The 144,179-nt window shown below is 41.4% G+C and overlaps 2 protein-coding genes across 5 annotated transcripts; one reads left to right on the top strand and one right to left on the bottom strand.

Annotated features, from left to right (window-relative positions):
• Nucleotides 1–11,343: 11,343 nt before the first annotated feature.
• RAD51AP2 (RAD51 associated protein 2) lies at nt 11,344–18,773 on the bottom strand. The gene is given in 4 exon segments (XM_007080702.3): nt 11,344–11,505; nt 11,507–11,621; nt 14,795–14,878; nt 15,510–18,773. Coding segments are annotated over 4 exon segments (3,495 nt in total). The 5' UTR covers nt 18,766–18,773; the 3' UTR covers nt 11,344–11,465.
• Nucleotides 18,774–69,486: 50,713 nt separating this feature from the next.
• Nucleotides 69,487–141,255, top strand: VSNL1 (visinin like 1). 4 transcript variants are annotated; one of them, XM_042979808.1, is made up of 4 exons: nt 69,487–69,549; nt 82,566–82,732; nt 138,145–138,360; nt 140,165–141,255. In XM_042979808.1, exons 2-4 carry the CDS (start codon nt 82,571–82,573, stop codon nt 140,360–140,362), a joined length of 576 nt encoding a protein of 191 aa, XP_042835742.1. In that variant the 5' UTR covers nt 69,487–69,549; nt 82,566–82,570; the 3' UTR covers nt 140,363–141,255. The 4 variants fall into 4 exon arrangements, with proteins under 4 accessions (XP_042835742.1, XP_042835741.1, XP_042835740.1 ...); XM_042979807.1 differs by lacking the exon at nt 69,487–69,549 and adding an exon at nt 74,564–74,642; XM_042979806.1 differs by lacking the exon at nt 69,487–69,549 and adding an exon at nt 74,565–74,681 and having other exon boundaries at nt 82,570–82,732.
• The last annotated feature ends 2,924 nt before the right edge of the window (nt 141,256–144,179 follow it).

Below are 144,179 nucleotides of genomic sequence, written 5' to 3'. Positions count from 1 at the left end.
ATAGAAAAAGAGGAGGGAAGGAAGGAAGGAAGGAGAGAAAGAAGGAAGGGAGGGAGGGAGGAAGGGAAGAAGGAAGGAAAAAAGGAAAAGAGGAAGGGAGGGAGGGAAGAAGGAAGGAAAGAGGGAGGGAAGGAAGGAAGGAGAGAAAGAAGGAAACCTGGGTATCCTCAGCCTAGAAGGTTTAGAGAAAGAATTTCTTCAAAGGCATATGAGTCACTAGAAAATGAGAGCATTCATTATTCTTTATTGGGGCTATAATGTGTGAAATACTAAAAATTAATTTGTTTTAAATTCTGGAATTTCAGTATGCTGCTTCTTATCTCAGAAAGCCTTTTTTTACTTTTAAATTGTTTAATGTTTATTTATTTTTAAGAGAGAGAGACAGAGTATGAGCAGGAGAGGACAGAGGGAGAGGGAGACACAGAATCCGAAGTAGGCTCCAGGCTCTGAGCTGTCAGCACAGAGCCTGAAGTGTGGCTCGAACCCACAAACTGTGAGATCATGACCTGAGCCGAAGTCAGACACTCAACTGACTGAGCCACCCAGGCACCCCTCAGAAGGCCTCTTTTAACCTTCTGATATATTGAACACAAATCAAATTCTAAAAATTAAAAAGGACTTCAAAATATAAAATAAGGAACTATTTCTTATTATAAGAAGACAATTAAGTCCTTCAATATATTTTCTTTTTAATCTATAATCTGCCATGAGTTTATGAAAAATTAATAATAAAATAAAATATATAATTAACAAATTTATAAATCTCCAGCTAAACAAAACTGCTCATCTTCACAATCTTCTAAATAGAATTTTCCCTTCCCTACCCTAATCTATAATTATTAAAAATATTGAGTTTTAGGGGCGCCTGGGTGGCGCAGTCGGTTAAGCGTCCGACTTCAGCCAGGTCACGATCTCACGGTCCGTGAGTTCGAGCCCCGCGTCAGGCTCTGGGCTGATGGCTCGGAGCCTGGAGCCTGTTTCCGATTCTGTGTCTCCCTCTCTCTCTGCCCCTCCCCGTTCATGCTCTGTCTCTCTCTGTCCCAAAAATAAATGAAAAACGTTGAAAAAAAAAATTAAAAAAAAAATATTGAGTTTTAACTTAAGTTCTGCATGTTTCACATAAATCTCTCCTCCCCAGCCAGAATAAATCTTTCAAATTCCTACACTCCCATGCACTCAGATTGTTCATTCTGTTCTGTATTCTTTGTCAATATGTTTTTCCTTTCAAGTAGACTAAAACTCCGTATCTTGTCTATCTTTGTAACTTCCACAGTACTTACCAAGTGCTTCTTATACATCAAATCTTCAGATAATGTTTATTCAGTTGAATAAACTGTTTTACCTATTTTAATCTAACAATATTTAATGTTTTATTTCAAATTTATCAATATGCAGTATTTTTCTATGCCTAAAGATTACTAAGAATTTTGTAAAATTATTGTGTTTCCAGTATAATCTCAGTTACTTTCATAATTCTATCCCAATTTAAAACTTTTCTCCTTGTTGCACTCTTTGTAAGAAAAAGCTGTTAACCAAAGGAACTTTACACCCAAGTTCTAACAAATTCCCAAGCAGTTTTCAAAGACACATAGGAATGTGTTAGCCATAGCTAACATAAAATCAGTTTGAGTCAAAAACTAGAAAGAATTGCAAAAGTGAGAGTTTTCTCCCATCTGTTGTTATGAATTTATGATGTCATCCATGATTAAAAAAGGAAAACTCAGCAAATATATATTTTTAAATAAAGTGAAGTTCAAAAGTACTATATACAACAATGTGAATACACTTAATTCCACTGAACTGTATATCTAAAAATCATTATAATGGTAAATTTGTGTTAAGTATATTTTACTCTAATAAAAAACTGCTCTATCCTCCTTTTTAATAATTTGCTTCTAGTAAAAGGACTTCCATGGGACCTGGAACAGTATATTACACACCGTAAAATAAATTGGCCCAAACAGGTATAGCATTGAACTCATTCCTTAATAAAGTATTCTGAAAAGTAACTATTCAAAACATATGATAGACTTCAACATATAAAGATAAGTATTCCTCAGCCCATTCTTCACAGGTGGGATTCCTTAAGCCAGGAAACCCTACTGGTAGTCTTTTTACTTACAGCTAAGGCACGAGAAAGCCCCTTTCTAAACTATTAATAATAGCTACTAATAATCACATGCTTGCTATGTACCAGGATCTGTGGTAGACATTTCATGTATATTATCTCTAACATTAGTCCCATGAAAAGCAATCAAATAACCCCTACTCCACTCTCCATGTGGAGAGATAACAAACATTAGAGCGTTGAAACTCTTTTTTAAATCTAGGTAGGTATGGAAAATATGTCACATTCATAGGATTGCCTTCATAACAGTCTTCAGATTATCCAAGCAACCATTTTTATGGTTCATCCTTTGTTATTGGTATAGAATAAGAATGAAGTTAGGGGCACCTGGGTTGCTCAGTAGGTTAAGCATCCAACTCGATTTCTCCTCAGGTCATAGTCTCAAGGTACGGTTAGTGAGATAGAGCTCCTTGTGGGCTCTGTGCTGACCATCTTCCCTTCTCCCTACCCCTCCCCACCTCTCAAAAAAAAATGGATTTAAGAGGGAGTTTCTTATTCATTAGACCCAAGCCATTCCATGGATAGATTCCCTTTAAAAAATGGCTGTTGCATAGAAAGATGATGATTAATATCCTATGAGTTTTATAACTGAGAGAATTCATAGAAATGAGATCATTTGTTCAGTTCCAGACTCATAATATGCCCTCAATAAGTGTAAACTGAGGGTATAAATAAATGAACAAGCAAATGAGATAGGAAACAGATAACATCCTTCCTTTTGAGGTGTACGAAAGGTCATGATAATAGCTACTCTAACCTTTATTTGTCTTCTTTTTTTTTGTCATCCTTTAGAAGCAAATAAAAGTTGCTAAAATACCAAAAAATATTACACATTCTTTGTTTTTTACATTTAATGTCTTTCCCTGTTTGTATTTCTCCTTTTATTTTTGATTAGCAACCCACAGGATATTTAATTTGCAGAACAACAGAATATCAGAAGTTATTTTAGTGATTATAATATGCCAAACAAGGAAACATCTAAAAGCCAAATGAGGCTACATGATATATTCAAGATCATGCAGAGAGAGTCAGAATGAAATCTCAAGTTTCCCAACTATTCTTTTAGCTCTTTAGTGGATTTTGCCTCTTAAATTTTGTTGGCTAAATTTATATAGTCTCTAAATCAGGAACCATGATATATACATGCATATCCCACATAGTACTTGGGAAACTGGTAGACAATTACTGGGTCTAGATACATACTTGATAATTATGAGCATTCATGTAGTCACAGAACTGGGATTACTAATAGTATTCTGATGTCCATGCAGCACATCACAGGGCATTCATTATACATCACAAGACTGACACATTATTAAAATATTCCTTTATATTAGTTAGTACTTTTTTTTTTAATTTTTTAAATGTTTTTATTTATTTTTGAGACAGAAAGAGACCGAGCATGAGCAGGGGAGGGGCAGAGAGAGGGGGAAACACAGAATCTGAAGCGGACTCCAGGCTCTGAGCTGTCAGCACACAGCCCGACGCGGGGCTCGAACTCACGGAGTGTGAGATCATGACCTGAGCCGAAGTCGGACGCTCAACCAACAGAGCCACCCAGGCGCCCCTATTAGTTAGTACTTTTGATTTCCACTTCTAGAAATTTCCCAAGTCTAGGAGAGACTTTTACAGCACCATCTTAATGTTGACCATTTAGTCAGTGCTGCATTTAGGCCCTAAGTGCAGTTCTTGCTAACAAAATAAAAGATAAAACCTCCTTTGGAACCATTTTATCATGACTTAAAATGCTTTGAAATGTGTCTGTTCAAAGAGAAGCTTTTGTTAATGTTGACAGTGTAGTTCCTTTGAAGACTCTCCATAAGGAAAATCTATGAGAAAAACTTTCAGAAGTTGACAAGTGGACATAGCCACAATTAAAATGAACTATGATAGAAAGGAAGGCCTGAAACATTTGGGACTTAAGCCTTCTGCTAGAAAAATACCTTTTGCTAGAAAAGTTAAGAATATAGCAATCTTAAATGCATATTGCTATGTGGAAGAAACCAGTCTGCACATAATATATGATTCCAACTACATGATATTCTGGAAAAGACAAAATTATAAATACAGTAAAAATATGAATGGTTGTCTGAATTGGGGGAAGGGATGAAGAGGGATGAATAGGTAGAGCAGAGGGAATTTTTAGGGCAGTGAAATGATTCTGTATGATACTGTAAAGGTGAACACATGGCATCACACATCTGACAAAACTCAAAACTGTGCAACAAAAAGAGTGAACTCTAATGTAAACTATGAACTTAGATAATAATAATGTATCATATTGGTTCAACAATTGTAACATATATACCACACCAATGCAAAATGTTAATAGTAAGAGGAAATTGGGGAGATGGAAGGAATATTATGTGGTAATTCTGTACATTCTATTCAATTTTTCCATAAATGTAAAACTACTTTAAGAAATAAGTTCTGAAAGTTAATATTATAAAAATATTAATGGTTTATAAAGCCATGCTTTCTCATTTCTTAACAAGAGTTTTAATCTAGATGAGCATTATATCTCTTCAGATAAACACACTTTCAGCTCTATACATCTTCATAACATTATATATTTTTTAATTGTTGGTGATATTACATTTTTTCTTTGTAACCACCTCCATACTGCTCTTTCTTTGTATACAGCATCTTCAAAAATATTCCTAGATCCAGGGTGCCTGGGTGGCCAGTCAGTTAGGCATACAACTCTTGGTTTTCAGCTCAGGTCATGATCTCACAGTTAGTGAGCTCGAGACCTGCATCAGGCTCTGCACTGCCATTGCTTGGGATTCTCTCTCTCCTCTCTCTCTGCCTGTTTCTGCCTCATTCTCTCTCTCTCTCTCTCTCTCTCTCTCTCTCTCTCTCTCTCAAAAAATAAACATTAAAAAATAGTAATAAAAGAAAGCACTATTGTTAATCATAAGACATAGCAATCATAAAATGTTTAAGTAGTTGATAAAAGCATTATAGAAGCTGAAGTTTAAGGATAGATAAGATTTTAAAAGGTATAAAAGGAGAGTACCTTAGGAAAGGAATGACTACGAGCAAAATAGGAAAATATTAGTTGGTAGAAACTGAAGCATTAAGAGAATAGTTAAGTTATAGGGAAGTTGTGGGGTGGCCATCTGGAAAGGTACATTAGGTCAGGTCACATTATGGAGGCTCAAAAGAATGGAAAAGGACGAGTAGGTCAAAAAAACTCCTAAGGATAAGGAAGCAACGGGATTTGATAATGGGGAGTAAATGTCAGGTAGGAGAGTGAATGAAGACTGTTAAGATTTTAGATATACAATAGTGAGTTGAAGTTATTGACCCACAGCAATATGGAAATTAGAGCAGTATACTGTAGCAGTTAAGACCTTTGGTCCTGAGGCAGACTGACTGGTTTGAATGCTGATTCTGTCAATTAATATTTTGTGACCACAGATAAGTTATTTAAACTCACAGTGTAAAAGAGAGATGAAATAATATCTTACTACAAGGTTATTTAAGGATCAGATGATTTACAATAAAGAACTTAGAATATCTCCTGACTTATACTTTGCATTTAATGAATATTCTTTTTTAAATTATTGTTACACAATTGAAATTTGAATTTGAGAAAGACATAACGTGGTACCAAAATGATAGATTTGGTATGGTAGGTGATCACATGAAAATTGAAGAGATTTCTAAGGAATATAAAACAGAAATAAATAGCAAAAGTCCACAGGCTAAACTTTGGAGTTTGCTTATATCTAAGAATCAGAAAGTAAAATAAATAGTATGGTCAGAGAAATAAGGGGCGGTACAATGCCACAAAGTGAAGGTTTCAAGGACGGAGGGCAGGTGCAATGCAAAAAAAAAAAAAAAGGTTTTTTTTTTAATGCAAACTGAAAAAATAGTCAAAATCCTCAGTGACTCTTTTTTTTTAAAGTTTATTTGTTTTGAGAGAGAGAGAAAGTGTGAGTGGGAGAGGGGCAGAGAGAGAGGCAGAGAGAGAGAATCCCAAGTAGGCTCTGCACTCAGCTTGGAGCCCAGACATGGGGCTCAAATCATGAACTGTGTGGCCTGAGCGGAAGTCAGATACTCAACAGACTAAGCCACCTAGGTGTCCCCTGGTTAAATACTTATTATGTCAAGCACAAAATAGGAAATTTTTTGCCCTCAAAGAATTTAAAACCTAGTGAGAAAGGCAGATAATAAAATAAATAAGTAAAAGACATAGTATGTTGACAGCAAAGTTCTAAGAAAGAAAAGATAAAAGCAGGAATGGGGCATATGAATGTTAGCAGGAAGAAAAAGCCACACTAAGAAGGTGACATTTGAGTAAAGTTCTAAGGAAGGGAGTGCAGGGCAAGCTATACAGACACCTTGGAGACAAGCATTTCAGGAAAAGAAAGCAAGTGAAAAGTCCCCGAGGCAGGGATATTTCTAATGTTTCAAAAAACAGCAAAGTCAGAGTGGTTTCAGTAGAATGAACAAAGGGAACATAGTGGAGAGGGCTTCAGGGAAGTAAGAGAGATCATTGTCAGCTCATTACACATAAAAGTAAGAATTTTTTTTCCTCTGAGTAAGATGGAAGGCCTTTAGAAGGTTTTGAGCAGAGCTGTGATGTGTTCTGACATATTTTAAATAATCATTATGGCTAGCTAATGTGTTCAGAATAGAGTGAAGGGGAGCAAATAATAAAGCAGAGAGACAAGTTAGGATTCTATTACAATCATCCTGGCAAGAGAAGCTAAGGCCGACAGGGTTTGCTGATGGGCCAGCTATGGGTTATGAGAAAACCTATTAAAAAAAGGAGAAGTATGAAGGATGACTCCAAGATTTCTAGGCTAAGTAACTGAAAGAATGGGGTGACCATTCACTGAAATGATAAGTCCTGGAGGAAGAGTTTGGGGAGAAATATCAGAAACTCAAGTTAAGTTTGAGACACCTATTAGACATCACAGTAGAGATCCTGAATAGACACTTATGCATCAAGTTCAGGGAAGAAGTCCCCAAAACTTCCCTTTAAAAAAAATTACATGTACTCCAAATGTCCAAAATCTATAAAATTACAGAAATATTATAATTATAGAGCCTCAGATCATGAGTTTATTCTTTTCCCCGTAGCCTGGATAGGTGGAATGGTTTAATGACTATTTCTTCTGAATTTGCTGTTATAGCATGTGTCTGTGCTTTAAAAACAAGCAAAATGAACAAACAGACAAAACATTAAATAGGAACACTTGACAAGGATAGTTTCAGACAATGATATATTTTACAGCAAAGTGAAGAAAATATGATTTGGAACTCTTCTGACATCTTTATAAACTAATCCTCTGAGCCCAAAGAATAATTTTTTTAGCATGAACTACTAAAAAATTCTCAAAATGGTGGCTGACTCTATAAATATTTTTTATGTGGCAATTTAGATGGAACTAAAGATCAACTTCAGTACATATTTTGTTTTACATTTTGCTTAACTAAATAAAGTTAAATGGATATTAACTCAGAGGTTTTTATATTTCAGGTACTATCAACATAACTTTGCAAGTCTATTTAATATTATGCCCTGCTTCTCTTCTCATGCTCACTGTTATGCCTCCAAAAGCTTGTTACTTTAAGCTGAAGTAGCACAGAGATTTATTCTAAGGTTGAATAAAAGCAAGTATTTTTTAAGTGGCTTTTCATCCTTTGAATATTTTTCTTCTGATCTAAAATCATTCAACTTTTACATTTTAGGAACAAAGATGAAGAGAACAAGGTGGAAGGAGAACGGGTTTCAGTTTAAAATGTGTTTTACCATAGCCCCCAGTGCAGCCTCTCCAAACCTGGCTATAAAGACGAAAACACATAAGAGCTAAAATGTTACCTCCCTCCTAGCCTCCAATTTTCTAATTCCAGATACAAGAACTCACAGAACTAGGCAGGAAGGTGGAGGTGATGTCTGTTTGTGTGTGCATATATGTGTGTTTGGGTAGGAAGTAGTGGGGAAAGGGGTGCTTAAGTAATAACACTGGCAGGAGCGAGTTTTACATTTGGAAAGATGTAGCAGTATTCCTCATTTTTTTTAAATAAGAAAAGCTCTGTAGGTAAAAGCAGCAATTGGGGAAGTGGCATGGAAAAGTACTGTAAGCAGTACAGAATGTGTGAGGAGATCAAACTTATCACATAGTTCAGAGTATGATAGAACCAGGAGTGGTTGTAAGTTTTGTGAAACTGAATAAGGGAAACCTCTTTTAAAATGGAGTCAGTGGGGCACCTGGGTGGCTCAGTCGGGTAAGCATCTGACTTCGTCGCAGGTCATGATCTCATGGCCCATGACTTTGAGCCCTACATTGGGATCTGTGCTGACAGCTCAGAGCCTGCAATCTGCTTTAGAGTCTGTCTCTCTCTCTCTGTCCTTCCCCTGCTCACACTCTGTCTCTGTCTGTCTCTCAAAATAAATATTTAAAAAAATTTTTCTAATGAAGTCAGGAGGCCAGAAGCAAAAGATCTTATGCCCTACCCCTGGCTGTCAGTTGCAGACCCCAATAGGAAGAGCATATCTTGCCTTCTCAATTGAGAGGAGCCTATACTTTACTACCCCAGTAGGAGGAAGAAAGATTTTCTTCTTGTCTAGCAATAGCCCAGTCAAGGAGAGACAGCCACAACTTAGCCAATGAAAAGTCACTACACTTTGAACTCCCCATTTATTCCAATGTACTTTTTGTTTATAATAGCTCTTCTAACTCCTCTCTTTTTTCTATAAGTGTTCCTTGTCTTTCTTCTCCAGACTCACCTAGAATTTTGCCATAGCATGCATGTCTTGAATTGCAATTCTCTGCTATTCAAAAAAAAAAAAAATTGTTGTTAGCAGTTTCTGCACCATTTATTCAAGAAAAGATAGAAATATGTAGAAAAAACCTCTTTTTAAAAAGCCTTCTAAGGGCGCCCGGGTGGCTCATTCAGTTAGGCATCTGACTTTGGCTCAGGTCATGATCTCTCAGTTTGTGAGTTTGAGCCCCACGTTGGGCTCTATGCTAACAGCTCAGAGCCTGGAGCTTGCTTCAGATTCTGTGTCTCCCTCTCTCTCTCTGCCCCTCCCCAGCTTGCACTCTGTCTCTGTCTCTGTCTCTCTCTCTCAAAAATAAATAAACATTAAAAATTTTTAAATAAAAAAAGCATCCTAAATATTAGGAATAAGACTTGAAGCACATAGGTTTGCCCTTGAGAAATAGATGTGAGAACAGAATTTGATATTCACACACAGCAACAGAAAACAAGGAAAAGAACCAAGGTTCGTCCAGACAAATCTTGACTGTGATGAAATTTGCCTTGTATAACAGACAAAAGAAAAAAATCCGAAAGGGGCTTGTAATAATAATAAAAAGAAAAAAGAGGTAGATGAGGACCCTTGTAGAAAAAAAGTAAAAGGAACATCTTCATAAGACTCAAAGGAATAGGCATATTCCTGAAAATAATCCAATTCCTGATCCAAAATAATTCAAGAAAAGGTCAGTCATTCTAAATAGTTACTAATTATTGAGTAATTACTGTGTATCAGCAAATTGTTATTCATTATTGAGGAATTACTACATATCAGAGCCACTACAAATACATAACATGTATTAGCTCATTTAAACTTCACAATGATCCAATGAAATATTGTTATCACCTTTTTAGAAATGAAAGTTTGCAGGGGCACCTGGGTGGCTCAATCGGTTAAGCATCTAACTCTTGGTTTCGACTCAGGTCATGATCTCACGGTTCGTGAGTTCAAGCTCTGTGTTGGGCTCCGCACTGATGTTGTAGAGTCTGCTTGGGATTCTCTCTCTACCTCTCTCTCTGCCCCTCCCCCACTCGTGCTTTTTCTCTCTCTCAAAATAAATAAACTTTAAAAACATGAAAAAAAAAAGAAATGAGGACTTGCCCAAGGTCATAAAACTATTAAGAATTCAAAAAGATATAGCTGTTATGAGCAGGTGTAAAAATTTATTATTCATTCACTCAATATTTTACGTGTACTCACAAAGGGCAAGTGCTATTCTAGGCACATGGGAAAGAATCTTGCCTTCAAGGAACTTGCATTCTTTCTAGAAAAGTGTTTATATGTTTAAGAAGGTGGTGAGTTTGGGTGGAGGCGTGGAGAGAAATCAGAGCAAGATATAGAAGTTGGAAAATACATTGCTAGGGGGTAATAATTAAAGAATACAGAGAAATTGAGATGTTTTTAGTGTGTTTCAGAACCTTGGCTTGTAATAGAATTTAATCCAGTCACATATATTTTGTGAATTGATACATTTAGTCTTCTTTCTGCATTGTATGCTATCTGCTTTTTAATGCTTTCTTGATGCCTCCTTCTTTCCTTACTTTAAGTAACCAATTTTACTGTTGCTTCTCGGTATAATGTTTTGAAAAGTATTATTCTACTGATGGCTACCTTTAAATTATGTATATTATACATTTCTTTACCAATCTTAAGCAGAGAAAATAAGTTCCATAAGGTGGGTTCTCATACGTGTTTTCTGTATTCTATCTCTGAGCTTAATACAATGGTAGGATTAAAATGTATTTGTTTTATGAGTGAATAAATTAAGAATAGGTACTAACTACATGATCATAATTCTGCTCTGGGACCAAAGGTAGACTGTGGGGGAGAAATAAAAATTAGAAAGTGAGGGGTGCCTGGATGGCTCAGTTGGTTAAGCGTCTGACTTTGGCTCAGGTCATGATCTCACAGTTTGGGAGTTGGAGCCCCACGTTGGACTCTGTGCTGACATCTCAGAGCCTGGAGCCTGCTTCGGATTCTGTGCCTCCCTCTCTCTCTACCCCTCCCCTGCCCACACTCTGTCTCTCTCTGCTTCTCAAAAAATAAATACATGTTTTTTTGTAATTAGAAAATGAATCCAGAGAAAAGTAGGAGAGAATTCTTCAGAAAGTGCCTCTATCCCAAACCTGACACTAATTTTGCGGTCTTAAAAATCTTACCCATCCTCTTTGAATCTCTATTTTTTACTTAAAAAAAAAAAAACAAGTGGATTAGAACAGTGGTTTGTTACCATTTTTATGAGTCACAGATACTTTTGAGAAACCTGTAAAGGCTAATATTCTTCTCTATAAAAGGCTTATACATATATATCATGAAAAATAATACGTTGACATGTTTTACGAGATCATGAAAAGCCTTTAATGTATATGTTATAATATAATATGGAAACATCAGTGAAATATTTTATAATGTTTAAAGGTAATTAGATAATTCACACACACATACACAAAACCTTCTCCATACTTCATAATAAAGAAAGCCCCAAACTCCCAAACTAAGAGAAAGCATTTAACCAAAGTAGGAAACAAAACACTTATAAATGCTGTGAAATGTTTTGAAATGTTAAAGTCCAATGTCTTCTTTTAAGTTCTCATAACATTTATCTCAGATAGGGATGAAGTTGTTTAAGCTTAGCTTTTCTTGACAAACCAATTCTGATTGGTCGACTGCATGTCTTAAGAGGTAGTACTCTTGAAATTCCATGTGAAAAATTACTACCTAAAATATAAGATAATAAAAGTGCATAAGGGAGTAAAATTGTAGTTGTAGTTTCTAAGCTTAAAAACTTTACTTCTTTTTTTTCATTTCTTTTTTTTTTTAATATAATTTATTGTCAGATTGGTTTCCATATGACACCCAGTGCTCATCCCAACAAGTTTTACTTACTTCTAATCATGATCTGGAAACATTTACTGAGTCACTGAGCTAATAAGTGCTTTAAATTAATTAGTTTACTTAATCCTATCCCCATTTTTAAAATGTGAAAGTCTCAACACAAAAAAAAGTTAAGTAACTTGCCCACATAAAATAACAACTAAAAAAAAATCATCATTCCAGTCAGGTAGTCTGACTTAAAAACAATAACAAAACTATATAATTAACTTGATGCTGTGGCTTTAAAAACCATGTCATTTTTTTTTTAGAAGCTAAACAGTAGGCTATGCTGTTAATGATTACACTTGGCTTTAATAGAGACTTTTATCAATAATAGAGCACAGATGTATTTCATCTGTTTATGTATAAATGGAGGGCTCTGATTTTGAAAGTTTTATTTAACATCACACGATCATATTCAAAAAAATTTAAAACATTTCATGGAGGTATATCTGTTACTAAATCAGTAGAACAGACAGGTAGTATTAACTATGCTTCATAATGAAATACAAAAATACCTCTAATTTTCAGAGTGCTTTTTTAAAAAAATAAATAAACAGTGAGGTACAAATATAAAGCTAAAAATGTATCAGGCTTTCAGCCAGCTTTAATGAATTAGTATGACCTTAATATAATAGCACATTTTACTGAAAATAGTATAATCAGCCTAATAATAATTCTGACAAAAGATAAATGGCATGATTTCTATTAAGCTGAACCAAACAGAACCTGTGTGTTTACCGATGTAAACAATAATGAAATAAAATACAAAGCTTAACTATATGCAAATAGGGAGAAAAAGACACAAAAATAGCTATAAATCAGTTTATGGTACTTTATTCAACATTAAAACTATAAACTTAATTATAAAAAATAAGAGAAAAAAACATTACCAGTTGTTTTCATTTTTTAAATAAAACAAAATTGTTGGGTCGTGTCTGATAGGCTAGATTTGGTTATAAATTAGATAATTTCAGCAATTTATACTAAGGGGACTTCATTATGAGATTATTATTTCAGAACAAAGCCATGATTAGTCCATTTGATTACTTTTTCAAAGAATAGCTCTCCTCTTTCATGGTCTAATATTACAGATACTTCTGGTGATTTTGCAATGGGTAGGAAATCACCGAACCAATTTATATCAACAGAGGCCTTTTGCAAAGCATATGTCCTTAAACAGTCATCAAGTTGTGGCTATGAGGATATGGTTCCTCATCTCCTTGGATTTCCTACCTTTTTATGAATAGATTGTGATCCCTTTTATTACTACTGTACACCAGATTAATCTATTGCTTTGTGTTACTTAACAATTCTAAACATTCAAAAGTCATAAAATGTATTAGTAGTCTTTTAGAAATAATACTGACTCAAATGTTTTCTAAATCCTTGCAAGTCAAAGTCCACACGCCAGCAGCATCTACATTTGCTTGTTGCAAATACAGAAGCTTCTGGCCTACCCCACAAAATAATCAGAATCGTTTAATAGGACACCCAGGTGATTCATCTATACATTCAGGTTAGAGAAGGCTTGGTGCTAAATGATATATAAAGCACCTGGCGCACTGACTGGCCTATTTCCCGTGTTCAAAATAATTTCAAACTACTTGTATTTTGCACACCAGAGAGACAGGAGAGAGAAACAAAGAGAGACCGGATGCCCCGGAATCATGACTGGTAGATGGGAGGCATCATGATGACCAGTGGGTAGGTATCAGAAACATTTCAGCACCAGGGCAGAACCCACCACTCCCCAATGCCTTCAAAATCCCATAGGCAGAAGCACAAGCAGGCACCCACTCCGCCTCCGCAGAATTAATCCATTTTTACTAGCCCCCCTCCTTCCCAGCATTCCCCAACTTTTCCCCTCCACTACGAGTTTTAACAAGTCTCAGAAAAACCACTCCGTTTGCATGCACTTCAAAAGTAAATCCAAGAGGACTGTCCTAACATGGTACTAAATAATCCTGGCTGACCACGTTATTTTTCATATTTCACGATGAGGCTCTTTTCCTTGTGAAGGCCCTGTAGACTATATGGGTTCAGATATTTCCAACACATGTAACGTTTCTTTTCCCGTTCGTGCACACACTTTAATTTTCTTCATACACTCAATTTCACTGTCACAATTGTAACCACGATGACCGTATGAGTAGGCGCTCCCTAATCTTCCTTCAAAACCCTCCGGACATTCCTTCCTAATCTTCCTTCAAAGATACTTTGAGAAACGGTCCATGACTAAAGATGTTTTGGTAGATACATTTCACCTCCATCATTATTCTTTCTAGATCTAGTCTTGTTACTGAGCACCTGCAATTCCTGACCATATGCAAATTTAGTCATTTAGAAAACAGTTTCCTAATTTCAACCCTACCCTTACCTCACAAGTTAAAATAGATATTAGACTTAGTGTGTTTTATTCAGGTACTATAGACTTTTTTTTTTTAGGCAAAGACCTTTTTTAGTTGTTTAACTTTTCTTTAGTTTAATTTTTTTAATAGTCAAAAGTTTAAATGCATAAGTTACATCATGTTAATAATATCTAAATGATATGTTTTTTAATTACTAAATAAAATATCAATATAAAAAGCCCCATAATATTTAAAGAATAGAGAACATAGATAATAAATATGCAATTCAGAATAACATCTCATCAATGAAAAGTCAACTTCGATAAGTATCTTTTTTGGTTTTGCCAATTAATGTTACACACACACATTATATGTGTATTAACCCCTGTCTCATCACGTAGCTATGGCAACACATCACTGCAAATATTTAAACACAGTTTTGTAGAGAACATTTCCCAGTAATATTCCAAATGGCTGATTGTAGCCATTTTAATATTTAGCTGATTTTTTAACTATTGGAATTTGCATCAGTAAACCATTAACAGTTACAAAAGTGCTAAATTTGTATTTATTTCCTAATAACCTATGTATATTCTCCTCATGCTAAAAACACAAAATGCAATAGTCATCTCAGAAGGTATTCTAGAAAATAACCAAAAATCTTACCTCCCTTCAGTAAGTAAGTCATTTTTTCCTCCCTAAGTTCATCAGAGAAAAAAGCAGGCCTTTTAGATGGAGGATTTTCACAGTCTGAAAACAATAATCAATACGTTATAGCAAAAAGTAACTTTTACATAAAATGTTAATACCATAAACAAATTACTTTCTCAAAAATGTTTCCTTCTATTGGCTTCTAACATTTGGGTAAATGAAGCAGGATTCATCAAGGCTCCTTTTAAAAATTTTAGCACTTGTAGGGGCACCTGGGTGGCTCAGTCAGTTAAGGGGCCGGACTCTTGATTTCGGCTCAGGTCATGATCTCACGGTTCCTGAGTTCAAGCCCTGTGTCTGGCTCTGTGCACTGACCACATACAGCCTGCTTGGGATTCTCTCTCTCTCTCTCTCTCTCTCTCTCTCTCTCTCTCTCTCTCTCTCTCCTTCTCTCTGTGCCCAGACCCCACTCAATCTCTCCCTCTTTCTCTCTCTCTCTCAAAATAAATAAATAATCTTTAAAAAATTTTTCATCACATGTTACCTTCAACTTCACTCTATTACTTAATGTCTGAACAGGATTTCATAGAAAAATAATGTGCATCAATAAATATTATCTTACGCTTTACCTCTATCTCCTTTTTTCCCAAAATTATATATTTGGCCTACACAGGAAAAAAAGCAGAATTTTTTTATCATGATAAAAAATATTTTAAAACTAATTTCATACCTTCCTTAGAAGTGGAATAAAGTAATTCTTCCTCTGCTGCTCTTGAACAGCAATATTCATTTGGAACTTCCTGTTTCCCATTATTGGATACTGCTTTCCATTTAAATAAACTTGGGTGTCTCTTATGCATATTAGGACATGTTATAGTATCACGGAGCAAAGAAGATACACATATTTTGTTGACTGTAACCATTTTCAAATCTTCTTTCATCTCCGTTTTTACCTCCTCAATATCATTATTTTCTCTAAGGTAATATTCTTGCCCATTGTTTGTTGCCGCAGTGCTTACAATTTTGTTTTCCTTACTGATTTCATGAAACATATGAAGTTCTTCAAGTACTAAATCGAATTTACTCTTCATCTCAAAATTGCTCACTATTGTCTGAGCTTCTGTTGATAAACACTTGGCAGTTAAATCCTGAAAACATTCATTGTTCCCTAGACTCAAATCAGTTTCAAATTGATGATTAACACATTCTGTAGAGTCATTCTTTGGATGAAAATACTCTGAATTAGCTAACTCACTTTCTTGCAAAACATGCTCATATTCATTTCTGTCAGCTACATTATTTTGATTAATATATTTGGTTTCTTCCGCATTTACTTTTTTACTCATTAGTGAAACTGGTTGCATAGAAAACATGCCATCCATTAAACAAAAATTATTCTTCTCTTCCTTTTCTATCTTAATGTCTTTGTTAATTTGGCAACTGATTGTTAAACTTTGTGCTGTGACTTTTACTTCCTCTTTCAAAATTGAGTCTTGTTTTTTCCCATTGATTTCACTTAGCAAGCTCCCAAAATTTAGAACCTGCATTATAGTCCCAAGATTGGTTTGTTCACTATGGTTTATGTCGTGGTTTGTTGGTATGGCCTGGGGCCTAATATTGAAGAAATCTTCAAATATGCACTTAAAACTAATGCTGATCTTATTATGCTCCTTTTTCCTTTCAGTATTTAAATCCTGGTTATACATATTTACTTCATACAATTTTTCATTAATATATCTATGGTTCTGTATAAATTGAGAACCAGATTTCACATGTGTTTTAACAGCATTAGGTGTACAGTGAGTCCAATTTTCCTTATTCATGAATTGTTCAGGACAGCTCTTATTCTTGTAAATGTCTTTTGTCAAAGAAATTTCATCAATGTCATCAAAATCCATTAAAAGAGGATTTTTTTCATATGTTTCAAAAATTGGAAAATGTTTATTTTTAGTCATCATAGTGAAGGAAGGTTTTTTCTTAGACTCTTCAAAAACTTGTTCAGTTTTAAATAACTTTCTTTTTCTTAACATAGGTTTCATGTTACCTTCTAATAGTCTTGAAAAAGTTAAAGTCCTTGCTAGATACACAGTATGATTTTCCACTATACTATTTTTTGAATAATGCAAATACATTATCCATTTGACAATGCATCTCTCTTGTAATTTAGGATCATTTTCAATTCTAATGAAACAGTTAAAGTTATTCAGCAAAGAAGCTATGTTGGTTTTCAATATGCTATTTAGAGGTCCTGAAATACTGGTTTGTAAACATACACTTAACATATCATTTTTTCTATTGACATTCATATTCTTAGTTATTAGATTTTGAAGATCAACTCGCTTCTTATCCTTGAAAATTTCATGCCAGTTTAAAACATTATCATTTTTTTGATTTCCTGAGATATTTTCATGAAAATTCAAAATTTCCATAATGGAATTTTCAAAAACTTTGCTTAAATAAGAGCCTTTTTGTGTAGCAGAATATCTTAATTGTAGCAGATTGTTGCTTTCTCCTTTACCATTTAACTGAAAAAAACTTATTAAAGCTTTTTGGCTCCCAAGTGTTCCGATCATGAGAAGCTTTGATTGTTCTTCACGTGTATTCAGGGCTTTTGTATAGTGATAATCTCCTTTGCTTAAAAGATCTATTTCTACTAATTGTAGAAAATTCAATTGTTCTCCAGTTCTTTTAACATTTTCACTTTGAGTCTTGTAATTACCCCAAATCCAACAAACTGCCCCTATTTTTTCTGAGATGTGACTAATATTAGAGCCCTGGCTTTGATACTTTTCTAATCTGGTAAACGTATGAATGTCCAGGCATGTTTCTGCTTCTTCCAAATTTGCATTCCTCAGTATTATAGTGAAATTCTTTTCAGAGTCTGTTACATCAGATTTGATACTACTGTGGTTATAGTAGTTTAAACCGATCAAGTCTTTTTTTCTCACACAAATATTTTGGTTGCTGAGTGACTGGTGGTTACTTTCATAGCATGCAGAAAAAATATTTTCTGCATCGGCATCCACAATGTTTTTATCATCCTGTAACTTTTGCTTCTTAACATCAGGTCTATTTTGGGACCAGTAAACGTTTGTGAAATCCCTAACATATGCCTCGTTTTTGTCATTCTTTTTCTTTGCTGTTCCCTTTAAATAGACAGAGGACATTTTGCTATTTAAATCAGTTGGAAACTCAGGGATACTTATTGTGCCTCTATCTCTAAAATAGCTGGCTTTGGCAATTTCCATGCTGGGCTGGTTTTGAGATTTTGATATATTTAGTGCCGATGCTGAAATGTTATTTTCCTTTTTATGAGATGGCGTAACACCGTCAGCTTTCCATCTGCACTTAATATCCTTGTAAAAGGTAACATCCCCAAATAGGTTTTCTGTCTGTTTCACATAACTATCTTCTTCCTGAATACCGTCCCTCCCTTGCGCTGAATATTGTTTTCCAGCCGCATTTCTTTTAACTCCATGTATATCGTCTGCAGAGGGGTTGGGCAGAAGCGGACGGACCTCTGCTCCAGCTCTGTCACTGCGGTGCACACCGAAAACCTCTTTGTCATTCAGTCCTGCTTCACAAGACTTTCCAGAAGCCCTCAAACCAGAATCAAAACTTCGTGAGGGCAGAGACTGCAAACAACTATTCGCCTCAAATTTGCCATTTGGGCATCTCGGACTACATATCTGCTCCCCACCGACTGATTTCTCCACACGCGAGTCTGTGGAGTTACCAAAAATCGCATTCGCTGAAAGACGAAGGGCCGGGAAGGGTCTGGGCGACAACAACTGCCAGGCTTTTTCCACCTCAGACAAGCGAGGCACCAGAGGCAGCCTCCACTCCACCTCAGAGGCACTGCCGGGCTCCGTTAGACGGGGCCGCTTACTTCGGGGCGGTCGGGAATCAGCGTCCTCAGGAGGCGGTAAGGAGGTGGCAGGCTCCCTGAACCCGGCACCCTGCGCGGTGCGCTGCGTGAAGGACATGACAGCGAACCGAGATGTTCTGACGAAGTCCGGCCGCGCTCCAGCCTTTTAGCCGGCTCCAGGCGGCTCCGCCTGGTCACGCCCCTGCCACGCCCCTCGAGGCCGGCTGCGGCCGGGGCCTCAGGGAAAGCCCCGACCCGACCACGCCCCAGCCCCGCCCCCCCGCCGTCCGGCCCCGCCCCCTCTCTACCTGACGTCCTGGAGCTCCGGTAGTCTCTCCCTCACAGCGCCGAGCCCCGGGGCCGTTACATTGTCTATTTTTAGCGCCTCTTGCGGGTGCTTGGACTGTAGCCGGTCTAAAGATTTTCTTCCCTCTGGTAGAATTAAGGGGAAAAGTCAGACTCTCTCTCTCTCTTTTAATTTGTGTCTTGTTTAATTTGTGAACAGAAACAGCTTTGCTTTTAAAATTCTAAAATTCTGTTTTCCTCGGAAGCGGCTTCTCCACAGTTGCTCTCGAGAGTCTTCTCCAGTAAAAAAAAAAAACAAAAAACAAGGGTGTTCTGTGAGCGCCAGGCCAAATCTCTCCGTGTGTGGAAAACTTTTCAAAAATGCTCGTAATCATCCCGGTGACATTTAAAATCAGATATTCACTTCACTAGTAAAGTGTGTCTAGGGGAAAAAAGACACTGGTATTTAACAATGTGAATTATTTCACGGGAGGAAATGTTGAAAATAATTATCCAGATAATTATTAATCTTCACTTTAAAACTGTAGAAAAATCGTTTTCATGTGTGCTGTGGGGTTCCCCCCCCAATATTGTGGATAAAATAAGTTACAGATAAAAATTGTATGTTTCAACTAGTTCAGTTACTGTAAGAATATATAATACAGTTTCCATTCATACCTAATAAGTTGTGTGAACGTTATTTTTCTTTTTCCTCTGCCTTGAGAATAATTTATTATTTCCCGTCCGTTCTGGTTTTTGTCAATTCTGTAATCACAAAGAAGAAAAAAAAAGAAAATTATTTTCAAAATGTTTATTATTATGTACATGTTTATTAAGGAACGTGGGATTACTGTTCAGCCATCAAAAACCTCAGCCCCCTAATGATTGTTTCTAAGTTGGTCAGTTTTATGTTCCCTGGCAAAAACTTACAAGAACCACAATAATGTGCAACAGGAATCCTGATTTTAGAACCCATGGGAGCATATATGGCAAGATATGACTAGTGGACTACTTTTTTTATTTTTTTATTTTTTTAATCTTTATTTATTTTTGAGAGAGACAGAAACAGAGCATGAGTGGGGGAGGGGCAGAGAGAGAGGGAGACACAGAATCTGAAACAGGCTCCAGGCTCCAGGCTCCCAGACGTCAGCACAGAGCCCGACACAGGGCTTGAACTCACTAACCGCAAGTTCATGACCTGAGCCTAAGTCGGACACTTAACTGACTGAGCCACCCAGGCACCCCTCACTCCTTGTGCTTTTAAATATTAATCATCCGGGTTTTTTTCTTTTGGTCTTCTTAAGTTGGCTAGAGCCTCCAGTGCAATATTAAAGCAGTTTTGTTTTGTTTTGTTTTAACATTTATTTATTATAGAGAGACAGAGCATGGGAGGGGCAGAGAGAGAGGGAGACACAGAATCTGAAGCAGCCTCCAGGCTCTGAGCTGTCAGCACTGAGCCCGACGCGGGGCTCGACCTCATGAACCTCGAGATCATGACCTGGGCCTACTGAGCCACACAGGCACCCCAACTAGTGTAGTACTGTAGGTAATAAGATGTTCATCAGCCTCCTGTCTCGTAAATACTCTCAGATACACTGTGAATCCAATTTCTGGGTATTTGCTATTACTTTAGCTTATAAATTCCTCCAGAGGCATGTTTGCTTAAATTTGTAGAAAGCCTTGCAGTACAAGCATTTCATCTACACTAAAAATAAGAATGTGGCAATTGTTCAAATTATACATCAGTGAGTTCTCAAAGTGCTACTTCTATGTAAATTCCATTCCTTTTTTTTACCTTAGACTTTCCACAATTATACATTCCATACTAATGGAGTCTGTTCTATGCTTGTGATCAGCCCATGAGGATTGACTTGCATAGCTGATGGTGCACTAACATAATATTAGGAACGAACTTGCTTGCTTTCCTTCTTTCTTTTTTTTTTTTTTTAAAGTAAACCGTACCTCCAATGTGGGGTTGGAACTCATGACCTCAGGACCAAGAGTTGCATGCTCCACTGACTTAGACAGAGAGGTACCCCAGGAGGAAGCTTTTTTATCTGTAAAGTAAATGCCATAGCTTTGTGATTCTAGATTGATCTGTCACTTGGTGTTTCTTTCTTCATCTTACTAGCTTTCCAAGAACATACTATTTTTTAGATCTCCCTTACACCATGATTTAAAAACCGGATTGTTTAAGGACCAGAACACAATAAAACCCAGGAGTATTAAATTTAATTCAACAATTGTTTGAGAACTGTGTCTAAGACACTATTAGGTATACAGGAAGGTACAGGTTTGTTGGGGTTTTTTTCCCAGCCTTAAAGAAACTTACAGCAATGAAGACAGAAAAAGAAGTCTTTTTTTGTACTTACTTACTTGATCATTACACTAATGATCACTGTTGTTTCAATCAATGCCTATTGAAACTATTATTGATGTGAGGGTTTTGTTTTATTTTTTAAATGCTACCTTAAAAATACACTATAAGTGAGAAATGCAAAAGGTGTATCTTTAGCCCATCAAAATCAAAATATAAATGAGATTTGTTCAAATCTTACCTACCCTTCAAAGCCCATTTCAAACGTCATATATTTCCATATCACCTTACCTGAATGTTCCTACCTCCTTAATAACAGTAACCTGAGCTTTAAGGACAGCACCTGTCATTCCTTTCAGTCTGGTGTCTTATTATAGTCCAGATCTGAATGAATGAAAGAAAGAATGAGCTCATGAGGTAAACCCCATACTGAAAATGTAACACAAGCTCCTGTTAGAGTTAAGTCAGCAATTCACTCAGGACCTCAGAATGTTTAAAGGCTTGTGTCCTTAACATGGTTGCCAGATCTTCACAGCTAGGTCCTACCTTAACGTTTTTCAGCTTTGTTTTCATTTTATTATTTTATTTTATTTTATTTTATTTTATTTTATTTTATTTTATTTTATTTTATGTTTTATTTTTACAATTTGCACCGTGTTGCAAATACCAAGCTGTTTGTTACTTTCTTGCCTTTCCATGCATGTTCTCAATGTCTTTCTCTTTCTCAGCCTGAAAATTCCTTCAGCCTTAAAGGGCTCTACTCAAAGTTACTTCTGCTGTGAAAGCTTCTCTGCCTCCTCCCTGCTGTATCCAATCTCCCTGCAGAATTACTTGCATCCTCATCTGTGTTCCTATGGAAGTTTATTTCTGTTTATTTTATAACACTTAAAACATCACTCTATTGAGTTGTTTACATCCTCTCCACTAGACTCTATGTTCTTCAGAGCAAATATTTATTTACGTTTACATCCCCATTGCCTCACGCTAAATACCTCAGCTAATGAGAAAACAAAAACAAAAACAAAAACGGAATGATATTATTGTCACTCTACCTTTACCTATCCAATTGTTGCCTTAAGAGTGTCTTGAGCTTCCTGTTTTGGTTTTGGTTTTATATGTTAAAATGTTAAAATGGAGACCTCCTTGAGACTATACTACCATAAAGGCCAAAAATTGACTTTAAACTATTACTGGTTTTAACACCACGTAAGTTTAATGGTAGGACCAGATATTTGATGAACCAGTTTTTCTCTTTTATGTCTTTTAATAAATTATATAAATGGTGAATAAATATGCTAAATCCCAAGTTGTTTCAGATGGACAAGTCAGATAATAAATATTTTTAAAGACTTAATAAGAACCACTAACAAAAATATTTAAAACAAATGCAGGGGGTAGAGAGGAAAATATCACTTGCTAAAAATATTTAAAACAAATATGGTTGTATATAACAGAAATAGCACTTTTTATCAAGTCACTAAGAAGCAGTAGGTGGGAAAAGATTTCAGAAAACCATAACGGTGTGCATATTCACATGTGCAATTAACCTTTCAGCAGAACACTAATGGTAATTTATAACATAAATATAATCTTAAATGAGACAATGTATGTGCAAATACTTTATAAATCATCTCGTTATTCTCAATTTTCATTAATGACATCATTATCTACCCAGCCTCCTAAACTAGCAACTCTTAAGTGTTCTTAATTTTTTCTCTTTTTTACTCCTTCCCTGAAATCCAACTTCTATGTAGACAATCATCAAATCTTGTTACTTGTACATCAGACATGATCCTGAAATGAATTCCCATTCTTTATTCATAATGTTTCAGCCTTATTTTAGGTCCTCATCATCTCTGAGAATATTGTAATAAAATAATCTTTTTACTAGTCTCCCTTCAATTTCTATCCAACACTACTATAAAGCTTTTTTTCTTAAAATATTAACTTTAGGGGCACCTAGGTGGCTCAGTCAGTTAAGCGTCTGACTTCAGCCCATGTCATGATCTTGCCCTTTTTGAGTTTGAGCCCCACGTAGGGCTCTGTGCTGTCAGCTCAGAGCCTGGAGCCTGCTTCTGATTCTGTGTTTCCCTATCTCTCTCTGCCCCTCCCCTGCTCACAATCTGTCTCTGTCTCTGTCTCTCTCAAACATAAACACTAAAAAAATTTTTAATATTAATCACTTTATTACTTCCTTAGGAACTTCTTTCTGTTCTTTGATACTTACAGAATAAAATACACATTCTTCAATTTGGCATACAATATTCTTTATAGTTTAATCTTCAAACTGTTTTTTCAGCTTCTGTGTCTACTTGCAAAACATAACTTGCTTTCCTACAATGCTAAACTTCTCACCTTTCTTTACTTATATAAAGCCTTTTTCTCGGGGCACCTGGGCGGCTCAGTTGGTTAAGCATCTGACTTGACTTTAGCTCAGATCACCGTCTAGAGGTTTGTAAGTTTGAGCCCCACGTGGGTCTCTGTGCTGGAGGCTGGGAGCCTGCTTGGGATTCTCTGTCTCCTCTCTCTTTGCCCTCTCTGATTTGTGCTCTCTCTCTCTTTCTCTTAAAAATAAACTTTTTGGTTTTTTTTACTTTTTTAAATTTATTTATTTTGAGAGAGAGAGAGAGAGAAAGAGAACACAAACACACATACACACTCGGGCAAGGGGCAGAAGGAGAGGGAGAGAGAGGGAGAGGGAGAGGGAGAGAGAATCCCAAGCAGGCTCTGCACTGTCAGTGCAGAGCCCTTCATGGGGCTGGAACTCACAAACTGTGAGATCATGACCTGACCTGAGATAAAGAGAAGGATGCTTAACCAAGCAACCCAGGTGCCCCATAGATAAACTTTTTATTAAAAAAATATATATATATGTATTATATATAAAATATTTATATATTTTATATTACATATAAATATAAATTATATTATATATTATAATATGTAATTATATAATATATAATATACTTATAGTATATATAAATATATACATATATAAATATATACAGATATATATAAATATATACATATATATAAATATATACATATATATGTGTGTATATATATATATATATGTGTGTGTGTATATATATATATATATAAAGCCCTCTCACAATTTCAGTCTTGGGTACATGCTGGTTCATTTGCATTTAGTAGTGGCAGGTCTTTCTTGAAGTCTTCTGAAGTGATTCCAAAGTTTACAGCCATCTTGTTTCTTTGGACACCCATAGATTTATCTTCTCTCCCTTCTTTTTTATTTTTAAATCTTACTTTATTAATGTACTATTATATTTTCTGCCTGTTTAGCTAGTCAAAAATAACCTTTTTCCTGAGCCTTCAGTGTTGGAAAACCAGGTGGGAATGTTCAGCTACTTACAACATCCATCTGATGTTCTAATAAATTTCAGCATCAGTTAAAAGATTCTTTGCTCCTGAAATAAAAGCAGGAGTCTGTATTATTTTTGGAATTGCTATTGTAAATAATAGCTCTTTTAAAAAAATAATTGTGAATTCTTTTCAATTAACCTTCCACAAGAAATCTTTTCAAAATTCTGACAAGGTAAAATTTCTATCATTTTTTTCATTATACAAGCTCATAATTACTTAGATTGCTTTCCCTTTTTGTACAGTTTTTCTGCTGAGATTAGTCACTTCGTTTTGGTCAGTTGCACAATAAATAATTACCTGTATGTTGCAAATTCATAGAACTATCATTTACTTCAAAATTTTAAGGAATTACATACATTTGCATTAAATGCAAAATACATTTAGCATGTAAACTATGCTAAACATAATTTAATTTTTTTATCCTAGAAGAAATATAGAATAGTGTTTCAGTGAGTAGGCTTTTGGCATCAAATTGTCTTATGTTTGAACCTATGCTCCACTTCTTCCTATCTGTGTAATGTGAGCAAATTGCTTTAACCTTTCTGAAATAGTTTCCTGTAAGAATTATACAGTAGAATGTACCTCATAGCCTGTTGTGTAAATTAAATGAAATATACCATGTAAAGCATTTAGATGAGTATTGGGCACTTAAGTAGGAGTGCATTAAAAGTTTTTAATTTACGATAGTTATTATTTTTTTTTAAATTTTTTCTTTAACGTTTATTTATTTTTGAGACAAAGAGAGACAGAGCATGAACGGGGGAGGGTCAGAGAGAGAGGGAGACAGAATCGGAAGCAGGCTCCAGGCTCTGGGATCAGCCCAGAGCCCCACACGGGGCTGGAACTCACAGACCGTGAGATCGTGACCTGAGCTGAAGTCCGACGCTTAACCGACTGAGCCACCCAGGCGCCCCGGATAGTTATTATTAACATGAAACTAGCAAGGTGCTGGGTAGCTCCTACACATGTTCAGATGAACTGATCGTCAGCATCTCTTGCCAAGCACACGGTTCCGTAATTTTATGTAAGTACCTTGGAGTGGACCGTGGCGGAAGTACTTATTACACCACGGAAATCAGCAAAGACTACAAATCAGGATTTGCTTGTTTGTTTCTTCCTTTCTAGAAAGCCAGTTGTTAAACAGTTACCAGCATAGTACTGACTCAAATTCTATCTTCCAGTACTTCAGATTCATTACCATGTAAGTCAATTATCACTACAGAATTGCAGCTGTAGTCGGCCAGGCAGTTTTTCGTATTTTGTCTGGCTAAGGTCAAAGACGGACAAGATGACAGACTACACTGATGCCAGCACATATTGTAAAAACTTTATTTAAAAAATGAAACAAAACTTGGGGTGCCTGGGTGGCTCAGTTGGTTAAGCGTCCAACTTCAGCTCAGGTCAAGATCTCATGGTTTGTGAGGGTTCGAGACCTGCGTCGGGCTCTGGGCTGACAGCTGGGAGCCTGGAGCCTGCTTCAGATTCAGTGTCTCCCTCTCTCTCTCTCTGCTCCTTCCCCGCTAGCATTCTGTCTCTCTCAAAAATGAACAAATGTTATTAAAAAAATTTTAAACAAGATGAAACAAAAGTATATTAGTTTGTTTTAATCTCATTTAATACTTTTTTATGAGTGGAGAATACAGAATTTTCCACAAACACAAAAGTAACTATTTCAGTATTTTAAGTTTGCTCATAGTTCTATGATTTCAGAATGGAAATAGGTTCAGTTCAGGGAAAAACAATGGATCAATGTTTTCAAAGGAAAAACAATGGAAGAATGTTTCTTCCATCATTATCTGGAGCAGAGTGTAGTCACTGTTTACTAGCAATCGGTAATCACTGGCAATTGAATGATAGCATAGTTTTCAAAGTACTTTTAATGGATGCTCTCATCTGATGATTTGGTTTGCTGAACATCTTTTATGTGCAAGGAAGGATGCCTGATACTGAAGTAAATACTATGACGTATAAAATATGATCTTTGTATTCTAACAAGAATTATGCATATAAAAGGATAATTAACAATATATGGCCCACTATATAGCCTAGTTAATCAGCCATTCACTACCTTGTCCTAAACTACTTTCCAGCTTGATCCCCAGCTATACCATTTCTGTCTCCTGTGCCTCTCACACTTTACCACACAAAACTGCCTACAATCCCCTACTCATTTTCTTGTTGTTGTTCATTTCAGAAGATTTAAAAAAAAATTTTTTTTAATGTTTATTTATTTTTGAGACAGAGAGAGACAGAGCATGAACGGGGGAGGGTCAGAGAAAGAGAGGGAGACACAGGATCCGAAGCAGGCTTCAGGCTCCAAGCTGTCAGCACAGAGCCCGACGCGGGGCTCGACCTCACAGACTGTGAGATCATAACCTGAGCCGAAGTCAGATGCTCAACCGACTGAGCCACCCAGGCGCCCCAAGAAGATATTTAAAATATCTATTATGGGGTATTATGGGGCACCTGGGTGGCTCAGTAGGTTAAGCATCTGACTTTGGCTCAGGCCATGATCTCACAGCTCGTGGGTTCGAGCCCCACATCGGGCCCTCTGCTGTCAGCACAGAGCCTGCTTCGGATCCTCTGCCCCCTCTCTCTCTGCCCTTCCCCCACTTGCATTCTTTCTCTCAAAATAAATAAATAAACTTAAAAAAAGTATCTATTATTCACCAGCCACTTTGTTAGGTATTAGGTATTGAAAAATAAGCACAGTCTTTTTTTCAAGGAATTTATAGTATAGCAGAGGAGACAGATATACAGAGTTTATTACAATATAACAAAATAAGTACTACAGTAGAGAATGCCTAGGCATTGAAAAGAGGGGACCAAAATTAGTCTGGAAGCTTCAGGGGAGGTGCCCAGGAGAAAATGGTGCCCCAAAACTGATTCTTAAAGGATACATTCATTCATTGTATTCCTCTGAGCTTATAATTTTCTATAAAACTCCCTTTCCTATCCATACTAGTTCATTTTTCATCCATGTTCCCATAACATTTCAAACATCTATTGTAATACTTATGAAATCATATGATGGTTAGTTATATATGTACTATCTTCTCCACTAAATTTTTAACTCCTTGACACTTGGAACAGTTACCTTATTTACCTTTGTATTTCCAAAATATAACATGGGATCTGCCATACAATACACAGTAATATATTTTTTTTAATTTTTGGGTTGAATAGATATCAAGTGAATGATATATAAAATAAGTACTATTAAGAAATAAATAATATAAGGGGGCACCTGGGTGGCTCAGTCAGTTAAGCTCCTGACTCCTGATTTCAGTTCAGGTCATGAGCTCACAGTTGTAAGATCCACACTGGGCATGGAACCTGCTTGGGATTCTCTCTCTCCCTCTCTGTCTGCCTCTCCCCTACTCTCAGAAATAAAGAAGGAAAGAAAGAAATAAAGAAGAGGAAAAGAAAAGAAAAGAAAGAAAAAGAATTCCAAGAATCATAAAATGAGTTCTAGATAGGGTAGGCATGAAGGCTTCACAGAAGAGCAAATTGAACTGGGTCTTGAAAAATGGAATTTTGTAGCTTCAGACCAGTAGTTTCAACTAGAAAACAAGAACTGACCTAAGGTCTGGAAAAATAAAGCTCTGCTTTCACAGAGACAAAGGAAGTAGAGAACTAGCTCTAGCACTAGACTGGGAGGTAGGAATAAAGATGAATTAATCAGGGAAGTCATTAACTCAAAGGATCAGGCTACAGGAAGAGGTAGCCAGTCAGAATGAAAAACAACTAGTGTATGGAAGAAAATAAGTGATATCTTTAAAAACTAAATCTAAATAGAGACTATAATATAGTAATTTCCCTATCCTGAATGTAATGGATGCTCTAGAATTTCTCTAATTATAATGAGTGGTTTTGGCACATTCTTCATAACTGAATATAGCATGTTCTATATATTAGATTTCATAAGAGGCAGGTGGAAAGTTAATGATAGAAAAATGTGACTAAGCCCATGATTCCCCTGAGCAGTGTTTTGAGTCTTGCAGAAAAAGAACAAAACAAAGACAGAAAGTGGGAAGGGAATGTAATTTGGGGGCATGGGGAGAGACTTTTAGTTGCCCATTGCAATGTGTTGTCACACAACTCTATTAAAGAACAATATTATTCCTAATTGTTCAAAGTTTCTCATAGATAACTATGTCTCATAAGAACAAAAGTAGGACGAGCATACATGTTTCATTTTGTAAGGTTATCTGACATATATCGTTATAATACACAATATTTCTTGTTTTCCATGGTACTTAATCGTGAGTAGAAAGGAAGAAAAGTTGCAAAATGTCACTTGCTTTGCCACTTTGCCTAAAGCCAGTCATGCTAATCACATACTTATTATAGTTACAAATCAGCTTCCAGAGCTAAACCCTTGATCTCTGGAGACCATTCAGAGGTGGCCCTTCTTAAAAATTATCTAGTGTAGACCTTGGACGATAACCTGGAAAAACAAAGACACAAGATATGGACCATTTGGTTATAGCTACAATGCCATCTTTAAGAAATTATTGAAAGAAGGCAGGGGCTGGGCTTGGAATATAATATGTAGCTGAACAGGGACAGAACCACAGTAATCATGGTTGGGATGAAGATTCTGTTTCTCATATGTGAAAAACTGAAAGGTAAGAAGGAGAAGGAGAAACAGAAGCACTGTGACCATACATTTCCAAGCTGTCCTAATTAGAATATAAAGGAAAAATAAGTATATGCATTCTCCAATATAAAACCAATAGAATCAAAGGGTTATAAATAATATTTTAGTTTAATATTCTGTATGACCATCCACTTTTTATATCAAAAGAAAATAAAATGGGTGCCTGCATGACTCAGTTGGTTAAGCATCCAACTTGATTTTGACTCAGGTCATGATCTCACGGTTGTTGAGATTGAGCCCCGCATCAATAGGATTCTTTCTCTTCCTCTCTCTCTCTTCCCTTTCCTTGTCCCCCCCCCCCAAAATAAAATAAATAAACTCAAAAAGAAAAGAAAAGAAAATGATAAAAAGGCACAGAGGTTTTCTTGTTTGTTTTTTGCTTATAAAATCTCTGATGGGTGGAAACAAACAAACGAACAAAACTTATTTCAGTTCAAACAATACTTAGTATAGAATGTGTATGTGCTCAACCCTGTACCTGGGTGCCATGCTATTCTGAAAAGTGTAGGCTTAAGTCATGAACACTTTAATATATATGTGTCTTCCTGTTAAATAACTTTCTGCTTGCATGGAGATATAATAGCAATAACCATCTTTTCCACTTTTACTCTTTAAACTCTTCTCTGGTTGAATATTTTTTTTTATTTTTTTAATCTTTTTATTATTTTTTGGAATCATTTTTTTAAACAAAGGCAAGTATTTCAATGTCTGCATGCCATTGAAGGAAAGACTGTTTCCATTGGATTTGATCCATAAACTAATTGCCTCAAACTGTAATTACCCATCCTTGAAGTATTGATATAAGTCAAACTCTGTCCGGAACTTTAATATGGAAACAAAATAACCAGTTTAAACTCCAGAAGCAATAGTTCATGGATCATCAGGATGGCTTGTTGTGGAGGCTGACAAATAGAAGGCTAGAAAGAGAACTGCGATGTCCTTCACCTCGAGTCCTTCCTGGAGCCCTTCTCCAGCGCAGACCTACAAGAGCATAACGGTTTACATATAGTCAAAACTGCTTACTACACTGCTCAGAAATATACTTTTACTTAATTTGCCAGAAGATTTGTAGAGTTACAAACTATTTTTGTCTTTTTAAATTAAAAAAAAAGGTATTTAAACTCTGTCAAGAAAACAACCTCAAAGTTCAGGCTTTTTTAATATCCTTCTTGCTTTTTTCCCCCTATAATTTTTAGGAATGAACACTATACATTTGAATCAGTGAAAACTGAAATCATAGGAGGAACTTTAAGGTGGAGAGTAATGTCCAGAAATCAATGTAATGTCCAAATATTGAGAGAGTCTAAAAGCCTAAGATTACGGACTCTGTACTTCAGAAGTCTTCTTCATACTTCAGTTCTCTACCTCTTTACCTGGGCGATGTGTTCATCTTATGATAATTCATTGTCTTGTGCATTTAGGAATGCTATTTTTTTCTGTATGTATATTCCATTTCCATGAAAAAAAGACAGAAAGACAGAGAAATAAAGACAGAAAGAAAGAGAGAGAGAGAAAGAAAAAGAAAAAGAAAAAAAAGAAAAAGAAAAAGAAAAAGAAAGAGACATGGATTCTGAAACTAAACTGCCTAGATTTGAATCTTGGCTCCATACCTTACAATCTATGTGACTTTGGGTAAACTCCTTAACCCTCTGTGCCTCAATTCCCTCAACTATAAAATGGGGATGATAGTAATGGCACCTACTTCAGGTGGTGGTTATAGGATTTTACAACTTAATATATGTAAAACATGTGAAACAGTGCTTCACACATAGCAAGGTATATATAAGTATTACAGTTGTTAATAGTAACCCATTCACTTCTTTGACACTCTAGAATAAGAATCCTTAGATCATCCTTAATGAAAATCATTTAAGGAGATTTCCCAACTTTTCCCAGACTTTTCATTGATTTCTCAAATTGCTCATTTTTTCCCTTTGTTGTCTGGACAACTCCATAGGAAACAATTCTTTATCAGTTTTCCCTCTAAATTTAACATAAAAAGAAAAGAGATTAAAATATATACCATTGGATATTTACAAATATATTAAATATCTTCACTGACATATAGTTGCCATTCTGCTTTACAAATGCTATTAAGTCTGTTTTTTAAAATATCTATTATATATATTTATTCATTAATCTTCATTTAAGAATAATTAACTTAGCTATTTTTGTGACTGTATATCCTGATTTTTTTCTGCATTAGTTGTCATCACTTAGCTTTTTAATGGCTTTACTAAATATAGCCAAATAAAATCCTCTAATGAGGACTCAAAGACATTCACTCTGGGAACCAGTTTTTAATCAATGAAACAGTCATTAAGTACTAGCATCTATTCTATATTCAATATTGTGTCAGGTGCCCTACCAAGAAGTTATGACACAGAGACAAGGAATTAACAATAAAAACCATCTAATAACAATATAAAAGGTTTTAAAAAAAACCTTATATGTAATTTGAAATAGGTCATATAAATGATATATACTTGTGACTCAAAAGAATTGAGTGATTAAGGATTGGAATAGATTGGGATATGAGATGAATAGTAGATATATTGCAGGTAAGAAAAAGGACATGGCCAAAGACATAGACAGAAGTGTAAGATAGATTAAGCAATAGTAAGTAGGCAAGGTGTTTGAGAGAGAATTTTTGTAACAGGATAAAAGAAGATAAGTGGGAAAGACACTGAGATCAGAGTATTCAGAATCTTGAATGCCAGTCTTAAAAAAATTTGTACTTTATGCTATAGGAAAGACTGTATTTGTGGGTTTGTTTCAGGAGAAAGATGTATTTAAAACAGCATTTTAGAAAAATTCACCTAGCTGCCACGTTTAGGATTAATTGAAAACAAGTGAAAGAAATTAGGCAGAAATTAGGGGCCATTGCCATAGGACCAGAAATATTAAGAACATGTATTTGAGCATAAACCACAGGAATGGAAACGGGAATTATATTTTTAAGAAATTATTATTAGAATTTGATAATGCTCTGCTATCATGGGGGGTAAGGAATCAACAATGATTTCTAGGATTCAAGCTTAAATTATTAAGAAAATTAATAGAGAAACCATTAATAGAGGAGAGGTGTGGAGAGGTTGTACTTGTTTGAGAATATATCATGAGCATAGAGGCAAGGGGTTTGGATTTAGGTATATTGCATTGAAGGGGCACCTGGGTGGCTCAGTTGGTTAAGCGTCCGACTTCAGCTCAGGTCATGATCTCACAGCTCGTGGGTTCAAGCCCCGCATCGGGCTCTGTGCTGACAGCTCAGAACCTGGAGCCTGCTTCGGATTCTGTGTCTCCCTCTCTCTCTGCCCCTCCCCAGCTCGTACTCTGCCTCTCTCTCTCTCTTAAAAGTAAATAAAACATTTAAAAAAAAATTTTAAGTATATCGCATTGAAGAAATTGCTAGACATTTTTTGCACTAGATTTCTAGTTGGAAAAGCAGAAACAGAGCTCAACAGTGGGAAAAGCTATAAATGCACAAAATTTTGTGTCAGTATGTGTATTAAAATGCATCAGCATGTTTGTGAAGGGCAGAAATATCAGAACTGCATGTTCCCTGCAACTTTTTTTTTGCTGTTATTATGTTCTAACTATACATGGTAATGAGCAAAATGTTATAATTCATATTCTGTGTTACTTATATATACAATCACATGACATCTGTAAACTCTGTGTGGGCTTAAAAACCTCTTAACTCTTGATGGAAATTAAACCTCATCTCTTTTTACTAGCATGGTTGGCTTGGTTTTAAAACATGATTGCAAAGTGTTATCCTTGTTTTAATGTAGTCTGATTTTGACTATACTGTAAGTTGGCAGATTTTTACTGGGGTATGATATCATCATCAAAAGGCTTTTAAGCAGTAACTCCTTGAATATATTTTACTTATTGTTTAATATGGTAAGTTTTAATGTTTGAATTTGGGAATTCATTTCACAAAAATTAGTTTGAGTGAGTGGCAAAGAATCTTTAAATGAATAACATGTGGATTTCAGTGTTAATTTGCATATAGACAACCTCTCTCAAAATATAAAAATAAATAATATTTCCATTAGAAATTATAAAAGGGAACACTAAACTTTTCAAAGGCCTTGAACAATTATGGTCATGTCTAAGCAAGCTACCAAATAAACAGTTAAAGGAAAAAAAATTAAGTCTAGTACAGCCTTCATTTGTTGGTAGAAGAAAGAAAGAAAGAAAGAAAGAAAGAAAGAAAGAAAGAAAGAAAGAAAGAAAAGGAGAAAGAAAGGAGGGAGTGAGGGAGGGAGGAAGGAAGGAAGGTAGGACAACAACATAGAGTAGAATAGTAGAATATAAACATATTCTTTGTGTTGCAAATAATTACACTAGTTGCCAAAAGATGGTTCAGTTCTAGGGTCTAATGCGAATTGTAAAAGCTGTTACCCAGTCAAATAAACCTAGAAACTCCTTTTCTCAAGTCTAACTTCTTCTTTCTTTCATAAATCATATGATATTCATGGAAATTAACTCAACCCCTATGTCACCTCTTCTTTAAATATTTTTATAATATATTCCACCATATATGGCACAAACCTATATTGAATACTGAGGATAATAAGAATAAAAGTAGAGTTACTATATTCTCTCTTCTCTACCAGAGTGGCAAGTGGTTCACACAACTTTTAGGATAGAAAGAGTATAAAATAATACTATTAATGGTTTCTTCTCTTAGATTAACACATGTATTAGCTTCTAAGGAGAAAGAGTTTCAGTCTATTAAGAAGTATTTAGAAAGAACTATTTATAAAAATGCATGTTGAATTCATAAAGACCAAGGAGTAAATTTTAGCTCTTTTAAAACTGACCTTCATTCACTGGATTCAAATTGCTTTCAAAATGACCATGATTTCAAGTTTCAATTACTTATTTTTCAAGGAGTATAATGATGTATGAAATTTTAATGTTTACAGGTAGCAGAATTTTAATAGAATGTGGTCTTAAAGATTTAATCCTTGGTCTGTATCTATTTGTGACTGATCTTAAAGGTTGTAATGACAGTAATATGCCATGTTGCTAAAGCACAAATGTAAATCTTACATTTACAATCTTATGCTATAAGTCTTATGCTACAAACTATAAATTTGTACTTGTAACTGATAACTAAACTGGTAGGTCTAGTCAACTGATTACCCAATGTCTGTAGTTCAACATAGACTGTTGTTCTTATTTAATTTATTGTCTCACTTAATACTCCTTAAGTAACCAATGTTATGGCCATTTTACCAAAAAAGCAATTTTATCCTGGAGTGATATTCATGTGTTGGAAAGTCAGAAAGGTCACAGGACATAATCCTCAAAAATACCAAGGGCTTACAATATATTAAAGAAGCAATACAATTAATCTGTTATTTAGTCTTACTTTTCATCCAATCCACAATCGATATGCTTGAACTTCTAATACTACACTATAATCTCCATAACTGAAATCAGTAAGGTCTGTGGTCAATAAATGTTTCTGAAAGCATTATAAGTGCTACAAATCTAAAATTGCTCTGAAAATACAGCCTATTTTTAAAAATCATTATATTAGCAAAGTGTTACGTAAGTCTAATTTCAAAATATTGTTTAACACTGCAGTGTTACTAATACTCAATTTTATTAGAACATCTATAAGTCAGTCTGGGATATCTTAAGCAGAGTTTGTATTACTTCTAGCAGTGGTACTATGATCAATGTACATAATCCAATTTTTTATGAGAAACAATATGAAAGGTCTCTAAGGAAATTATTTTAAATAAACTCAAAACCAAAACCATTAATTTTATTTACAGACATGCATACTTCAGAGATATTGTGGGTTTGGTTTTAGACCACCACAATAAAAGGAATATCAAAATCGAGTCAAATGAATTTTTTGGTTTCCTAGTACACATAAAAGTTATGCTTGCACTACTCTATATTGTGGTCTATTAAGTGTGCAATAGCATTATGTCAAAAAATGTACATATCTCAATTTTGTAATACTTTATTGCTAAAAATTATTGTCATTTAAACTTTCAGCGAGTCCTAATCTTTTTGCTAATAGACGGTCTTGCCTTGATGTTGATGGCGGCTGACTGATCAGGGTGGCGGTTGATGAAAGTTGGGGTGGCCATGGCAATTTCTTAAGATAAAACAACAATAAAGTTTGCCAAATCCATCGACTCTTCCTGTCATGAATGATTTCTCTATAGCCTAAGATGCTGTTTGATAGCATCTTACCAACAGTAGAACTTCTTTCAAAATAGGAATCAACTCTCTCAAACCCTGCTGCTGCTTTATCAACTAAGTTTATGTAATATTCTACATCCTTTGTTGTCATTTTAACAATCTTCACGGTACCTTCACCAGGAGTAGACTCCATCTCATCCAGAAGAAGCAATTCCCCACTCACTAAAATTTTATCATGAGATTGCAGCAAGGCAAGTATAATAGTATTCAAAAAGTTTGAAATATTTCAAGAATTACCAAAATATGACACCGAGACAAGTGGCAATTGCTGTTGGAAAAATGGCACCAATAAGCTTGCTCGATGCGGAATTGCTACAAAACTTCAATTTGTGAAAAAAAAAGCGCAACATCTGGAAAGCACAATAAAAGGAGGAATGCTTGTAGTTTTCAATCAGAAGAAACTAGTTCAGTATCATCTTAGATGCAAATTAGCACTATTCCTTACTATCAAGAATTTTGTGGATGCCCAATATCTTGAATTTTTGAACTACAGAGTCCTACTTTTAGGTAGAGTTTTAATCTTTTTCATTTTATAAATAAGGAAATCAAGTCATGGAAGGGAACTTAAGTGATTTGCCCAAAACCACATCTCATAGATGGTAGAGTTGGTTCTTGAACCCATGTCTTAATTCAAAGCTCAGTGGTTTTCACAGAGTGAAAAAAAAAGTACACCTATTTGTAGAAAACTTTATTTTTCTATTATCTCACTGCCACAATATTCTTTATTATAAACTTAAGTGCCAAATGCTGTGTTTAAATATACTTCTCTGTATTTCTTAAGGCTGCTGTAATGAGATACGATACAATGGGTGTCTTAAAACAACAAAAATTTATTCTCTCACAGTTCTGGAGACCAGAAATCTGAAATGAAGTGTCACTAGGGTCAATTCCTTCTGGAGACTCTGAGGAAGAATCTGTTCCATGCCTCTCTTCCAACTTCTGGTGGTTGCTGGAAATCCCTGACATTTTTTTGCTTGTGCATAACTCCAATCTCTGCCTCCAAAATATACCAAATCAGCTTAAAACAATAGGGGTGCCTGGGCAGCTCAATCGGTTAAGCGTCCACTTCAACTCAGGTCATGATCTCAGAGTTTGTGGGCTCGAGCCCCACGTCAGGCTCTGTGCTGATAGCTCAGAGCCTGGAGCCTGCTTTGGATTCTGTGTCTCCCTCTCTTGAAAATAAATAAATGTTAAAAATAAATAAATTAAAAAAATAAAACAATAAAGTAAACTGCATCTCAATCACCAATTTCAGTGGATCATCTCAGAAATTCTACTAGACAATTAACCAATAAAGTACTTCTGTCTTTGTCACATGGCAAGTAATTTGAACAAAAATGGATTCTTTGGGGGCAAAATGTAAAAATAAGAAATGCTTTAATAAGTAAATAAGTTGTAGTTTAGTGTAAAAAATTCCACGGGATTATAGTATAAACTGCTAATGGATGGATACCCAATACCCTTTCTCCTTGGGTTTGTAATAAACCTGGTTTCCTAAATCCAGGAAAAAAAGTGAGGCAAACATTTATTTTTTTTAACTTTATTAATCCAAGCAATAATAACTCCCTTCTTCCTACATTTTAACTGCATGCTCTTGTCATGCCAAGCAAGAACCTGAAACTGAGAAAGATGGAAACTACTGGAACATTCTGTCAGTATTGGAGAGTAGTTACTGAAAAAGCAGAATTAGATTACTGAATTGTACCTAGTTCCACCACATTACAGGCACATAACCTCTAGAAAGCATTATAATTTGGACTTTCTAAAGTGCTAATAATCTCATCTATAAAATGAAGATAATCATATCTGGGGATCAAATAATATAAAGATGGTGAAATCATTTAGAAGCTATAAAATAGAAAGTATTTTATTATAGTTCTATGCTTATAATTTATGCCTAATGTTTAGAAAAACAGACAAAAACAGAATAAAAACATTGAAAATCATTTGGTTAACAAGTGCTTTTAAATATGTTGAATGTAGTGGCACCTGGGTGGCTCAGTCAGGTAAGTGTCTGACTCTTAATTTGGATTCAGGTTATGATTGCATGGTTTGTAAATTGGAGCCTCACATGAGCCCTGCATAGAGACCCTTATTGCTGTCAGCACAGAGTCTGCTTGGGACTCTCTCTTTGCCCTTCCCCCCGTGCTCACTGTCTCTCTCAAAATAAATAAACATTAAAAAAAAGATACTTTAAAAAATAATAAATATTGAATGCGGATTATTTGTGTAACAGTAATTCAACCAAGGTGTAAGACACACATATATAAATGTTAAAATTTCTTTATAGCAATTACTAACTCTAAATTCAATCAAAGACCATACATTAGTTAAAACAGTTCAAGAGTTTTGTTTTTAGGGATGCCTAGGTCACTCAGTCAGTTAACTGTCCAACTTTGGCTCAACTCGTGATCTCACATTTGTGAGTTCGAGCCTCACCGCTTCGGATGCTCTGTCCCCCCACCTCTCTCTGCGCATCCCCTGCTTTCTCTCACTCTCTCTCTCAAAAATGAATAAACATTTTAAAATAAAGTTTTGTTTTACACCAATATCATATATTCATTTTGCCTTTTGAAATGAAAAGCAAACAACATAAAGCTTTTACTTAATAATTAATAAACAAATTGCCATTACATAGTATCTTATGTTCAAATAGAGTCACAGTTTATAAAGTATTATCCTATATACTATTTGAGTCCATCTTTACAACAGCCTATAAACTATCTACTAAGTGCCAGGAAGAGAAAGATTCTTTGGTTAAGAAATATTTCAGTCGAACTTGAGGTATTAATAGAAATCTTAATAGAAGAGTTTCCTGAGAAGAGAGAAAGAACACAGGAAAGAGTACAGAGAAGGTAAAGCCCCGCCCCCCCCCAGTACAATGGAGCAAAGAATACTAATGACATGTGGCAGGAGATGGGACTGGAAGGTATGCGAGAGCCAGAACACAAGGGGTCTTGTATGGTGTGCGAAGCAAGGAGCTTTTATTTTTACCATTTTGACCGAGAAACTACTCAATGGTTTTATTCAAAGGAGTGATGTGATTTTATGTGAGTTTTTGCAATCGTTATGAGAATGAAAAAAAAAATAGTGCAGCAGTGAGATGATGAAAGACTGAATGAACTAACACAGTGGCAGTGAGGGGTGTATTTGAGAGACGTTGGGAATATGGAATCCCTGAGATTTAAGTAACGATTTGACAGGGAATAAGTGAGATGGAAGGGCTGAAGGTGATGTGCAAGGTTCTGATTTACAGCAGGGGGTTGATAGTGGACACCTTCAAAGTGCTAGGGAGTATAGGCAGACTGGTGGGAACAGAGGGCAGAGGGGATGATTACTTTGTAGATGTTGGATTTGAGGTTACTGTGAGAAATGTGCATGAAGATGTTCTGTAGGCAGTTGTAAATAAGAAAATAGCAAGAGAAAAGTCTGGATTTAAGATCACCCATAGTCATTTTTTCTCTTCTGGAACATTCCTTCAGGATGGTATAATGAACTTAAAGGAGAAACATAGTAAGAACAGAAAACAAAAATTGAGGGAGACTTCTGTTTCTATTCTCCTTCATGTGGTAGATGAAAATGTGGGAATGCTGGGATAGGTAGACTTTTTCCTGGACTTGTTTCCTCCCCTATCCCCCTCCCAAATTAGATGCTCTAGAGTCAAGGCAGGCAAGTAGCAGTGGGCCACATGGTGGAAGATTCTGAACACGTGACTTAGGGTTTGAAGTTTTCTCAGAAGAAAATGGGAGACTACTGATGAGAAATAAGATGATCACAGTATTCACAATATTTAGGTGAATAAAAAAGTAGTAATTTATAGGGGCGGAATCATGACATTAATTGGAGTGGGGTGAAGAAAGAGAAGCTGAGGCTAACTGAAGAAGGCATCTGGAGATATTACTAATACATATTTCCTCGGTTTCTTTCTCATATGTAAAATGGATTATAATAGTAGCTATATGTAAATAAAGTCATTGTGAATGTAATATTGCATTTAACATGCTCAGTACACTGCTTGGTACACAGTAGGTACTCAACAGGTGTCTGATAAATGAATGAGATCAGAAGGAATTCAACCTGTAGCCACTGTTAAACACACCCATTAATTCTTCAAACATTTTTCTTTTTCTGTTTAAAGTATCAATACAACCCACTCTTAGAAACTCTAGTACAGGTACTAAACCTACATTCTGGAAGACAAATGAGAATCATCAGTGATCTCTTCCTCAACCTCCTCATGATGGTCAAATGAACTTTATTTTTTTTATTTTTTTTACCATTTATTCATTTTTGAAAGACAGAGAGAGACAGAGTTTGAATGGGGAAGGGGCAGAGAGAGAGGGAGACACAGAATTTGAAGCAGTCTCTAGGCTCCAAACTGTCAGCACAGAGCCCGATGTGGGGCTCAAACTCATGGACCGCAAGATCATGACCTGAGCCAAAGTCAGCTGCTTAACCGACTGAGCCACCCAGGTGCCCCCAAATGAACTTTAAAGGAGGAATATGGTAAGAACACTAAAAAATGAAGGAGTCTACCGTTTCATTCCTCCTTTAAGCATGAAGTGAAAATATAAACCCAACTGTGAAAATCTTCTGGTAGAGAACGTGGGTTTGTTTTTGTTGGTAGTCTCAGGAGTGAAGAATTCATATTTTTATTTTCCTTTATATTTTATGCTAAAATTCTCTGTTGAGCTTAGGAGTATCATTATAAATTCAAAGGAACTATATTAAGGAAAATAAAGATTGAAGGTAGAAATAAGTTAGTAAGATCTCCTTTAAGCAAGAAGGGCTTTTGAAGACCCTTTGGCATCAGGTGATTTCCAAAGTACAGAAGCTCCAGAATATGAATTCATGATTATATTTGCAGTGGCTATTCACACAACTAAAGAAGAGTACAGCCTAGCATACAGAACTATCTAAAAAGTCACTGAAGAAAAAAACAGGGATCATATTTAGTGTAATTCTGCTATTTTATGTGGTGAAAACACACAAAGATAGTGGTGGAAATTTCCAGTTTAAGAGCTGTGCTGGGATTCTATAGGTCAGGCCCCAATGTGGAAGACAGAATGAAGGACTCTCCATTCTTAAGGCTGCATACCACCTACATTTGTATGACCGTTTCTTTTCCTTTTTAGAGAGAGAAGGGGGGGAGGGGCAGAGAGAGAGAAGAAAGAATCTTAAACCCAGCATGGAGCCAATGCAGGGCCACATCTCATGACCCTGAGGTCATGACCTGAGCCAAAATCAAGAGTCAGACACTTAACTTACTGAGCCACCCAGGCAGCCCACCTGTATATTTTTTTAAAAAAAGGATAAATAAAACAGAATCAACATAATTATCTCATGTAATACATCTCCTCTGTAAGGATTAACACCTTCAGCTTTCTGAAACAAAGACACTTCACCTATACAAGAAAATTGCTATTATTATTCTGCATGAATTTAAATTAGTATAAATCCATTTTCCAATTCCTCTCTTTTCATTTTCCAACGTTGACTTTCAAACACTTAATTTTCCTTCCAATTTCCTAAATGCCCCATGCCTTAAGTTCCACCATCCTTGGCTCATATACTTTCTACACAGCATGTCTAATAAATAATATTACCACGAGCTCAGAGGACCACAAGCTCAGACCTGTTACCCTCCAGGCGTTCTGTGCTTTTACTGTCATTCTCAGTGTTCAACTTGTCTATGTCTCCATTAAAGTGGATGGCAATATTAAATTAAGTTGTGTACACCTAAAAAGTCATTCTTGGTTTTGTTTTGTTTGTTTAAATCTGGGAATGAGTAAAGTGGAAGTAAGACTACCTGGGAAAACAATATAATTTGAAACAGAGGAAAGGAACATGGCTACCCAGTTGTTTCTGGGTAAGTGAGGATTCTACTAGATATTCCAAAAAAAAAAAAAAAAGCCAAACAAACCCCAAAACTCCTCTTTCCAGCACCTTCCTCCCCGCACCCCCCAACTCTCAAAAATCTCCAGAGAGTATGAAAGCTGACGCCGCTATCCATCCAGTGTTGCCATCCAGTGTTGCGGAGGAGACTTTAATAGAACAACCGCTGTAGCTTGATGGCAATGGCATTCTTTACTCAGCAGAGTGTGGTATTCCTGTCCCTTCTACGCCTGAGCGGGGGACCAGGCACCTCTGCTCCTCTGTGGTCACCAGAAACATCTGCAAATGCCTAAAGAAACAGAGGGTTCTCTTATTTTTTTAATGTCTGCCATTCTTCTTTTCAAGTTCATTCCACTATCCTAAAAAGGGGAATTGATTTCTGTAATTTAAACAATATCCCTTTGGTGTCTTTTAGAATTTGCTTCCCTTACTGTGATTTCATGCTGCATATAAAACTCGACCAAAGGGCATCTCAAAAAAAAAAAAAAAAAAGTTAACAACAACAAAACATTAGAGCTTAAGAAAATAAAGCTGCAAAATAGCTGGAGATTAAAAATCAAGATATCGCCTTAGGACGCCAAACGACGCTTCAGTGCAAATAAAACTTTTTAAAAATTCTGTCTGCCCAATTAGACAAAAGCTGCTTCACAAAAGCGCATGCATCTAAATCAAATCTCCCCTACAACAGAACAAGGTTTGAAGTATCAGTGGTTCGTTTCTTCCTAAACACAACTTGAAAGTAACTTATCTAAACCCGAACAATGCCGCGAAAGAGATCGCCAGGGCGCAATCAATAGGCCTGTCTCTTTCACGCCGAGAAATGGCATCCTGACCCCTTCCTTTGGCTGATGCAGATTGCAGTGCTGAGGCTGTTCTCGAGAGAGAAACCAGAGAGCCCAGCGTAAAACGCTTTAGTAGGGGAAATCGACAAAAGATGAGAAATTACTCTGAAAGCTTTGGAGATGTCTCCGAAGCCAACCAGAACGACTCATCCAGAGCTGACTTTTGCCCCCACCCCAACCCAAGCAACTGACGGAACCTCTCGGCCGGTCCCGCTGCGCAGTGCGCACTGCGGGCCGGGAGCGCGGAGCTGGCGCTCGCCAGACTCACAACGTGCTCAGTTGCCGCAGCGCGCCCGGGCGCGCGCCCTGCTCCGCGCGACTCCGCGCTCCGGGTTTCCGCGGTCGCCAGCACCCCGCGGAAGAGCCCCGACGGGAAGGGACTTCTTGGAGCGGTGTCCCGAGAGTCCCGCTAGCTTTCCCCTCTCCGCGCAAACTGCAGAAGGCGACTGGCCCAAGAAAGCGCGTTCCTGGGCTCTGGGGCGGCCAGGTCGGCTTTGAGCGTCAGGCTGTGGCTCAGGTGTCACTACTGGGGGTCCTCACCTGGCACTGGTGGGGCGGAGTTTCTCCTGGTCTTCTCTAAGTGGCCTCAAGTTATTCCCAGCTGGACTCCCCGACTTGGCAGCCAGGAGCAGCTCCCTCCTGGCAACGGAGATTTGTCTGTCTCGAGCTCTTTTGCCACGAGAGATGCTCTTGGTGTCCTCAGAACCAAAAGATTAAGTAACACTGCAGTTTTCCTGAACGTGGTAAGGTGTGTGAAATTGTAAAGGTCTCTATTTAAGGAGAACTTGGATCTTCACTGTGCCTCCAGAACTGCCTCCCCTCTTGAAAATAAAACTCCCTCCTGAATGTAAACCTCAGGATGGGGTTTTATTCGCTTCATGTATCCCCAAAGAAGTGGCTAATACTAAGTAGTTGGTTAATGCATAATTTTTGAATGAACGAATGAATTAATGTGCAAACATACACACTTGAGGAAAACTGATCAGGTTGGAAACATCTGGGAATTTTTGCTTTCCTGGTAGGGAGGCGACCAAACATTTACTGGACACTACTCCTTGCCAAGTCTTCTAGGCTTTGGCAGGACAGTGGGGAGCGGGGGAGGGCTAGCAAACACATGCATCCTTAATGGACACAAAAGGGGGCACTATAATATCGCTTGGTCCAAGCCCTTAATCCTCGATTCCAAGGATGGTTTGTTCCCTCCCATCTACCACCCCCTCCCCGAGCATAGTCAATAAATATTTATTAACTGCATACTGAAGGCGCTTGTTAAATGTTTGTTGATGGTTAGCATGATTTGTCCAAGGTCATACAGGGCAAGGAGTCTCGGAACCAGCTCCCTTCAACACACATTTCTCTAACCGCTCTGGATAGGGCTGTCCTCACAGCATAAGACCCTAGGATGCAATGGCCCACGGAAAGTGCCCACCGTAACTATTCCTTCACAGGGGCCGGGTAGGTATGGTCACAGCTAGCTCTGGGGACATACTTCCTTTGGAGAAAAGGATTTCTGCAGTTTTCTCTGTCATCTTACAGACCGACAAAGGGTCGGTCGGGGGTCCCCTGGGAGCCTTGGCTGAGAGCCTTGGGAAAAGCAGGCTCCAAGTGTCCCATTTCTGGCCTTCGCCTTCACCACCAGACTCCATAACAGCGGGGCGTGGTGAGCCCAACTTGCTCTCCCTACCGCCTGTCCAGGTGGAGGCTGCTCCGGTAGCCTAGCTCCCTTTTCCTCCGTACTTTCCTTTTGAGTTTCTGCTAAAATCTGGAGACCTGGAATCCATCCGCGGGAACTCCGAGCCCCTCCAACTGAGCATGCGCCAACGCCAGGCTGCTTTTGGTCACCGGCTCCACAGCTCTCTCCACGCTGGGGCTGCGGAGCTGGAGGAAGAGGGAGGAGGGGAGAGGGGAGGGGGTGCCTCGAGAGGCGGCGGCTCGCGCGCCTGCGCAGCCAGCTCCAGGGACCCTAGGTTTTCTATGGGATTCCCAATCTGCAGCAGAGACTTACCCGAGCTTGTTGCGGCGGCGGCTGGGCTTGCGAGGCGCGATCCAAGAGGGATTTAAGCAGCCTACAGCTCCAGAGAAAAAAAGAGCGCGAGAGAACCACACACAGAGACGGCTTAACCGTTTATCTGAATTATACATATATATAAAGAACTGTTGAGTTTTATTATTTTCATTAAGTGACCGTGCGCAGCGCTATAACTGTAAGTGGAAAATGCAATCTTCGTTGCTTTTCTGCATGTGTAGTACAGCCAATTGTCTGAGAGATGCTTTGGCTATTGTCACATACTTTGCATAGAGCGTCCAAATGCCTGGTGACAGTTGCTTTGGTTAAGGCTGGCCATCTGAATGTGTTGTTAGTCAAAGGGGGATCTTTGGGGATGATGGGGGTGGGGGAAGGAGGAGTGTTTATATGCGGCGTGTTTGGGGGTTTGTCTGAAGCTAGATTTAAGATAGGTGAAACAGAGGTGCTTTTTTAGTGTAAGTCTATAAATAAGCGGATTTCCTCACACACATTTAAGTAGCTGTTTGACCGATTGTGAAGTTTTCCGGTTGCTGATAAAACTATTGAGCGGCTGCAGTCAAGTACCAACCTGCCATCCGTGAGCTTGGTGCACCATTTTTCTCACCGGGGAAGAGCAGTGAAGGTGTTTGCTAAGTGAAACTGAGTAGACGAGATGGTGTGGAAACCGGGGTTGGTTTCCAAGCGGGGTGTTAGTGTTTAGAACCACGGAGCGACGCGCAAAAGAAGCACATCTCTTAGTATTGAGAAATGAGTAGATAATTTTTCGGTTTTGATTCTTCGTCATGATGGTGAATGAGCAAAAAAGGGGAGATGTTCAACCACATAGTCAGCCGTCTGTCTTGAGCAGAGTCTGAGACCCAGAGCCTCTCTGAATGGAAGCTGTCAGACCCAAACTAGTTGCCTGCCTCTGCACCCCGTATTCCCATTCTGGAATGCGGGGTTGAGAAATGTAAGCCCAGATGTGTTACATTCGGTGGTGTTTCTTTAAAGGAGAAAAGGTCGTTTTGTGTTTTGAGTTAAAATGGGTTGTTCCGTGCCCAGGAACTAAAGCAGGGTCTTTGCAAGGTCAAACCCACCGTGGAAACCGGGGGCACTGGTGAATGGCGGTGGAGGGACAGAGGAAATGGTGAGGTTCTGGGCGAGCACTCAGCACTGCACGGATGGATCGGTGCCCTGTGAGATTCGAGAGTGGGAATCCATTTTTCTAGAGTTGTGCTCCTGCCCATATTTTGGAGACTAAAATGAAATGGAAATGTTAGTGGGTGTAGAAAACACAAGTGGATACTATCTGTGTGTCACATCCCACTTGAAGACAAGAAGAGCGAAGGAGTTGTATTTCTCCATATTAATTTTTGTTTTTAATTTAAAGGAATTTCAGGCTGAGGCAAATTAAAAATGAAACTCTTGTGAAAACATATTTGACCCCCACTTCATCTAGACTGCGTGTGGTGGTGATGGGGAGGTGGTCCTGCATCATTGAATACTTCACCCATAAGTGCACTCTCATTAAGCTTGGGTGTTTAATAACTCCAGAAAATGCTGCACTGAAGCAGTTGGCAGAATGGCATGAGGCAGGCAGGCAAGCGAAGAGCATGGCCAGTGAGCTGGATGGATTTCCATGGAAGAAGCAGATTCAGTTTCTGTAATGAAATAAATTTTCCTTCAAATAAGGCAGATCATTATAGGGCTCATTGGCCCTTTAGTCAGTCCAACTATTTTGAGCTCCTCAAATGAATTTGCAATTTCTTTACATGGATAAAATTTGAAATAAAAAATTCGAGAATATTCTCTCCGTGGAAACCCAAGGTGTAAATCACTGTTCTTCTCTTCCTTACCCCAGGGCAGAAGGATCAATCATCTGTCATAACTGAACCATACTCCTCGTCCTCACTAAGAGTTGGAATGTGCTTCATGAATCGTGCAGTTTTTACACTGCATTGATAAATGGGTAGTGCAGGAAGAATGGGGGATCTGGTACGAAATCTTAGAGGTGTTTAGTATCAGATACCCTGGCTCATGGGCTGCCAGTCATAGAGACGTACCAGACAGAGACCTTCTAAAGTATCTAGTTCAAACCCTGTGTTTTACAGATGAGGCCATTGAGGCCCAGAAGCTAGGGAGCTAGGGAAATGTCAGTTAACTTCTAGTCTATGAAATAAACAACTACAGAGTAATGTTGAGTGGAAATGTTCCCTTCTCTCTATACTTTTAGCATCTTCAGTGACATCGCTAAAGTCTTTAGATAAATAATTGTCTGGTCCCCAGCACATCTTCAAGAGAGTCCCAAGGTTCCTTTTCACACTATTGTCACTTCTCCTTTCTTGCAAGGTCTCTTTCTATCTCTTTTCTATTGCCTCTCACCTACCATCTACCCACCTTATTCACTGTGTAACCTGCCCTTCCTGGCTGCCTCTGCATCTCAGTTAGTTTCTTTGGAATCCTTGGATTTTTTTTTTTTTTTGAGAGAACTGGCACATCACTCAAAGCTCCTGTCCAAGGACTGCCCAGACCCATCTCCGTCTCCTCCATGCTCTAATCCTTCAGGGACTCCAGGCTCCAGAGACACTGCAGGTGCCGTCCTCACTCTTCTGCCTGTCTTACATCTTCCAAAACTGCTGCAGCTGCAGGGTCTGGGTCCTCGCGGAGTGAGGCGACTGCAGTGTAAACACACAATGGGCCCTGCCAGCTCTCCCCTGGCTCCTAGAAGGCAGAACCCAAATCCAAGATGCCTAACTGTCCCCAGCCTTCTTGGAAATCCTCCAGATGCAGCCACCTGCAGAGAAGGGGAGGGGCGGGGGCGGGGGGCGGAAGACCGAAGGAAGAGTGCTTGAGCGGCTCAACCTGAAGTGGGCGCTAGAGAGGACGGCAGTGCCGCCTGCAAAGCCTTTAGGGCTTGGCAAGCCCTTGCACAGCCTCCTTCTCGGTCTTGCAGCACTGGGACTGCAAAGCAGGCAATGATACCTGCCTACCTGGGCCTTCTTCTCTTTCCTCCTTTTTATATTATCTTTCCCTCTCGCTTGATTTTTCTATTGCTCCCTCGTTTTCTCTCCTGAATGCCCAGATAATACAGCTCTGGGCCTTTTAAAGATAATCCAGGCCCTCCTGTTCCTTTTTGAAGAAATATAAATCTCCCAGGCCCTCAGAAACATAACCAAGGCCACCACAGATGCACCCTTTGGGAAAGTGCCAGGAATTCTTACCTGAAAAAAGCTGAGACATTAGGGAAGGCTTGAGGAAGACAGTCTATTTCTTTCTCCTTTGAAAGATAAGTTAACTACTCTTGGAAGTTTTTGATGAAGCATGGAGGTGAGTGTCTCAACACAGTCACCAATTAACATTTAATTTAACCCCTCCCCTCATGGTAATCCTTTGTTGAATTGGGATGAACTCTGTCTTGGATAGAGTCTGTCCCTAACAAATACTCTTGGGTCAGATGTCACCTGGTCTTACTATCCCACTCTGAAAATAGTCGTGCCCAGGCTATTCTGAACACCAGGTAGCCTATGCAGAGACCTGCAGCTGCCAAGCTGCTTCAATTTGCTGTGCTGTGAATCTCGTTCTGCAATAGGATAACTGGATTAGAAATGTTGTCCTGGGCAAGCTATAGGTTTGCCGTTGGGGTTGCATACAGGTATGGATTACAAACATTGCTGAGGACCTCCTTGAGGAGTTTCATAAAATGACAGTATAATGTCAATAGCAAACAAATGTTATCCTACTTCACGAGAGCAATACCTTTTAATGTCCTTCTAAAGGTCTGTTTCTTTGTACTGAGTGATATCTATGCTCCTTAGATTAGTAATTATTTAGAAAGATTGGAAGACTCTTCTCAAAGAAGGATCACATTCAGTTTAGTCTAAGGTTGAAATTGACAATGTCCATCTCAGTTACATTTAGTAGATATAAATGCATTAATTTTCCTGAAGTATCCAATGGTACACAAATTAATACATGATTGATATTTCTACTCTCCCAATGGTTAATTCACATAATTGATACAGTGTAGGAACTGAATGGGATCCACATAAATTACTTAATCCATCCCTCCAATACATAAAAAACATAGGATATCAAGGAACATTTTCATTTTAAAGAGATATCTACGATATGAAAGCATAGTCTACAAGGGTGTATATTTTAATGATCTTTTTAATATTTCCACAATATTTGTACAATGTATTTTATAGTACTTTATAATATATGTCAATTATATATCTGTTCCGAGAATCAGTTCTAAGCACCTTATTAATTAATTACATTAAGAAATTAAATTGTTTTGACTAAAAACATTGCACAATTAACATTGCTTTCAATATTCTTATGTTACTGAAAGGAAAAGCTGGACTGAATATTATTTTATAATTTATTTTCACTAAAGATATAGAAGCACTATAATAATACCTTCAAGAGTTCATTTTAATCCACGCATAATTTTTATCTCTTAAGAAGTAAAAATATAAATTATTTGTACCTATCTACAAGAACTGGTATTAATAAGTCAAAGAGGGAATTTAAACTCAGACTATGGTAGCTATGTGTACTACTTAGATCATGGGTCCCTTGAGCTATGGAATTATTTTAACATGTTCACACGGTGAAGGGACCACAATAGTGCATTTCTCATTTACATTTTGTTTCTAATGGTAACATGTGCTCTCTTAAGTGAGTCAAAATAGTTTGAGTTGCTCCCAGCCTGGTTCATTGAGAACTTCATAAATGGGGAACTTGGGGGTGCTTTAGAAACTATTTAATGAATGAAACAGAAATGGAATAGCAAGTTACTCAAGAATCCTCACAGAGGTTTGACACTTTAATAATAAGGTGCCTGTGAATACATTAAAGAGATGTTCTATACCCTTATCAGCGAACTTAAAGCATGCAAGTTGGGTAATTTGTCATGATTCCTATGCTTTCTCTGGATTTCTCTACCGCCTTACTTCACTCTACTTCAAACGCAGATGAACTGCTGTGTAACCACCAACTGTTTTTTTTTAAGACAATTTATTGCTTTTATAACCATTTGTTGGATTATTTTCAGGTGAACAATCTATTTCCTCTTGTTCTAAATTACAATTCAGACTTGGAGGACTCTCATTGATCAACTGGCCTTCAAGCTCAATATATTTGATAAAATAATTGCTGAACTTTTTATAGAAAATAAGGCTCTCATTTTATGAAGTATCACTCATAACAGGCAAAGTGTTAACATAGCAGTTACATTTACTTGCTATTATTACAGATCTATAGAATGAATTCTTATTTTCTTTATTCTTGTTCATATAGGGACTTTTCTGACAACAGAAATCTGTCACTTTAAATATTTTTTATCTCCTTTGTTTGGATTTGGTTTATTATCTCTTAGGCTCTGAATTTTTTTTTTTTTTTTAATCTTTATTTTTAAGACAGAGAAGGAAAGACAGAGTGCAAGCAGGGGAGGGGCAGAGAGAAAGGGAGACACAGAATCCGAAGCAGGCTCCAGGCTCTGGGCTTTCAGCACAGAGCCTGACACGGGGCTCAAACTCATGAAAGCAAGTTCATGACCTGAGCCAAAGTCAGATGCCCAACCGACTGAGCCACCCAGGCACCCCAGGCTCTGAACTTTTGAGGAGCTGAATGTAAATAGATTTTTGCAAATCACTAACATGTTAAATGGGCTTTGGAGCCTGGGTGGATTTTTTTTAACTCAAAAAACTAGACCCTAATATTTCTGTTGTTTCATATTTTATTGTAATTGAAAATTTCTTAAAATATTAGGCTCTGGTGCTACAGAAGTCTCTGGTGTTTTATATTTTGTATTGGTTTTATTAATTTGTGATTAGTGTGTTTATTTCTGATTTCTTGAGACCCAATCTTTTTTTTTAAGTTTTTTTATTTATTTTGAGAGAGAGCAAGCGGGGAAGGGCAGAGAGAGAGAGGGCGAGAGAGAGAGAGAATCCCAAGCAGGCTCCACATGGTCAGTGCTGAGCCTCACGTGGGGCTCGAACCCACGAACCATGAGATCATGACCTGAGCCGAAGTTGGATGCTCAACCAACTGAACCACCTAGGCACCCTGAAACCGAATCTTAAATTGTGAGTGAAATGTCTCATTGGAGGCTCATTAGGCATTATCAGTGAAGTTGATATGCTTATGAATATATTTTATTTTAATGCATCAAATAGTGCCGTGCAAGTCAGACTTTCAATTAACAACTTCTATTTGTTAGAATTCTTTGGCAAGTGGTGTTATGAGTTTATGAAAGACAGAACCATCCACTTAATCTTTACTCCTCTTTCGTTTGTGAATAGGAAAATTCCTCAGCCCTCACCAAGGTTTTAACTGACTCAAAAGAAATTATGATAGGAAATAAAAATAAGAGTTTTCAAGCTGGACACACTTAGGTATAAAAATCCCCCAGTTCCACTAGCTTATTAGTTCAAAGACCTTGAATAAGTGGTTCAAGCTGTCAGCCTCAGTTTCCACTTAAAATAGTAATCACGGGATTTTTGAACAGAAAATGAAAGACTACATATGTAAAGATATAATGCTTCATTATTAAAAATGCGGGGCACCTGGGTGGCTCAGTCGGTTAAGCATCCAATACTGGGCTCAACTTATGATCTCATGGTTTGTGAGTTTGAGTCCCCCATTGGGCTCTCTGCTGTCAGCACAGAGCCCACTTCAGATCCTCTGTCCCCCTCTCTTTCTGCCCATCCCCTGCTCACGTGTATGCTCTCTCTTTCTCTCTCTCTCAAAAATAAAAATAAACACTAAAAAAAGAAAATGCAATAAATGACAGTTATTATTGTCAATTATTGTCATTACCATTATCTCCATCAGAAATCAATATCCTGAAACACGTTAGTCTCTGAGTTGTAGTAGAACCAACATTCGTAGTAGAACGTCTGAGCGAGGAAGTGAGCTCTTAAGAACAATGAACACTGAACAGTGCTTAGCCTACCTTGTAAAACAAGTATCCATGGAGTATATGTGCCAAGTACTGTGTAGTCACTGTGGAATCAACATTAAATAAGATACAGTCCCAGCCTTCAAGGAATTTATGCCTAATGAGGAAGACAGATAAATGCAATTTACTAAGTCGGTAAAATAGAAAGTGGCATGAATGCATAGAAAAGAATTTCTAGAAGAAATGCCTACACTGAGACCTCAACCTTCCCAATTTTCTTATTCTTTCTTTCAGTGCATCTCCTTCCATTATACCTTTTCTCTACTGTCATCCCCCTGCCATGTAATAGCAGCATATAATTGGGCCCAACAGAATATGGAACTGGTAGCACATTTTTACATTTGTTTCCTTATTGAATACATTTCATAATTGTTTTTCAAGGCATAGTAGTCTCCCTTTATCTGTAGTTTCACTTTCCTTAGTTTCAGTTACCCCCAGTCAACCCAGGTGCAGAAACTTTCAATCCTCTTGAACACTCATCAGAAGGTCAGCAGTAACCTAATGTTAAGTCACATACATGCCTGTGTCACTCACCCCACCTCATGTCATCACATAGGCATTGTGTCATCTCATATCATCACAGGAAGAAGAAGTATAAGTACAGGACAATAAGATATTTTGAGAGAGAGAGAGGGAGACCACATTCACATAACTTTCATGACAGTGTATTGTTAGTATATTATTAGTTATTGTTGTTAATCTTTTACTATGCTTAACTGATAAACTTTATCATAGGTATTTATGTATCATAGGTATTTTTCCTATAGGAAAAACCATAATATATATAGGGTTCAGTACTATCTGCAGTTTTGTGTATGTGTGGGAGGACTCTTATGTGATCTGTTCTTTTATTCTTTTCTCCTAGGGCTTTTATGATAAGAAAAGCAATCCTTCTTACCTACCGAGCTGAAAACTTGTTTCCAGCCTGTCTGTGCCTGTGTGGGTGTGCACACAGGCACGCACATGCACACACTTGCATGCGCACACACACACACGATTTCAAAAATGGTATTATTGTCTTTAGTTCTTCTCTTTTTAAAATGTTTCTTCATTTATTTTGGGAGAGAGCGAGCAAGCTCACGTTCATGCAAGCCAGGGAGGGGCAGAGAGAGAGAGGGAGAGAATCCAAAGCAGGCTCCAAGTTCAGCGCAGAGAAGTGGGGCTCGATCTCATCACCGTGAGATCATGACCTGTGCTGAAATCAAGAGTCGGACACTTAACTGACTGAACAACCCAGGCGCCCCTGTCTTTAGGTCTTCTAAGAGCCATTTTCATCTCAGCTTTTTCTCAATTCTCCCCATATTTCCTGCTTCATTTTCCAGGGAAATTCAAGTATATTTCTAATCTGTGGTTAAAAAGGAGAAACGTTTTCTCCTTTTGAAATCTGTAAAAGTCACACATCGTTCTGAGGGTCTGTTGTATAGTAGGGGAGTCTTAGATCATTCCTAGAATTGGTCAGGACTTTTGGTGTTAATTAATTTGGGGGGCCCATTTTCTCACTTGTGAAATGGGATTAATATATTTACTTTATAGGGATGTCAAAGACCATATGTATGTGTATGTACAGATATGCATATGTACAGGTGTATACACTCATACCACCTAAAAGAGCTTAGCATAGTGTAAATAATCCTCCCTCTTCGGACTTCCACCTGCCCTCTTGCCATTCTCCTCAGTCTGCATCCCACTGTTTCTCCTAGTCTCCTGTTGTAAGTGTTCTGCTCTAAGCATGTTTGTTCTAACTCAGTCAACGTCCTAGCATAGACCTGTGTTCTGCATCCATTTGGGAAAGCTCTTCCATTTATTTAAGACGTCCCTCCTGCTAAAGTTCCCAAAGCTTCCAATGACCAACATTCAATTGATGAACAGTCTTTCCCACACCAATGACCTACGGTGTGCTTCATAAATAATGTCAGAGAGCATCTGCCAATGTTTACTTGTCTTCTGCCCTCTATCTTCTCTTTCCTTCATCTTTTCCTCCAAGGTGCTTAGAGTGCCTGTGACACATCCCCATGACACCCTGACGTCATTTCTTTGGTCAGGCCTAGTGCTATCACTTAGTCCATCTGTTGTCCATCAAATAAATATCTATCAAGTAACACCCAGTAAACGGCAGGAAGGGAAGCCTTGGTGGTACACACAATTAATGTTGTAGAACATGTTTGAATCAGGAGTAGCCTATCAGAGCCTTCGTTTGTTGAGTGTTTGTAGAAGTGCACACTGGTGCACATTGACAAAGAGCAGAGAACAGGTCTCAAAGCAGGAGTGAGGGAGCAATGCCTATACACGCATACATGATATGTATACAGTAAGTTTAATGTACCATCATAGATCATTTTATATTTTTAAGCGAAATATTTCAGAGCAAATAGCTTTATACCAAATCAGTACTTATGAGATGGTATTAAAAGAAAGGCCTATTGAAAGTTTCCTCCTTGTAGATGAAGTGGCAGAGTTAAAAGGGAGGGTGGTTTAAATTTGGTAGTAAGGACATTTTAAACTTTCTTTCTTTCTTTTTTAAGATGCTCCTCTTATTCTTTTTTTTTTAATTTTTTAACATCTGTTTATTTTTGAGAGACAGAGAGAGACAGAGCATGAGTGGGGGAGGGGCAGAGAGAGAGGGAGACACAAGATCTGAAGCAGGCTCCAGGCTCTGAGCTGTCAGCACAGAGCCTGACGCAGGGCTCGAACCCACAGACTGCGAGATCATGACCTGAGCCGAAGTCGTATGCTTAACGGACTGAGCCACCCAGATGCCCTTCCTATTCTTTTTTTTTTCGTTTACTTATTTATTTTGAGGGGAGGGGCAAAGAGAGAGGGAGAGAGAGAATGCCAAGCAGGCTCCACACTGTCAGTGCAGAACCTAACTCAGAGCCTGAACTCACAAACCATGAGATCATGACCTGAGCAGATCAAGAGTCAGACGCTTAACTGATAGCCACCCAGGAGTCCCAAACTTTGTTTCCTTAAAGAAATATTTCCAAAACACTGATAGTTACTTCCCCGCAAAAAGTTTTGTGAAAACTTTTTTTGAGGGAGTTCATGCTTCCTGCATCCCACTCTTAGATATTCCTAGTGCATGTGTGCATTGATGTAAGTCTGAGAGTTCCTCTTGTAAAGATCCCAGAGTCTGTTTAGCTTTGCTGGACCTTATGTTTTCAATGTTTACTCAGGGAACTCATGTTAAATTACACTTATCACCATCTCCTTGCCTTCTGAAGAAACCAGTTGGAAAAGCTGCTTTAGCAGGACACAAATGGAAGTACATAGTGGAAAGACCGTAAAAGTAGGTGGCATTAGCTGTGTTTTAGGCGTCACAGCTGTGCTGTAGTCATCATCAATACAAAGTCCTGGAAAAATCAATTAAATTTTTCTGAGTTTTCATTTCTTCATGTGAAAATAAATATGGGTCTCAATTTCGTAGGGTATAACATACAAGTTGTGAATAACATAGTCTACACTTGATGATGTTCACATCATGTTTATGATGTCACAGTTTACCCAGCAAGGAAGGGGGAAGAGAAGGAGATACTTCTTGAAATGTGCAGTGTTTGTAAACGTGCCTGGCATATCCCATGCCTCTACACAAAGGGCTCTGCCAGGTTCTTTGCTTTACTTGCATATTACTCATCCATGTTCACAGTAATCCAATGAGACGGTATTATCTCTACTTTAGATGAATAAATTGGTACAGGGATTGAGTAATTTGCCTAAAGCCATGTGGTTTGTAAGTGATAACTCTAAGATCCAGAACAGATCTGTGCCCTTTGTGACTACTCACCTGTCGTTTTTATGTTCATTACATTGTTTCTATATGAGGTACTATCTCTCTGACTCATCAATGTATTCATTCTTTCAAAAAATACCTATTGAATATCTGTCACTTGCCTAGCAGTAGACATGCAGGGTGAACTAAAATAACCATAATCCTTGCCCTCATAGAGATCAGAGTCTAGTTAGAGAAACATAAATTAAATAATCACAAAATAGCTTAACATTACAAATAAGATTAAGTACACTGGAAGAAAAATACATGATGCTATAAGAAAATGTTACAGAAAGACTTATTTTGAGGTGTTTCAAATAATAGATTCCAGGGAAATCCAGTGAGAATCGCCAAGTCTTTTACAAAGAACATTGTCCAAGGGGTCAAGAAATCTTCATATTCTAGCCTGGGCTTTGCTTCTAGCTTTTCATCTTGGTTAAATCACTTTCTCTTGATAGGCATTAGTCTCATTATATGTAGAATTAGTAGGATTAGCTAGTATGTCTCTACTAACAGCCTTCCAGCTCTATCTACTATTACTGAAAATCTCATACATTTTCTTATCATAATTTTAAAGTCATATAAGTGTTACACAGCAAAAATCTAGCATTGAGCCATTTTCTCAGGAATAGATACAGATTTGTCTCCATATATTTATACCTCACCTTGTCTCAGAAAGGATTAAATACTTCTATTGTTCTTTACTTGTGCAAAAGCAATATGATAAGAAAATGAAATAAGCTATTCAATATTGGAAAAGAGATTAAATTACTATTTTTTGCTGGCTGTATATAGAGAAAGTTGGAAGATTCAAGGAAAAATAAAAAACAATAAATGTTTGATAAGGAGTTTAGACATGAGATAAATTATAAAAACAAATAACTTCTTTCATTTTAGTCTACCAAAAAAGTATTCAGAAATGAAAAGTGGAAAAAATATTCTATATACAATAGCAACCAAGATGATAAAATATTTAAGATTAAAAGTTTTAAGAAAAGCAAAGTGCCTTGGGGAGCACAACTATAAAATCTTATTGAAGAACAGAAAATATGATAACAACAAATGAAAAGACAATATGAACACATCATATAAGGTAAGGTATAGACATCATGTATTTGTAATATATAATAATTGTAATGCCACAGGATTTTTTATTGTAGGCATCATTTAAGTTTTTTTAACTTGGTTTTAAAGTTTATCTGAACACTGCATCCTCAAATATCATGTAAAATTTGAATATCATGTCAAATTTGAATATCATGTAAAAAGAATAGAGTAGTCTTGCATTACCAGATGTTAGAACATATAAACACTGTAATCAAATTAAGATGGTGTAGGCATATGAGTAGACAAATATACCAGAGAACAAAATAGAGAATCAGAGATAGCTCATTTTCTTTGGGATTTTATGAAATACCACTAAGGGTGCCATTTTAATTTAGTGGGAACTAATTTAAGACAAACACCTGATTGTCTACTTAGAAATATCTACCTAGATAGAAATATCCATCTCACACTATATAAATGTATTCCAGATATGGTAAAGACTTCAATTTTTTTTAAGGCTTAGCAGAAAGTCCAGGAGATGTATTTGTAACCTAGATGTAGTGGGAAATAAGCAATCCAAAAACTCTAAAAGGGTAGGCATATTTGATTACATAAAAGATACTATGTTAAAAGATGTTATTAACGTGGAAGTGTTCAATACTTTTTAGTGAACTTCAGAAGATAAGTTTCTGTATCCTCCGGACCATAATGCCTGGTTCATAGCTGAGATTCAGATGAAAGCATGCAAGTAGAATGGGATACGGGTCATGACAAGAAGGATAGATTTTGTTCTAAGAATTTTGGGTGTGAAAGAGTAAATTAGTTTTCAATGGATTTCTTAGGTTGTCTCTTTGGGGCTCACAAGTTTCTTCTATGAGAATATGACAGTTAATCCAGCTCAACAAACAGTAACTGACTAATCCAGTTTAACAGACATTGAGTGCTTATTATGTACCAAACCCTGTACTGAAAAAATTTGGAAGCAAAAAAAGATAGACTCTCTCATGGAGCTTATGGTATGGAAAGGCATGACAAATGGGTGATTAAAAACTGATTAGTCTGAAAAAAAGGGGGAAGATTATGCTCCTGTGGGTATGCATAACAAAGAGACTTAGTCTAAGGAATCCTGGACTGACTCAGAGTGAGATTTATGCTGGATACCTAAGTAGGGGTGGAAGTTTGCCAGTTCAGGAAAGGTATAGAAGGAGTGCTCCCCACACAGGTAATAGCATGTGCAAAGAGCTGGATTTGATAGTGAACCTGGTAAGAAACTGGAGTGAGGCTGCAAAATTAGTAGCAAACAGCCAGGTTCCAGGTTGTGATGAATCTTATAAGGAATGTTAAGGGATTTTTTTAAAAGGTTTTTTTTTTTGTTTTTTTGGTTTTTTTTTACTGTATCATGAGAGCAGTAAGAATCTATTAAGGATTTTAAAAAGGAAGTGACTTGATCAGACTTAAATTTTCAAATGATCCTTCTGGAGAATGAATCAGGGAGACCAGTTTGGAGGCAGTTGTATTTGTCCAGGTGAGAGGTGATGTTGGCTTGGTCTAAAGTGGTACAGCACAGCTTCAGAGACCTGCACAAATTTGGCAGATGTTTAGGAGGTAGATCATATAGGAATATGACTATTTGTGAGGAGATGGAGAAGAAAGTCAGCTACTGTGTTAGTGAGCAACTGTGTAGAGAACTGTACAATTCTTCAGATGGAAAACATATGCCAAGTGTCTGTTCTTTTTTGTCTCTTAAGAATGCAGCTCAGGGGCACCTGGATGGCTCAGTCTGTTAAACGTCCAACTTCAGCTCAGGTCATGATCTCGTGGTTCATGATTTCGAGCCGTGTCGGGCTCCGTGCTGACAGCTCAGAGCCTGGAGCCTGCTTCGGATTCTGTGTTTCCCTCTCTCTCTGCCCCTCCCCCGCTCACACTCTCTCTCAAAAATGAATAAACATTAAAAAAAAAAAAAAAAGAATGCAGCCCAAAAGTTAATCAAGAAAATGACACTCCCTTTACATTGTTCTAAATAGGTACACTCGTCAGAATAAAACATGGGACTCACCCCAAACACCCTCACCAGCCAGCAGGGTCTGCAGTACTCCCAGCCTGTGGAATTGCTATTGGACTCTGTTGAGGTTTAATTCAAGCCTTTTGAGGCTTCTTCTAGTCTACACTTTGTACCAGGTGTTCCCCATCTTTTTTACCACTACTTTATACTTCTAGGACTTCTCTGTAATGCCAAGTTTTTCAGACTCCCAAGGCTAGTAATTGTAATTTCATTATTAGTTGATTTGAAAGAACACATTGGGACAAATAGCTACTATGAATTCAATAATGTTTAAAATTCACCTTTAAAATTTACATTATTGATAGCAATAGCATTGACACACATTTAAAAAATAATACAATGATATGTGAAAGATACACTATTCCATTTCTAAGGCTAACATTCATATGTATTCACAGACCCTTTTAAATAATTGAATGCATTCTTCCACTTCCAGACTTCATTCTAGCAATCCACAAACCAAATTTTATCTTTAAGTCGATCATAAACTTTTTAAATTTTCATTAAGAAGCAAAGCTAATGCTAATATGGTCTCTAACAATTGCACATTCTTTAGAAATCAAAGAGTAAATTTTTGTTCCCTAATGATGGCATTTAGACAGGACATTGAGATTATATAAATAGGTATTCTGTCTGTTTTGGCATAAATTGGGCCCTAGATTTAGAATCCAGAGTCTGTCCCCATTGACGGTTTCTCTGCAGGTTAGCTCTGCACCCACTATTGATGAAGGATTGATACCAAATCTCTTCCATTCCAAATCTCTGAAAGAGCAAGCAGGCTCCAGGCTCTAAGCTGTCAGCACAGAATCTGATGCGGGGCTAGAATCTGTGAACCACGAGATCATGACCTGAGCAGAAGTTGGACGCTTAAGCGACTGAACCACCCAGGCACCCCTAATACAGTAACATTTTAAAAAATGAATTAGAAATGAGAGGTTTCAAAAAAGGAAAATGAAGATTGTCTACTCATTTGTTCTATCCCACACTTCTGATTGTTAAATAGAATTTGTATGTGGTTTGGCAGCCTCCTCTGTGTCTTCTTTGAGTCTTTCTGACCTAAGATACACTTTCAGAGCCTATAAGCTGAAAGAAACCATAGCTGGCCAAAGATGTGTTCCGTTTTGGCACAGAAATGCATATTTATTATTAAGTGGACTTTATTACACCATCTCACGAGGGTGTTCAGAGAGGCCTTTAAGAAATTATTCCAATCCTCATGCATAGGATTCTGGAGCAAAAACAGCAGCAACTATAAGCCATTACGGCCTCATTGTGTGTGTTTTAGTACAATGGCAAGAAACCAGGTGACTCAAAGAGTCACGCTTGTGCCAACTTTGAGTCTCTCAGAGCCTCTCAAGTTGCCTTGCAAATGTGGTTAAACAACAGTGTTTCAATATCCCTATTCAAGATGGAAATTGAAATTGTATTAAATCATTTTTCAAAACACTTACTGGATGCCCATGTGGCCTAGGCATTGATGAGTAAGAAGGGGTCCCCCTCTTCCAAGGGTTCCAAGAATCTAGTGGGGCCAGGCAAGTAAGCAAGTGATTACAGAGCACAAAACTACCTTGATGTGGTTAAAGCAGTGGATGTTCCATTGGATATATGCCTCCTTGTATTCACTGCAGCATTGATCAGAGAACTATTTTTTCCTAAACCGAAAATGGACCTGCTTTAAATGGGTAAAATTCTTAGAGGATGGCACAATTTTCTCTTCAGCGTTCTGCCACATGTTTCCTTTGAATGAATGTGATTAGTCTTTATGATAAGAGTTGGAGGAAAACATTATCCAAAATCATAAATGACACCCAAGCCATTTGATTAATTAACCATCAGTGATGTAAAGTCCTTAGGAAAACATCAGAATTAGACAGAAATATGAATTCCAAATGCTTTAAAAGAAAACATACTATTTTATTGTGAAACATTTCACACATTAAAGTTCAGATAATAATATAGTAAGTATCCACTGTCCTACTGCCTAGAATTCACAACCATTAATATGTTCTCATATTTTGAAATTCTCTTCATTTCTCTTCTTAGTTCTACTCACCTCTCTTTTTCCTCAGAAACATTCTATTGAACTTAGCATGCATTTTCTTCACGAATATGCTTATTCTTTTTACTAAATACATGTCTCTATAGTATCATCTTTGCTCTTTGACATTTAAGTAGATGACATCATACTGTGTGTCATTCTCCTACTTATCCTCTCAAAAAAAATTTAGATCGCAATTTTTATTCATGTGATATCATTTATTCATTTTAACTACTATACAGTACTTCATTATGTGACTATACCTCCAATTACCTATCCATTTCCTATTTTATGGTCATTTAGGTTGCTCTGACTTTTTTTCCAGTGTTTGCTATTAAAAACTTACAGTGTGCGTCTTTTTCACATATCCCTTTGGATATTTGTGTGAGTTTCTGTAGGGCGTATGTGTTGAAATAGAATTGCTAGATCATGTTCTATATGCACCTTCTGCTGTATTAGATATTGCCAAATTGTTCTCCAAAGAAGATGTACCAGTTAATATTCCCACAAATAGTATATTAGAAAGAGTTCATACTTCTTTGCAAACAATTGGTATCAGCATATTTTAAAAATATATTTAATTTTTTTAACATTTATTTATTTTTGAGAGAGAGAGCATGAGTTGGGGAGGGCCAGAGAGAGAAGGAGATATAGAACCTGAAGCAGGCTCCAGGCTCTGAGCTGTCAGCACAGATTCTACAGCCATGTAGATTTTCTTCTCTATTGATTATCTAGTTTTATGCTCTACCTATTATTTAATAGTATTGTTTGTATTTTTCTCGTTCATTACTTGGAATACTTCATATGTTCTGAATAAAAATTCTTTGTTATTAGGTACATTGCAGATATCTTCTCCTTGCATATTACTTATTTAACTTTATTCATGGTTTATTTTGTCTTAAAAATAGTTTTTAATCTCGTAGTAGTCTTATTTATCAATCTTTTACCATGATTTGTGCATATTGTGTTAATTTGGGTTTTAATCCATCGGAATATATTTTGTGATCAGTTGGAAGGTTGGCATCTAATTTCATTTTTGCCCAAATCTTTGAGCACCTAACTGATCACTTCCTTAAGTTAAATTCCTGGCATGAAGAGTATTGACAGTTGAAGGGGCTTGATGCCTATTACCAAAGATGCTATTTTTTTCACTAGTCATTAATAACTAATATGCTAGAAACTTGAAATATTGAGTATAAAGTTAAACTACCTTTATTTTATTTTTATTTTTTTATTTTTATTTTTGAGAGAAATAGAGACAAAGCACAAGCTGGGGAGGGGCAGAGAGAAAAAAAGCAGGCTCTGAGCTGTCAGCACAGAGCCCAATGTGGGGCTCGAACTTGCAAACCACAAGATCATGACCTGGGCCAAAGTCTGACACTCAACCAACTGACCCCACCCAGGCTCCCCCAAACTATCTTTAAACTTCTGTTTCTTTTTGCTTTTTTACTCATTGTCAAAGAGTGGCATTTAAATTCTTTTTTTTTTTTTTACATTTTATTTATTTTTGAGAGAGAGACAGACAAAGCACAATTGGGGGAAAGGCAGAGAGAGAGGGAGACACAGAATCCGAATCAGGCTCCAGGCTCTGAGCTGTCAGCACTGAGCCCAACGCAGGGCTCAAACTCAAAAACCATGAGATCATGACCTGAGCTGAAGTCGGATGCTCAACTGACTGAGCCACCCAGGTGCCCCTCAATAGAGTGACATTTAGGTGGACCTTTGAGAATTCCCATAAATATTCTTTTCTTTGGGAATGCTTGAGGAGGACTGTTTTCTGCTCAGTCTCAGACACCTGGCATGATGAAGGGATATGCCTCAATATCTTGGCATATCTCTAAAGTGAGTGTCTCTCTGACATATAGTTCACTTCTCTTTCTCACTTCCCTCCCCAGTAGAGCAGGTGTATTTTTTAAGGAGACACTTTCTACAAAGAAACATAGCTTTTTAGTTTTTGTCTTGTTTCTTAATCCCTTAAGAGAGAGCCTACTGTGGAAGAATGAATCTCAAGAGGACTGCACTGAGATGTAGATGCTTGGGAGAATCACGCCTTAGCTGGGTGATTTATTCCTACACACCAGCCGTACACCAAGAATGTCTCACATTCATGTTCCAAGAAAGTTATAAATTGGTTCATTTAATGGGCCCATAATAGAATAGTCAAATTCTGAAATGTTAAATCTATTAACACCAATGGTTGACTATATTTGGCATCAAGATTTTTTAAATGAATCCATCTATGGTTTGGTATTATTATAAAACTTTTTCCGAATGCAAATGGAATATATAGATCAATACTTTTACAATTTTACAGATGAGGAAGCCGAGTCTCAGAAACATTAGTTAACTGCCCCAAATTGTAAGACTAATAAACACCAAATAAACCAAATAAAACTGAGCTTTCCACTGTTCAATCTTGCTTTTTTTTAAAGTTTTTAAAGTATATTTATTTATTTTGAGAAAAAGAGAGAGAGCATGAGCAGGGGAGGGGCAGAGAGAGAGAATCCCAAGCAAGCTCCGTGCTGCCATCATGGAGCCCGACATGGGGCTTGAATCCACAAACTGTGAGATCATGACTTGAGCCGAAACCAGGAGTCTGACGTTTAACTGACTGAGCCACCAAGGCGCCCCCATCTTGATTTCTAAAAACCTCCAAAAGCACTCTAGAAACACAGAGAAAAACAACTTATAATTTTTAAATATCCAGAATACCAAGAATAGATGGTTTAGCTATGGTATGCATCAGGTAATTTTCCTGAGTGGTAACCCACATTTTGCTCTTGGTCCTAGGATACTGTCTGATTCAAACCTAACACAATTAATAACATTTTTTAAGTGACACTGTAGCCCTAATATGACTTAAGGCTATTTATTTCAGTTGTTTCCTGAAGTTGGAAATAATTAAGGACTCTGCTGAGTTACATATCCTTATTGAGTTCGTGAGCAGGCAGATAGGGGAATTTAAAGTTGACCTTTCCTTCAAACAATTTGGCATACAACCTATTTGCACTGATGTGTGAAATGAACACATTCATACGGTAACTATAAATCACTGTCACTATCAAGAAAGGAAGTTTATGTTTAAAAATTATAGAAAGTTAAGATACTCATTTTATGACTATTAAGTACCTACTTAGTATCTGGGACTGGTCTAGATACAAAGAGTGATAAATAAGACAGGCCAGGTTCTTGCCCTCTTTGAGCTGACATTCTATAGTGAAAAAAGACCATCAATAAATAATCATATAAATTAATGAATACTTTAGCTAAGTTCAGATAGTCTTACGGGCTACAAAGAATATAAAACAAAGTAGTGAGATAGTCGTTGGAGAAGAGGCTATTAATAGTTACTTATTAATAGTAATTACTATTAACAGTATTAATAGTTTGAATAGAAGAACTCAAAAGGTGACATTTGATCAGTGACTTGAATGGTGAGAAGTCAGCCATGAAAGATCTTGGAAGAAGAGCGTTCTAAGGAGAGAGAAAACTAATGCAAAGGCCTTAATGGACGAATGAATGTGGTGTGTATGAGAGAAGGCCACAGAGTCCCTAGGGCTGCAGCATAGGAAATAAAGGAGATTGATAGGTGATAAAGTTGGAGAGGCAGGGTGACAATACACCCCAATTTGCTTAAGATAGTCCTGAATAATACCTATTGTCTTGGTAGAAGTAATAGCACTTTCCTTCACTCTCAGTGTGCTCTTTGGACAATAAATTATAAAGTCTCCCTATTGAGAGTTAAATAGGGGCCAAACTATTTGGTTTCAGACAGCAAAAGAGCAAAAAACTTTAGAGACCAGATAGCAAATTTATTCCTTCTTGTTCCTTTGGCCCTTCTTATTTTAATCTGAGTTGGAGTCAAAACATTTTATTTGGCATTAGCGTGATGTATGCAGTAGGATAAGGGAGATCTACAGATAAGAGCTGGTTGCCCACAGAGAACATCTTGTGGAACGGTTTTTAGATTTAGATCTGAAAGAGGCCCTTAGTCTTACCTAGTGACTAGAGCAGGCCAAGATACTTGTGCTAAACCAAAGAATTAACCCTAAGAGGAAGAGGAGAGGGGGTAAAGGGAGAGGAAGAAAGTGGAAGAGCTCCTGTCCTAAGCGATACAATTTTCAGTATTCTGTATTATCTCATCTTCAATTTTTACAGTTTGTTTTAAGATAAAATGAAAGCTATGAGAGCTTTGATAGCTTGACTGAAGTCACACAAATAGAATTAACTCTCGGATTTGAATCTAACTCCGTCTGACTCTTTCCATTAGGTTATCCTGTCCACCTGAAGCTTTCCAGCTGTCTTCCAGTATTTCTTGATCCGTGAACATGCCATGTTCTTTTGTACCTCAATGTGTCTATTATTTCTACCTGACAATCCCTATCCAACCATTGCAAAGATTGCTTCTCATGTGAAGCTCTCCTTAATTCCCACAAATATGGTTGTTTCCTCTGCCCTTCCATAACAGCCATACAAATCTCTGTTACGCAGTTTTATTCATCCATCCATTCATTCATTCATTTATTCAGCTGTTGAATATTGGGCATACAGCAGTGAGCAGGACAAACACAATACCCAACCTCACTGAGCTTATAGATAGAGAAGATTAATTAGCCAAGATATCAATGTCATTAAGAAATGTCTTTATTAAATTTCCTTTATCTCATTTATTCATTCATTTGTCCATTCAGTAAGTGCCTACTATGCTAACAGAGATCTGATAAAAAATTGAAACATTTTTGAAAATGCAAATTCAGTGTGAGCATGAGTCTCAAAGTGTAAGACCAAAGTAGTGAGAGATAAAACGGAAGGAAAGGCACCAGCAAGATCATGGTGTCCTCTATGGGTACTTTGAAGGAATTTATACATCCTTTTTAGGCAACAGGGAAGCACTGAAGGCTTGAAGTGGTCAGATATTTATTCTAGTAATAACAGTATGGTGACAGTGTGAAGAATAAATTTGAAGGGTAGAGACTGCAGAAAGACTAATTACATAGTTGTTGACAAAAAAACCAGTAGAGTTTAAAATAAAATAGAGTTAGTCAAGGCAGAATTTCTGACTAACTAGGACTAGGGTACAAGGAATGGAGAAGCATATACAGCCTCCTACGTGTCTGACTGGGCTTGTAAACTCATGACTCTCCCCTGAATTACTGAGACAGAGATGAGGTCTTACCACTGTATCCTCCATTATCCTCAAAGTTCTTTAAAAGACAAGTAGCCCGTTTCTTCTGTCACCTTCTGTTTTCGTTGATGCACTCTGGGTGAAAGCTGCGTTTGAAGAGAACATTGGATTTGTGGTCAGGAGATGTGGCTCCGGAACTAGATCTTAAACAGACATTCCCCACACTCTTAGAAGAAGCTTATGTTTTCTCTAGGCCTCAGGTTCTCATCTGGAAAAGGAAAGCATTGATCTAAGATCTATTTGTTTACTCTCTCTCTCTGCACCTCAGCCTTCTCAACTTTATAATAAGGACGATTAATTAGAATTTACAGAGATCTTTTCAAGTTCTCATATTTTAATGTGAGTTAATATAGTAACCTAGAGGAGATCTTTCACTATTCAGCATGAATGTGCTACCATAGAATCTTTTACATTTTTAGGGATGTCCTTATCGCTCCATATTATACATTGTAACTAAATGTGTGCAAATTATTTTTCTCTCCCATTGGATCATTGGTTTCTATGGGAAATAAGCAAGCAACTTCTTTTATTTTTATTTTTATTTTATCTATTTATTTTGAGAGAGAGCATATACGAGGGGCAGAGAGAGAGAGAGACAGAGAGAGAGAGAGGGAATCCCAAGCAGGCTGCACTCTGTCAGCACAGAGCCCAACGTAGAGCTCGGACTCATGAACCATGAGATCACAACCTGAGCTGAAGTCGGATGCTTAACCAATTGAGCCACCCAGGAGCCCTAAGCAAGCATTTCTTATTTATCCCCATGCCCAGATAGATACATAGTATGATTTCTGCACATAGTCTGCACTTTTTATTGATTTGTAAGGAGGAAAAGAGGAAAACAACATACTTCATTTTTTTGCAGTAAATAGTTGTAATTATAATGTGTATTCAATGTTGTATGCCCACTTTTTGCACTTAGCATATCATAAGTAATTTGCCATGTTTCAAACTTGTACTTATGCTTTTATATTCCATTGAGTCAACATACCATAATTTACTATTTCCCTAAAACTAGAGTTTCTACCATTACTAAATAAAGCTGTAATAAATATATCCCTTTGTATAACTTTTTCCTCTTGGAATTTTTCTTTAAGATGGGTACCCCTGGTATCAAAAGTGTTGCTGTTTACTGCTTCTTCATTTCTATTTTTAAGTGGGTTGCAGGAACATGCAGTTTTACCGTGCTTGATTATTTGTAGGATTGGACTTGGCCACTGAGATTTCATCTCTGTTCATACTCTGTTCTTGTTGGTGGTTGAGTTTTCTATCAAATTCTCTTACCATTTATTTTTTTTAATTTTTAATGCTTTTTTAAATTTATTTTTGAGAGACAGAGAGAGAACAAGCAAGAGAGGGAGGGAGAAAGAGGGAGACACAGAATTGGAAGCAGGTTCCAGGCTCTGAGCTGTCAGCACAGAGCCCAAGGCGGCACTCGAACCCACAAGCCGTGAGTGAGATCATGACCTGAGCCAAAGTCAAATGAGCCACTCAAGCGCCCTTCTTAACCAATTATTTTTAAGCACCTTTAATATTTAAAAAACATTTATGTTGCCTATTTTTTCTTCCACTTGACGTTTGCTATTTTTTTCTGGTGTGTTTAGACTCCCTAAACTTTGAATTTATGTAGTTCTATCTATCAATCTTATCTTTTATAGTTTCTGTCATTGCTTTTGCTTAGAAAGTCTAACTTGACCTTAATAAATAGGTTAAACATGTTTCTCTGGGTTTACTATTTGTGTTTATGCTGGTATGAATTTTCTATGTACACTCTGATCATTCATCTAATGGTTCCCTTAATAATTGGAATTTGCGGGGCGCCTGGGTGGCGCAGTCGGTTAAGCGTCCGACTTCAGCCAGGTCACGATCTCACGGTCCGTGAGTTCGAGCCCCGCGTCAGGCTCTGGCCTGATGGCTCGGAGCCTGGAGCCTGTTTCCGATTCTATGTCTCCCTCTCTCTCTGCCCCTCCCCCGTTCATGCTCTGTCTCTCTCTGTCCCAAAAATAAATAAAAAACGTTGAAAAAAAAATAAAAAAAAATAATTGGAATTTGCTTTATATATAAAGCATATAAAGCTATGTGTATGGATACACATAGCTATTAACATTTTGTCTAGCGTATCTTCAGTTTCTATTAGTTTTCTTTGACATATTTTTATATTAAGCTGTTTATTCCGAATGTTAATGATTTTTTTAAAAGATGGTACATAGTGTGGTTCTGTTGCAGGATATTTTTTTTTTACCTCAATACCCCGGATTCGTTGTCTCACCGCTTCGAAGAATGAAGAGGTAGACACAAGATGAGAAGCAGACTAAAGTTTATGAAGGTATAAGATTAGAAAGTAAGAATTTGAGCATAAGGTCAGAAAGTAAGACCAGTATGAAAACTCTCTTTACGGAGAGGTGGCATTCGAAGGTGAAAGCCTGCGGACTGTAGGCAAGGGACTTTGTTTTGTAAGGTTCTGGTTGGCTCCCTCTTCCCTTACCCTTTGTTCCTTCTCAGGTTCTACCCTTATTGGGTGGGTAACTCTAAATGCCTAATCATTCCTTTTTGATTGGCTCATTTGCATTGTATGAGGCATGGTCTATGGTCTATGGTCTAAGTTCCTTGTGGGTCATACATTTTATGGTCTACTACTTATTTTTAGTTAGGTCTTTGACAAATTCCTGAGGGGAACCTGAGAGGGGAGTAGATGGTGTCTGTTGCATACTTAAGAGGAACCTTACCCCCCAGGGAGTTTGTTGTAGTCAAACCCTCCCAGCATTGTTCTAAAATACTTGTTTTTCCCCTCTGGGGGCCTCAGGTCCCAACGTCTCCCTCTCTGCCTATTTTATCCTTTTTTCCCTATCATACTTCTGACTTACATTTTTTCCACCAAATTGCTATCAAAAGATGATGGCACCACTTATAAAATTATATTCCCTTCTCCTCTTGTTCTGAAAAGCTTCCCTGATCATACATTAAGTAATTATGTATAGCCGAGTCTATTTCTAGACTCTCCATTCTGTTAGGCTGATCTATAGGTCTATTTTTGTGCCAGTAAATCCTTCACTTATTCAAGGAAAGCTCAAATTTCCTTTCCTGAGTCTTTGCTTCTTCTGGTTAAACATCCTCCGTTCCTTCAATTGCTGCAATTGTATTAAGCATTCAAGCCCCTCCCCAGCCCCCAAGGACCAGAAGCTGGTAACTGGGAAAGAAACAACCTAGCCTCTAGGTACTGGAAATTCCCTCACTTGAGTAAAGAAATGCATAGATCAGGGCAACACCCAGGCAAGAAAAGAGAATGGTGAACCTTATATTGAAATAACAGTTTCTGTTCTGGAAAGTACTTTCTTCTTTCTCATCTCCTTTAACAGTGCAGAATAGTGAACAGTGGATCAGAGCCTTGCAGGGTTCAAGTGCAAACTCCACCAATTTTTTGCTGTGTGACCTTTGGAAAGTTTCCTAAATTCTCCAAGTCTTATTTGCCTTGAGTGTAGAATGAAGGCATAGTAATATTTACTTCATTAAATTACTATAAAGATGAAATGCATAATCCATGAACACAATAGTAAGTGATAATATAAGCTATGGTTATTACTGCTAAAATGTTAGTCATATAGATTTATTGTTTTATTTAACTCTTTAAAAAATTGTTAATTGAAGTACAGTTGACATACAATATTATATTAGTTTCAGGTGTACAACATAGTGATTTGACAATGATATATACATTACACAGTAAGTGTGGTTACCATCTGTCACCATACAAAGTTACTACAATATAGTTGACTACATTTCCTATGCTGTACTTTTCATCCTGATGCCTTATTTATTTTATAATTGGAAATTTGTACCGCTTAATCCCCTTCACCTATTTGGCCCATCCTCCCACCCCCTTCCCTGTGGCAATCATCAGCTTATTCTCTGTGTTCATGAGTCTCTTTCTGTTTTGTGTTTGTCTGCTTGTTTGTGTGTTTCATTTAAGATTTTGAGGTAGTTATTAACATACACAACTTAAAGTTGAAAGAACGGGATAGGAAAGGTTCAGGAACTTGCCCAAAGTTACAAGTTAATGGACATGCAAGGGTTCGGGATCTCCCTCTCTAACTCCTAGGCCTATGCTCTTCCTTGTAGATGCCATCACTGCACAGCATGATGGAAGAAGCTACTTGTGACTGATTCTTTGGGTTCTGCCTTGGTTACATAGGTGAAGTTGTAAGTTCTTAGGTAAAGGTTAGTAAAAGTTTCAAATGTATAATATGATATATATGTCTTGAGATTTCCTTTTGGTTTCAGTGTGGAAGGGCATTAGATTAATGGGAAGTAGAGATATGATTGACTATTCATATGCAATATTTATTTAATATTCATATTTAATATTCAATATGCAAATTGGCTGATGGGGAAACATATTCCTTCAAATTATTACTCAACATACTGCTCCAAGTGACAGTGACAAAGCCCAGAAGCATTTGTCATCCCCACAGGGTGCCAGAGGAAGCAGCACTTCCTCTCCCTCAGCACATGTTACCTGTGCTCTCAGAAGGCACATGGCCGGCCGGGAGGGAGGCCGGTGGAGGATGCCACGTTAGCAGCCTGTGCACACAACTGCCAAGTCAAACAGAACCGGAAGGTCTAATTTTAGCCCACTCAGCCTTGGCATTGTCCCTTTTAGCCAAGATATTTTTCAAGCACCACAATAAAGTGCTTTGTTCCAGCCTTGCTGGATACTTCACAAAGGCCCAGCAAGGACAGGGTGAGCAAAATTCAGAACTGGAAACACATCAAAGACAGGAACCTCACTGGAGAGGGTCAGCACTCCTCTAGCAACCTTTGGTGAATATGTCCTTTCCATCCACCTCCCAGAGCTCCAAGAAGGGGCCCATGGTTGCCTCCCTCTTCCTCCAGCTTGTCAACCTTCTATTGGCTGCCTGTCAACAGGTGTCTTTTCTCTTTCGTGCTAGGATTTGCAATTTACTCATTCTCTTTTCCCCCTGCCTAATAAACCCACTTCTTTCCATATATCCGGATCTTGTTTTCTTTCCTGAGATGTCCAGAAAGTGCCCTAGATTAAGAGCTAGAAACAATTTTACCATTTATAAGATTTGTCCATTACAATGACCTAGTGAATTAGGTGAGGTGGAAACTTTGATAGAATTTTTGGAGATGAGAAAACCGAAGCTCAAAATGGAAGCCAACTGTGGCTAAGGTCACACAGGAAAACACTGGTGGAGTTGGGACTTGAACCCAGCTCTGTGCATTAGGGAAAGTCGTGGTCCACCAACCTGTCAAAGCAGACAGTCCACACAGGCTATTTGGGAGGGCCCTGGAAAACGTTTCCTGAGAATGTCAGTTGGCTTTATAGTCAACAGCTCCAAGTTGAAGACTGTGAATCACCATTTCCTTATTTCCTGGAAAGAAGGTAAGGAAGGTTGATCCACAGACACATCCAGTGATGCTACTGTTTCCAAAGCCTTTGTAGGGGAGGAAAATAATTTTCGCTTAACCTTTCCAGGTTCTTGGCTAAGATTCCCACCCCTGGCCCCCCATAATAAAAGACAAATCAACAGGAGGAAAACAAACATAAGTCTGATAACATGTATACCTCTTGCATACAAAGGAGATACCCAGAAAAACCAAAATGGACCAAATCATCACCTTAAATATCATCTCCAGCTAAACACAAATAGAATGTGAGGGACAGAAGGCAGTTTGGGGGGTCTGTCAAGCAAAACAGTAAACAAGGGTATGGTTGTTATGCACATTTAATTCAGTTGCCTTCTCCATTGACAGAGTTTCTAGAGATTTAGTCATCTCCCCCTTGAAGCTCCAAAGTGAGACACCCTTACAAATGGAGATTTCTCTTATGAATATAAATGTCTCTTTCAGAAGGGTAACTTCTACTCATCTGTTAGAGATTGCCCTATGTCTTCTGTTTCTTAAAAATACTCAGCCTAAAATAATCCTGCACCGAACAGGCATAGATTGGGGTAGCAAATTCTGCTCCCTTTCACCTTCTTACCTCTTTCCTTTGACCTTCAAGTAGATCTCTCTCGACCTCATTAGACAATCTTAATCCAGCCTTAGGCAGCCATAAGTGATGATCTCTGGGATCATCATCTTTTCTATCTTTTGAATTTGAATTTCAGTTATTATAATGAATACTGGAGAGTGCTTTAGCATTTACAAAGCTCTTTTCTATCTTATATCTCATTTAAACCTTGTGATAACACATCAAGATTGATATTATCATCATCAGTCTCGCATGGTAGAGCTGAGCCTCAGAGAGGTTTCCTGACATGATAGATCCTGAGGGTCAGGAACTCTGACCTGGCCACACTTTGTCTCCCCATCAATGCTTCTCTAGGGCTTTGAGATGGGTGAGAAGGTGGCAGATTCAGGGTTCTTCTGAGCCTCTCCTCCATGTTCATCATTTCACCCAGAGCTACCCAAGATAGTCCTCAGAGTGGTCTTTGGTCTGGAAGTGAACCCTGACATATTGCTGCATCAATTGTGGGAAAAGGGAGTGGCATTAATTCAAAGCATCTTGGAAGTTCCCTTTCCAGGATGCCTGAGACTATTTTCTGAACAAAAGACATTTTGTTTGTTGAGATTATTTATATATTTTTTATGATTATAAATGTTACATGTGCTCATTATAAAAAGTTCAGAAAGATATTAAGAAATGAAATATTACCATTATACCACCAGCAGTCATAACCACTGTTAAGATTTTGATGTAAATTATGTACTGCCCAAAGTTTCTGTGCACACAAGCTTGAGCTTGCATAAAGCAAAGCTTGCATAAAGCAAAGGCAAGGTGATACACATACTGTCTTATGACTTGCTTTTCTAACTTAACAGTCTATTGCAATGTCTTCTCTCCTCTTTTCTTTCTTTTTTTGGACCTCAAGTGCACATTTATGGTAATCATACTCCTGTGTTCATGGCACACTGTCATCATTGTATATATAAAGCCCTTTTTGGATTTTATTATAAATATTTTTTTTTATTTTCTGTACTCCCACTTTCCTCTTCCATTCTACTGTGTTTAATACATGTCCTCAGTTAAGTGTTTATCCTTAAAAATACATAGTTGTTTTGTATATTCACATGTTTTAATGTAAATAAATGACATCAAATCAATACCAATGTATGTCATTAGATGTAGATCTCTATTACTACTTCTAATGGCTTCATAATTTCCATTGTGCGGTTATAACCAAATCAATTTAACTAGTTTTCTATGACGGACATTTAAGTTGTTTCTTAGAAGGTAGGGTTTCTAAAATTATTTTAAACAATGCTGGAGTAAACATCCTAGTATATACATCTCTGGATTTTTGTGATTGTTTCCTTGAGATAATTTTGAAGGACTACTTTGCAAATAATTCTTCACACAATTTTTCAGCTCCTAAAGTAGTTTTATTACTGGTTCCCTAGAGTTCCCTCCCACACCTCCCTCTTTCTTTGTTCCTCCCTCCCTGTCTCTCTCCACGTTGCTGGTGTCTCCCTAATGGCACTTAGCACATTCATCTTTGATCTCCGTTTCATATGTTCTCTCTTATCGCTCAGCTGATAAGCTCTAGCTAGTTGTTGACAGAGATCACATCGTAATTAATTGATTCAACAACATTTCCTGGGCACCTGTTCAGTGTAATCTGAGGCTAACCTGACAATCACTCTGCCCTTGGGGAAGCCCGGGTCTAGGGAGGTGGCAGACGTGCCTTACGGTGGGCAGACGTGCCTTACAGCGACCATGCCCTGGCAGGTGGCGTGGTGAAAGCAGTGTATACAAGAGTCAGGGTGTAAAAGAGGAAGCCAGATAGTGAAGTCACCCCAGATGAGGTGTCTCATCTATGTCTAGAACATGGTTTGGAATTTACTAGAAGGCTAAAGGGGAGCTAATAGGAACTGCCCTCAAAGCCAAAGGAATAGCTAGTACACAACCAGAGGTTCAAGTTGATGCAGCAAGTTGGATCACGGGCAGGGGTGAAACTGAAGAGCTCCTGGGTGTGGGGCAGCAGTGGCCCAGGTGAGTGGTCTGGAAAGCCTGCTGCGGATTGGATTCAGGGTGAGGCTAATGGGAGTCCACTAAAGGGGTTAAGCAGGACAGTGGCATAATTGGATTTGGTGTTTTAGAAAGGTCATTTGGCTATTATGTGGAAGATGGATTTCAGGAGGGCAAGACTGTCGATGGGAAGCAAGTTTGGAAGTTTGGATAATGATAAAAGTGAGAGATGATGGCAGTCTCAACTAAGGTAGTGGCAAGAAAGAAGCTGATGGATTTTGAAAGAAAGTTAGGAAGTAGGATCTACAAACTATTTCACTTGATGATTGGTCGGATACAGGGATGTGATGAGAGGTAGAATCCTGCATAACCCCCAGGCTCTGAATGGACCCTGGGCAGATGGCAGGGTCATTTACTGAGAGAGGAGCGCAGGAAGATATATTGAGTTTGGTATGGATGTAGGATACAAAGGTGGAAATGTCTAACAGGCAGATGGAGATATTATCTAGTATTCAGGAAAAGCTTACCTTGGAGATGATTTGGAAGCCATCTTTATCTTTGCAATATAGCATAATATTGAATAAAAGATTCTTGAATCACTGAATGAATGAATGAATTTTTAGTGTCATTCTCCCTTCAGATAGAACATTTACTTCTATAAGTAAGTAAAATTTACTTCTATAAGTTTGAGACTTTCAAACTCTCTGTATTTAAGACCCACCCGCATGAGTTAAACTATTTTTTTAGAATTATTGTAGAAATAACAATATAGGGACACAGTAAGTGCAAACAGCTCTCAGAAAGGAAAGACCACCAGCCTGAGAATCGGAAGACTTGAGTGACTTTGCCACTACCTATAGACACTTGGACATGTCACTCTCCCATCAGGATAGATATCTCAGATACTTCTGAGAGCAAGGACTTGGATGTCTATCCTGACCGCTGATGCTCAAGGCTGCTCCCAGCCCGGGGACTGGTGATGTGCAGGTGACGCAGGCGCCCCTGCTCTGTGATTCTCTCCCGCAGCTCCCTGCTGCTCTGAGATAAGGGCCACGGTCCTTCCCCACTGGGACCTGGCAGCACAACCTAGCACACAATCTGTTGGACAGAAGGCTGTGATTATTAATGAAAGCATTTCCTCTGTTACCTCACAGAACTAAGTGAGGTTCTGACACTGCCGGAGACGGCCTGTTTCCTTTCATAGAAATCAATGCTCAGAACACATAGAATGGTTGGAGAAAGATGTACCAGGAAGTAAAAATAAGATGCAGAAAAGTGGGTGGCTGCTTGAAACACTCCCAGATGAAAGGTTACCAGCTATTAATCAGCTTACACTTCTGTTCAGTGGGTGAGTGGGGAATTAGATGGAAACTTCACTCAACAGTTGATGCTTAGTCAAGGCTGTGGGGTCCTCAGATGACTTCCCTCTGTCAGGTTGGATATGAAGCACTTTTACTTGGAGGAGAAGAAGCAGGAAGCAGGACCACAGTAAAATTTCCCAAGTGCCAAGTATGTGTACTTCTGTTTACACATACCAGGTCTGGTACGAGATGTCAGGGTTAAGGTGACGCCTAGATATCGAGGCCTGAATCATGAAATGTCTGCCTCCCCATCTTCTGGAGCCATCCAGTCTGCTGGGTCCCATGATAAAGATAATAATAGCTACTGTTTGTTGAACATCTGCTATGTGGCAGGCACTGTGGGAAATAATTCAATGTGTTATCTCATTAATTCCCATAACAACCTTGTGAGCAAATTTCATCATTTCCATTTGACAAATGAGTAAACTGAGGCTCCAGTGGGCTGAGTAGCTTATCATAGAACACCATAGATGTTCTCTATGCAGCAGGAACATCATTTGATCCAGGTCTGCCCCCAGGATACTTATTTTTGTCCCGCCAAACTATGTCCAGTGAAAAATAAAAGAGACATTGTGTCCCAATAGAAAAGGAAAAGAACTTGTAAGAGGGGGTGAAAAGGAAACTGAGTCTGAGTAGAAATTTTTCCAAAGTTATAGCCCAACACCGGGGCGCCAAGTGTGGCTTCGGGTTTAGCCACACTTCCCAGATGTTTAAGAGATGCTCTTTGTGCCTGGGCAAGGAGGAAGAAGGTAATTGAGTCGGACCCCCAAAGCCAGTTAGGCCACTTGATGCCTTGTAGTCCCTGAGCACCTGGCCACCTTGTTACCAGGTGGGTTTTAGTTTGGAACCACCTAGTCAGATCCAAGGGCTAATGTTCACAAGCGGCTCCCATCCTGGTCAGGGCTGTCCCCAGCTAAGGCCCTAGGAAACTTCAGACTCCACCCCTGAGCGGTAGAGAGACTGTTCAGGTGGCAACTTGGCTGGAAACAACTGGGACAGGCCTAGAGAGGGAGGCCACTTTTCACAGCCTGGTGACAGGGACATAGATCGGCTCTTCCTAGTCCTGCAGGGCCTAGGACCCTCAACACAAATCAGTACCCAAGGGTCACAGACCTGGGCATTATAGCAGCCTCCAAGTCTTCTTACCCAGGCTTAGTAGCCAAGGTGCTGCTAGGCACTGTCACGGACTTGCTGTATTCCCCTAACCTTCCTGGGACTCTTCTAGAAAACATAGGGGTCAGATCAGATGATTGATCCGTGGGACCCACTTCTGCTTTCACCTCCATGTATTTATTATCCTTTCTGGGTTGGAACTCTTGTCATTTGCCCTGATGGTGCCATTGCCACTGCCATCAAAATGTTTTTCCTCATTTATTACAGATCGAATAAGTACTCATGCCTTATCTTGAGTCCCCAGGGATTCAGTCCCTCCTAACCTTACCTGTTTTATGCTTGCAGGCCAGACCTGAGCTGTAATCCCATGAGGTTCAGGGCTTGAGGTAAAGTCATCAAAGAATGCCAAAAGAAAGCATTTTTCCCCTTTTCTGAAGCTGTGGGGGTCCCCAGAGACAGCAAGAAAGGCCAGCCTGGGATCCACACTCTGCCTTTGGGGAGATGCTGCTAGAGGCTTGAGAATACTCTGTTGAGGAGGCTACAGAGGAGAGAGGCAGAAAGAGCCATTGTGTCAGATAATTGTCCTTATTAGAAAAGAAAACCCCACACAATGTGCTGGGCAACTTTGAGGCATGGTTTTCAGCGTTGCTTTAACCATCTCTGGAAACTAGCAACCTCCTGTCATTTGTTTATAGCATCCCAGGGAGGTGGTAATGGAGATTGTTTCAACAACCCAGCTGGGAGATAAACGTGCATCCTGGCTTGCAAGCTTTGGGTGTTTGGCCTGAGGACGGTGTGCTGCTGGGGTTGGAGGGTGGGATCCCCCAGCCGGGTCAGGAGACCAGGGTTCTCATCCCCACTCGGCCATTGGGTGCCCGTGTGATCTTTGAGATTCTCAAGCTCTCTAACCTAAAATCAAGGGGATTAAAAGCAGAAGAACGCAGGGACAAATCTTTTCAACTTTGGTCTTCCCTAGTTGTGTGATTTTTAAATTCTTAATGTTAGTCCCAGTGCAGGATCTTGAAACAACATCAGGGGTGTCAGAAGGAGAGCGCGAGCCATTAGCGAGAACTTAGGTTATGTCTGTGCTGCTCTGTGTGTCTTCTCCTCAGACCATCTACTTTGATTTTTGTTCATGATTTTCATCACTGCTCCCCCAGTTGACATGCGTTGCTTGTTAAAAGTACAGATTTCCTTCTAAAGGAGGGTCTTAGGAAGCTGCATTTAAAAAAAAATTTTTTTAATGTTTATTTATTTTTGAGGGAGAGAGAGAGAGAGAGAGAGCATAAGTAGAGGAGGGATAGAGAGAGAGGGAGACACAGAATCTGAAGCAGGCTCCAGGCTCTGAACTGGCAACACAGAGCCCAAAATGGGGCTCAAACTCACAATCTGCAAGATCATGACCTGAACCCAAGTTGGAGGGTTAACTGACTGAATCACCCAGGCACCCCAGGAAGCTGCATTTTTCACTAGATAAGGATGATTCTTTTACTCAGGCACATTTGGGGAACTCTAGTTTAGAGCTGTCACCTGAAGACCACCCACAGGTGAAGTTGCCTGATCTGGTGGGCATTTGTCTCTCTGTCCCCAGTGCTCCATAGGTCTCTGCTCTGGGCAGTCATGTCATCAGATCCCACATCCCCAGGGGCGTGAAGGTCTCCTGCATCCAGTTCTGAGCTTTTCAAGATTGGAACCACATCTTCTCTGTATATCCCACCATGCCTAGCACAGAACCTTTCTTGTAGACGACACCTATACCTGTCTGCCGAGCTGAGCTGCCCAGAGCTAACCAGGCCAGGGTCATTGTTGATGCAAACTATGCTATCAAGAAGAAGGGAGAGTGGTAGGAACTTGTCAAGTGTCAAAGAGAAGACAACAATGGAACCAAGCCTTGCAGGAGGAGTCAAGTTTAGACAGGTGGTAAGGGAAACAAAGAGCCATCCGGGCAGGAATCTAAGCATGAAAAGGCCCGTCTCTTCTAGTTATTCCAGTGTACAAGTGAGGAGCCCAGGGCTTAGAGAAAGCACCTGATGTATTCAAAGTTGGCCCAGGTAATCTTACACTACAACGAGCTCTGCTCCCATTTAAGACTCTCTCCACACATGGCTATATTCCATCAGCCTCCAACTGAGCCTCTAAAGCTCTTTCTCTGCTCTGAGCCCTTCTTCCAGGCCTCGTTCCCCACTGGTATGCTTACCCTGTGTGTATCTGCATATGTGGCTGGGCCTCTCTCTCTCAGCCCCCAGTCTTTGCATGAATCTTGCCAGGATTCAGCCAGGCTGATGGCCAGATTACCTGTGAAAAGCCAGGCCTGCTGTTCTGTGTGCCTCATTGCACACAGATGACTCTGTTGTGTTCTAGGAGGTTGGACTTAGATATCAGAGTGGGTAAAGGACCAGCTCAGGGCAACACACACACACACACACACACACACACACACACTACTTCAATCTTCTCTCAGACCCAAAGGGTTTGTGAAGGAAAAATGCCCATGGGTGCTCCTTACCTCCCCTGGTGGTCTTTTCCTCCTTTAGGAAGTCTCTCAGATCTGTTCTAAGGGCACTCGTTCATGTTCTGCCTCTTCTGCTCTAGAGACATGGCTGGAAGTGGAAGAGAGGTGGGCAGAACTCAAGGCAGGAAAACCAGTTAGAAGGTGGCTGCAGAATCCAGGCAAGAGAATATGACAGCCTGTATCAGGAAACCAGTGGGGTTCTGGAGAACGACATGTATTCTGAGCAAAGCTTTATTAGCTGGTTGAGCTAAGGCGAAGTACTCATTCTCCCTGAGCCTCAAAGTCCTCATCAGTAAAAGGCAGATGATAATAATCTCTTTCTTACTGGGTTGTTGCGTGGGTAAATGTTGCCACATGAAGACTTTTGTAAACTGTAGAGTATGAAAACATGGTCTTTTCCAGGTATCATTTGCAGTTTGGTGCTGGGCTTTCATCACCCACAGGCCCATTCCTGGTGCCCATCACTGGTCCTGTTCTATGCCTGTCTTAATAGACTGGAATGCCAACTTTAAAATAATGCACTCAAGTGCCTGTGCCCTCCCTTCTTAGGCAACAAATGTTCAAGTACCAACAGGCGCCCAGGTAAAGAATCCACAAAACCAACCTGTGTGGACTCTTTCAAGACAAGCCAACTTCAAATCTGTGACTCATATTTCATATTTACAGAACTTATGCTACAGATCCATGAATGATGGGGTTGGAAGGGCCTTAAAGGTCATGTGTTCCAACTCATTTGTTTTTCAAATGGGGAAACTGAGCAACAGAGGAAGAAAGGATTTGCCTTAAGATCACAGAATGAACTAGAAACAGAGCTGGGATAACCTGCAGCCCCCCCACACATGGAATATTTTATTTTATGTTATTTATGTCATGAAATCTTTTTATTGGGAATATGATAAGCTTTACTGTCATTTTTACCCTTTCTGTTGTCCTGCTGCCATAATGAAAGACACTACTGGCCCATATCACTGCAGCCCCAGGACAAGGGGAGTATAGGTGGGGAGTGTTAACCCAATGCTTTCCTTCACGTATCAGATATTACTAAGCACCACATTTATGCCAAATACTGAGAATATTGAGACAAAAGACATGAGCTCTGGCTTGAAGATGTTCAAAATTTAGTGACGAAGACAACAAAAAAATGGTCTCTGACGGGGGTGGGGGGCAGGCCATTTTCCAAACAGTTAAATGAAACATTCTTCCCATCTGTTGCCTGCATGTTATATTTATACTTATGATTGCATTGACTCTTTTCATATATACATTACTAGGAGACTGACTTTTCCAGAAAGAAACATACCAAATACCACAACTTGATGAAGGCCAGTGCCAAGGTCCTTGACTGTGGACTCCACTGTGCCCCTCATTCATTCATCCCCTTAAAAATTATTTGTTGAGCACCTAGTACGAAGTAGCAGGGATGCAAAGATAAATAAAAGACAGTCCTCTTTCCCAAGAAACTAACAATCCAGTAGATTGGATAATGAGTAATGAATAATGACTATGAAAGCTTTTACAAGAGAGTGGAGATGCCTTTGAGAAAGGATGCCTAAGTGAGCCTTGGAAAGTCAGCAAAGGTTTCACAGAAGAGGTAGTATGTGAGCGGGGGCTACTTAAAGAAAGAGAAGAAGTCTGCTGAGCAAGTGAAAAGACAGATGGGCAGAAAATGAGGATGTGAATAGGCAGGACAGGTGCCAGGCGAGGGAGATAGGGCTGCATCCTGTAGACAATGGGAAGTATTGACGGTTTTAGGGAGAGGCTCAGAGAGCGAGGTTTGTATTTTAGAAATTCATTCAAGCAGCCATACAGAAGGTGGGCTGGGGTCAGAGATCTCGGTGAGGATCATGAACCCAAACAAGGCGTGATGAAGGCAGTGGCAATGCTGCTTTGAGCCAGGCCAGAATTTGATTTTCTCTGTAACCCATCTACTGCCAGGCACACCTAAGTGATAATGCTGAGCATGACCCATAACCAAGAAGCATGAAGTGATGCATTTGAGTCTCCAAAATGGTGATTCATGGTCCTGACAGTGTTCCCTGTGTGAGACCACCCTCTCCCCAGTCAGTCAGCAGGAACATAAATGATCCATGGAGAATCCACGCTTCCTTGCTTAAGAGAGAAGCTGACACGCTGTTGACCTTCTAAAGGCATTTTTGAAGGCAGTTTTTAATAGCCCTTAATCCATTTTCCCATCATTAATACAGACCCACTCTGGCTTGTGGTTTTGGTAAACTCTAACAGTCTTTTCCCAACTAGGGCCTGGCAAAGTGACTGATCCCTCTCTCATCCCTTCTTTCAGCGCCAAGAGGCACTGATTCAGCCTTGCGAGCTTTCCTGCTTTTGCCCCTCCTGTTCCTTCTGAAATGCCTTCCATCCACCTGTCTGTCTGTGATTGTGCATTCGAGTCTTACTAATCCATGTTCAAAATCTGGCTCTGCTACGCATTACTTGTACGATCTTGTACAAGAGAGCTGCCCTAATCCTTATTGCAGAGCTGTCATAGGGCCAAAGATCGAGGGTAAAATGCTCAACACAGTGCCTATCCCACAGCCAACCCTCAGTATTCAGCAGCTGTTATTGTTAGGTGAGATTCTAGTGCAGAAATGAAAATTTGTAATTCTCTACTGCAAACAACAAAGTGAAGTCCTGAAAGTTTGGTAATACATCTTTCGATTAGCAGGGTAACCATGGATTAGAGTGTTCTTACCCAGCTTAATTACACTTGACACCTGAGTACCCAACTTGATTTCCACATCCAGCTGTGGAATCCCACAGTAACCTATTATTAAGAGACAGTTGCTAATAAGAGACATGGAGCTTGAAATTAAGAGCCAAAATCAGTCGAGACGCTCCACAATAAAAGAGCAAAGTGGCTGCTCCTCGGTCCTTTGCTCAAACAGAAGAATTTGGAAGAAAAATGGCCATTTTCATGATATCTTCTCACTGTGTCCAGCTGGGATGATGCTGAGGAGGAAGCTTTCCCTGGAAGTAGCAAGAGTGGTTTGGTTTCACTACAGTGAAAGGATTTTCAATGTTAGGGCAGGTCACTGACAATGGGTATGGAATCTGTTGTAGAAGGAGGCAAAAAAAGCCCCAACAAAGCATGTGTTGAGATTACCCTTTCTGGGTGATTGCAAGTGTAGACCTGCCTGGAGCCTGAGAGAGAATTTGTCTCAAGAACATTGAAGGCCTAGATCCACTGGGGTAAAATTTTCAAAGCCTAATTCAGTTCCCGCATCAGGGTTTTGAAGATCTTGTGGCACTTTCCTTATTCTGGTGGTCCTTCAGATTTTCAGTTTAATTTTGCTTTTTAAATCAATCTGTGGTTAAGCTTGGTTTTCATTCTTTTTTTGTTATAAAACAACAACATTCAAGGGAAATTTTTAAAAATCACCTTCAATTTTCTGGCACTAATACAAAAAATAGTTTAATTTTGGAGTATTGTTTATCTTTGTTTACCTACTTATTTCTTAATTAGCCATCACAGTAAATCTGAAAGAGTTGAGTTATTATATAACATATATAATATAATACAATACAATATAATATAATATATATTTAGTTATTATATAATATATATTTGGTTATTATATAATATATACTTTAGTTGTATTCTATATGTGTAACATATATATTATATACATAATTTTATTTAGGAAGAAATTTAAGATAAAACAGTTCATTAATATTGCCCTAAGTAACATACATGGCAAACGGTCAATAACCTGGCACATAACTGATATAGGTAACATTATTTTATGTATTTTATGCACTGTTATTTGCTGATCAGATTTCCCAAGTCTGTTTGTGATCACTTGGCTATAAAGCCTTCTCGTTGCGTGTGTCAACAATCCCATTTAATATCCTTACAAACTACATGTAGCATTAGGCACCTAGGCAGCAAGTGCTAATGGATTTTAATTCAGAAAAAGAGGGCATAAAGAGTTCCCATGTACTTTACATGAATAGCAAAAACAAGGATGGCTGTTTCTCCTTGTAGGATCTATGCCATGTAAAAGGGGACACGTGACGGGGAAGGCTGAGCTCTGCTGCCTCGTGAGCTGTGAGAAGAGTCTTGTTCTGTCCTCTCCCTACTGGAATGCCAAATAGAAGGAGGCAGACTTGGGGGAACTTTGACCTGACACACGGGAGGGAGTTCCCACCAAGGGCTGCTCGGGACTCTGACGTGGCTCCTAATCAAGCTTGAAATGACCACAGCTAATTGCATTAATTTGCTTTCCTTCAGGCAGAATGGGGAAACAGAATAGCAAACTGGCCCCTGAAGTGATGGAGGACCTGGTGAAGAGCACAGAGTTTAACGAGCATGAGCTCAAGCAGTGGTACAAAGGATTCCTCAAGGACTGTCCAAGTGGGAGGCTGAACCTCGAGGAATTTCAGCAACTCTACGTGAAGGTAAATGGTTTCCACCTCTTGTTTTCTTAAGGCCACAAAATGCAGTCTTCATGAAATGTAGCTTCCTATGGAATTACAACTCCAAGTAGCCTATCTGTTTCAACCTGGTGGTTTTCCAACCAAAAGGAAAAAATGGACATTTTTAAAAATGCAAAGGGGTGTGTTTTTTCCAGACGTAAGTCAAGCAGTTTCTGAATAAGAAGAGTAATTGTTCAGCCAAAACACTGACTAGAGTTCAGAAGATGACAGTGTTGGGTGAAGGAACAGTAGAAATCTCAGATAATACAGTGTTTGCTGATGATTGTTGACAAGCTGTTAATTATACTATTGTTTGGCTTGTTAAAGGTATCTGCACCTCTCTCCATTAAAGAGAAAGTACCTGGGCCCTTTTTCACTACAAGGTGTCTTCCTATATGCAGATAAGAAAAAAACCTAGATTCCCACATCAGCACATTTGGAAAGGGGTAGGGAGGTCCGGTATACATTTGGGCATCAAGGTCTACAAAATGAACTCTTAACTCAGCATTTTGTACCATTTACAAGTGAATCTTACCCTGGACATTAGATAAAACTGTTCCATGGCAGGCATAATTTCTACTGCAATGGTATTATTTTGGTTTGTCTGAGTTTATCAGTTGTATTGTTTCTAGATTTGGCAGGATCTAAGACATTCTATTTTGTGTACACTTATCTAACGCTAGCCGTGTGGAAAAAATGCATTGTTTTTCTTTTAACTTTTTCTGACTAAAATACCAAATAGAAAACGTTGCTTTTATCCTTTAAGTGTAGCAATCAGTTTGAGCAGTTGAACCATCCTCATGAATATATGTGTGGAGGATGATTGTATAGGCATTGTTTTTACCTCCTGAAGTTGAATGTTTCACATAGCTTGTGGTCTGGCAATTCCATCCTTGCACAAGCAGGGACACGTATAAGAATGCTCATAGCTGCACTGTTCACAATAGCAAAACTGGGAAACAACCCAAATGCCCATCAGAGGGAGAGTGGAAAATAAACTGTGATGTATTCACATAGCAGTCAAAACAGTTGATCTGTAGTGACACTAAAACGTTAAGTGCAAAAAGTGAGTCTTAAAATATTCTAAATTAAACACAAAGAAGGTTACAAAAATATTTTACAAGACTACCAATAAGTGCAATAAAATCATATAAAAAGGAAAGCAAGATTGATGAATACGGGATCCAGACTGGTGGCCACATCCAATGGGGAAGAGGCAAGGGACAGGATAGGAGTAGGGCCACAGGGGTAGATACAGATTGTATCTACGTTGTTGCTGCGGTTTCGGGTGGTGAGTTTGCAGATGGGCGCTTATTGCATGATTACAAGCTCAATAACCCTGTAAGGACCACTGATGAGTGTCAGGGACACAGAATTCTCATTAATACAAAGCTGAGCAGCTGGGGGCCGCAGGTAAATACAAAACTATCTCCTTAAATGTGTGTCGAAAGGTACCCTTAGGGTGGCCTGTGTGTATATCATAAGATCACTGTGCCATTTCTAAGATCGAAGAAATTAGTTTTTATCGTGTAGAGCTCTTTCAGGTAGAGGTGCTGAGAAGTGCATTTATTGTTCAATTGATATAAATTGCTTTTGCAGAGAAGTGGGATCATTTGCATTTTCTTAAGTGATTAGACCACTCTCCATAGTTTTGAAAGTCACATCTTCTAACATTTTATCACCCAGGAGTTAGCCTGAGCCTCACAACTGTCTTCACTCTCAGCCCCAAGGGAAGTACAGACAAATGAGATTTGTCAAAGCTACTTTCATATCACTGGAGGTCATGCAAGCTGTCACTGTGTTTAAGAAAGCTCTGTGTGCCACATTCCTCACTATTTGTTTCAAATGAGAGCAGTTTGCCTTTGAAGAAAGAGTTGAAATGCAGGAAATGAGGTATTTCATTTACACACTGGAAGTACTCAGCACTGGAAGAGCACCAGCCTCAAGAGGGGGGGCGGGGGGCATATAAACATTAAACACGGCTCAGCTGTGGTACAACTGATGTATATCTACCAACATCATCCACCTCCTCCACCTCTCTCACTCCACCCCAGAATGGACTTTTTTATTCCAAGAAGAGAATATATGACTTTCTGAGTGGAGTTTAGATTCCTGGCAGCCTCTTCACAACCATATTCAAACTCAGCCTATGCTCTTCTGTCAAATAGTCAGAAAGCAAGCAAAGTCTTCTTGTCCTTCCAGAGTTGTCCAAGGACATCATACAAAGCAGAACCACAGAGGAAATATGCCGTGTACGCAGGGAGAGGAGAAGAAAAAAAAAAAAAAAAAAAAAAAAAAAGACAGCTCCGATATGCTAGAAGGCAGAAGCCCAGAGAAAGATGTGGATTGTGTAATGAGGCTCAAGAGAGGGGCTAACAGAAAAAACTTCCTTTAATGCTGCTGAAAAGTGCAAATATTTGGCAAGTCACGGTCCTTACCCTGATGAACAGGCACGTTTCTGTAGTTCCTTGTGTCTCAGTGTGGACACTGAGACATCCTAGAATCCGGCTGAGCGAGCAACTCTGCCTGTGGCCGCTGCCCTCCTGTCTGGGTAGTCAGCCTGGTGCGGGTACGGTCACCAGTATGACCCATTTCAGGCTCTAGGAGAGACACCTGACTGCTGTAGAACCACTCTTTTCAGGGTGTGGGGAGGAGCAAAATAATGGGAAAGGCTCCTCTGCCAGGCCCAGAGCCACAAACTCTCAACTTCAGAAGCCTTTGCATCCAAAATGTAAAGGAACCCCTTCCTTAAGTCCATGTTTCAAAATGTTTAAAACTGAGGTTCAGAAAAATCAGGCCTGGTGTCATAGAAAGAGGGAAGGTAGGACACGTATTAAAGATGGGCTTGCCAACCGTCCCCGCAGCCCACAGCCCTGCCTCATGACTGGATTCCATGGCAGCCCCATCAGCCCACTCCAGCCCCTCCAACATACAGCTGCAGGAGCGAGCTTCGCAAAACACAGGTCTGGGCACGGGTCTTCCTTGTTAGGCTCATTCTTTAGTCCTGTAGACCATAGTCACCCCATTTCAATCAACATGAGACCCAGTGGTTAGGATAGAGCCTGCCACAGAGCAAACATCAGTAAGCGTTTGTTGAGTGAATTATATTAAATGCTGACTGTGTATCTCCTTCTCAGGGAGCTTGTAGTGAAGACATACAGAAATGACTAATGGATGGTCCTGCCTGTCCTCCAGGATCTCACAGGTTAATTGAGAGGACACAGTTAAGCCCAATACAAGGCAGAATGACATAAATGCTTGTTGGTGGGGCAAAAGGAGAGGTTAATTTCAAAATGAAATACTAAAATAAGAAGCTAATTTATGCAATGATTAAAAGCAAACTTTTAGCCTTTTGGAAGATAAAACGTCTGAGTAGATAGTTTTTTGGTTTTTTTTTTTTTTTTTACCTTTTTCAACCTTGGTACCATGTTTATTTTACAAAAATATATTGATGGGGGGCGCCTGGGTGGCTCAGTTGAGCGTCTGGCTTTGGCTCGGGTCATGATCTTGCAGTTCGTGGGTTTGAGCCCCGCGTCGGGCTCTGGGCTGACAGCTCGGAGCCTGGAGCCTGCTTCGGATTCTGTCTCCCCTCTGTCTGCCTCTCTGCTGCTTGCACTCTGTCTCTTGCATTGTCTCAAAAATAAACGTTTAAAAAAACTTAAAAAAAAAATATTGATGGAATCCCATTCAATAAGAAATTTTCTGGGCCTGAAGCTTTGGAAATGTAAGTCTACTCACCAAAACTCTATTGACACAACTACTCAGAGACATGTATTAAAACAAATAAAAAGAAATGATGTCACAGACTCTGGAGCACCTAAATGTTTTATGATAAAGATCTTTTGATAGACCAAGGGAGATTTTTCTAGTTAATGATGTATCAAAACCATATTCTATAATTCTTTATAGAGTTTTAGAACTTAACTCGCAAATTGTGTTCTTATGCCTAAAAACCAGTATCAGAAGAAAAAGGCATGCTTTCTGGAAGTTATATGCAAACATATAAATGTAAGATTTTACGTATAAAATGTTTGTTTTATACAATATGAAATAAAACATTTGCATTTCATTCTGCCCTGTTTACTGTGCGACCTTGGACAAGTGACTTGGCAAATGAAAAAACTGATCTACATCCATGACCAATTCAAACTTGAATGTGTATTGGGGCACCTGGGTGGCTCAGTCGATTAAGCATCCGACTTTGGCTCAGGTCATAATCTCACAGTTTGTGAGTTCGAACCCCACATTGGGCTCTGTGCCGACAACTCAGAGCCTGGGGCCTGCTTCAGACTCTGTGTCTCCCTCTCTCTCTGCCCCTCCCCCCTCCTCAAAAATAAACAAACATTAAAAAAATTACAAAAAAACTTGAATGTGTATCAAAATCACTTGGGCTATTTAATCAGCAGATTGATGAACACCTTCCTCAGTGTTGCTGTTTTACTGGGCCTAGGACAAAGCCCCAATAAATGGATTTCTAATAAGACCTCACAGACAGTTCTAATGGAGAAAATCCATGATGGACTTGCTGAGAAGTGCTGGCCTAGAGTTTAACCTGGGAGTATCCTTGGGTTGGCTTCTGGAATTCTGTACATGCTGAGATGGTATGTAAAAGTCTGTATACTCTTTTGGGATAGCTTTCATCAGATTTATAAAGTGTTCGGTAGTCTGAAGAAAGGTTAAGAATCACCAAAGATGCTTCTAACCACTGTCAGGCTGACATTCTAATTCCCACCAGAGCAGAGTTAGTGTGTCTTACACACTAACAAAGGGAGAAACATCTCCTTTTGAACTATACTTTCAAATGAACTTACCTGGCAGAAAATAAGAATGCAAGTTTCTTATCTGCACCTCGTTAAATTGGTTTCCAGTTTGCAGGCGAAGTTTTCCTGATTTGGGGGCCTTAATTAATTTGTGTTTTATTCAGAGCCCCATGGAAATGAAAATGGGAAGGCCCCAATAAGATAAAATGTGATCCCTCCCTGTTATTCTCTCCTAAGCACACCTATGTGCCGGATACCGTGTAGGCGTGAATCCACCGAGAATGTCAGGGTTCCTTCCCTTGGGCCTCTGTGGTCTGGTCTGCCCTCAAGAACCTGATAGGTGAGTGTAGGCTTCATATATAAATATATCTATGATTGTGAGGAGGCCCATGAACGACAAGGAAGGGTCTCTGGGCCCAGGGAGGGCTGGCAGGGAAGGTGATATTGAAGCTAATCCTTGAAAGAAAGGTGGTTTGGACATAAGAATCTGTAGGTCTGTCTGGAAACTCAAGAATCCCACTGACCAGAATTCAAAAAGCTGGAATAAAAAATGATTATTGTGTTTGAGAGCCCCTTCCTATGATGTTGGCAGGAGGCCCACAGACTGAGTATATTAGGCTGAAACAAAAACATAACAAAACAGAACAAACAGCTCGAAAGCTTCTCCCAGGAGAGCCTTCCTTGATCTCTCCATTCTCAAAGCAGAAGAGTCTCTTCCTCTGCTTTCCTGTGACTTTGGTCCCCCCACCTCCTTTCACAAGGATATTATGTCTTTAAAGCACAACTATGCAAGCTTTTCTCACCTCACTAGCAAGAGCCCTTCTCCATCCCCCAGAGCCTACAGTGCTATTGGTGTTTTGCCTGATTACACATAAATGTGGTGTCATTTAACCAGAAGCCTGGATGTGTACCTGCCTCGGCCATACACTAGCCGTGTAAACTTGGGAAAGTCTTATGCTTAAAGGTTTGTTAAATAAATCAACAAAACACTCTGACTCTCTGTTTCCTAATCTGTCAAATGGGGAGACTATTCTGAGTGCTATTAACTTAATGTGAGAGACAACCAAAGTGGTTTGTAAACAGCAAATCATCTTGTCCTGGAGAGGCTCAGCAGTGGCTTGAGCTCAGGCACATGGGCGTGGGAGGGCTTCCAGATGCCAGATTGCCCAATCTCTTGGGCTGTGACATCAAGAGCTGGCTCCCCCATATATTTTATCAAAAGAAAATGTGACAGAGCTGGCTATTATGGCTTCTCAACATCTGATTCCAATCAATTTTGAAAATAAAACTCTTGGCTCAAAACAGATTTTTGGATGATCAGTTTTCAGGGATTCAGACTGCTTGTTCCTAAGAGGTAATTAGGAGTAGGTAGGCCTTATTAAAAATTTGTCGGGCAGAACTATATACAGAAACATTTTAATTCCTTCGGGAAATAGACATTACATAAGACACAAAATGTCATCCAGATTGGGCTGGTGAGGACGTTGCAATTTTTAGTGAGAACCTGGGAATTCATTTCCATTTGGAATGTTTGCCAACATGATTGAGGCTGCACTTCAGCTTGAATTAATGTGGAAAACAAGAGTTAGGGACTGAAATCTTGAGGAAGAAATGACAATAAAGTTGTAGTTCTGGGAAAACAAGGTCCCATGTGAGGCTCTAAAGCATTTTATTATGGTGAGATTGTCTCAGGGAATAGTTGGCTACCAGTGCGTCTTGCATTGGAGAGAGCATTTATCCTAGAGGGGTAGAAGTGATAACCTTCTCCTGTCTCACAGGGTGTGAAATTATTTTGGATGGCTTCCAAAATAAAAACCTTGGGATTTTGCTTTCCAATGATAGGGCAGGTGTCAGTTAGAGAGATATCAATGGCCATTGCAGCCATGATATCCAAAGGAATGCTCTTAGATGATACCTCAACTTCTCTGCCCTCAGGATACGCTTACACAGGAGGAAATTGAAGCCCTTGGGAGTTGGGGGGGGGGGGGGGGAGGAGTCCAAGATGGAGCTGTTTCTTTATCGCTCCAGTTAAGGCCCCAAATGCTGTGCCTCAACTCCAGCCTGATTATGGAGGTTTCAAGCCAGAAGGACCTACTCTCCCTCTAGCAATTCTCTGCAGCTAATTGTTAAAGAACAATCCATTTCTCATTGGAAATAGAGCCAAAGAGGCAGAAGTAGCCCATTTCTATTACAGAATTGGATTTGAAGATACAAAATCATGTCCAGACCTCTCACTGTAAAACTGCTTTACAGTGGATTTGTCTGACCCTTTGAAAGGGTGACAGGGGTTTGATCTGATACCATTGACCCATCTTGGTGGGAATCATTTCCTCCCTACCTTGCTGTGGCCCACTGAATGCCTGCTAGAAGAATGCTCACTGTCGTTGATTATTTGCTCTCATGTCTCCACTTGGAATGGGTCTTGGACCATTGGCATTTCTCTCTAAAGGTAGTTACAGAGCTTGGATCCCCATCCTTGTGACCGCCTAATATTGCTATGAATAGTGTCCTGTCCTGAGCTCTAAGTCACTTTTCCCATCTCAGATGAAATGCAGTCCTAAATGGGGGAGAAATGGAGGAGGTCAGCAGCAAAATAGGGCTAAATCTACCTACAAAATATCCAAGGGCCTCATTAGCTCTAATGTAAGAGAATCCGTCTGCAGATAGTAATCCGGAGAAGCTATTAGCAGTCTCCCACCTTCAGCAAACACTATCAAGTGGTATCTATAACAAATTTGTAGCCGAGAGCCATGGGGTTGCATAATGTGAGTCAGATTGCCTCACTCACTTAAAGGCCTAGCAGAACAGTCTATATAGATAGCAGAAAGATAACAGAGAAAGTTCTATTTGTCCCAAGACCAGTGCAGATAATCCAGCCTAGCAAATTTCTGTATAAGTATCTTCAGTGAAGATTTCAAGATACCTTGAAATATAGGTAGGATCTGTAGCTCTTAAGGATTTCCTTAAGAGGAGGGACAATCTAAGCAAGGCACAAGGGCAGGGAGACCCGGGGATGGTATGGGACATACTCAGCAAGTTGCTGTGTTGGCTGAAATGTCAAGTGACCAAACAGGTATCACAGGAAAAGTGAGGTTGGAGATGTGAGTGGGGCCCAATACAGAGGTCAATAAGAGCCAGAAAAGCCCTGAAGTCCTGAATATTGTGGACAAAGCAAACAGATGGTTTCCTGCCAAGATGTGTTAGATGACCATGGACGTTCGGGTGACCTGGTGTTGTATGCTTCTTAAAACAACATAACGACAGTGTCAGGCCCGAGCAGTTCATTTTCATTTCCCTTGTAAGTGTTCTTGGTGACTCAGTGAGTAAGGCTGCAGGAGCTCACAGTGTGCCCTCAAGCGAACAACTTAGAAAAGGTTGGTTGAGTTATTCAGTGGGTATTTGTTGTCTGTACCTTGTCTGTGCTGCACAAGACTAAACACAGAGACAACCAGCAAGTCCCATGCTGTCTGGGGAGATAAAGCCTCCCAAACAGCCAAATGCGGAGAGCTAAGTAGGATATGAGTCAGTGAGAGCTTTGGGAGCTCAGGGGAGGAGGAGGGAGACACAGCATCAGGGAGGGTCCGGCAAAGCTTCCTGGGTGGAGGAGAAGAAGGGTGATGTGCAAGCTGGGTGCTGAGATCCCCCGAAGAACTTAGACAGGTGAAAACACTCTCTCAGGTCTCAAGACCCTGATCTTGGAATGACCGGGACACTGCTCAGGGACATTTTGAAATTGTACTTCACATAACCTGTCTGCCCAGGCAGCCTCTCCGTCTCCTCCCTTCAGTGCCTGTCACTGACCCCACCCCCAGGCTAGTCCAGTTCTCACCCTGGTCCAGTTCCAAGCAGAGCTGCTGTCTGGGGGCCCTCCACTTCGTAGGGGAGCAAGACTTTCCTGGGTCTTTGTTTCTGTCACAGAGAGGAGCTGGTGGTGACTTGCTGAGAAGAAGGTGAATTTGTTAAATCTCCTGGGGTGGAAACAGCGACGCTGGGTGCTCCGTGAAGGCCAGCAGGCCTGGTCTGTGCAACCAGCTACATCTATGAAGTCAGGCCCCTCTGCCCCCTCCTTGTAGATGAAATTCCTTTTCTCTCAACTAAAAAGTGAGCGCAACATGTTTTGGTTTGAAACTAAAGTCAAATGGATGGTGCTATTAGTGTGGTTTACGTTGTTTTCAGGGAAAAATGCAAGCTAGGTATTGTCCTGTGTTTTTGTGTATATATTTTACTACTAAATGACAAAAAGATATAAGGTAAGGTTATGCATATTATCATTTTGGGCTTGGATCCCTCTATCAGAGACCCAGAGAGTGGCTTAGAGTGGCTTAGGATATCTACGTGTTACTGAAAAGGTGGCTTCTTTTGTGGAAAGGCAGCCCTGATGCCAGACACAGCAGTCTGAACTGGGGGGAGAGGGGATGGTTAAAGAGCTGAGAGTTCTAGCACAGGGCCCTCCACTCCCCCCCCCCTTTTTTTTTTCTCAGCTTCTGAAGCTGTTAAATGATTCTTTGCATGTCCCTTGCGAGGGCTTGACATTAAAGGTGCTCAATGAATGCTCAATGAGGTCACTCTCATTAGTACTGGAGCCTTGAGGACTGGTGACAGGAGCACAGGGTGAGGACACTGGCCTCACCATGTGCTTCTACATCAGACATCTTTCATGGTCTGTTCGGCTCTGTGAGGCCTCAAGTGGCCATCTGCTCCAGGGGACTGTCCCTCCCTTTGCAGAGGGCTGTCTTGGCCTTCAGTCATGAGAACCAGCCTTCCCCAGGTTTCCTCTGTAAGCCTTCCAGTCTGGTCCAGCTGCTGTGTGGAAAGAGGGGAAGGGAGGAAGAGAAGAGCCTGCCCCAGGCACAGGTGCTGGAGGGAAGGCTCCCAGCGGCTGGAGAGGTGAGCCACCTGAGCCAGTCCACCCCTCCCTGTGCTTCTCTGCAGCAGACACGAACAGCCTGAAGGTGTTACATTAACTCCAGAGAAGGGCTATGGGAGAACATGACATCCTCTGAACACAGCATCCAAACAGTGTCCCTGGGTCGGGTGGCATAGCCCCCACTGAGGGCTGACCCAGAGGGACAGGATCCCATTTGAGGCAAAGCATCCCAACACTAGATATTAAGGCAGGTGGCAGAGAAGGTTTTATCTTGTGCAATCAAGTTTACTGTCTGCTCTAGGGGACTGTCACACGCACAAATGTTTTGATTTGAAAATAAAGATAAATGGTTTGTTTTATCAGTATGGTTCACAGTGTTTCCACAGTCACCTGGTGGGGGCGTGCTGGTTGGCTTTACAACATAAAACACCATAGAAACTAGGCACACTTTAGGTCCTTTCTAGAATAAATCAGAGGGTGGCTAGATGCACAGATAAATAATAAATAGGTGATAATATCCAGCATTAATTGAATGCTTATTGAGTGTCAGGCTCTGTTCCAAGCATAGCACTCTGAATATATTACTCATTTGATCCTCACAAGGGTGTATGAGGAAGGTATTACGATTGCCTCCATTTTACAAATGAGGTAACTGAGGCACAAGCTGGTTAATAACTTTCCCAAGGTCACACAACATTCAAATGCAGACAGTTGGACTCTACTGCTAGTGCTCTTTACGAGGTTGGTGGATCCTTGATGGAAATCTCAGGTGGCCTGATCCCTGCTCTTACGGGTGGTTTGTGTGGTTTTTCTAAGCATAGCCTTTAATTAAAAAAACATTCAAATAAATGACCAGTGTGGTTTCAGATGACTTACAGCTGGAGTATGGCAGGGGGAAGGAGTAAGAGGTATGGGGTCAGAGATGAGACTGCATCCTGGCTCTGCTGCTCCCCTGCTGCTGGGCTGTGGATAATTCTTCATTCTCCAAGTCCATATTTCCCCATCAGACAACAGAAGGTCTACTTTTGTTGCCTCCCAGTGTACTCATGAGGGCCAATGATGCAGAGTCTGACAGTGTGAGAGCTCTTGTTGGCTGTGTTGGACTTGGGTCAGTGGAAAACCTGGTGGGTTGACTATCTTATGAGATTGGAGAAGCCCACCCACCATGAAGAATTGGAACTTCCTCTTCAAGTACATTTAATGACCACAAATTATGAGATCATGCCCATAATGGGTGGCACTGACCTAAAGAGACATGGAGGGGTGGCTTGATTAAATAGAGGTGTCAAACATGATTGGTCATCTACCCAATGGCCATCCTCCTCTCCTCTCTTCTTTCTCTCTGGTTGTGGCCAGCCTCCCACTGTAGAAACTAAGAATCCAGGTAAACACTCTCCTAGCCTGCTTTGCATATAGTATGTGGGCATGTTACCTTATCCTAGTGAGAAGGGATCTAAGAAAAGATCTGCTGGGGGGTTAGGAAGGTAGTGTAAAATATTTTCTTCACTCATTAAAAGACTAGCATGCTGGTGTCTGTGCTGTGCATATGATACCTGAAGAAACTATAGTTAACTTTCAACACTTAAGAGAGATATTGCATCCAAGCTGAACATGGTAGAGTAGAAAGATAGAAAGAACCTGGGCCCTTGGTGATATCCAAGATCTGTGGGATCAGTCCTGAAACAGTATCTGGACCAAATGTTTTGTGGGATACTTGACTTTTTATGGTTTAGGCCACCTTTAGTTGGTCTTCTGTTCCTTGTAGGAGAAAGCATCCTACTTAATAAAAGAAAGATGAGAATGAGAGGCAGAAGCCCCAGTCCTGGTCAGGACAATGCTGCTAACAAGCTGTATGATTCTGGGCCAGTTACCAACCTCTCTGAGTCATAGACTCTCAGTTTATTGAAAAGCCTGGTAATCCCCACCCTATCTCCCTCAGAACATTTGTGGGACCACATGAGACATTTTTTGAGCCCCACCAGCTACTTTTTCTGGAGATCTAGAAATGAATAAAATATAGTACAAAGGCAGCTATGAGAGTGAACTCCATGTCCAACAGACAGAAGTTCAGTATTGCTCAGAAGAAGAGAATGAGGGGATGAGAGATAGAAGGTGAGGTGTAGGCACAGCCTCAGTTTCTCCCTCTGTAAAATGAGGTAGAGAGCCATATGACCTCTTAAGTTCACTTCTAATGCCAAGATCCTAGAAGTCGAGGGGGGCTGTCGCTGTTAGAGCTCTGCTAAACATGAATGTCCCTGTACTATAGGTCACTTGGCTTTCTAGCAGTTTTCTTGTACAACTACCCACAGGGACAGAGACTGTATCTTATTCATTGCTGTATCCCCAGCAATCAAAGACAAAAATTGGTTGGTTGACAGAACACATTAATAAATAAATAAAAGTCCCTCTCTTATAGATTAACTGAAATTCAATCTGAAGAATAACTGAAAAGAAGGAAACCTTTTATAGTGTGTTATCCAGAATAATAAACCCACAGAGATTCATAGTGAACCATGTTGATGTAGAATACTTAAATAAGCAGGATGCAACATAACATATCAGGATCACATTCGCAGAGTCAAGTGGCTAGCTAATTTTCTTAGGAAGATGTGAGGCACTAGCCAGCAAGAGTAGTCCATGGACTTCCTTAAATATTATTTCCCCAAAGAGGAGATGAAAGGCTAAAATGTAAAACTAGAGATGTCTTATATGAAAAAGCTAGCTGATGATTTGGAAATTAGGCTGGTGACGTTTCAGTTTGGAATGAGATTATCAGAGAAAAGTGTGAAAACTGAAAGGATTTTAGAAGAGATGCAAGGGAGATCATAAAAGACATAGATGGTCTCTGAAAATAGATGACTGTGCCTGCTTCCTAAGTAAATCTCACTGCATAGTCAAGGTAGGACTTATTTTTATCCATATTTTTTTTAAAAAGTGACATGTCTACCAGGCACACAATAAATGATGACACCTTGTTAGAGCTAATAGGTTGTGGCTTTACAGCTTGGCCTCAGTCAAATCTCCTGTGGACTCAGAAGCGGTGCCCAGAGACATCTTTCAAGATGACACAGCTGGGTTGCTGGGGTAACTCACTAGATGAGGATTCAGCCAGCTTTGGACAGATTACATAAGACAAAACCAGGGGATGTCTTGGAGTGTTAAGGGATGACAGGAGTTGTGGTCATTGTCCATTCAGCTTTCAGGATGAGGACAATGGGGGGACTTTGGGAGTGGGTTGCATTAGCCACCTGAACCAGCCACCTGAATAGAAAAATCTTGGTGTCCAGACTAATGAAGAATGTCCTGGGTAACTAGGGATTCCAGCTAATGCAGAATTAACATGATATATCTCAAGCAAGGATGACCGTTTTCATAAAAATCAGTCTTATCATTTCCTCTTAAGGTTTCAAAGATATCGAAGATGCCCAATTATTTTGTGTTAGAGACATATGTTAATATACGTTTATTGTTCAAATGGATGAATGACTTCCTTGAAGTCCTTCCTTGAAGGACCAAACTCAATTGAATTAATAACTGAAAATGAAGATCCTGCTGAGTGAGTGTGTGAGAGAGAGATATTATACATATACACACAAATACACATGTATATATTCAATTTATGTATGAGAGGGTGCCTAGGTTAAGATAAAAGTTCAACTGAGTATGACAGACTCATGTGGTTTCAACATGACTAAAGACTGGTTTTCTCTCACAGAAAGTCCAAGCCAGCTTTGCAGCGCTGCTCCGCAGCCATCAGAAATTCAATCCCTTTCTCTCCTGGTGCCCCTTCCTAGGGCATTGCTCTGATTCACATGACCCCAAGTAGCTCACCACAGTCTCACCTTCCAGCTAGTGGGAAGGACAAGACAGAAGGAATGGGAGAATATATCCCTCCCTTTAAGGGCAAGCCCCAGAAATTGCACACATCACCTCAGCCATATCCAGGACTTAGTCTCAGGGCAACACCCAGCTGCAAGGGACACTGGGTTTTTTTTTTTTTTGGGATTTGGGATGGCCATGTGCCTAGCTAAGAAGTCAAGGACTCTGAAAGGAGAGAAAGCTAGATGGAAGACAGCTAGCAGTCTCTGCCCAGAAGGTACATTTTTGGAGGGTGTCTGTCAACAGCCTCTCTTCTAAAGGTCAGGTGCAAGATGTACAGCTGGGGTGCCATTTGAGCTTCTCTGTGGATGAGATTTGAGGCCAGGACAAGCAGAAATGGACTCACTCTGTGTGTGTAATTCTTCTTTACTGAGAGTAAGTGATGCCAAGATAACTCTACTCTGCTGCCTGCCCTGGGCCTGACAACCTCCCCAGGTCTTCACTCTGTTGTACTGGGGCCTGATGGAAACTTCAACTAAATAGAGAGTTTAATTGTGGCCATAAAGGTACCAACAATTGGTCACTACATATGTGTCAGTCAGTGGAGTTTGTTTTTTAAACATGAGAAACTGTTGTCCATAATTTACTAAAATATTAACCCCTGTAGCTCTGCCCTCTTCCTGTACCTACTCCCCGAATCTTTGTCCCCACTGAGGTGCCTCTACAGGGTGTGCAGTGGACTGGTGGACAATGATTAGTGCTGGCATTTCTCTCCTGGTATCAGTTTGGCAGCAGAGGCATGTATTTGCCTACATGACTTGAGCACAACATGAGAAGCAGGCCTGCGGTGGCATTAGGCAAATGTAGCATCATGAGGGACAAACACTTAACAATGGGTGAGAGATGCTGAGACATAGGATCTGTAGTCACGCTCATAGTAAGATTTACCAGTGCAGAATGACTTCTTGGTCTTTGTATTCCATCCATCCATCCATCCATCCATCCATCCATCCATCCTTCCATCTAGCTGATCCACCCATCCACCCATCCACCCAGCCAGCCAGCCAGCCAGCCAACCAACCAGCTAATCCATCCATCCATTTATTCATTAAACTTATCAAGCATCTCCTCTACAACATTCTCAAATTAAGAACTGGCATCACTGAAATGAACCAAGGCTAGTGAGTCATGGCTACTCACTCAAGCTGTTCAGTTGATGGGGGAGCCTGTCAATGAAACTGGAAATGGTGATACATTGAGGTAAATGTTGTGCTAGGTTCCGTGAAAAGTGGGTAGTGCTGGGAAGAGGCTCTAAGGGAACTACCCAGAAGAAATCATACTTGAGCCCCATCTTAACATAGTGAGCTAGGTGGCAATGAAAACATGGAACTCCCAATAGCAGCAAGCATTTGCAATCTTTTTTTTTTTTTTTTGGCTAAGATTTTTTTCCTAGTCCAAAATCATCTTGCAAGTCAAGATCCTAGCTATTTCTCAGCCACACTAAAAATACATCCATAATCTAATGGAAAGAAGCGCGTTGGCAAAACGTTCCCCTTCCTGCCCATTAGTCAGCCCTTTATCAGAACAAGCCCGTCGAGGACCGAGAACATGACATTGGATTGCAATGTGTCAGTGATGTGGGACTGGAAGCATTCGATGACAGGGCCTTGGCTTTCAGTATCTACTATGCGTTTCCAAGGAATCTTCTTCTGAACTCTCGCCAGGCGAGGGCCACATCTCAAGGCCTTGAACTCTGCTTGCTTTGATGTAGTAGTGCCACTGTTGGCTGCTTCTCCTACGGATTATGGAAATTTTTGTTCCATAAAACAAGCGGTTGTGATATTTTTCTGATCCTGATGGCAATTTTCAGAAAGACAAGGGAAAGGGAGTTAATATCGACTGACTTCCTGCTGTGTGTCAGTAAATGCTATGAGAGAAACAGTGGAGATAGGATCCTCTAGAAGCAATACTGAATATTAACAATAACAAGATCAATAATAATAGAAAATACTTCTGTAGCATTTACTATGTATGAGCACAATTCCATGTATGTTCTGTATATTGATTATTTTAACCACACAGCAGCCTTTTGTACTGGGTAGCATTAGTGTCCCCACTTTACAGATGAGACAGCTGAGCACAAAGAATAGTAACGTGTCTAAGGTCACACAACCACTGAAAACTTATACCAGTGTATAAGTTTTAATTTTGGATCTCCCAGTTCTGACCTTTACTGTGTGACCTTGAACAAGTTATATAAGCTTTAGTTTCTTCATCTACATGATTGAGTAGCAATGCTTGACACATAGCTCTGTTGTAGGGATTCCAATTATGTTGAGAGACCATGCTTGCACAGAGGTAAAATGAAGGATGATCATGCCATATGAAAAATATGCTGTGGTATGCTCATGTACAGCTACTTCATCCAGGAAGCCTTCATCTAGGAAGGGGCTTGAACTGGGCCAAAAGGTGGACTTCTTCCTGGCTAGGACAAAGTTTGGAGGATTATTCTGAAGAGGATAGTGGTGGCTCCAAGTGTGAAATGAGCCAACTGTGTTTCCTGGGCCTTGTTCTCTACACCATAGCTCCTTACCCCATGACGCCCTCTTCTACCCTTGCCCTCCCCTCTCCCAAATGTTTCTAATTAATTTATTTATACTCCCATACCAATGACTGATTAGACTTAATTTGTATACCATGCTAAGGAATTTGCAGCCTATTAGGAAAGCCAAAATAATAATGGTGAGATTTCAAGACCTGTGGAAAGGACCTTTTCTGTGTGTTAAAATTCACATCACATCATACGAGTAGGCAATGCAGGGCAAGACTTTGTCAGTCATGAGGGGTGAGAATTAGACAAGCCATGCCTAACTCTTCACTCCAAGCAGATAGGTATGAATGTGTGCCAAGGGTGGAGAAGGAATGGGTGTGTTTGGAAGTTTCTTCCTTCCTTGACTTTGGCTCCTTCAGCAGAAGAATCTCCTTACAATGTGATCCTTTATGGGGCTAATGCTCTCAACCCTTAGGAGTGAAGCAGAGGGTGGCCCCAGAGGGTGCTTGACACCTGTGTGATCCCTGTGGCTTGTGTTGGGGGACTGACCAGCAAGGAACTCCCATTCTGAAGTGGCTCCCCAATATAAAAGTCCCCTTCCCTGCCCACAAACATCCCATCAGTCCTTCATCAGAGACCCCTGGGGTAGGGTTAGGAGTGAATGTGGGAAAATCCTTATAGACATTCAGCCCCACCAAACTTTACTGAATAGATCACCCCAGATATTACAGAGATGAATCTATAGCCACTGCAAGGCCATCTCCAGAAGAGGTTGGGGAAACTGGAAGAATCTAAAAGAATAGTTCCTAATCTCAGGGTATGCATTCTTACTTTCCACATGCCAGATGGGGTCCACCCCTCCCTCTCCTGGTTCAACATAAAGGAGGTTAAATCAACATCTATACTTTGAAAAAGCTCCAGGATGACTTTGAAATGCATCCCAAGGTACCACTAGGCTTTAGTATGATGCTAAACGGGGACAGACTATTCTGGATGACAGCAGTAGTTTCATTTCCCAGAAGGTGGGTTTACCCATTCTACAGTTCATTCATTCAGTCAACAAAGAGTTCCCAAAACCCCTCTTGAAGCTCAGGCACAGTCTTCAATGCTAGGGGATGAGTAAGACACATAACCATGCCACAAATGACCACAGTCCAGTGATACCGTTTCTTCCCCCCAACTCCTCCACATCCTGCCTTCTGACTTCCTTCTCTTTCCTCCCTAGGGCACCCCCAAGTCCACTACCTTCACTGTTCCTAATTATCCCCTATCTTCCTTTGCTTTTGGGAGCTCATACTGTATAGTGCAGCATCCTTCACCCATGATCCACTGTGGTCTACCAATGGCCAGGAAGGCCAACTTAAGTGGAACAAACAAGAACATGGCTCTGTGATGGTATCAGCTGCAGGAGTAACCTCTCGAATCTTCAACAGGGATTTTTAGTGAGTACACAGAAAACATTAACTGAGGTCAAAAATAAGGATCATAGAGAACAATTAAAGAAATGGGTTGACAAGTAGAGTAAAATTTTTGGAAAACATTTGATGAATTATACACATGTCTACATTCCTGATATCATTATGGTCGAATCCAGATGATGACCATAGGACAGTAAACAGAAGCAGCCTGGGCTGCCAAGTGAGCTCTGGGCTGGACGTTAGCAGATAAGGGTTCTAGTTCCAGCCCCACCACTGTCCCTGGGAGACCTCAGACAAGACATTTCTCGTCTCTTGGCCTGTTCTCTCACCACAAAAGGCATCAAGACTAAACTACCTCTAAGGACTCTTCTTGGAACATTCACCCTAATGTTTCCTTCTTTAAAAAATTTTTTTTTAATGTTTATTTATTTTTTGAGAGAGAGAGTGAACATGAGCAGGGGAGGGAAGGGGGGGTTGACAGCGGATCTGAAGCAAGCTGTGTGCTGACAGCAGAGAGCCCAACACAGGACTCAAAGCCATGAGCCATGAGATCATGACCTGAGCCAAAGCAGGACACTTAACCGACTGAGCCACCCAGGCATCCCTCCTTCTTGGTAAACACTCTTAATGCCCAGGTTTCTTCCCCACCCGGAAGGGGGACCCTATGTGGGAAGATGCTTGGTTTTCCCCTGAGCCAGACAGAGCTACTGGTGCAAAGCCTATTTTTTCACCTTCTCACTTTCCATCCTGTTGCCCAGAAGCAAAGGATACATGTCTCCCTGACCAGTTCTTCATTCATTCATTTATTCATTCATTCCATAAAAACATACGTACCTCCTGGCATTTAAGTGACTTTTAGGGTGATTAAGAACTCAAACTCAGGTAAGATCATGCTCCAAAGAGCTCCCAGTATAAGTGACAAAAGATAAATAGTTAAGGCCATAAGGTAAAGGGAAATGGGGTGGGGGGGGTGGGAAACATGCACAGATGGGGGCTGTCAGAAAAGACTTCTGGAAACGGTCAAATTAGAACTGGTCTCTGAACTGGGGTGGGATTCCCCAGGGCAGTGGTGGAGAGGGCATGACATCAGGAGAGACTTTCACGCGGGCAAAGCCCCCTGGGTATAGCTGAAGGCAGGAGAAGACTTGGTGGTCTCTCTTACCACCTCTGTTTTTGTGGCAGCATAGGAGGGGGCATCAAAACTTTGGCTTCCTGTTGTCAGATTTCCAGCTGGGGCAAACATTGGCCTAACAACGTTCAGCAATTACATATTTACAATGAATCCTGTTGGCAGATCTTCCCAGCCCTGAGCATCAGAGATGCCTCTGACAGCATAATTACCCTTCACTGTGAGTTTTGCCAGTTGTCATTTTCCCAAGAGCTTCAGTTAGCAGTAGGCAAGGAAGCCAGCCTGATGGGCTCCACGTGGCACTTCCTTTGGTTTCTTCTCCTATCCTCCTTTGCCTCCAAACCCCTGCCAGTTTGTCCCTGCCTCACTCACTCAGCTTTGGCCAGCCCCAAAGGGGGCACCCATGGATCGGATCCAGAGCATTTTAGCTTCCCAGCAGGACCCACCAGAAAGATGCTTTGTGGGCACTAGAACATGAGGGCTGTTATAACAGGCCACCCATGGAAAAATGCAAACCTCCTTGTTGGTGAAACAGAGGAAACAAGGTCTTTGGCGTCAGAAAGAACTGGGTTCAGATTCTAAGTGAGCCTCTGTAAAATGAGAATAATCTCTCAGAGGAGCTGGATTGAATCAAAATGCCTGACATAGTGCCTCCATTCAGGAAGTCACCAATAAATCTCAGTTTCCCATTTTCCTTTCCACCGGGGAGGTTTTGTCTGATTTGTTTATGCCCTGCTAATAGATTAATGATTACGTATCAACTTCACCTTCCTTAAGTACAGCTCCCATGATATCCTACCTCCTCAAAAACCTGGATCCATGCTACCTCATTAAATGAAAAAGACCAATTGCAAAACACTCTATAGACATATGTATAGCATAGAAACACATCTCTCCCCACATCCTTCCTTTTTCATAGTGTTTAGTTTCTAGAAGTTTTGGTGAGAGGGAACCCTTCACTCCTTACTTTATATACTTCTTTATTGTTTGAAGTTTTCATAACACACATGTATGACTTTTATTTTAAACTAACCTTAGAAGCAACAACAAAAGCTCCCCTATGGAGGTGGGGCGGCTTTTCCAACTAGAGAAAGTACAAATTCCATTTCCTTGCACTGGACCTGTGTCACTTACTTGGCTACAAATAACTCGAAATCCAATAGACAGTGGCTTAAACAACAGGAGTTTATTTTTCTCACATAAAAGGAAGTTTGGAGATGGCCATTTGTTGAGTATTAGATCATGACTTCTGAACATCTGTGGGATTCTCTTGGCCTTACCTTCATGGATCTCAGCTGATTGCAGCCATCTGGCAGCATATCATCATTTGAGTCTGCCAGAGAAAGGGAAAGGGTACCGGCTGCATCAGTCCCTTTATATCAAGAAATAAAAACATCTCCAAGAAATGCTTCCACCCCACTTACCGTCAGCAGACTTAACTCTTTGGTCTCTTTGGCCTAAACTATATTTCTTGGCAAACAAACAAACAAACAATAAAAATTAAAATTAAAAATAAAAAATTGACAAGCAAAGAACAGGATTGCTATTATTGGTTTTAGTCCAATCATCATCTATTGCCTGGGGCTGGGAACACTGATGCTGTGAACAAAAGCCAAGTTAGTGAAAAATTGGGGAAGGGACAGTAGATAGGTGACAGACTATCTGCCAAAGGACCTGATAACCTCACTGCACTATTCCTAAGGGCTGCCTACAGTCATCAAACATTCTTCAATATTGCACCTCAACCCTGTACTCAAGCTGTTCCCTTGGTCTATGACATACTCCCTTGGGAGGTCCAGGTAAAGGGAACAAGGCACTCACCTACTGCGAACATCATCACAGAGTGAAGCCCAAGCAAGCCACACACAGTCCCTTGACTCCAGGTGGCCCTGTAGCCAGCTCTGGGTCCTGTCGGCTCTCATTTTTAATTAATGAGCTCCAATTTGTTTATCATGAAGTGCTATGAAATGGCATAGTGTAGCCTTGCCCCATCAAGGCTGCTGACTCCCTAGACCCCTTCTGCATCATTGTAACAAGTCCCACAAAGATGGGGAAGGATGGAACTTCTCCAAACACCCCACTGCTGACTGGTGGTACAAGGGTAGGTGGCACGAGCTGATGGGGCAAAGTGAATTTGCTTTCTAAACAGGTGATCTTGACCAAGATGAGCTCCATGTAGACCCTGGGTTGCAGTTACCTGTGTGTATTCTCAACTTCCCTGCTGGACACTAGCACTGGAGGTCAGGAGTTAGTGGAGCATCCTTAGAAAAGTTAGCTGGTTAATCAGGTTGATTTGAGGAGCGCCTCCTGCTTTGTGTGACCTGGGCCCCAGAGTCCCTCCTGGCCAGCGGCAGGGCTTAAGAGCCATGATATGGTCCCCGAGGAACAATAAAGGAAGCAACACCCTCAGAGCTCAACAGCAGGCAGGTGGACTCATGGCCCGTTCACTGTGAAACAGGGCATGCCTCTGTCAAGGAATAACATAGAGAGCGGCTTCCTTCCACCTAACTGCTCCTGGGGCTTTTCCCTCTGGTGGGGAAGGCTGGTTTTCAGAAACACAGACAAATAGCCGTCAACCTGACCATTCTTTCGCTCTGTCCTCTTCCTGTTCTCAGTTTATCATCTTCCCACGAAAGTCATCTCACAGTTGTTAGAGAGGCTCTCATGAGTCATCCTGGCCAGCCCCCTGTTCGTTGTACAAAAGAGGAAAGTGGGCTCAGAGGAGAGAAAGGATTTGAACAAGGCAATCTTGAATCCAGTGCTCTGTCCACTGTACTTTGCAGCCTCCCATCCCTGTTCTCACACTTCCTGGCTTCCTGAGTCCATGAAGTTATTGTGGAAAGGGGGGAGATAGCAGAAGTGCCCCACGCTTAGTTAGATATGCCAGACCCTGTCAGGGTGCAGAGCTGCTGAGCACTGGGTGGTAACCGGATTGCACAATGGCAGAGCTGTGCTAAGGAGGCAGCGGGCAGAAGCCAAGGGATGCTGTTTCCATGGCAACTGCCATTCATCCTGGCTTGCCAGGTTGGGCATCCTGAGTTGAGCAGGGCTGAATTATTGCCCCCATTGTATGGCACACTTTTTCGTTTTGAGATGTCCGTATCTACACACATACACACGCACACACATGTGTGGGTACGCACACATCCCTGCACTTTTTCCCCTCTACCTTTGCCCAGAAAAGAAGAGATGTGGTTCCTAGTGGCACATTTCAGGAATGGTAACACCTTCTCAGCCCCTGACAGTATCGTTAACCCAGGGAAGGAGTACTGGGGGAATGAGAGAAGGTGAGGAAGGCAGCTAGTGTCATAGTACCTAGTGATCAGAGGAGTTTGGTGGCCATTGTTTCTATCAATGTTCGAAAATGTAGTCACCTGGTGTTTCAGTTTCCTACTGCTACCTAACAGATTACTACAAACTGAGTGCACAAATTTATAATCTTATAGTTCTTAGAGGTCAGAAGTCTAAAATGAGTCTCTCTGTGCTAAAATCAGGATGTTGGCAGGAGTGCGTCCCTTTTAGGGAGAGTCTGTTTTCTTGCCTTTTCTACCATCTAGGCTCTGGCTCATGGCCTCTCCTCCATCTTCAGATCCAGCATCATTGCCTCCTCAAATCTCTTCTTTTGCTCATCTTCTCACATCTCTCCCTCTGACTCTTTTAAGGACGCTTCTGATTACCTTAGGTTCATCTGGATAATCCAGAAATAATTTCCCCATCTCAAAGTCCTAAGTTTAATCACATCTGCAAAGTCTTTTTTGCCAAGGAACATATTCATAGCATTCAGGAATTAGAATGTAGACACCTTTGGGGACAGCATTTTCCTGCCTACTCCATCCGGTTCTTATAATGTGGGTCCTCAATAACCTAATAAATTTCCCACATACTCACTACCTAATATGTGATAAGCACTCTGCTAAATTCTTACACAAGTTAGTTCAGTTAATCCTCACTAAAGCTCTGCAAGGATGGTATAATTATCCTAATTTACACATGGGGAAATTGGACATGAGAAGCTCAGTGAATTGGCTCATTGGGTTTAGGTTAGGGAGGCAGAGGAAGGAATGGCCTCAAGTGTATGTGAATGCTTTCCACTATGTCACCCCAAAATTCTCCCAGCACTTTAGACCAACTGTGACTGGAAATCATTGTCTCATTTCTAAACAAGTTGGAGGTGGTGGTGGATGGGAGAGGCTGTGAAGAGCACCTGATGGTCTGGCTGAAGGGAGAGAACACTAGACACCCGCTGTGTAAGCGCAATTTGCTGGTGTCCACCCAAGCTGTTCCACTGATGGAACTGTGCCATCACCCCAGTTTTGTGGAGTCAACCACTGATGCCCGAAGGGGTTGAGTAACTTCCTCAGAGTGAAACAACCAATAAGTCACAGACCTGGAATTGGATCCAGGCTTCTCTGAATCCAGGATCCATATCTGTTCCTCTTCTTTCATTATATCTGCCTAGCTGCCCGGATGGTAGTGAGCTGGGCATAGGCCGAGGGTATCCAGGGTCTTTCTTCTCAGAATGCTAAATTTACTTGAAGACTGAAGGGTGGTCGAGTAAGTTAACTATAAATTAATTGTAAACATGTTTCAAATTTTTCCAGCTTTATTTAGGTTAATTGATACATAAAAAATCCACACAAATTTAATGTATATGATATATACAGTTTGATAAGTTCGGGCATAAACATACAGCCATCACTACAGTCAAGGTAGTAAACGTATCAAACATCTTCAAGATTTCCTTGTGTCCCTTTGCTATTGTTTTTGTGTGTATGTGTGTAACATGACATCTACCCACCTTAATAAGCGTTTGGTGCACAATACCATACTGTTAGCTATAGGCCCTATGTTGTAAGCACATCTCTAGAACTTATTCATCTTGTATAGCAGCAACTTGATACTCCTTGAACAGCAACTCCCATTACCCCTTCTCCCATTCCTTAGCAACCACTATTCTAGTTTCTTCTTCTAGAAAAAGTTTGACTGTTTTAGATATCTCATATAAGTGGAATCAGGCAGTGTTTGTCCTTTTGTGACTGACTTATTTTGCTTAGCATTATGTCCTCCAGATCTATTCATGTTGTCACATAGGGTAGACTTTCTGAATTTTGGGGCAATGAATAACATTCCATTGCATGTATATACCACATTTTCTTTACCCGTTCATCTGTCAATGGACACTGGGGTTGTTGAGTATTTCAATTTGTAAAGGAAGACATTTTGGAGAGCATAATGCAGATTTCAAGAAAATGTGAAATAAAATGTGAAACTTACAGTTCAGGAGCTGTAACCTTGCTGAGGCCCCAGGTATTCTCCACTCTTTGGGCATCTGGTAGAAGCATTTGGGCATGGACCTCCATGTGTTCAATAGGCTGACTTTATCACATTTGCCTTTTTAGAAAAGGCTGCTTCTTGGCAAGGAAGTAGAGTAATCAGGTCAGAAACTATACTATAACACCCTGTTCTGATTCCCATCTGGTGGTCCTTTTACTGCACTGGTTGCCCTTCCCTGGTTGTGCATTTCCCCACCTGAAAAATGAGGAAACTTATTCATTCACAGAATAAAAATTTATTGGGCACCTACTATGACCAGGATGTGTATTAGACATCAGAGACTCAAAGATGGATTAGTCTCAGACTTTAAAAAAAAAATTAAAAATTAGATGCATCCCCTACCCTCACGGTCCACAAGGGTGTTACAGGTCCATCTTAAGTGATTACAATAGCACAGCTAGTGCCATGTTGGAGTCACATTCAGGGTGTTAACAGCATGGAGGAAGGACACTCAACTTAGCTTTGAGGTCAAGCTTCCTTCCCGAGCTGAGTCCCAAAGTGTCCGTAGGAAAATGCCTGGGGCATTTAGAAAGCATTAGAGTGGAAGCTCTCCGTGTAATAGGGAGAACACGAAGGTAAGGAACTATCTGCTGTACACCGCCGGGGGGGGGGGTACATTGGGGAGCACAAAAGTTTGTTTTGCTAGAGCTTGATGCATGAGATCAGGCAGGGAGGACTCCGCTATACAAATGGGATAACCCTGGAGAGGTGAGCAGGGCCCCTCTCCTGGATGTTCTACTCCAGAAAGTGATGAAAAGCTAATGAAGCAGGATGACTCCATGAAATTTCTATTTTTAAGTAGCTCGTTCTGGCAGTAGTGTGGACAATGGATTGGCAGAGCGAGAGGAGCAGGCTAAAGGCAGGAAGGCTGGCCAGTAGGTGCCCACTAGGTGGTCCAGGCGGGAAATGAGAGCAGCTGCGCCTCTTCCCTTGGGAAGGTTTGCCTTTTGCAGAAGGTTTGCTGGGTAGAGGACTACTTTCCCTGACGTAGGATCACTCATCCACAAATCAAGCCTCTAATTAAAACCAAGGGGCCACTGAAGAATGTAATCATCTCTGCTCCCCCGGGAAAGTGGGCGGGTAGGTGAGCAGTATGCTACTCATGATACTATCTTTTGAGGAAAAAAAAATTTCACACCCACCATTGTCTTTTATCTAGTGACATTACAAATAGGTTCCAAGGCTCAGAAATGAAAGAGGGTGTATAATAAAAAATAGCAAAATTCACACAATCTTCACTCGCTTGTGTAAAAAAAGCACAGAGTAACCCCCTAATAAATTCAGGGGAAAAAAATGAGTAGAGTGAAACCTCTCAATTTAAACTCACTGGGAAAGGCTTATTTGAATTTTACATCATTTCTAAGGAATGCAGTTATAATCTCACATGTAAGCATAATAAAATAAGAGAATCATTGTGTAATCAAATGCTAATGAGTAGAATAAGGCAATAATAAAATCATAATAGACTTGTGTTACATCCTGGTGAGTCATGGGCACCCTGGTCATTTGGACATCTGAGAATGAAGCTGATGAAGCATAGCTTTCTTAAAACAATATCCAGCACCTCACTTAACAGGTCATCTCATTGAACACGCAGCCCCATGAAACCAGCAATGTCTGGGGAGGCTACTGATGTTTAGACTGGATTCTTCTGGATAGCTATGAAGACATTGAATAGTCAGAGTAGGAGAGGGTAAATTGAGTAGGTGAGGTTTTCATCATGTTCTTCATGCTGCTCAATTCTCCTGGGTCCCTTCCTTGCCTCCTCCCTGATAGAGGGCCCCACCCATATCAGAAGCCAAAGCCGGAGGTCTCCCAAAACATTCAGCCTTCTCTCTCCTCATCTCTTAATCTAGCACCAGTCTTACCTCTATACATGGATAGGAAAACTGTCAATGAACCCTAGTAACTCATAAAGTATTTTAAAACAATCATTGGCCACAATCAAGTAAGCTTTCCCCTCCAGGAGTTTAAGGATGGTTTAGCATTAGAAAAACTATACTGGCACCTGGGTGGCTGAGTCAGTTAAGCATTTAACTCTTGATTTTGGCTCAGATCATGATCTCAAGCCTGGTGAGTTCGAGCCCCAAATCGAGACATGGGCTGACAGTGAGGAGCCTGCTTAGGATTCTCTCTCTCCCTTTCTCTGTCCCTCCCCCTGCTCATGCTTGCTTGCTCACTCTCTCTCTCTCTCAAAATAAATAAATAAACTTAAAAAAAAGAACTATAAATACTTCATAATAGAATTATGCCAATATTTTTTAAACACGCAATCATTTGGATAAATGCATTTAAAAGCAACAGCATCCTCTAAAAGAGAAAAAATCTTTAATATCTAAAAATGGAAAAAAAAATCTTTAATTTGAGGAAGGTTTGCTGTCTTAAACCTACATTGGCATCACCATCCTTAAAATAAACACCTATTAAAATCAAGACTGAGGAAAGGACACTCTTGATCTTTGACCACTGTTATTTAATTTGTTACGGAAATTCTCCTCCATCCACTTAGTATCAGAAATTGAGAGATTTCATTATTGAAGGACCATGTATGCCCTCAAAATCTATGAGGACCAACAGAAAAAAAAAATAGGTTAATAATGATTGATTTTAAATGGCTAGATATAAGTTAGAAATTCAAGTCATTATCTTTCCAATATACCATTAATAAATAATCAGAAAACATATTAGAAAAAGATAACACTATTATGGCAGTAAAATAAAATACCTAGAAGTAGCCTTTAGAAAGAAAATGTGGGACTTGTATAAAGAAAATTTTATTGAGGGATATAAAAGAAGATGTAAGTAAATAGAAACACAGTGTTCCTGGGTAACAAAATTACATATTATAGTGATATCAATTATTCTGTAAGTAATTTTGTGTAATTAAACATCAATTTTTGATTTTTCTGAGGTCTCTTTGGAAGAATAAATACTTGAGAACAACTGACTATTAAGCAAATGTCATATTTTCTCTGTTAGACACAAAAATATGTTTTATACCTTCAGTAATTAAAACAGTATGGCCCTGGTGCTGGTGCCACCATAGAGAAATTCCTGAACAACTAAGTCGGAGCCCCCTGCATTTATATGTAGCATGTGAACAGATGCCCTCATTGACTGTTGGCTGTGTGGACAGCTGGTTGTTTTGTTTGTTTGTTTGTTTGTTTGTTTGTTTGTTTTTGTGGGGAGAGAATGGAAAATCAATTCGGATCCCCCCTTTGCACTAGACACAAAATAAATTCCAGATAAGTTAAGGAGATGCTTCTTTAAATTAAATAATAAAAAAATGGTAAGGGAAGAGAAGTGGCTGTTAATCCATTATCTGAGTGTGGGTGATTTCTAAGCATGAAAGTAGTAAGGACATACCTATTGGATCTGTAGGTTGACCATATACATATTAAAGGTAGTGTATGTCCAAAGCACCACAGGACAAATCAAAGGCCAAGAGCCAACTGGAATGCTCCTGAAGAAATCCATTGTGGCATATTAGCACAAGGACGAAAGGACCTGGTTAGAAATACCAATTTCTTCAAGGCAACCACCTAGGAAAGGAAGAACTCACTCATGTCTCCCAGACTTATTTCTGGGTTAAGGCCAGAGTTGATTTTGGCTGATAGATGTCAAATCCAGTGCTTTCAGGGATCCAGACGTGGATAATCGCAAACTAGCCACTGGTCTTCAGTTTATGAACTGAGTAAACTTGGATTGGTCACTTCACCTTCCTGTGCATTTTGCCTCATGTGGAGAATGACAAAGGTGGAAGGCAAAATAATGCCCTCCCCCAAAGACGTCTTCCGGCGTCCTAATGCCTAAAGCCTGTGAAAATGCTACATTATGTGGCAAAGGGGAATTAAAAAGTTGTAGTTGGAACTCAGGTGACTTATGGGCTGACTTTCAAGTAGGGGCAACCCTGGATTATCCAGATGGGCCCAATGTAATCACAAGCAGCCTCAGAAGTGAAGAGGAGGACCGAGAAACGCAATGCGCGAAGGGCTCTGCTGGCCATCGCTGGCTTTGAAGATGGAGGAAGGAGAATGTTGGCCTGCCAGCACTTTGACATTATCCCAGGAGACCCATGTCCAACTTCAGACCTCCCGAAGCGCAAGTCGATACATTTGTATTATTTTAAGCCAACAGATTTGAGGTAGTGTGGTACAGCAGCAATAGGAAACTACTACAACAAGTAGTATTCAAATGTATAGTTGAGATTATTAGACAAGAACACCTCTGTGTAGTGTCTCCTACGGTGGTTGGTACCCAGGTGCTCAATTAAAAATACCCTGGTTACCAGAACAGCAGTAGCTATAATGGGACTCAGTACCAGAAAACAGGTTTCCTGAAAAGTCTCGACTCCTTGACTTACAAACATGAAGCAGTTTTTTTTCTTGTAACTTCACGCAGTCACCAAGCTGTGGCAAACTACTCTGACATGTGTGGTGGTTGCTTTGACGGAGTCTTGGCAAGACTCCCTAAGTTTGCAGTCACTTTCGGTTATTAAGACAGGCTCATTTCAGACCTTTAGGATTCAGTCCTGTTCATTTGATGATATTCTGTCTCCAGCTTAAGTCAGAGCTCCCCTTGCCTCCTCCAGAACAGGCTGACTTCTCTGTGGCTGCAGCTTCTAGGGACAGGGGCGAGAGGTACCAATGACCAACTGTTGGCACACCACCCTTCCAGCCTCCCCTCCTGGCCACTCCACTACACCCCCAGTGTGTTGGGCTAGGGAGAAAGAAAGAAAAGGGAGCCATCTTTTCACTGAAGGAGGAAAGTTACAGTCCTCCTGTGGCTGATCATCTAAGTTAGCTCACTTTCTCAGGGCTCCTGAGGACTGGATTCCAATGTGTCCCATCAATAAGAAGGAAGCGTCTAGCTATGCCATCTGATATCTGCTGCGCCTTGGGAGCTGTGGATTTTATGCTGCATTCCTGTACAGACTCAGGATTTACTCCCAGTCAGACACGGTCCCTACCCAACTCTCAGCCAAATGGGCACATGCAGGACCCATCATCCACCCCCCTTAGGAACTTAGAAGTGGAAGCATCCTGGAATGGGAGCATCAAGCCTAGGCATCATTCCCCACATCATTTCACTCCAATTCCCTTCCCCAGTCAGAACACCCAGGGGTCACTAAACAACTGGCCACACAGTAGCCATCTATGGGACGAAAGGCCAATCTTTCCTTGGCCAACCAGCATCCCTTGGCAGTAATTCCCTTGGAGCCCCTTTGGCTTCGGGGAGGGGAATCACTCACCCACCCCCTTCCTGCACAGGAGAGAGGGGGACAGGTTTTTTTAGCTGACCTGGAGACCATGGTTGGATGCAGGACTGGTTCTGGAATTAACACCGTGTTTGTGTGTGTGTGTGTGTGTGTGTGTGTGTGTGTGTGTGTGTGTTGTTTGTTTGTTTCTTTTTTAATTTTTGGAGGGGCAGAGAGAGAAAGGGGGAGACACAGAATCTGAAGCAGGCTCCAGGTTTTGAGCTGTCAGCACAGAACCCAACGTGGTGTTCGAACTCACAAACTACAAGAACATGACTGAGCTGAAATAGAATGCTTAACCGACTGAGCCACCCAGGTGCCCCTGGAATTAGCACCCTGTAATCAATCCCATCAGCATATGGCTTAACCCAACTGCCAGCAGCTCTGTGAAGTTAGAATGAGGGGTTAATGCCTTTGATTCCCAGTTTGGGGGATTTGTCATAATTCCAGAACACCAGGAAAAGTCTATCACTGGCCAGAAGTGTCACTAGGATTCTTAGAAGAGGCTTTGGAAAGAGTCATGAATTTATTCACATGATGAAGAAGTATAGCACTCAGAAGCCAGCCCTGCTTCCAACTGGGTCTGATCATTGCCAGGGCCTACTGCATCCAGCATGCTTACCGCACAGACTCAGGATGGAGTAAGTCCCGAGAAGGGTTTTTAGCAGCAGTTAAAGCAATAAAGGACTATTTTGTCCCAGGCCTACTGTTCCTGGCCTGCCTCAGCAGTCCCACCCTCATTTCAACAATGCTGCATACTACCAGCTTCATGGGCAGCGTGCAAACCTGGGTCCGTGCAACTCCAAACTGGGCCCCCTTCTCCACACCACTGCTGTGTGGCAGCCTCAGGGTTGCTCCAGGAGGTTAGAGGAGCAGACTTCACACACTCACCCATATTTACATGCAGACAGACCTGAAATTGCTTCTAGGGCCTATTCAATTATTCATTCTTTCACAGAGGCACCTATCATGTGCCCTGCTCCAATCTTTGACAAAGATCTACAAAGGTAGACAAGAGATCGCCTTTCTCCTTGGTAAGGTACCCCAATCTGCAGGGCAGACACAGACACATAGCTATTAAATAAGACCCTGATAGGATAAAATACCCTAAGAGAAGTATAAATAGAAGGTTAAGAAAGCACAGATCCGGGAGAGAGATTCTAACCTGTACTGTAAGCAGACGTATAATGGATTGTGAGCTGTTGAGAACAACAGCCACATCTTACCTCTTTCTGTGTCCATCTGGGTCTGGCACCATGTCTGACACATATTGGATATCTAATATTTGTCTATCCATTTAGCAATGGCAGCATATGAAGATATGAATGAAAACAAATAATTACACATGTCTGGGGTATAGCACAGGGAGGAGAGGGTTGTGACGAGAAAGCAGTCCCCATTTTGAAAGCCCTTGAATGCCAGGCTCAGGAGGCTACACTGTTTCGTCCGGGCAAGAAGGGGCAGGAGAGATGTTGAAAAGTGACATGAAGATGGCTTTTTAGGAAAAATCACCATCAGTGCCCTGGGTGATGATGAAAAGCAGGTGTGGGGAAGTCATTTTCTTCCAGGGAGAGAAGAGATTTGTGAGGACTGCGATCTTCCAAGTGTTCAGCTGTGGGTTTCAGTTTGCTACAATACCTCCTTTTAATTGGCATGAAAAGAGAAATTCAAAGTGACATAGCGCCTCCCGCAGGCTGCTTCCCTCTGGGGCGCAGGAGAGACCTTACCACTACGCCCAAGGTCCTTGGGTTGACAAGGGTCAGCCAGAGAAGGCACTTCAGTAGAACACGGAGGGGAGTGTAAATACGAGGAGTGTATAATATATACAATATTTATTTTTAAAGTAGTTTTTATGCCAGCTGTCTTTCCAGAGAGGATCTTGTCGGTGGATGTAGTTCACAGCGGCAGTAGAATTTATCAAAATCTCTGGATAGTTGAAAGTGACCGGACCGAGGCCCGGCAAGGCAGCAGACTGGTAGGCAGGCAAACATATCTCTAAGAAAATGTACCAGCTGCTTTGAAGGCTGAAGATTGTTTTTGTATCACGTACAGCATGTAGACATTTTAAAACAGATCTTCGCTGGCAGGCTGTCCCCAGACCTGAACAGGAAGCCCGGCCTCCTGCCTGGTGTCCAGCCCTGCCAGGGTCTTTGAGGAGCCAGGGCTCAGGAGTCGACTCTCTCCACTGGCGGCTTTCAGCCCTTTTCTGGCACCCTCATTCTATCCTCTGCCCCACCTGCTTTCACTCCTCTCTCCCCCGTGGTCACAGAGCCTCCGCTCTTTTGTTGTCTGTATTTTAAAACTCCTGGTTCCCACTAGACAAAAATAATGCCTGCCTTCAACATGGGGATCAGAGCCAGGCAAAGCTTTCTCGTCCCCGCCTGTCTCCCATCTCTATATTTCCTTTGGGTCTCCGCCCCACCTGGCCCCTTTTCTGGGCCAGTCTGCCTCCCTCCTCTGAGTCTTTACCCACCCCCCAGGCTGGGTTTTCAGGCTGTTATTAGGTTCTTTCATGCTCAGGGTGGCTTAGTGAAAGGCTCGGAGAAGGACAGATCCAGGACCCAATCCCAGAGCATTAGCTACTGAGCCTTGGGCAGGTGAGCAAACCCTCAGCTCCTTCCATGACCAGGAACACCACCCACTCCCAGAGTCGGCCAGAAGGTGCAGTGAGATGCTTACATAAAGCGTCTACCCCAGGACATGCACGCGAATTGGCACCTTTTCACTTCACTCAGGAAAGGTCTTTTGGGCCACCGCTACCAACACCTAGGCTGGGGCAGTTTCTCCAGAGGAAGATCTATTTGTTCAGAGCTTCAGGGCTCACAGCTCTGCGAGAAAGGGAGATGGCTGTTCACACTCCAGAAGCCTGATCAGTTGGGCAGACATAAATAAGCAAATGGACGCTCCAAGTTCTTGGATAGGAAGACTTAGAATTGCAGAGACGCCAGCTCTCCCTAAATAATGCAGCAGCTCCAAGCAATCGTGATCAAAACCTCACTGGGTTTTGCTTTGTCTGGTTGTTTTGCAACTTGACCTAATTATTTGGAAGTTCCTCTGGGAGAATATATGTTCACCAATAATGAAAAAAAAAGAGGGAAGGGGGTGCTTGGCACCTATGAAAGTGTATTATACGCTTGCGATAATGAAGGCACTGTGCTGTTGATGAAGAATGGGCTGACTGACAGCCACAGAAAGAGAATTACTGGCCCACATGCCAGATCCAGCGTTCAGCCTGAGCTCAGCATCTCACACCAGCAAGGAGAAAGGGACTCTTCGTGAAATCCTGTGTAGCCGCTAGAGTCACAGAATAAATGTGACCATTCCAAGAGAAATGAGAGAGCTAGAGAGAGATCGAATCCGAAGAAAACAGAGAGAATATCCTGAATCTCAGGGTGGGGAAGGCCTTTCGGTGACACCAAAACCAGAAGCCAGTTAGGAGAATACCAACAGACTTTACCTGAAAACGTAAACCTCTGTAGCAGAGGAAAGAAACAAACAAAACAAAACTATTATAATCAAGCTTGCTTATGATTTTCCCGAAGGGATTACAAAAGATATATACAAAAGATATATACATCCTCACTAGAAATCAGGGAAATGCCAAAACACTTTTTCTTCTATCAGAGGAGAAACTAGGGAAAGTGCTAACGCCCAGCACAGTCTGAGATGTGGGACAGATCAGCACTCTGACGACCAGGTATTAGAATGTCACTGGGCGCGATGCATCAAAATTAAAATTTGTGTACTCTTTTACCAACAATCCATTTGGGGAGATGACAGAACAATTTGACGAATAAAAAGAAAAGTTCACTGAAGTATGGATAATAATGAAATTTTTAACAGTTCCCTAAGAGTTAAGAGCTGGCTAAACAAATTACGAAACATATCAATCATAAAAAAGAGGGTCATACATGAAAAGTCAGTGGCATAAAAAGAGTTTCAGGAAATAGCACTAAATGAATACTAGTTAAAACAACAAGCTTGTGTGTGTGTGTGTGTGTGTGTGTGTGCACAGAACTGTACATAGGCACTTACGTAAACAATGACCAGAGGGAAGGAAAGGCTTTTTGTGGTTATGATTCACTGCTGTATCCTGAATGCATGAAGCATAGTCATTGTTCAGTGAATCAGTGAATGATCGTCTAGAACAATGTTCACTGTTAATAGTGGCTCTCTCTGAGTGGTAGGTGTTTGGATAATAACTCCTTATCATTATCTCTTAATTTTGTTACAAATGTGTTTTATCTTTAGAGTCAGAAAAAAAATTGCTGTTTTCATTAAATGAAAATAAAATACTTTAAAAAATATCAACAATGAATTCCCTGTACATTGGACAGATCACTCTTTGGAGAAGAATTATGAGAGAAATGTAGAAATCAGCATGTAAATGATATCTCTTGGTTAATTTAATATAACAGTAAGAAAAGAGCTGCATATGAAAGACATGGTGGGGGGCTACCTTCACCCATTGTCCGCCAAGAGAGATTTATTGAGTATTGTGTTCCACGCACGGCCATTCGCTCAAGGACCTCATAGCAGAGTTGGTGGCAGGGGTACAAACAGATGGTTACAATGATGAGTAGCAAGTGTCCTGAACACATGGACACAGGCAGGGCTTAGGTATTGGAGAGAGTGGGGTTCAAAGGAACGACTAGTCTGGGAGGACATCTCAGAGGAGGTGACCTGTGAACTGAGTGACAAAGACCTAATGGGAGGTAACCAGGAGTGAGAGAGAAAAATCATATTCCTGGCAGAGAGAAAAGTGTGGGCAGAGCATGAAAGAGCACTTTGGAAGGATTGCCAAGGAATCTGTACAGGCCCAGAGTGCCCGAGGTGTGGGTTGGGAAATGAAGCTGGAGCGATTTGCAGGCCCCAAGAGGTCCAGAAGGGCCTCCAGTGACTGGCTAGGAGGGTGGCTTTAATCATGGGTTGTGGGAGCCTGTGGTGGGGAGGGCGTCAAAGAACTTTCAGCAGGTAGGGGTGTCTGGGTGGCTCAGTCAGTTAAGTGTTCGACTCTTGATCTCAGCTCAGGTCATGGTCTCACGGTTGTCGGATTGAGCCCCGAGTCGGGCTCTGTGCTGGGTGTAGAGCCTGCTTGGGATTCTCTCTCGCCCTCTGCCCCTCTCCCACTCTCAAAGAAAGAAAGAAAGAAAGAAAGAAAGAAAGAAAGAAAGGGTTAGATCTGCATATGTACTGGCTCATGCTAATGCAATGTGGAGACAACACTCGGCCAGCTTCACTCCGGGCAGCTTCGTGGCTGTGACTGTGTTGCTGCTCAGGGCCCCAGGCGAGAAGGGCCCTGTTCTTGGTTCAATGCTCTGCTGTTGCATCCTGAAATTCGTAATTTTTAAACAAGGGGCCCACTTTTTCATTTTGCACCCATAAAGCGTGTAAGGAGTCATGGCAAGACCAGAGGCTGGCTTTGTACTGCACTTGACCAGGAGAGAGAACAGTTTTCCTTCTCTCCCTCTTGTCCAGGGAAGGAGCAACAAGTAAAACGGGGATGTGTGGCATTGCCCAGGCCAGGGAAGATGCCCTGCAACGTATGGGTGGGAAAAATGAGTCGCAGGCAGACTTCCCACGGCCCCTTTACCTCCCCCCACACCCTCATTTTGCTTCTGCTTGGACACCGGGATTAGCCGAGCAAGAACAAGGTTGTCAGGTAGGTGATGGGAGAGGAGCAAGACAGATGTTTTGTGTATTTGGTTTTGTCTTGCTGGGAGCACAACTGCCACAGAGAAGATGGGGACCTCCCTGCTAGAGATCATTGAGTTCCATCCCCTCACTAGTCTGCTCCCACATCATTCTGGGCTCCTGCTGCAGGAAGGTGCTGCTTTGGCTTGGCTCCGCCCCAAACACACACACACACACACACACACACACACACACACACGTGTGCATGCAGCTCTGGGCACATGAGGGTTTGTTTTTGTCCCATGAGGGTTTCCTTCCACACATCTCAACGTGCACCAGCTGCTTAGCAACACGCCCTTGGGCAGAGCCAGGAATCACCTGCCTCTCTGGCTGCTGCAACCACACGTGTCCCTCGGGAGGGGAAGGGTCTCCAGGAGGGGCTCCAGGACACTCCAGAGATAGCACAGTCAGGGCTCCGCTACAGTGCCAGGAACCTCAGAGGTCTGCTGGGAACAATGCTCTAGAAAACAGAATCACAACAGAAAGTGCAGAGAAGCTTCAGGCATGGCTGATAACAGGTGGCAGGCAAAATGTAAAAATCCAGAAGTACCTGCTGATGGGATTTGCCTTGGTAGGATCTGGGTTCAGGTCATGTCATCATTTTGGCTGCCCTAAAAGCTTCTGCACTGGTTTGCAGTTCTTGCCTTTGGAGCTGAAGGTCAAAATCCCCTCCCCAAGGAGTCCTGCCTCTGGTATAGCCACAAGACAAAAGAGGTCAGCAATGGGGCTCAGCAGGTGGGTTTCTTAGGTTCATATCGCAGCTCTGCCATTTACTGTGTGACCTTCAGAAAATTACTTAACCTCTCTGTGCCTTGGTTTCCTCATCTATGAGCCTTAGCTCAGGACTATCTTGAGAATTAAGTTAAAACAGGTAAAAGGACTTAAAACAATGTCTAGCCTATGGGTATGAGCCACCACATGGCAAATTACACTTCTCCAGGATAAAAGTACTTTGTTGTTGGCGATGGCACAAACAGTAGACTCCAAAACATAGAAATACATAATCTTGGGGTGCCAGGGTGTCTCAGTTGGTTAAGCATCCTACTCCTGATTTCAGCTCAGGTCATGGTCTCACAGTTTTTGAGTTTGAGTCCCTCATCGGGCTCTGCACTGACAGCACAGGGCCTCCTTGGGATTTTGTCTCCCTCTCTTTCTGCCCCCCCCCCCCGCTTTCTATCTCTCTCAAAATAAATAAAAGTAAACTTAAAACAAAATATTTTTAAAAAGGAACCCATGATCCTAGGGCAGGAAGAGATCGAAGCTGCCATTTTTAAGTGTCTTCTACGTATCTGGCATTGTACAAAGTGCTTTATGTCAGCAATTGCATCCATCATACATGGGCTTGGTCTTTTCATACTGGTGAAAACTGAGGCTCAGAAACAAAGTGCCCAGCTCAAGGCCACGCGGCCACTTTGGAAGTGCAGCTAGGGTTTAATGGCGGTCATTAGAGCTCCAAGAACCCTCACTCATTCCTCTAGGCCAAGCCGCCTCTCCTATTGCTTCTCAGAGAAGAAAAAAAAATACTGATTTCTCTTGCGGGGGGGGGGGTCAGGACTTGCTAGAGAGAGCTCCTCCTCAGAATAACATTCCAGAAATAGTGTACAAAATCCGTGTGATGACTGGCACTTCCTGGTACATGGTACCCAGGAAGGGGAAATACCAGCCAAGATTCCAGAGGCATGGAAGATGTTACCAAGGTATGGAGGCATTAGACACCTGGATCTGCAGTGGAAACATGGATTTGTGCAACCGTTCCAAGCCCCACGTGTAAGCAGGAGCCCCAGAGGGGCCCCTCACTGGCCTACAAGCCTGGTGTGTCCAAGAACAGGAAGAGAAACTAGTGTCTAGGCCTGAGAGGTTACAACGTGTTCTCAGAGACAGCTTCCCTAGTGAACGCATAACCTTCTGCTTCCCTGACCAAGTGGACGCTTGCTCAGTGACATATACATCTTCCTGAAGTTCATTTATAGCCGGAGCCTCAGCACCCATTTGCATCGTCCATGCTGTCCCGGGTTGCAGGGTTCCATAGAGCAGCCTACATGGGAATTGAGATGTGCCATGAGTAGGACACACACACACACCAAAGTCAAAGACTTGGTCCAAAAAAATGTAGACTACTTCATTAATCACGTCAATATTGATTACATGTTTAAATGTTATAATTTGATGTGTTTGAATACAGTGGTATAAATAAAATATGTTAGAATTAATTTTACTTGTCTTTCTTTCTTAACTTTTTTAGTAGTTATTAGAAAATTTTGGATAATGGATGTGGCTCACAGTATCTCTCTATTGGACAAGGCTCCTCTCCAAGGGATTCGTAACAGGCCGTGCGCTCGGAGAGTCCTTTGGCTGTCATAAAGCATCAGCCTTTCTTTATGATAGAATCACAGAAAGTCAGACCTGGAATGAGGAGTCTTAAGCCATTTTGTTCAATCTCTTGATTTACAGGCACAGAAACTGAGGCACTGAGAGGAGACACATTTCTGGTGTTCCGGGTACCATCTGTAGACCCCTACCCTGATCCAAGCCTCCTTCCCATTCCCTCAGCTAGGGCTGGCTGACCCATCCTTTTTCAGCATCTCCTGCCCTGCCTTGCCCTCTGCTCCCCTGCGCTCCCCCCTCTCTCTAGGGAAGGCCAGGAGGACTCTCCCAGGAGAGTCTCAGCATCTTTATTCATGAGCCTGGCGGAGGGCAGCCCTGGGAGCCTGTGAGAAGGCTGCTCTCTGCTTTCCCTGCAGAGATAAATATGGAAATGTGGGAGGAGAGCTTCCCTGTCAGGAGCCAGGACTGCTGCCTCATCTGATGCAGACATCTAGGGCTGGAGGAGGAGGCTCCTTGGGGCTGAAATCAGCTGAGTCTCTTCAGCCCGGCTCAGTGCCCCCTCCAGCCTGCTGTCTGTCACTCGGCAGAATCACCCTAGGCAGGCTCAGCAGACCCACTGGGCGTCTCCCCATGCTGGCTCTTGGTTTCTGTTCCCCACGCCACCCCTCATAGGCTGCCCCCTGACTCCCCACAAACGCACTGGTGCCTATGTACCCTCCTGCCACCCTCAGAACCCTGCTTCCTCCAGCATACCTCCCCTCCCCTCCCCAGGGCTGCCCGGGCTTCCTTATTCAAATCCCACATGGCTGGTATCTCCATTCTTGCTTCGTGTGGTCTGTGGACCACCAGCTCCTGCATCACGTGTTAGATATGCAGACACCATGGGCTCCATCCCAATCCTGCTGAATCAGAATCTGCATTTTAACAAGACCACCAGGAGACCCACTAGCATGGAAGCTGAGCCCTGGCTCACATCACTGAGAGCAGGACACTGTCCGGTTAGCTCTGTACCCACTGCAGTGCCCACCACAGTGCGGAGCTTACCAGGGATACTCTGAGCACAGAAAGGAGGCCCTTGGTTGGGGCCTCACAGTCGATGTGGCAGTTTTTCACCCTGGATGGTGCTGCACAGTTAAGTCAAGAATGCTTGGCTCGGGTCAAAGCCTGCAATCCCTAAGCAATCTCTGAGCCACTTGGCTCATCGGGAGCTTCAGAAGAAATGCAGACCTCACCTGCCCGGTTTCTTTGCTGCATCTAACTTCATGGATGCAGATGGTCTACAGCTGGTATGTGGGGAGGCAGACTGAGATTTGGTGTCTGTGCTCCTGTGTTAGATCAGAGATGTGTAGCTCAGTGGCTATAGAAACTCTAGAGCCAAACGAATTCAAATTCTGCTACTAACTATGTATGTGATCTTGGACAAATTAACATAATCCCTGTGCTACTGTTTACCCATCTATGTAATGGGGCCAGCAATAGTACCTACGCAGAGGGTTATTAGAGGATTACATTGTTAAATACTGACAGTGTGCTTAAACCATGCCTGGCACTTAGTAACTGCTATAAAATTTTAATTAAATCAGCATATTTTGTCAAGTATAATGCTGACAGTGGGCAGATTTAGAATCATAGGAGTTGATAGAAGGCTCAGGGCTCACAGACAGCCAACTCCCTCATTCTACACAGGAGGATACAGGCCCAGATGGCCACATCCCTCTCCTAAAGTCAGACAGCCAATAAGAGGCACAGTGGGAACTTGGACTCTGTTGTCTGCACCAGGCTCATGCCCTGGAGGACATGAGCAGAAAGAAGAGTAGCTCCAGGTCTGGCACGGGAGCCCAGGTTGCCCACTGCTGTGGTTCCTGTCCTTTGTCCTTATTAGGGTGGGAGGATTCTAGTGGCGGCTTCTACTGGCAAGCCCTCCAGAGACTTCCCCTGCGCCCGAAAGTCTAATCTCTAAATCAGTCCTTCTAGACCACGGAACCCAGAATCAGATCACATTTGCTGGGGGGGGGACGCCCCTGGGAGAGGAAAATCAGGAGCAGGAGTTTGGGCGGAGAGACAGCAGAGGAGGGATCCTCCCAGGAAACTGAGTCAAAGGCTGGCTCACCCCTTGTTCTGAGGCTCTGCAGGGATGATAAGAAATGGTGGGGTCAGGTGCCTGGGCTTGGCCATCCCTTTGTGGGTTTTATGTTCCTGCTGTGTGTGCCCATGAGTTCTGGCTCTTGGCGCATCTCTTGGTGTTTCTAAATGAACCTTCATGTGTCCCTCAGCCAGGTTGCAGCCTCTAGGAGGTTGAGGTACACAGGACTCCCTCCTGGAGTCAGGCATCTAGGGCTTAGCAAAGTTGGACCTTAGAGAGCTGGCAGTGTTCGGCAAGGATCTGCTGAAAAGTCTGGGCTTTTCATTCTGCCAAGGGGCTGGGGGGGATTCTGGGGTGCCCTGTCCTGCTGCCCTGGAAGGGAGCAGTAGTTCTCATGTTACAAAATTCTTTGCCTCAGCTGGATTACTGGTTTTGAGCAAATTTGGACTCTGGTTGATGCTGGTTTTGTATGGGCTTGAGGTAATAAAAGGACGACCTAGAGACCGCAGGATGCATCTTGCACCTTCTGCAAGGCAGGGCCAACAACCCCACCCCCTCACTGGCTGTGTGCTTCCTTGGCTGCCGGGCACTGCTGATGAACTCTGGGTGTGCTTCCATGTCTGCTGCCCTAACCAGGCTGAGCTCCCGAGGTACAGTTTCCACTTTTCTGCATCCTTTTCAACACCAAACCCAGCGCCTGGCACACGGTGGGTGCACACACTAGGTGATTATTGACTAATTGATCAATATATTTTTTCCATAAAAAAATAAAAGGAAATCATTTCCTTTATATGTATGTTTATAGTGTTCCTCAGTCTTCATACTCTCGGTACATATAGGGCACAGCCTTGGCAAAACCCAAAATAATACTATCACAGCATCTTTCATTTGCTGAGTGCCTACGGTGGGCCAAGTACTATGTGCGGGAGTTATTACACACATCATCTTAATCCGAGACCATCGTAACTGGGCCCATCCAGAGAAAGAGAGCCCAGGTTCACGGCACCTCTTTAATAGAACTGCCCAGTCCTAGGCATCCTGACTCATTTCCAGTGTCCTTCCTGTTAGATTCCAGCCCAGCAGCCAATACTCCCCCACCTCCAGCTCATTTTTCATATGAATAAACTAAGGCTTTGAAAAAGATTTAAAACCATTTGCCCAAGGTCCCACATGTAGTAAACTGCAGAACTGGTATTCAATTCCAGACCCCTCTGAGCACAAAGCTCACACCCCCACATGGCACCTTCCCTTCTCTGCAGGGTGTATCTCCTTTGTGTGTCTTTTTGCAGCCAGACCTTTTCCTATCCCTCAGGTGGCAGTGATGGGAGTACATGGGACTGAAATGATGAGGTAGCAGCTATAGATATGTCAGTAATGGGGGACAGTAATAAATTTGGGGGACCATCTTAGAGTAGGTGGGAAGATTCCTCCTTTCCAGGAAATGAAGGGTACATCCTCTGAGGCAGTGGCCCTGTATATATTCATTTCTTACAAACTTCAGCTTCTGAAGACAGAGCTCCCCTTGCTCGGGCTACTGTTGCTGTCACCCACTGTATTGTAGACAGCTCTCTCTCCAGGGCTGCAGACTGGTGGCCTATGGCATGCCAGTAGGGTTCTAATTGGGATGCAGTCAGGCTGAACATTCTTGTCACTGTCACTATGACCTTGTGAAGTGAGTTGAATGTAGGGTAAAATGGGAATCGATCTTGAGCAGATCACTTTATTCTAGGAGTAGGGGAGATGAAACAAATAACCAGTCTCAGAACCAGTTGGAAAATTTGCTGTACCCACTTCAGTCGGAGTAATCGAAGAGAATACCGAGTGAGGGGTCCCTTTCCGTTTTCCCCATGGCAACCAGCCTTCTCTCAAACACCTTCAAAGATCCTCACCCCTTCTCTAGTTTCAAAGATGAGCTCCTTTTTAAATTGATAAAACAATCTTCTCTCTAATCTGACAGATTGCCTTTAGATGGAAATCCATGGTGGTTTCCAGAGTGTAATTTACTATTGGTGATCTCCTATTTTGTAATAAATGCTAACAGTGGACTGATTTATGTTGGTGGCTCAAGATTAATCAGCAAGAGAAGTACTAGAGGAACCCCCTTGCCCCAAATCAAGATGTCATTGATCCAATTTGTAATGTGAATGGGATATTAGACTGAAGTAGAGAGAGTTCATTTGATTTTTTAAAGTCTGAGTAACCAGTGAGTATCCATCAGGCTCTGTGAAACTTTCAACAGAAATAGAGGTGGAGATATGACAAAGGGGTAGAAATAGAAATAAATATATAGAGAAGGAGATAGAGATAGATAGAGATAAGGAGAGATGTTATACAGATAGAGGTATGATCTAGATATGGAGATATAGATATCTATAGATACAGGAGCAGAGTTATTGAGGTAGAGATACAAATACATAGATATTGCTACCAATGCAGGTATAGATGTGGATATATTCACCCTTCAAAGTTTGATCCTGTAATTAAGACATACAAACACAAGGGAATGATAGGACAGGTGCTTTGGTTAACAACAAGTGAAAAATCATGGAAGTACCATTTGTTTGCCAAATTCATTATTTTCTTTTTTTTTTTTTTTTTGAGATTTTACTTCCAGAATCAGAAAAATAAATAGTATAGCTAAAAGGAATTTTGAGGCTTATCTGATTTATTGCCTCATTTTATATTATTTAAAGGAAAATGGAAGTCTTAAGAGACAGAATGGCTTAGCTTTAGTCACACCCAGACACCTTGTCACTCAACCCAGCATCCTTTCCTCTGCAACAGGTTGCTTCCTTTATCCATCTTAAGCATTTATAAAGCACCTACAGTATACCAGATCGTAATTTGATATAAGAAAGGGCAAAGCATAACATTTCTCTTATTTTTTTTTAATTTTTTTTAATGTTTATTTATTTTTGAGACAGAGAGACAGAGCATGAACGGGGGAGGGTCAGAGAGAGAGGGAGACACAGAATCGGAAGCAGGCTTCAGGCTCCGAGCTGTCAGCACAGAGCCCGACGCGGGGCTCGAACTCACGGACCGTGAGATCATGACCTGAGCCGAAGTCGGACTCTTAACCGACTGAGCCACCCAGGCGCCCCATAACATTTCTCTTAAAGTAGAAGTTATTTGGGCTTTTCTCTTAGCGATAATTCTAAAACAAAGGAGATCTGAAGATTAGTGAGGAATCTGGATTTCTGCTGCCTGAGTGTTTTTCTCTATAAAAAAGTAACAGAACTTCTCTGGGAGTTCTTGACCTTCTTGGGACAGTGTAACAGGGTCAAAATGCAAACAGAAGAACCTGGTCTAGGACATAGGTAAAAATTGCTTCCGCTGACCCAAGAGGCAAAGCCCCCTTCTCTAGAAATTTAGCTCAGGACTAATTTTCTTCTCAAATAGATGGAGTTATACAGGAACCAGGAGTTATTAGTGGTTGCCTTGTAATAAAGCCTGGAGCCCTGAAGGAGCCATGACTGCAGAAAATGGATATTGTCACCCGGAGGACAAGTGAAGAGGCAGCTTTCAGAAGTGACCTCAGGATCTGGGGGTGGCGTGGGGTGAGTGTGTTTTAACCTCCTCCCAGAGAGCCTATGTGTGGAAGGCAGCTCACTCTCTGGGCTGCATCTACCTTTCATTTTCTGCTCTGGGGCAGAGACCGGTTCTTCTATTTTACTCTGATTCTTTGTTGCCTCTCCTCAGCCTCCCTCCTGCCCACACAGAGCTCAGCATAGAGCCTGGCACCAATTAGGCTTTTGTGAGTATCTGTTGAATGAACACGTTGGCAGAAAACAGCTTTTGGACTCCCCATTTCTAATTAAGGGGAAGTGTCTCTCTCCTCTTCCCATCCACGTGACCAGGTACGTGAACTTCTCTGGGGATGATTCATACTGTCATGAATCATCAGCTAAAGTAGTAATGGCAGTGACATGTTTTAAGGCCAAATGGTGAGCCTTCTTTAGCATAGCTGCCTTAAAACAATCTTCAGAACATATTTCAGCTCTTTTACTGGTCATTGTATGCATTTACCGCCATCTCTGGAGGCTCGAAAAAGACCCCGCTGTGCTGAGTCTCTAGGTCATTCAACAGATACTTACCGAACACCTTCTGTGCGCCTGGCCCCATACTAGGCACCAGGGATTATAGCTGTTGGGAAAAACCAGGCCATTCCCTGCCCCATTTAGCTTACAGTCCACTAGGGGAGAAAGTTATTAATCAAACAATCCCATGAACACGGGATGATGGTTACCACGGATCTCAGCGATGTGCATGTACCTAATGGAGAATTCTGACCTAGGTTCAGAGAAGTCTTTCCTGAGAAAATGAAGACTGAATCCAGGTCTGAGGACAAACAGGTGTTGACTGGGCCAGGGCAAAAAAGGAGCATTTCAGATGACAGAAACAATAGGATGGCAGCTGGAGAACCCAGCAAGGCCCCGGTGGAGCAGACATTGGACAGGCAGCAAGGACCAGACCTGGAAAGGCCCAGAGGCCTGGGGATAATCCCGCTGCTTCTTGTGGGAACAATTAGATGCAACTGGTGTGTACAGGAAGTGGACATGACTAAGTGGGTGTAAGAGGTTCTCTCCAGAACTGTGGGCAGGAGGGACTACAGAGCCCTGGGAGTGGGTGGGAGGGAGCAGTTGAACCGGAGGCAGAGAATGTGGGCTGGTGAGGCAGCCCAGGAGGCAAGGATCCTAGTCCTGGGTGAGGTTACATGAATGTGAGGAGCCTAAATACCAAACACCAAGTTGACCCTAAGGGCACCAGTTGGGCCAGCAGTCTGGGGGGTGTGCACTGAGACCCCACTATGAACCACCTGCTCACCTGGGTGCATCAGGGTATGGGATATATCACAGCAGCCTTGAGGGGAAAAGGGAGGAGGGACCCTCCAACACCCAGGGTCCCAGCTCCTTGTGACCTCAGGCACCTTCCACATCTGTCATCTCCAGTAAATCTTACAACAATCCTGCACAATAGGAATTGATCACTGTTGCCCCATTTGGTGGATGAGGAGACTGAGTCTCAGATGGGTTAACAGGTGTCCAACGTCACACAGTCAGACAGAACTGGGTTTGCATCCCACCTCTGCCTCTCATTAGCTGTGGTGGGTCCTGCTTTCCTAGAGGAGCCCACACCTGCATCCCTGGGGGGAAAGGATGGTGCTGGGCCTCAGCCAGGGTCCAGGAAATCCTTGGGCTTGGTTGGCACATCTCCTTCTTTCCACAGCAGCACCCACCCCAGGGTCAGGGGCCATAGCCCCCATCTGCCTGCCCTGAGAGTGAGTAGCTCTGCATGGGCCTCAGAAATCCCACCAGGTCCCTTCTGCTGCCTGGGGAGGCAAGGGTAAGTGCGGAACCTATGCGAGGGGTAGCATGTTTACCGCTTTTGTCCCTTGTGGGTGCCCTCCTTCCCACAGGCCTGCTGTGGCCTGGCCCAGTCCTGCTGAGGACCGCAACAGGAAGGCAGGGCTCCTGTGAGCACAGCACAAGGCAGGGGGAACACTGGGGACTAAGAAGCGGAGGGCTGGGAAGAGAGAGGCAGAACCTTTCTGGATCCTGGTGAGGAGGTGGATCGTAGCTCAGAGTTGAAGGCTGGGCAGATTCGGCAGCTATGCAGACAGGCGGCATTCCTCAGACAGAGCCCGTGTGCCTAGACCAGCCCACCTCCCCTTAGTGGTATGACCTAACCCACAATAATGCCCCTCAAGTCCTAAACTTGGTGAAGAACCAGCTGAGGTAGCATATGAAAAAGGCCTTAGGGCCTTGATCCCTGATAGACCCTCATGAAAAGGTAGCCGCTTGGCAGGGCCTGGAGAGGTGGGCACTGAGCCAGGGATCCACAGGAGGCTAGAAGCCTCTGGCTCATTCCAGCAGAGGTGACGGCAAATGACCTGAGGTAGAGTAGCCCTATTTTGGGGGTGGGGGAAGTGAAGAAGACTCCACCCTTGGGGAGGGGATTGTGTTTGTGGGTACATTAGCCAGAGAACATAGGCTTCTGACAGCTGCGAACAAAGGAAAACAGAATTGACCTGAGTGAGGACATTTTTAAAGGGATGGTGTCCTATGAGAGATTGAATGGCCGACCTCTCCAAGACCGTGAGCGGTGGAGCGTCCAAGAATATTCTTGTGCTCTTTGATCCCATCGTGAGCTCTATTTCAGGCAGACTAATGGGAAGAAATCTGTTCTGAGGCCGGAGAACTGATCAGCATCAGCCGGGAGCTGAGCAGAGCCCTGGAGAGTCTGTCCTCCCCAGCGGCTCTGCCGCCAACCACTCTTGACACAGCATATCAGCTGTCACAGTGGGCCACGGCTGTGCTGTAAAACCTCCCTCAACCTGAACGTCGGGCAGGGGAGCCTCTAGGAGACCTGCATCCTCCGTTACATTGAGGCAGGCACCAGTGTCCACTGGGAGAGGGCGAGGTTCTCATGGGAAACGTTGTGGTGCTTTCTCTGCACTCAGCACAGCTTCTGGAAGGATGAGACGTGCAGGCAGCAAAAGAGTGCAAAGGACTGGAGTGGAGGGTTCAGAGGAAAGACTACCCAAGGGACTGGAAGCACAGTGTTCTGAGGCTATTTCTTAATACAGACACCAAAGAGCCTTCTGTGCCATACTCGGAGGGGCCCTGGGGTTGCAGAGGCAAATGACACCATGCATATTCAGCACGAAGTATCTGGGGCTCATTCACCACTTATTAAAAGAAACAAACCTTTTAATATTCACAACTGAATATTGAAAAGAAATGCAGGGCTTTGGCCCTCTATCTGCAGGGAAAAGCCTCGGGTGGCTTTGGAGCAAGCTGATTAATGGATGGAGAGTTTCTTACTGTCTCTCTGAGGAAAGACAGTCCTCAAGGATTTCCTGGGATTTTCTTTTGCACGTTGGTTGGTTCAGAAGAAGGGTGTGTAGTACAGTTGGGTATAATCCAGGTTTGTGAAATCCCGGAAAGTTTCAGACTCTGAGACTATTCCTAAACTATGAATAAGAAACAATGAACTGGCAGAAGCCTGCATATTAGGGTGCAGGGAGAGGACCATGCAGTAAGTTTTTGGTTAAGTTTCAAACTCATAAGACCATCCCCATTAGTGGCTGTGGCTCTATACATTTGCGATGGATCAGAGTGTAATTTTACACTTATTTATGTAGTTGTTTGCTTCGTATCTATTTCCTCTATTATCCTTAATGCTCTATGTCTTTTTTAATATTTTATTCAGTATCTAACACAATACTTGACACACAGTAACTGCTCAGTAAATGCTGAGTTAAAGAATGAGTCCTAAAAATATCCCTCAGCATCCTTTTAGTAATTTCCATGCAGTACACACATGCTGTCAGAAGGTGGCGACAAATACCCACTGCCAAGGATTGAAGCCCATACATGGAAGGTAGCAAAGAATTACATAATGCAATACGGTTGCTTCATAAATGTGGATTTAGGTTTATTTCCTCAGCTTGACAAAGAGAAACAGCAAGATGTAGCAGAAATGACCAGATCCACCTGTCACATTCTGCTAGGAACCTGGGACAAATGCCTGCAACTTTCAAGCTTGTCTCCTGGTCCACACAGAGTTTATGATGGCAGGTTTTGCTATAAGAACCGAATGAAGTAACACGCATGAGAAGTATTAGAACTGAGCTCATTCCAGTGCTGTATGATAATCATGAAAGCGTTCCAACAAATGTTGACATAGATGACAATCTGTCCCTGACCTTTCTACCTTCTGTTTTGGATGTTCTTATTCTGGGAAGATGTGTACATTTCTTACTGCTCCTTTGCATAAACTTGTAGTAGGCTGACACAGTGGAAAGAGAATTAACTTAGGGGTTTGCTGGACCTTTTTTGAGCCCATGTTTCCTTGTCCATGAAGTGGAGCTGAGGATTACTGCTTGACAAGGGTATTGTGAGAGCTTATGACAGAGCATAGATCATGCTACTCAATACAGAAGCCAGTTGCCACACATTGCTACCTAAATTGATACGTATGTTAAATAATATTAAAACATGCAGTTTGTTGGTTACACTAGTAACATTTCAAAGGTTTCTTCCCCCAATGCCCTCAATGCTCTGTCTTTTTACATTTAAAAAAAAATTTGTTTTAATATTTATTTTTGAAAAAGAGAGAGAGAGAGCATGAACACGGGAGGCACAGAGAAGGAGACACAGAACCTGAAGCAGGCTCCAGGCTCTGAACTGTCAGCACAGAGCCCGATGCAGGGCTCAAACCCACGAGCTGTGAGAGAGCTGTGAGATCATGAGCTGAGCCGAAGTCAGATGCTCAACTGACTGAGCCACCCAGGTGCCCCAGTGTCTTTTTAAAATTTTATTCCCAGCACCTCACGGTGGTTGACCCATATGGCTAGTCGTTATCATTTTGGGCAGTGCAGTTGTTGAATATTGTTATCCTCACAAGAAGTTCTAGAGGACAGAGCTGGCTAGATTTTAATAAATGTCCAATGAGTGGTGGCTGTTTTCAGCAGCAGTGCTTGAACACCTCTAGTTGGCACTACAAGTGTTTCTTTCACTTGGTCATTCAACGAGATTGTATTTTGCACCTGTCATCTGCAGACCCATGGTATGTGCTATGGATACAACAAACAGGCTTTGCACTCTGGGGATTTACAGTTTAGTAACTGATATCAAATAAATAATCCCCTAATAAATAGGAATGACAGTGCTGAACCTCTGCCTAAAAACCCACTTCTCTGTTACCAGGAAAAGTGAAAAAGAACCAAATCATCCCTTTGGGTTGTCTTGAGGATCCCAGGAGACAGTGAACGTGTCACCAGTTGCAACCCTGCAGTGCAGTTATTAGGCAGGGCAGCATCAGTTCTGGCACCTTGATTTTGGCTCAGATAAGATGTCAGTTTGTGAGTTGGAGCCCCGCTCCAGTGCAGAGTCTGCTTGGGATACTCTCTCTCCCTCTCTCTCTGCCCCTCCCCCTATCTCACTTTCTCTGTCTCTCAAAATAAATCAATTTTTTAAAAGAAATTGGTTCACTCTTTCATTCACTAAGTCATTGAGCACTGCTAGGCAGAGATTAGGCAAGGAACAAAACAGCAAAGCAGCCAAAGCTCTCTGCCCTCACGGAGTTCACATTTCTCATGCAGAAAGAAAGACATCAAATAATTAATTGAAATATGTTGTATGGTGGTCAGCTTTTTGGAGAAAAAATTGAGCAGCAAAGGGAGATAGGGAATTCTAGGAACAGAGCACTGACATTTGACTAGTGATGTCATGGTTTTCACTACTGTTCAGTTGTGGCAGGAAACTCTGCCTGCCCTCACAGGAGCGTGAAAGCATTTAGTTAACTCAGCACACCCATTTCACAGATGCAAGAGTGACATAAATGCAGGTACAAAGATGTGTGAGACCGCAGTGCCTGTGCTCGCTGGAATGGGCCCTTCTCAGGAGGTGCTAAGCACCGCTACAGGCCCACAATACACATGTGGTGGCTGCCCTTCCGGGACTCCCACGCCAGGAGGGACACAGCAGGTGCAGACCAGGGTCTAAGACAGAGGGTTTGGGAAAACTCATCTAGAAATCAGTGAAGCACAAGCAGAGGGAGAGATTCAGTCCAGTCATGAAATTTCCACAGAGGCAGGGCATTTGAGCAGGACGTAAAGAAAAGGTGGGATTTCTCCATTTGGCCAGGATGAGATGGGATGCAGAGGAAGGCATATAAAATACGGAAGCAGGGGGCATGTGTGGTGGCACCTGGGAACTCAGCCGGGGTGCAGAGGCAGAAAACAGAGGAATGAGAGAGACGTGCTTGCAGGTTGGGGCAATCATGAAGCGCACCAACAGCAAGGTTCCAAGTTCAGAATTCAACTCTGCAAATGCGAGCCTCTGGAGAGCAGAGCCCAAAGCAGGACACGCAGGATCGAAGGCACCTATTGGGTCAGATATGGAAGCCCTAAGTGTTTCTGTGAAGAGAAATGACACAATCAGAGCCACACTGTAGGAAGATCAGTGCTGCTCGGGTGTTCGACCTTGAGGAGACCAGCGGCAATTAGGGGACTATGGCCAGAATCTGATGGGAGGTGACAGGTCTCTGGTGGAGGTAGAAGGGAGAGAAGGGGATAAGCTATATTCAATCCTGCAAATGGAATGTCCACCAGAGAGGTGGCACGAGAAGACAAGCAGAGGAAGTCGTAACCCATCAGGACCTCCCTGAAGAGGAATCACTGAATGAGGAGGTGTTCTCTGGGCCTGCTCTCTTCCGCAGTGGAAGAGTGGGCCCTGTGAGCTTCCCTGTGACCCAGCACTGAAGACAGACAGCCCCTGCTATCAGACTGTGCCCACCTGTCTGGGCTCTGCTGGGTGTCCAAGTGGAGGGGTCCTGGTCTTTCTGCTCCACCCCCCCCCCCCCACCAAGAAAGAAGACACAGTGGGTGCAGCTCTCCTTTGCAGCAGCTCCCCACAATCTGGTGGCCAGTACAATGGCAGCCCTCATTTCCAGGCATCCTGGGAGGGGAAGTCCACAGGAAAGGAGGATGTGTGGCCCAGAAGACTTATCTCAGGAACTTCCAGAAATCAGTCCAGGGGAATACGAATGCCATAGGACACAAACATGCTCCTCCTCCTTGTCATTCAGCAGGAAGAGAGCAGAAATGGTGACATTTTCCTGTGGGTATCATGCTACACGTGGTAGCTGGGTCCTGGTCCCACCATAGGCCAGCAACTTCTAGAGCTTTCTCAGAGCGCAACTGGGGCAAAGGACTGCCCCTGTGGTATGACAGGGACAGCTTAGTGTACAGACCGATCTTGAGGTCAGAGTCTCACCAGCAGGGCCGGAAGTAGTCAGGGACAGAGGGCCCTTTCTGCCCCCCACCTTCTACCAGTCTCCCACTAGTAAGCTTGGAGCCCCTAAGTGTCAGAGCAAAAGGGCTGTGGGCTGGCAAGGGGAAGCACTGGACCCGGGGAAGAAAGCTCCAGCGTCCCTGAAGAAATTGCCGCTGTCCGGTGAACCATTCTGGCCAGCCATCATCTTCCACCTGCCTGGGGGACTGGCCTGATCACCTCCACCCCCAAAGACGCCTTGTCCAAACTGGAGCTGACAGTGCAATTCCCACCCTCAGGATGGAGTCTAGGGCTCTGCGGCCAGCAGCTGAAGCAGGCCCTGCTCCACCCCCAAACCCTGCTCTCCAAAGACAAACCTTCTCTCAGGCACCCTCAGGAGGGCAGGCTGACCTGAGGTGCCAGGCCTCACCAGTTTGGCCTCCAAGAGCCATACCACACAATTCCCAAAGTCACCGGAAGGACTCCGGTATCTGATTCAGTCAGTGGGGATCAACTGACCATCTGCAGCTGCTTCCCAGATGGTTTTCTTCTTTTAATGGAAATGCAAGATATACTCGATACAAAATTTGTGATCAAAAGTAGAAAAACTAAGCGTGTATGTATATAGACATAAAACAGACACTAGAAATTCATCAAAGACTGGCTATATTCAATCATCTAATACAGTTTGTGAAATTTCTCACAGCTAGAGTCATCTTCTTGCTAACAAATTGCTATGGACTAAGTATTTGTGTCCCTCCACAAATTCATGTGTTGAAACCTAATGCCCAAGGTGATGCTATAAGGAGGTGGGCCTTTGCAAGGAGCTTAGGTCATGAGGGTGGAGCCCTCATGAATGGGATTAGTGCCCTTATAAAAAAGACCCCACACAGTTCCCTTGTCTTTCCTCCCATGAGGACAAAGCAAGAAGTTGGCAGTGTGCAGCCAGAAGAGGGCCTTCACCAGAGACTGACCCTGATATTGGACTTTGTCTTCCAGAACTGTAGAAATAAATTTCTGTTTATAAGCCATCTAGTCTGTGACATTTTATTATAGCCGCCTGAATGGACTAAGATACAAGTGAAATATATTTATTTAGTACATTTTATATATTTAGATACATAAAATATATGTCTATGTTATATAAATATTATTATATTCATACGTTATATATAATTTTTAACCTCAAAGTTTTTTTTATCTATTATATAGAGACTTGTAGATTATTCATGCCACTGAAAATTATTTCCACATCACCATATAATACAGTTGGTCAAGCAAAACACATTGACTTTAAAAAATAAAACACATTGCAAGCAACAATATGCAAAAAATACTTACATTTCTCAGGTACTATCGTAGTCCAGAAGTGAATAGGAGTTCAAGACCCTGATCTCTTCCCAAAAAGATTGAAGAGTATGGCTTTGCTTTTCCTGTGATGATACATCCAGAGTTGAATCATTTCATCAAAAGAAAGAGCATTCCCCTGATTAGAAAAACTCAAAGAGCTCAGAACACGATAGGATGAATTTTCCAAAAAGAACAAACCGTCCAGATATGTGAGGGGTCCTGGGCACATGCTCAGTTCTTCTGAAGTGAACGCATTGGCTCTAAAAGTCAGTAAATAGGCCTTCTGCAAGGCGCATGTAACTTTTATAGCCCAATCGATTTTTTCCTCAAGAATTTTCAGATCTAAATTAATTTTTAATATACTGACCTCAAGTTCTCAGCTATTTTTAGACAAAACTCTCAGATACCCCTTCACTTTAAAGTATGCTATAAGAAATTATAGTTAAAGCCTTTCACTTCTAGAAACCCACACAGATGTTGAAAAATACGCAGTGGTCTCAAGTCACTGCATATAGAAAGCCTGGTGGATGCACAGCACTAAGGAGAGTGGGAATCTGCTCACTCCGCTCTGCTCTTAGGCCATTTCACAGGTACCAGCTCTGCCCAAGACTCCTGACCACAAGGCAAACACATCAGCAAAGAGCAGAAAGGGGTGAAGAACACTCATGCACACGGCACATGTGATCTAATAAGAAATACAGAATTGGTCTTCGTTCCCAGTTCCTGACACAAGAGCTTCTTCTAAGACCCTTGGAATCTCTGGAGTGAAAACAGTGCCTTTGTATGCTAATAACATGACTGCTGTCTGGGGCCCCTAGACAGCTTCAGGATGGGAGCTGGTCACCAGAAAGACCCAGGCATAATTAGAAGGTTGAAACTTGTAGTCCAGCCCTCACCCTACCTCTGGGGAAAGGAGAGGGGCTGGAGATGGAACTGAATCTTCATTGACCTGTGATTGAATGAACTGCGCCTATGTAATGAGGCTTCCATGAAAACCCTTAAACTACGGGCCTGAGAAGTTGGTGAACACGCTGAGGTGCTGGACAGGTGGCATGCCCGGAGAGGGTTCTGCCCTCCCTCCTCGTGCCTTCGCCCCTTGCCCTATACATCTGTTCCCCCAGGGTGTTCCTGACTTGTGGCCTTTAAAATAAACTGGTAATAGTAAATAAAGTGCCTTCCTTAAGTCTGTGAGTTGTTCTAGCAAATTATTGAAGGAGGGCATTGTGGGATCCCCCTGAGTTTACATCAGGTCTATCAGAACTACAGGTGGCAGCAGGGGACATGCCACTGGCATCTGAAGTGGGCGCAGTCTTGTGGGACTGAACCCTGACTCACCTGTGGGGTCTGCACTGACTCCCCAGGGGTTAGTGTCAGAATTGAACTGAATTCAACTGGACCAGGTTAATGTCCAGAAAATTGGAGAATTGGCTGCTGGTAGGGAAAAACCAAAAACCAAACTAAACCAAAACAAAGCCCACACATTTGGTGTCAGAAGCATCATTAAGTCAACAAACAGTTCAGAGCACATGTGGCTCAAACTTACCTATTTAGAAATTGTCAAGGTCAAGTTCAAAAGTCAGCACCTGGCAGCCCATCCTTAGGTATCTGCGATGCCTCTGATGGCATTGGGGGGTGGAGAGAAAACAGGCTGAGCCTGCGACAGAGGACAGGAGCCTTTCTGTCTTAACTCTCCGTCTTGAAACCAACCACACAGTCTTTTTTTATATATATGTAACATTTTATTTATTTTTGAGAGACAGAGAAAGACAGAGTGTGAGCAGGGGAGGGGCAGAGAGAGAGACACACACAGAATCCGAAGCAGGCTCCAGGAGGCTCTGAGCTGTCAGTCGAGAGCCCAATGCGGGGGCTTGAACCCACGAACTGCGAGATCATGATCTAAGCCAAAGTTGGATGCTCAACTGAGCCACCCAGGCGCCCCTCTTGAAAGTAACCATGCGCTCGTTAGCATTAGGAATGTCTTGTTCCTTCTTCCGTTGTAGTCCTTTTCTGATAACATGACCTTCATTTTCAGTTCCCCCCTTAACTGCAAAATACCAGAGCCTGGGGGCAGTGAGGTGCTGATCTCTGCTTTCCCAGTACCAAAGACAGGGCTGGGCCAGAAAAAGGCCTCAGTGGATTTTGATGGATCATGAAAAACGAAGGATAGGAGACATAATGTGTGTAGGGGATGAGGGAGCAAAGGATAAAGTTGTCCTCCATAGCCTCAGAAAGATAAGTTGGTTGCTTAAAAAAGAAGTGGTTGGGGCGCCTGGGTGGCTCAGTCGGTTGAGCGTCCGACTTCGGCTCAGGTCATGATCTCACGGTCCGTGAGTTCGAGCCCCGCATCGGGCTCTGTGCTGACAGCTCGGAGCCTGGAGCCTGCTTCCGATTCTGTGTCTCCCTCTCTCTCTGACCCTCCCCCGTTCATGCTCTGTCTCTCTGTCTCAAAAAATAAATAAACATTAAAAAAAATAAAAAATAAAATAAAAAAGAAGTGGCTGTCAAATCTTTATTTTCTGAGATTAACGAAAGAATTGTTGTTTTAAGCCACTCTGATTTGGGGTGATTTAAAAAAAAATTTTAATGTTTATTTATTTTGAGAGAGAGAGAGCAAGTGGGGTTGGAGCAGACAGCAAAGGAGAGAGAGAATTCCAAGCAGGCTCCACACTGTCAGCGCAGAGCCTGATGCAGGGCTCGATCTCACACACTATGAGATCATGACCTGAACTGATATTGAGAGTTAGGTGCTTAACCGACTGAGCCACACAGGTGCCCCTTGGGTGATTTTTTGCACACAATAGTAAGCAGAACAGATCTCAGGGTCCGGAAGTGAGTGCTATTGAAATACAAGCCCCAGTCAGCTCTGCATCTTATATGGAAAGACCTATTTTATTTCTGGAGGGAAATGTTCCACCTTTGGGATTTGCGGGCAGCAGGCCCAAGGGCAGGGTGCATAGTGAGAAACTCCCAAAGGGAGACAGCCCCGGGTGGGCACGAAGCAGGCCATCTGCATGGAGGCTGGCCAGACTGTTCCAGTCACAAGTGGCAAAACGTAGGAAGGAGCAGGGAGACCAGCGACATCCTCAGAAATCTGCTTTCATGTTTGTATTTGCTGGATTTGCTCACCCAGAAACATGTATATACCCTTTCTGCCTTAAAACAGCACATGGTTTGTTTTTGCATTTGATTTGGGGTTGGTTTGTTTTCCACCCTCCACCTAGAGAATGTCCTTCAGCTTTGCTGGGACAGAGGGTCAAGCGACAGAACTGCCTGCTGTTTGTGACTGGCCTAGACTCGTATCAGTGGGGCCGACACCCCTGCCTCACTGCCCATGGTCTTACCTCCTCTGGGGTCTGCCCTTCCTTTCCTTCCTGGGTCCATTCTTTGTCTCCCTACGGCACTCTTGCCAACTGTTGGCTCTGAAAAGAAACCTCTTTATATCTTGCAAAAATAAACCCAGTCATGTTCTATTTTTAATGGGTTTTAAATGTCTGTTCTACAAAAGAAAAGTCCCTGTAAAAAGAAGTGAAACCCTGGAGCCTCATCGAGGGAGTGTGGATAGGAAGCCGGGCAGGGGGGCAGGAAAAACCAGGTCTGGGCAACCTTGCTCTGGCCCCACGAGGCAGTGAACCTGGACATCCACAGGGAGAAAGGGGGAGTTCACGGAGCACCACCCCGTGTGGGGAGAGGAGTCTGCTACCTGCCTCGGTCCTCGTACTTGTGGGAGGGCGGCCAGGGAAGCCACGGATGAGGGACGCTAGCTGCGGGCTTGAGGGCCTGGCCACCACAAAGGCATGTCCCCAGCCTCACCCACAAGAAACAGCCAGGCGTCTGAGTGAGGACGCTCTGATGGACGCCTGCCCTTGGCCTTGAGCGCTGGCCCAGGCAGGAGGCCCGCCGGTCACACCCCCTCCCACGACAGCCCACGAGAGCGCCCGGTGCAGCCGGCGGTCTAGGCTTTCCCGGGCCGCGCCCCGGCCTGAGGTTTCGGGCCCTCCCGGCACCTGAACCTGTGCCTTCTGCTTGCAGTTCTTCCCTTACGGAGACGCCTCCAAGTTTGCCCAGCACGCCTTCCGAACCTTTGACAAGAACGGGGACGGCACCATCGACTTCCGAGAGTTCATCTGCGCCCTGTCCATCACCTCGAGGGGCAGCTTCGAGCAGAAACTGAACTGGGCCTTCAACATGTACGACCTGGACGGCGACGGCAAGATCACGCGGGTGGAGATGCTGGAGATCATCGAGGTGAGGCGGAGGCCCTCGAGGGGCGGGGCCGGGGCCTTCGGGTGGGGGGCGAGGGCGAGGGCGAGGGCGGGGTCGGGCTTTCGGGGGACCTGGGCGGGGCTGGGCAGGGCGCGTGAGGCGGGGCACCCGGGGCCGCCAAAGGGAACCCTATGGAGGCGGGGCGGGCCCGCGGGCCGGGGCTGGCCTTCCGGACGAGGGCAGGGCAGGGCGAGGACTCGGGGTGGACTTGGCCGGAGCGGGACTTCAGGATGGTGGGCGGCTAGGCTCCCTGGCTGGCCGACGGGCAAGTAAGGCAGAGACCCCCGGAGGAAGCTTCCTGGGGCGTAGGCTGTGGCAGCTGCTTTTCTTCCCTGCCAGGAGCCCTGCTGGTTGCATGCCAGGCCTTGAATTCTCTCGACCCCTGTCCCCCTGCCTCAGCCTCAGCGCAGCGCTGGGAAAAGTCACAGATCCAAGCCGCTGGGCCCAGATTCAGTTCTGCCCTTGGCTTAGCTCTGCTCTGCTGGATGTCCCCTTCTTCCTCAAACCAGCTTTCCCTCTGGTGGATGTAAGATGCTGCCCGTGGCTCTAACTGGCATTTTTTTTTTTTTTTTTCTAACTGACATTTTTAAAAACTTTGAGTTATTATTTACAAACCATAAATTCACCCATTATAACTGTACAATTTACAAAGTAAGCCTCCATCGCCATAATCTAATTTTAGAACATTTTAATTCCCCCAGTAAGACCCCTCATGCCACCTGCCTGTTCCTATTCCAGACTCAGAAAACTCCACTCTTCTTTTTCTCTGTGGATTTGGGTTTCTGGCCTTTCATATAAATATAACCATACAATATAAATATCTATAGCCTTTATGAATGACTTCCTTTTTTGTTTAATCTATGTTGTAAGACTTATCAGTATTTCAGTCTTTTATATTACTAAAATAGTATTCAATTGTACAGATACATCATATTGTTTGAGCATTTGTGTCGTTTCTACTTGGCTATTATTAATAATGCTATGAACATCCACCTGCAAGTCTTTTTTTTTTTTTTTAGTTTTTTTTTTTTAACATTTATTCATTTTTGAGAGAGACAGAGTATGAGCAGGGAAGGGGCAGAGAGAGAGGGAGACACAGAATCTGAAGCAGGTTCCAGGCTCCAAGGTGTCAGCACAGAGCCCGACGTGGGGCTCGAACTCACAAACTGTGAGATCATGACCGGAGCCGAAGTCGGACACTCAACTGACTGAGCCACCCAGGCGCCCCCACCTGCAAGTCTTTGTGTGGAAGGGCATTTATTTTTTTCAGGCAGTTTCCTAAAAAAGTTGTTTCTATTTAGGAAATTCTCACGTTGAGAAATAATTGTGTACAGTTAATTGAACTGGACAGTTGGAAGTCCTTATGAACAGAGTCCTTGATCCACAGATCTCCCTAAAGTGTCGTCTTTCTGGACTAAATTTTACTGGCTTGCCTTGCTCAGTTATCTTAGTAGATTGTAAATTCCTTCTTGGTTGGGACCACATTTTCTGTTTTCTTAAATCTTCAAGGGCTGGTGCTCACCTGCACCTCAATCCCAGAATGTTTAAAACAGAGCTCAGCGCTCTCCTCCTGAATAAAGATTCCTCATCCATTATTCTTGTGCTTACCACGGAGCCACTCTTTCTACTCAGTTCCTCCAGCCAGAAACCTGGGAGTCAGACAAGACACACATATCTGATTATATCTCTGTCTTATTTAAAACGATTTAAGGAGTCCTTTGAAGTAAATTTAAATTCTTTATCATGTCCTAGGAGAACTTTACGCTCTGTTTCTGGTTTTCCCAAGGCTATCTATAAGATGGTAGGCACTGTGATCATGATGAAAATGAATGAGGACGGCCTCACGCCTGAGCAGCGAGTAGACAAGATTTTCAGCAAGATGGATAAGAACAAAGATGACCAGATTACACTGGATGAATTCAAAGAAGCTGCAAAGAGCGACCCTTCCATTGTATTACTTCTGCAGTGCGACATTCAGAAATGAGCTGAGGTCAATGCTATGGACTGCACAAAAGTCTCAATGTTCCATTCAGTCTGCAGCTACACACACACACACACACACACACACACTTACACAAATATTGCTTGGACTACCTATCAATGGACTTGCTTCTTGTGTTTGAAACACTTGTGTGCATGAGAATGTCATTTGCTAATGAATTTTAAAAGCATATATTATAAAACAAACAACCTGCCACGATGTGATACGTGTAACATCATTTCATAAAAACCCTCCTCCCCTAAAGCCTGGGCAGAAATGTGCTGCAAAGAGTTCTATGGTTTCTTGTTCATGTTTTGCCAATGCTCGTGTCTCCTTGATTACATGTTAGTAGCACTGAGACCCCCACGGTAATGTAACTTTAATATAAGCTGTGTCACCATTCTCCTGTAAAATAGTACCGACAGACATGTGGAGGGGCCTGGGCTCCTCTGTGTGGTCCATACTCGAGATCTTGTATTATCAGTGGAGATAAATGTGCTACATTTGCATGCCTTTTAGGTTTGCCTTAATTCTTACCTCATTTGCATCCTATCAATCTGGAAAGAGCTATGTTGGAATTAATGCAGTATAAAACTTAAAAATCCTGCTAAATGACTCGTTAAGTATATCTATCTATATATACATATACACAAAGATATTATTTATTGAAAGTAAAAAAAAAACAAACAAACCTGGAAGTGTATTGATTTCTGCTTGAATTTTCAAAGGCATCCAAAGAGGTGGCAACAGATGTCCCAAATAAATTTATAACATTTGACTTTTTCCCTCAATTCTTACTTCGTAATTTTAAATTTGATGTTCATAATCATCAAGGGTCAGGTAGCAACAACTTACCAAATCGACCCTCTTAAACACACAACTTCGGAATTCAGAGAATTAATGACACCAAATGACAGCAACTTTCCAACTCTTCATCCTGGCCCTCAAAAGCGGGGCAAAAAACATGCTATGTAAAGTTGAAATGAAACATAAAGCTTGTTTGTTCTCAACAAACGCTCACTGTGTGAAAATAAGCTTCATCTCAACATGACTGGGTGCTGAGGACACATCATCTCTTTTCTAATTTTTTTAATGTTTGTTTATTTTTGAGAGACACAGAGCATGAGCGGGGGAGGGGCAGAAAGAGAGGGAGACACAGAATCCGAAGCAGGCTCCAGGCTCCGAGCTGTCAGCACAGAGCCTCATGAGGGGCTCGAACCCACGAACCGCGAGATAATGACCTGAGCCAAAGTCTGACGCTTAACTGACTGAGCCACCCAGGTGCCCCAGGACACATCACCTTCTTCAGAACCATGTGGACGACACATGCAGCCAGCTAAGTGTCCTCCAAAAGTAGCCCGTAGGAAAGAATACGTCTATCTTTCCAAGTCAAAAGTATACTGGTTGTTATTTTTAATGATAGAACAAAATGCTGACCCTTTTAGCCCGGAGGAAGGCAGGTGGAAAAGATTCCCTCAAGAACTCTAAAGGCAGGTTGGGATTTTCAGAAAGTATCTAGAGCTGTTTTTTTCTTCAGGGCTGTGCAACAGAACTCTCTGGGGTGATGGAAATGTGTACGTCTGCACCAGCTTCATGTAACCATTGAGTACTTCGATATGGCTAGTGTGACTCAGGAACTTAATTTTCATTTTAATTATTTGCCACATGTGGCTAATAGTTACAGTATCAGACAGGGCAGTGCTATATATTATTCACTTTTTATTCCGTGCCTTTTTTTTTTTTCTCTAAGTACTCTTCCTTTGTCTGTCTTAGGATCATTAAGTCAGACCAGAGACCAGGGCCTAACGATTTCACGCAGCCATTCAACAAGAAGCTGTGAGCAAGCACACCTCACCACAAACACTCGGGACGCCGATGGTACCTGAAACACTGATAGAACCGTCCCAAGTGCTAATAGAATGTCCTTCGCCCCTCTGCTTGGTGAGTCCAAAGTGGGGGCAGGGAGAGATGGGAGAGCCTCGGTGCCCCCCGATATTCTCTCCCCCTACTAAGTGACGGGGAGGTGGGGTGAGGAGCCGGGGAGGCTCCTTAGAATGGTACTCGGTTAAGTCAGACTCTGGCTATGCATTCATAGCAAATCTTCATTGGCCGCACCCTACGCACCCAACGCCCTTCTCACGGGGGGAGACAAATGATACCCAAACACCACACACACACACACACACACACACACGTCCACCTGTAAGAACAGTGAAGAAAAGAACCATGAGCTGAGAAGGATGGGCAGCGACGGCACGTAGCAGTAACTACTTGTTTGAGTGGTTAGGTGACATGTAGAGGAAGACCTGAAGGAAGGGAGCCACCGAGATGTTCAGAGCAATTATGGAGAGAGAAAAAAACCCAACCCTCCAGCAGCCCGACTCGTTCTTTTCATAAATACAATGTGGGGACTGGGCCAGCAAGTGAACACGGCACCGGTAGTGTAGACGGGTGCAGCCGAGCTTGGCTAGAGCAAGTGCGCGGGCGCTCTGGGAGGCAGCATGCTCACTTCTGGGTTTATTGCCCGGAGAAGTGCTCACAGACCTACAGGGCGCCGTAAGGGGACGTGTCCCAGGATGTCTGTGACAGCGTGTGGGGGAACTGCAGGCAACCTGGCGGCTCATCGCTGGAGGAATAGGTAGGTCAAGTGTGATCGATGCATCCTAGGCATACTACACAGTGGCCAGAAGCAACAATGCACGCACAGCAACATGCCGAACAGGGAAAAGAGAAATAAAATCTCTTGCAGGGTGTAATATATAAACGTCAACGCATTCTCATGGTAAGAACACTGAAGTCATGTTGAAACAAAAGGAAATATCACATCGGAGTAGTTATTGGGGGTGGGGAGTAATGGGAGTGGTTCAGTCACCGGTGTTCCACAACACCTCACCCCCAACACCTGGTGGCTTGAGATAGAAGCAATCATTTTACTATTTCCATGGTCTGCGGGGCAAGAGTTTGAGAGAGGTGTGGAGGAGTCTGGCTCGGGGTCTCTCCTGCAGTTGCAGGCCTGTGGCAGCTTGAGCTGACACAGGGGTCTGGAGCAGCCGGGGGTTCTCTTCCCATGATCTCAGGGCTCCCCCCACATCTGGGGCCAGTTTGTGCTTTCTCACACCGCGGTGGCCTCAGCGACTTTCATGGTGGTTCAGGCTCCAGCTCAAGTAGTCCTAAGAAGAGGCTGGACGTCTCATAGTTTTTTCTGACCTGACCCCAGGTCATGAAATACCACTTCCACAGACAGCATTTTACTGGTGACAAGAAAGTCAAAAACCCATCCAGAGTCAAGGGAATATGATTCCATGTCTTGCTTTTTACAAGGGAATCCTTTTGTTTGAAGAAATCATATTTCCTATAATTCACTCATTTGGGATAACAGTCTCTGGATGAATAATATGAACTTCTTTCTTTTCTTTTTTTTAAAAAAAATTTTTAATGTTTATGTTTATTTTTGAGAGAGAGAGTGTGACCAGGGGAGGGGCAGAGAGAGAGGGAGACACAGAATCTGAAGCAGGTTCCAGGCTCTGAGCTGTCAGCACAGAGCCCGACACACGGTTCAAACCCACAAACTGTGAGATCATGACCTCAGCTGAAGTCAGATGCCTTACTGACTGAGCCACCCAGGTGTCTCTGAATTTCTTTCTTAAAGAGCAGAATTTTCTCCACACGGTTGGAAATAATGTCAAGAAGTAAAACACATGCGTAAACAGATGTGTTCAGAGAGCCCTACGGCAGAGGATGTGTAGGGCTATGGCGAGAAACTGATTGTCAATTAGAGCCTCTAAATACAGTAGCGTAGGGTTCCCGTAGGTCCTTTCTT

Source organism: Panthera tigris, chromosome A3 (assembly GCF_018350195.1).
Source record: "Panthera tigris isolate Pti1 chromosome A3, P.tigris_Pti1_mat1.1, whole genome shotgun sequence".
NCBI lineage: Eukaryota > Metazoa > Chordata > Mammalia > Carnivora > Felidae > Panthera > Panthera tigris.
Note: the sequence above shows the minus strand (reverse complement) of the source record. Positions and strands in the feature narration are given on the sequence as shown.

What these genes read in the sequence shown, in the direction of transcription:
- VSNL1 (XM_042979805.1), top strand. Translation starts at nt 74,576, where the DNA reads ATGTACCAGGAAGTAAAAATAAGATGCAGAAAAGTGGGTGGCTGCTTG. An exon ending in TTCAGCAACTCTACGTGAAG is followed by an intron (nt 82,733 to 138,144) that starts GTAAATGGTTTC and finishes TTCTGCTTGCAG; the next exon opens with TTCTTCCCTTACGGAGACGC. An exon ending in AGATGCTGGAGATCATCGAG is followed by an intron (nt 138,361 to 140,164) that starts GTGAGGCGGAGG and finishes GGTTTTCCCAAG; the next exon opens with GCTATCTATAAGATGGTAGG.